The sequence below is a fragment of the Ranitomeya imitator genome, chromosome 2 (assembly GCF_032444005.1).
Source record: "Ranitomeya imitator isolate aRanImi1 chromosome 2, aRanImi1.pri, whole genome shotgun sequence".
Taxonomy (NCBI): domain Eukaryota; kingdom Metazoa; phylum Chordata; class Amphibia; order Anura; family Dendrobatidae; genus Ranitomeya; species Ranitomeya imitator.
The window spans coordinates 270612706-270756884 of record NC_091283.1 but is presented as its reverse complement, the minus strand read 5'-3'; the positions used below and the strand labels follow the sequence as shown (position 1 = coordinate 270756884).

General features: G+C 50.9%; 2 protein-coding genes across 3 annotated transcripts in view; one reads left to right on the top strand and one right to left on the bottom strand.

Annotated features, from left to right (window-relative positions):
• GNA13 (G protein subunit alpha 13) overlaps positions 1 to 17817 on the bottom strand; it is a 20007-nt gene extending 2190 nt beyond the window's left edge. Inside the window, exons 1-3 of one of the 2 annotated variants that reach the window (XM_069749189.1) lie at positions 17467 to 17817; positions 5487 to 5713; positions 3851 to 3901 (exon numbers count right to left, since the gene is read on the bottom strand). In XM_069749189.1, the coding sequence (XP_069605290.1) occupies positions 3851 to 3901; positions 5487 to 5713; positions 17467 to 17749 (561 nt within the window). In that variant the 5' untranslated portion in view covers positions 17750 to 17817. Of the gene's footprint in view, positions 1 to 3850; positions 3902 to 5486; positions 5714 to 13687; positions 13734 to 17466 lie in introns of those variants that run through there. The other variant, XM_069749190.1, reaches the window with a different exon arrangement.
• A 20126-nt stretch (positions 17818 to 37943) lies between these two features.
• On the top strand, positions 37944 to 142834 carry RGS9 (regulator of G protein signaling 9). The gene is made up of 19 exons (XM_069749218.1): positions 37944 to 38072; positions 79431 to 79527; positions 81174 to 81224; positions 81586 to 81692; positions 87762 to 87813; positions 87899 to 87957; positions 88130 to 88206; positions 88386 to 88467; positions 98308 to 98370; positions 108156 to 108185; positions 112354 to 112415; positions 113063 to 113176; positions 127990 to 128105; positions 130030 to 130117; positions 131664 to 131802; positions 131878 to 131960; positions 132633 to 132747; positions 134371 to 134864; positions 140710 to 142834. The coding sequence occupies exons 1-19, from the start codon at positions 38010 to 38012 to the stop codon at positions 140858 to 140860; spliced, it is 2043 nt and encodes a 680-aa protein (XP_069605319.1). The 5' UTR covers positions 37944 to 38009; the 3' UTR covers positions 140861 to 142834.
• Positions 142835 to 144179: the final 1345 nt, after the last annotated feature.

The following is a 144179-nucleotide window of genomic DNA, read 5'->3' as shown; positions in this document are numbered from 1 at the left end:
ACAGAAGAAGGACCACCGGGCGGAAGAGACCCCACCCCAGGACGAAGAGGGCCCACAGACACTGCCACACAGAAGAAGAACCACAGGGCCGAAGAGACCCCACCCCAGGACGAAGAGGGCCCACAGACACTGCCACACAGAAGAGGGACCACCAGGCCAAACCAAGCCCACAAAGACTGCCACACAGAAGAAGAACCACAGGGCCGAAGAGACCCCACCCCGGGACGAAGAGAGCCCACAGACACTGCCACACAGAAGAGGGACCACAGGGCCGAAGAGACCCCACCCCGGGCCGAAGAGAGCCCACAGACACTGCCACACAGAAGAGGGATCACAGGGGCGAAGAGAGCCCACAGACACACAGAAGAGGGACCACAGGGCCGAAGAAACCAGCCCCCACCCCCCCCCCCCCTCCCAGACGAAGAGGGCCCACAGACACTGCCACACAGAAGGGCCGAAGAGACCCCACCTCGGGCCAAGGAGGGTCCACAGAAACTGCCACACAGAAGAAGGACCACCAGGCCAGAGAGACCCCACCCCAGGCCGAAGAGTGACCACAGACACTGCCACACAGAAGAGAGACCACCAAGCCAAACAAGGCCCACAGACACTGCCACACAGAAGAAGGACTACAGGGCCGAAGAGACCCCACCCCGGGACGAAGAGGGCCCACAGACACTGCCACACAGAAGAGGGACCACCAGGCCGAACAAAGCCCAGACACTGCCACACAGGAGAAGGACCACAGGGCCGAAGAGACCCCACCCCGGGACGAAGAGGGCCCACAGACACTGCCACACAGAAGAAGGACCGCAGGGCCGAAGAGACCCCATCCCGGGACGAAGAGGGCCCACAGACACTGCCACACAGAAGAGGGACTGCAGGGCCGAAGGGACCCCACCCCGGGCCAAAGAGGGTCCACAGACACTGCCACACAGAAGAGGGACCACAGGGCCAAAGAGACCCCACCCCGGGCCGAAGAGGGCCCACAGACACTGCCACACAGAAAAAGGACCACAGGGTCGAAGAGACCCCACCCCGGGACGAAGAGGGCCCACAGACACTGCCACACAGAAGAAGGACCACAGGGCCAAAGAGACCCCACCCCGGGCCGAAGAGGGCCCACAGACACTGCCACACAGAAGAGGGACCACAGGGCCGAAGAGACCCCACCCCGGGACAAAGAGGGTCCACAGACACTGCCACACAGAAGAGGGACCACCAGGCCGAACAAAGCCCACAGACACTGCCACACAGGAGAAGGACCACAGGGCCGAAGAGACCCCATCCCGGGACGAAGAGGGCCCACAGACACTGCCACAAAAGAAGAGGGACCGCAGGGCCGAAGAGACCCCACCTTGGGCCAAAGAGGGTCCACAGACACTGCCACACAGAAGAGGACCACAGGGCCAGAGAGACCCCACCCCAGGCCGAAGAGAGTCCACCCCGGGTAAAAGAGGGTCCACAGACACAGCCACACAGAAGAGACAGCACCGAGCCAAAGAGACAGCACCCCAGGCCGAAGAGACTCCACAGACACTGCCACACAGAAGAGGGACCGCCGAGCCAGAGAGACCCCATCCCGGGCCAAAGAAACCCCACCCCGGGCTGAAAAGGCCTCACAGACCCCACACTGAACACAGAGCCCCCCCACCCCCCGAACTAACACATGCATCAGAGAGGGAGCCCCCAGGACCACCGCACAGTGGCTTATATGAAATTTAATCCAGTACATAAACATAATCCACAGTCTGCGCAACTGACAGCGAGCGGCCAGCAGGGGGAGCTCCGACATCACACACAGTAATGACCGAGAGCGGCCAGCAGGGGGAGCTCCGACATTACACACAGTAAAGACAGCGAGCGGCCAGCAGGGGGAGCTCCGACATCACACACTAATGACAGCGAGCGGCCAGCAGGGGGAGCTCCAACATCACACAGTAATGACAGCGAGCTGCCAGCAGGGGGAGCTCCGACGTCACAGACACTAATGACAGAGAGCGGCCAGCAGGGGGAGCTCCGACATCACAGGTCCCAGTGTTGCTCCAGTATGGCACATACTTTGCAGCATCTTTTCTACCCTTATAAAACCTGTGCAGAGTAAAAAGCTTCCAGGAATAAAAGGGTTAATTGTATTATAGAGAAAACACCAATCCTGTACGGTCACCAGATACTGATGATGGAGGCGACGGGCGGTCACCAGATACTGATGATGGAGGTGATGGGCAGTCACCAGATACTGATGATGGAGGGGACGGGCGGGCACCAGATACTGATGATGGAGGTGATGGGCAGTCACCAGATACTGATGATGGAGGGGACGGGCGGGCACCAGATACTGATGATGGAGGAGAGAGGCGGTCACCAGATACTGATGATGGAGGGGATGGGCGGTCACCAGATACTGATGATGGAGGGGATGGGCGGTCACCAGATACTGATGATGGAGGTGACGGGCGGTCACCAGATACTGATGATGGAGGTGACGGGCGGTCACCAGATACTGATGATGGAGGAGAGAGGCAGTCACCAGATACTGATGATGGAGGGGACGGGCGGTCACCAGATACTGATGATGGAGGAGAGAGGCAGTCACCAGATACTGATGATGGAGGGGACGGGCGGTCACCAGATACTGATGATGGAGGAGAGAGGCAGTCACCAGATACTGATGATGGAGGGGACGGGCGGTCACCAGATACTGATGATGGAGGAGAGAGGCGGTCACCAGATACTGATGATGGAGGAGAGAGGCAGTCAGCAGATACTGATGATGGAGGGGACGGGCGGTCATCAGATACTGATGATGGAGGAGAGAGGCGGTCACCAGATACTGATGATGGAGGAGAGAGGCGGTCCCCAGATAGCGATGATGGAGGCGACGGGCGGTCACCAGATACTGATGATGGAGGTGATGGGCGGTCACCAGATACTAATGATGGAGGAGAGAGGCGGTCACCAGATACTGATGATGGAGGAGAGAGGCGGTTACCAGATACTGATGATGGAGGTGACGGGCGGTTACCAGATACTGATGATGGAGGTGATGGGCAGTCACCAGATACTGATGATGGAGGAGAGAGGCGGTCACCAGATACTGATGATGGAGGTGACGGCGGACACCAGATACTGATGATGGAGGCGACGGGAGGTCACCAGATACTGATGATGGAGGGGATGGGCAGTCACCAGATACTGATGATGGAGGTGACAAGCGATCACCAGATACTAATGATGGAGGCGACAGACGGTCATCAGATACTGATGATGGAGGGGATGGGCGGTCACCAGATACTGATGATGGAGGCGACTGGCGGACACCAGAAACTGATGGAGGAGACGGGCGGTCACCAGATACTGATGATGGAGGTGACGGGCGGTCACCAGATACTGATGATGGAGGCGACAGACGGTCACCAGATACTGATGATGGAGGGGATGGGCAGTCACCAGATACTGATGATGGAGGAGACGGGCGGTCACCAGATACTGATGATGGAGGTGACGGGCGGTCACCAGATACTGATGATGGAGGTGACGGGCGGTCATACATTTCTTAATTTTGTATCTTGCTCATTGATAATTATCCATTAACCCTTCTGCTCCTGGCAGCTTGTTCCTCTGGAGAACGATCTTCTGTAATTATCCGCAAACACCTGTACAACACATTAACCCTGTGCCTGCCAGAGCAGAAGGGTCTGTGATGCCAGCGCTGCAGGGTGGGCACAGATCAGCCCCGCACCACAGGAGAAGAACAGCAGCACATCCGACTCCAGGGACATCAGTGCTCCACACACACCACAATCTGACCACATCCAACCCCCATCCCGGTCTGTGGCCCCGAACTCACCACTTCCCCCAACTTCTCCAAATTATCCAGGAAATACTTCACCGACTCCCCCTACAGGAAGAGAAAGCAAGGAGGTGAGACCACCGCATCCTCCACTCACCCCCAGAGCTGCACTCACTATTGTTACATCATGTCACCTCCAGAGCTGCGGTCCCTGTTCTGCTGTATATATGTGATGCTCTGCACCCTGTATAAACCTTCCTGTCACCTCCAGAGCTGCGGCCCCTGTTCTGCTGTATATAGGTGATGATGCTCTGCACCCTGTATAAACCCTCCTGTCACCTCCAGAGCTGCAGTCATTGTTCTGCTGTATATAGGTGATGCTCTGCACCCTGTATAAACCCTCCTATCACCTCCAGAGCTGCGGTCCCTGATCTGCTGTACTGTATATAGGTGATGCTCTGCACCCTGTATAATTCCTTCTGTCACCTCCAGAGCTGCGGCCCCTGTTCTGCTGTATATAGGTGATGCTCTGCACCCTGTATAAACCTTCCTGTCACCTCCAGAGCTGCGGCCCCTGTTCTGCTGTACATAGCTGATTCTCTGCACCCTGTATAAACCCTCCTGTCACATCCAGAGCTGCGGCCCCTGTTCTGCTGTATATAGGTGATGCTCTGCACCCTGTATAATCCCTCCTGTCACCTCCAGAGCTGCGGTCCCTGTTCTGCTGTATATAGGTGATGCTCTGCACCCTGTATAAACCTTCCTGTCACCTCCAGAGCTGCGGCCCCTGTTCTGCTGTATATAGGTGATGCTCTGCACCCTGTATAATCCCTCCTGTCACCTCCAGAGCTGCGGCCCCTGTTCTGCTGTATATAGGTGATGCTCTGCACCCTGTATAAACCCTCCTGTCCCCTCCAGAGCTACGGTCCCTGTTCTGCTGTATATGGGTGATGCTCTGCACCCTGTATAAACCCTCCTGTCCCCTCCAGAGCTGCGGCCCCTGTTCTGCTGTATATAGGTGATGCTCTGCACCCTGTATAATCCCTCCTGTCACCTCCAGAGCTGCGGCCCCTGTTCTGCTGTATATGGGTGATGCTCTGCACCCTGTATAAACCCTCCTGTCCCCTCCAGAGCTGCGGTCCCTGTTCTGCTGTATATAGGTGATGATCTGCACCCTGTATAAACCCTCCTGTCCCCTCCAGAGCTGCGATACCTGATCTGCTGTACTGTATATAGGTGATGCTCTGCACCCTGTATAAACCCTCCTGTCACCTCCAGAGCTGCGGTCCCTGTTCTGCTGTATATGGGTGATGCTCTGCACCCTGTATAAACCCTCCTGTCCCCTCCAGAGCTGCGGTACCTGATCTGCTGTACTGTATATAGGTGATGCTCTGCACCCTGTATAAACCCTCCTGTCACCTCCAGAGCTGCGGTCCCTGTTCTGCTGTATATGGGTGATGCTCTGCACCCTGTATAAACCCTCCTGTCCCCTCCAGAGCTGCGGTACCTGATCTGCTGTACTGTATATAGGTGATGCTCTGCACCCTTATAAACCCTCCTGTCACCTCCAGAGCTGCGGGGTGGATGACTTCCTACAAGACACAGCTCCCCTCGCTGCATGTGGTCACGCTCCACTACTAGCTGAAGCGGAGGCGTGCTTGCAGCTCTGGGTGTGAGTAGGCGGGGGTCTTACCAGCTGGAACTCCCGGCGGCGGTCGTAGGCGTGCTGGATGCCGCTGTCCGCCCACAGCGCCTTTATGGAGGACAGGTGCAGCAGGAAGATCTGCGTCTCCACCATCCCCTGCGCCACCATGGCGGAGCGCGTATCGAAGGACATCAGCAGCTCCCCGTGCTTCTGGTTACTGGGGTCTCCCCAGGGGATGTGCAGCTTCTCCCGAGCGTCCACCAGCACCCGGATACCTGCGGAGAGAGGAGGCGTGAGTGCACCGGGTACGGGGGCAGGGACAGACTACAAGCCCCCCAGAATGTGTGGCACAGATGGACTACAAGCCCCCCAGAATGTGTGGCACAGATGGACTACAAGCCCCCCAGAATATGTGGCACAGATGGACTACAAGCCCCCCATAATATGTGGCACAGATGGACTACAAGCCCCCCATAATATGTGGCACAGATGGACTACAAGCCCCCCATAATATGTGGCACAGATGGACTACAAGCCCCCTAGAATATGTGGCATAATGGACTACAAGCCCCCCAGAATATGTGGCACAGATGGACTACAAGCCCCCCAGAATATGTGGCACAGATGGACTACAAGCCCCCCAGAATGTGTGGCACAGATGGACTACAAGCCCCCCAGAATGTGTGGCACAGATGGACTACAAGCCCCCCAGAATATGTGGCACAGATGGACTACAAGCCCCCCAGAATATGTGGCACAGATGGACTACAAGTCCCCCAGAATATGTGGCACAGATGGACTACAAGTCCCCCAGAATATGTGGCACAATGGACTACAAGCCCCCCAGAATATGTGGCACAGATGGACTACAAGCCCCCCAGAATATGTGACACAGATGGACTACAAGCCCCCCGGAATATGTGGCACAGATGGACTACAAGCCCCCCGGAATATGTGGCACAGATGGATTACAAGCCCCCCAGGATATGTGGCACAGATGGACTACAAGCCCCCCAGAATATGGGGCACAGATGGACTACAAGCCCCCCAGAATATGGGGCACAGATGGACTACAAGCCCCCCAGAATATGGGGCTGCACTGAATACAGAGGGCAAGGTTGGACTACACCCCCCAGAGTACAGAGGAAAGTGGCTATGCTGAATACGTGGGGCAGAGAGATGTACTACAACCCCCAGCATACACTACACACAGAATATGGAGGCCGGGACAGCACTGCACCACAGGGACAGACACGTACTACAACACCCAGCATTCACTTCAGGAGCTCTGATGAGGCATCTCAGCCACCAGCGCAGAGCGACAAAGCCATAACCCCCGTACACAGTGCCAGCCTGCAGAGCTGCTGCCTGCCAAATAGTGGACCACAGGTCCCAGCATACCCAGCGGATGAGCCCTCACACAGGATACCGCCTACCCCTGTAATCAGAGCATGAGACCCAACGAGCGAAGAGAGCGCTGCCCTGGAGGGAGCACGAGGGCAGAAGAGAAGGTAGAGCGTCTACACCCCAATAGAGGAGAGGAACTGCTGCAGAACAGCGAGTGCAGCTCTGGAGTATAATACAGGATGTAACTCAGGATCAGTAATGTAATGTATGTACACAGTGACTGCACCAGCAGAATAGTGAGTGCAGCTCTGGGGTATAATACAGGATGTAACTCAGGATCAGTAATGTAATGTATGTACACAGTGACTGCACCAGCAGAATAGTGAGTGCAGCTCTAGGGTATAATACAGGATGTAACTCAGGATCAGTAATGTAATGTATGTACACAGTGACTGCACCAGCAGAATAGTGAGTGCAGCTCTGGGGTATAATACAGGATGTATCTCAGGATCAGTAATGTATGTACACAGTGACTGCACCAGCAGAATAGTGAGTGCAGCTCTGGGTATAACACAGGATGTAACTCAGGATCAGTAATGTATGTACACAGTGACTGCACCAGCAGAATAGTGAGTGCAGCTCTGGGGTATAATACAGGATGTAACTCAGGATCAGTAATGTAATATATGTATACAGTGACTGCACCAGCAGAATAGTGAGTGCAGCTCTGGGGCATAATACAGGAGGTAACTCAGGATCAGAAATGTAATGTATGTACACAGTGACTGCACCAGCAGAATAGTGAGTGCAGCTCTGGGGTATAATACAGGATGTAACTCAGGATCAGTAATGTAATGTATGTACACAGTGACTGCACCAGCAGAATAGTGAGAGCAGCTCTGGGGTATAATACAGGATGTAACTCAGGATCAGTAATGTATGTACACAGTGACTGCACCAGCAGAATAGTGAGTGCAGCTCTGGGGTATAATACAGGATGTAACTCAGGATCAGTAATGTAATGTATGTACACAGTGACTGCACCAGCAGAATAGTGAGTGCAGCTCTGGGGTATAATACAGGATGTAACTCAGGATCAGTAATGTAATGTACACAGTGACTGCACCAGCAGAATAGTGAGTGCAGCTCTGGGGTATAATACAGGATGTAACTCAGGATCAGTAATGTAATCTACGTACACAGTGACTGAAACAGCAGAATAGTGAGTGCAGCTCTGGGGTATAATACAGGATGTAACTCAGGATCAGTAATGTAATCTACGTACACAGTGACTGAAACAGCAGAATAGTGAGTGCAGCTCTGGAGTATAATACAGGATGTAACTCAGGATCAGTAATGTAATGTATGTACACAGTGACTGCACCAGTAGAACAGTGAGTGCAGCTCTGGAGAAAAATACAGGATGTAACTCAGGATCAGTAATGTAATGTATGTACACAGTGACTGCACCAGCAGAATAGTGAGTGCAGCTCTGGGGTATAATACAGGATGTAACTCAGGATCAGTAATGTAATGTATGTACACAGTGACTGCACCAGCAGAATAGTGAGAGCAGCTCTGGGGCATAATACAGGATGTCACTCAGGATCAGTAATGTAATGTATGTACACAGTGACTGCACCAGCAGAATAGTGAGAGCAGCTCTGGGGTATAATACAGGATGTAACTCAGGATCAGTAATGTAATGTATGTACACAGTGACTGTACCAGCAGAATAGTGAGTGCAGCTCTGGGGTATAATACAGGATGTAACTCAGGATCAGTAATGTAATGTACAGTGACTGCACCAGCAGAATAGTGAGTGCAGCTCTGGAGTATAATACAGGATGTAACTCAGGCTCAGTAATGCATGTACACAGTGACTGCACCAGCAGAATAGTGAGTGCAGCTCTGGAGTATAATACAGGATGTATCTCAGGATCAGTAATGCATGTACACAGTGACTGCACCAGCAGAATAGTGAGTGCAGCTCTGGGGTATAATACAGGATGTAACTCAGGATCAGTAATGTAATGTATGTACACAGTGACTACACCAGCAGAATAGTGAGTGCAGCTCTGGGGTATAATACAGGATGTAACTCAGGATCAGTAATGTAATGTATGTATACAGTGATTGCACCAGCAGAATAGCGAGTGCAGCTCTGGGGTATAATACAGGATGCAACTCAGGATCAGTAATGCATGTACACAGTGACTGCACCAGCAGAATAGTGAGTGCAGCTCTGGGGTATAATACAGGATGTAACTCAGGATCAGTAATGTAATGTATGTACACAGTGACTGCACCAGCAGAATAGTGAGAGCAGCTCTGGGGCATAATATAGAATGTAACTCAGGATCAGTAATGTCATGTATGTACACAGTGACTGCACCAGCAGAATAGTGAGTGCAGCTCTGGGGTATAATACAGGATGTAACTCAGGATCAGTAATGTATGTACAAAGTGACTGCACCAGCAGAATAGTGAGTGCAGCTCTGGGGTATAATACAGGATGTAATTCAGGATCAGTAATGTAATATATGTACACAGTGACTGCACCAGCAGAATAGTGAGTGCAGCTCTGGAGTATAATACAGGATGTAACTCAGGATCAGTAATGTAATGTATGTACACAGTGACTGCACCAGCAGAATAGTGAGTGCAGCTCTGGGGCATAATACAGGAGGTAACTCAGGATCAGTAATGTAATGTATGTACACAGTGACTGCACCAGCAGAATAGTGAGCGCAGCTCTGGGGTATAATACAGGATGTATCTTAGGATCAGTAATGTATGTACACAGTGACTGCACCAGCAGAATAGTGAGTGCAGCTCTGGGGTATAATACAGGATGTAACTCATAATCAGTAATGTAATGTACACAGTGACTGCACCAGCAGAATAGTGAGTGCAGCTCTGGGATATAATACAGGATGTAACTCAGGATCAGTAATGTAATCTACGTACACAGTGACTGAAACAGCAGAATAGTGAGTGCAGCTCTGGAGTATAATACAGGATGTAACTCAGGATCACAGTAATGTAATGTATGTACACAGTGACTGCACCAGTAGAACAGTGAGTGCAGCTCTGGAGTATAATACAGGATGTAACTCAGGATCAGTAATGTAATGTATGTACACAGTGACTGCACCAGCAGAATAGTGAGAGCAGCTCTGGGGCATAATACAGGATGTCACTCAGGATCAGTAATGTAATGTATGTACACAGTGACTGCACCAGCAGAATAGTGAGTGAAGCTCTGGGGTATAATACAGGATGACACTCAGGATCAGTAATGTAATGTATGTACACAGTGACTGCACCAGCAGAATAGTGAGAGCAGCTCTGGGGTATAATACAGGATGTAACTCAGGATCAGTAATGTATGTACACAGTGACTGCACCAGCAGAATAGTGAGTGCAGCTCTGGGGTATAATACAGGATGTAACTCAGGATCAGTAATGTAATGTATGTACACAGTGACTGCACCAGCAGAATAGTGAGTGCAGCTCAGGGGTATAATACAGGATGTAACTCAGGATCAGTAATGTAATGTATGTACACAGTGACTGCACCAGCAGAATAGTGAGTGCAGCTCTGGGGCATAATATAGGATGTAACTCAGGATCAGTAATGTAATGTATGTACACAGTGACTGCACCAGCAGAATAGTGAGTGCAGCTCTGGGGTATAATACAGGATGTAACTCCGGATCAGTAATGTAATGTATGTACACAGTGACTGCACCAGCAGAATAGTGAGTGCAGCTCTGGGGTATAATACAGGATGTAACTCAGGATCAGTAATGTAATGTATGTACACAGTGACTGCACCAGCAGAATAGTGAGAGCAGCTCTGGGGTATAATACAGGATGTAACTCAGGATCAGTAATGTAATGTATGTACACAGTGACTGCACCAGCAGAATAGTGAGTGCAGCTCTGAGGTATAATACAGGATGTAACTCAGGATCAGTAATGTAATGTATGTACACAGTGACTGCACCAGCAGAATAGTGAGCGCAGCTCTGGGGTATAATACAGGATGTAACTTAGGATCAGTAATGTATATACACAGTGACTGCGCCAGCAGAATATGAGTGCAGCTCTGGAGTATAATACAGGATGTAACTCAAGGTCAGTAATGTAATGTATGTACACAGTGACTGCACCAGCAGAATAGTGAGTGCAGCTCTGGGGTATAATACAGGATGTAACTCAGGATCAGTAATGTAATGTCTGTACACAGTGACAGCACCAGCAGAATAGTGAGTGCAGCTCTGGAGTATAATACAGGATGTAACTCAGGATCAGTAATGTAATGTATGTACACAGTGACTGCACCAGCAGAATAGTGAGCGCAGATCTGGGGTATAATACAGGATGTATCTTAGGATCAGTAATGTATGTACACAGTGACTGCGCCAGCAGAATATGAGTGAAGCTCTGGAGTATAATACAGGATGTAACTCAAGGTCAGTAATGTATGTACACAGTGACTGCACCAGCAGAATACAGAGTGCAGCTCTGGGGTATAATACAGGATGTAACTCAGGATCAGTAATGTAATGTACACAGTGACTGCACCAGCAGAATAGTGAGTGCAGCTCTGGGGTAAAATACAGGATGTAACTCAGGATCAGTAATGTAATCTACGTACACAGTGACTGAACCAGCAGAATAGTGAGTGCAGCTCTGGAGTATAATACAGGATGTAACTCAGGATCAGTAATGTATGTACACAGTGACTGCACCAGCAGAATAGTGAGTGCAGCTCTGGGGCATAATACAGGATGTCACTCAGGATCAGTAATGTAATGTATGTACACAGTGACTGCACCAGCAGAATAGTGAGAGCAGCTCTGGGGTATAATACAGGATGTAACTCAGGATCAGTAATGTATGTACACAGTGACTGCACCAGCAGAATAGTGAGTGCAGCTCTGGGGTATAATACAGGATGTAACTCAGGATCAGTAATGTAATGTATGTACACAGTGACTGCACCAGCAGAATAGTGAGTGCAGCTCTGGGGTATAATACAGGATGTAACTCAGGATCAGTAATGTAATGTACACAGTGACTGCACCAGCAGAATAGTGAGTGCAGCTCTGGGGTATAATACAGGATGTAACTCAGGATCAGTAATGTAATCTACGTACACAGTGACTGAAACAGCAGAATAGTGAGTGCAGCTCTGGGGTATAATACAGGATGTAACTCAGCATCAATGTATGTACACAGTGACTGCACCAGCAGAATAGTGAGTGCAGCTCTGGGGTATAATACAGGATGTAACTCAGGATCAGTAATGTATGTACACAGTGACTGCACCAGCAGAATAGTGAGTGCAGCTCTGGGGTATAATACAGGATGTAACTCAGGATCAGTAATGTAATTTATGTACACAGTGACTGCACCAGCAGAATAGCGAGTGCAGCTCTGAGGTATAATACAGGATGTAACTCAGGATCAGTAATGTAATGTATGTACACAGTGACTGCCCCAGCAGAATAGTGAGTGCAGCTCTGGGGTATAATACAGGATGAACTCAGGATCAGTAATGTAATGTATGTACACAGTGACTGCACCAGCAGAATAGTGAGTGCAGCACTGCAGTATGACAGAAGTGTATGTGGCTCTGTATCTTAGCCCCCATTATGGGGACATTACTTATCAGTGACCGATGTGGGGCCACTTCACCATACACCGGTGATGGGGGGGGGGGGTTGGGCAGGGGCGGGGGTGGTTTGGTGGACAGCCCTGAGGCTCACCATAGTGCGGTGTCAGTGCACAGTGCGGTGGCAGTAATGGTTAGTGCAGAGCACAGGATACGGCAGCGTGTCCCTCTCCTAGCAGACATCAGACATGTGGGGGTCACATTACCGGCGCCCCTCACTGGCTGTCACTGGCAGCTGTCTGCAGTCGGGGCTGTCAGGTCGCTGACCTCAGTTCCTGCATCTGATATTAAAGTGACAGCCACACTGCTGCCGAGTCGACGACATGACATGTAGTCTGACAGGAGGGAAGAATGAGACCGACCGAGACAACCCGAGAAACCAGCAGGAGAGCCGAGACGCAGGGGGACAGCCGTCACATCAGGCTGGGGGGCACAGCACGCACGGCACGGCCGGCCATCACACGCACCGCACGGCCGGCCATCACACGCACCGCACGGCCGGCCACCAAGAAACCAAAGAAAAAGATACAGAAAGAGTAAGTGACAAAGGCGACATCGCCCCAAAGCTGCAGCAGCTCCATGGCTTTCGAGGCGGCCAGACCCCACCGGCCCCCCAGACCCCACCGGCCCCCCATTTATACCTAACTAATTTTTTATTACAAATCAGACAATTCCCAGAAACATTTCCCCGGAGTCTTCAGGTCAGGGGTCACATGACGGCAGAGAGGTCAGGGGTCACTAATACAGTGGTACAGTTGGGGGCTGCTCAGATGGGGTCTCACTAACCCCGGCCTGCTCCTGGTCGCCCTCATTCACCCCCATTCCACTGCTCTGATGGCGTTGCTGTAGATGGTGGGCCGCTCCCTTTTCCTTGGTTCCTGCCTGTCCCTGATCCCTTTGTCACCCTCCCCAGGTCCTACCTTTGATGATGATGTTCCTGTAGATGGTCGCGGGGAACCCTCTCCCCAGGGCTCTTACTGTTGCTGTCAACATTTGATGACGTTGCTGTAGATGGTGGCCCGGTCGCCTCTTGTTCCCCTCACCCCAGTCCTCCTCACTCTCCCCTGGTCCCAGCTTTAGTGATGTTGCTGTAGATGGTGGCCCGGTTCCCTCCTGTCCCTCTTCCAGTCCTTCTCACCCTGCCCCGGTCCCAACTTTGATGACGTTACTGTAGATGGTGGCCCTGTCACCTCCTGTCCCTCTCCCCCGGTCCCACCTTTCATGACGTTGCTGTGGATGGTGGCCCGGTCCCCTCCTGTCCCTCTCCCACGTCCTTCTCACGCTCCCCCGGTCCACCTTTGCCGACGTTACTGTAGATGGTGGCCCGGTTCCCTCCTGTCCCTCTCCCCCGGTCCCACCTTTGCCGACGTTACTGTAGATGGTGGCCCGGTTCCCTCCTGTCCCTCTCCCCCGGTCCCACCTTTGCCGACGTTACTGTAGATGGTGGCCCGGTTCCCTCCTGTCCCTCTCCCCCAGTCCCACCTTTGACGACGTTGCTGCAGATGGTGGCCTGATTCCCTCCTGTCCCTCTTGCCCATCCTCATCACCCTCCCCTGGTCCCACCTTTGATGACGTTGCTGTAGATGGTGGCCGATCCCCTCCCGTTCCTTCCCCCTGTCCTTCTCACCCTCCCCCGGTCCCACCTTTGATGACGTTGCTGTAGATGGTGGCCCAGGTCCCCTCCTGTCCCTCTCCCCAGTCCTCCTCACCCTCCCCCGGTCCCACCTTTGATGACGTTACTGTAGATGGTGGCCTAATCCCCTCCTGTCCCTCTCCCCAGTCCTCCTCACCCTCCCCCGGTCCCACCTTTGATGACCTTGCTGTAGATGACCCGATCACCTCCTGTCCCTCTCCCCTGTCCTCCTCAACCTCCCCCGGTCCCACTTTTGATGACGTTGCTGTAGATGGTGGCCCGCTCCCGTCCTGTCCCTCTGCCAGACCTTCTCACCCTCCCCTGGTCTCACCTTTGATGACGTTGCTGTAGATGGTGGCCCGCTCCCGTCCTGTCCCTCTGCCAGACCTTCTCACCCTCCCCTAGTCTCACCTTTGATGACGTTGCTGTAGATGTTGGCCCGCTCCCGTCCTGTCCCTCTGCCAGACCTTCTCACCCTCCCCCGGTCCCACCTTTGATGACGTTGCTGTAGATGGTGGCCCGGGTCCCCTCCTGTCCCTCTCCCCCGTCCTCCTCCCCCTCCCCCGATCCCACCTTTGATGACGTTACTGTAGATGGTGGCCCAGTCCGCTCCTGTCCTCCTCACCCTCCCCCATCTTTGATTACGTTGCGGTAGATGTTGGCCCGGTCCCCTCCTGTCCCTCTCCCCTGTCCTCCTCAACCTCCCCCGGTCCCACCTTTGATGACGTTGCTGTAGATGGTGGCCCGGTCTCCTCCCCCGTCGTCCTCACCCTCCCCTGGTCCCACCTTTGATGACGTTGCTGTAGACGGTGGCCCGCTCCCCTGTCCTCCTCACCCTCCCCCGATCCCACCTTTGATGACGTTGCTGTAGATACCGGCCCGGTTCTCTCCTGCCCCTTTCCCCCCGTCCTCCTCACCCTCCCCTGGTCCTACCTTTGATGACGTTGCTGTAGATGGTGGCCCGCTCCCTTCCTGTCCCTTTCCCCTGTCCTCGCCACTCTCCCCCGGTCCCACCTTTGATGACGTCGCTGTAGATGGTGGCCCGGTCTCCTCCCCTGTCCTCCTCACCCTCCCCCGGTCCCACCTTTGATGATGTTGCTGTAGATGGTGGCCCTGTCCCCTCCTGTCCCTCTCCCCAGTCCTCCTCACCCTCCCCCGGTCCCACCTTTGATGACGTTACTGTAGATGGTGGCCCGGTCCGCTCCTGTCCTCCTCACCCTCCCCCATCTTTGATTACGTTGCTGTAGATGTTGGCCCGGTCCCCTCCTGTCCCTCTCCCCTGTCCTCCTCACCCTCCCGTCCCTCTGCCAGACCTTCTCACCCTCCCCTGGTCTCACCTTTGATGACGTTGCTGTAGATGGTGGCCCAATCCCCTCCTGTCCCTCTCCCCTGTCCTCCTCACCCTCCCCCGGTCCCACATTTGATGACGTTACTGTAGATGGTGGCCCAGTCCGCTCCTGTCCTCCTCACCCTCCCCCATCTTTGATTACGTTGCGGTAGATGTTGGCCCGGTCCCCTCCTGTCCCTCTCCCCTGTCCTCCTCAACCTCCCCCGGTCCCACCTTTGATGACGTTGCTGTAGATGGTGGCCCGGTCTCCTCCCCCGTCGTCCTCACCCTCCCCTGGTCCCACCTTTGATGACGTTGCTGTAGACGGTGGCCCGCTCCCCTGTCCTCCTCACCCTCCCCCGATCCCACCTTTGATGACGTTGCTGTAGATACCGGCCCGGTTCTCTCCTGCCCCTTTCCCCCCGTCCTCCTCACCCTCCCCTGGTCCTACCTTTGATGACGTTGCTGTAGATGGTGGCCCGCTCCCTTCCTGTCCCTTTCCCCTGTCCTCGCCACTCTCCCCCGGTCCCACCTTTGATGACGTCGCTGTAGATGGTGGCCCGGTCTCCTCCCCTGTCCTCCTCACCCTCCCCCGGTCCCACCTTTGATGATGTTGCTGTAGATGGTGGCTCTGTCCCCTCCTGTCCCTCTCCCCAGTCCTCCTCACCCTCCCCCGGTCCCACCTTTGATGACGTTACTGTAGATGGTGGCCCGGTCTGCTCCTGTCCTCCTCACCCTCCCCCATCTTTGATTACGTTGCTGTAGATGTTGGCCCGGTCCCCTCCTGTCCCTCTCCCCTGTCCTCCTCACCCTCCCGTCCCTCTGCCAGACCTTCTCACCCTCCCCTGGTCTCACCTTTGATGACGTTGCTGTAGATGGTGGCCCAATCCCCTCCTGTCCCTCTCCCCTGTCCTCCTCACCCTCCCCAGGTCCCACATTTGATGACGTTACTGTAGATGGTGGCCCGGTCCGCTCCTGTCCTCCTCACCCTCCCCCATCTTTGATTACGTTGCTGTAGATGTTGGCCCGGTCACCTCCTGTCCCTCTCCCCTGTCCTCCTCACCCTCCCCCGGTCCCACCTTTGATGACGTTGCTGTAGATGGTGGCCCGATCCCCTCCTGTCCCTCCCCTCCCTTCTCACCCTCCCCGGGTCCCATCTTTGGCCCGATTCCCTCCTATCCCTCTCCCCCGTCCTTCTCACCCTCCCACCTTTGATGACGTTGCTGTAGATGGTGGCTCGGTCCCCTCCCCTGTCCTCCTCACCCTCCCCCGGTCCCACATTTGAGGACGTTGATGTAGATGGTGGCCCAATCCCCTCCTGTCCCTCTCCCCTGTCCTCCTCACCCTCCCCCGGTCCCACATTTGATGACGTTACTGTAGATGGTGGCCCGGTCCGCTCCTGTCCTCCTCACCCTCCCCCATCTTTGATTACGTTGCTGTAGATGTTGGCCCGATCCCCTCCTGTCCCTCTCCCCTGTCCTCCTCACCCTCCCCCGGTCCCACCTTTGATGACGTTGCTGTAGATGGTGGCTCGGTCCCCTCCCCTGTCCTCCTCACCCTCCCCCGGTCCCACATTTGAGGACGTTGATGTAGATGGTGGCCCGGTCCCCTCCTGTCCCTCTTCCCCGTCCTCCTCACCCTCCCCAGGTCCCACCTTTGATGACGTTGCTGTAGATGGTGGCCCGGTCCCCTCCTGTCCCTCTCCCCCGTCCTCCTCACCCTCCCCCGGTCCCACCTTTGATGACGATGCTGTAGATGGTGGCCCGGTCCCCTCCTGTCCCTCTTCCCCGTCCTCCTCACCCGGTCCCACCTTTGATGACATTGCTGTAGATGGTGGCCCGGTCCCCTCCTGTCCCTCTTCCCAGTCCTCCTCCCCCGGCCCCACCTTTGATGACGTTGCTGAAGATGGTGGCCCGGCCCCCTCCCCTATCCTCCTCACCCTCCCCCGGTCCCACATTTGATGACGTTGCTGTAGATGGTGGCCCGGTCCCCTCCTGTCCCTCTCCCCGTCCTCCTCACCCTCCCCCGGTCCCACCTTTCATGACGTTGCTGTAGATGGTAGCCCGGAACTCCTGCTTCGCCCTCACATCGAAGTCCTGCCCGTGGATGATGCGCATCTGCTTCAGGAAGGTGGACTTTCCGCTCTCGCCGGCGCCCAGCAGCAGGATCTTCACCAGCCGCTTGACGTAGGTCTTCTCCCGGGAGATGCAGCGGTCGATCTCCTTGGACTTGCGCTGCTGCTCGGCCTCCCGGCTGTTCAGCGCGCAGTTGGGGAAACACACGGAGAGCACGGAGCGGGTCGGCAGGAAGTCCGCCATCTTACATCGACAGGAACACCGAGCTCAGCCAAGGGAGGAGGCCGGCGCGCCACCGCGTCACCACGTCACAGCGTCACAGCTGCGTGCGCGGGCCCGACCGCCGGAAAAAGGGCGCGCTGCCCCGCCCGGCGTAACCTAAGAGCTCCGCCCCTAAGCGCAGCGCCATTGTTCCGGAGACGGCCTGCCTTCCAGACCTCGGCACTATGGCGGAGCAGAGTGTGACGTCACTGAAGCCGGAGGAGAATGGGCAAATGTGCCCACACTACCGACGTCACTGCTCAGCGCCTGATACACTGTATCCTGAGGACGACATCGCATAGAGGGAGGAGCAGGATCCCAGCAGCACAGAGGATGTCAGGAGAGGAGGAGATCACAGCTGAGAGTTACATGGAGGAGGAGCAGGATCCCCAGCAGCACAGAGGATGTCAGGAGAGGAGGAGATCACAGCTGAGAGTTACATGGAGGAGGAGCAGGATCCCCAGCAGCACAGAGGATGTCAAGAGAGGAGATCACAGCTGAGAGTTACATGGAGGAGGAGCAGGATCCCAGCAGAACAGAGGATGTCAGGAGAGGAGATCACAGCTGAGAGTTACAGGGAGGAGGAGCAGGATCCCCAGCAGCACAGAGGATGTCAGGAGAGGAGATCACAGCTGAGAGTTACAGGGAGGAGGAGCAGGATCCCCAGCAGCACAGAGGATGTCAAGAGAGGAGATCACAGCTGAGAGTTACATGGAGGAGGAGCAGGATCCCAGCAGCACAGAGGATGTCAAGAGAGGAGATCACAGCTGAGAGTTACATGGAGGAGGAGCAGGATCCCAGCAGAACAGAGGATGTCAGGAGAGGAGATCACAGCTGAGAGTTACATGGAGGAGGAGCAGGATCCCAGCAGAACAGAGGATGTCAAGAGAGGAGATCACAGCTGAGAGTTACATGGAGGAGGAGCAGGATCCCAGCAGCACAGAGGATGTCAGGAGAGGAGATCACAGCTGAGAGTTACATGGAGGAGGAGCAGGATCCCAGCAGCACAGAGGATGTCAGGAGAGGAGGAGATCACAGCTGAGAGTTACATGGAGGAGGAGCAGGATCCCAGCAGCACAGAGGATGTCAGGAGAGGAGATCACAGCTGAGAGTTACATGGAGGGAGGAGCAGGATCCCCAGCAGCACAGAGGATGTCAGGAGAGGAGATCACTGCTGAGAGTTACATGGAGGAGGAGCAGGATCCCCAGCAGCACAGAGGATGTCAGGAGAGGAGGAGATCACAGCTGAGGGTTACATGGAGGAGGAGCAGGATCCCCAGCAGCACAGAGGATGTCAGGAGAGGAGGAGATCACAGCTGAGGGTTACATGGAGGAGGAGCAGGATCCCCAGCAGCACAGAGGATGTCAGGAGAGGAGATCACAGCTGAGAGTTACATGGAGGGAGGAGCAGGATCCCAGCAGCACATAGGATGTCAGGAGAGGAGATCACTGCTGAGAGTTACATGGAGGAGGAGCAGGATCCCCAGCAGCACAGAGGATGTCAGGAGAGAGGAGATCACAGCTGAGAGTTACATGGAGGAGGAGCAGGATCCCCAGCAGCACAGATGATGTCAGGAGAGAGGAGATCACAGCTGAGAGTTACATGGAGGAGGAGCAGGATCTCCAGCAGCACAGAGGATGTCAGGAGAGAGGAGATCACAGCTGAGAGTTACATGGAGGAGGAGCAGGATCTCCAGCAGCACAGAGGATGTGAGGAGAGAGGAGATCACAGCTGAGAGTTACATGGAGGAGGAGCAGGATCCCCAGCAGCACAGAGGATGTCAGGAGAGAGGAGATCACAGCTGAGAGTTACATGGAGGAGGAGCAGGATCTCCAGCAGCACAGAGGATGTGAGGAGAGAGGAGATCACAGCTGAGAGTTACATGGAGGAGGAGCAGGATCCCCAGCAGCACAGAGGATGTCAGGAGAGGAGGAGATCACGGCTGAGAGTTACATGGAGGGAGGAGCAGGATCCCAGCAGCACAGAGGATGTCAGGAGAGGAGGAGATCACAGCTGAGAGTTACATGGAGGAGGAGCAGGATCCCAGCAGCACAGAGGATGTCAGGAGAGAGGAGATCACAGCTGAGAGTTACATGGAGGAGGAGCAGGATCCCCAGCAGCACAGAGGATGTCAGGAGAGGAGGAGATCACGGCTGAGAGTTACATGGAGGGAGGAGCAGGATCCCAGCAGCACAGAGGATGTCAGGAGAGGAGGAGATCACAGCTGAGAGTTACATGGAGGAGGAGCAGGATCCCCAGCAGCACAGAAGATGTCAGGAGAGGAGATCACAGCTGATAGTTACATGGAGGAGGAGCAGGATCCCCAGCAGCACAGAGGATGTCAGGAGAGGAGGAGATCACAGCTGAGGGTTACATGGAGGAGGAGCAGGATCCCCAGCAGCACAGAGGATGTCAGGAGAGGAGGAGATCACAGCTGAGAGTTACATGGAGGAGGAGCAGGATCCCCAGCAGCACAGAGGATGTCAGGAGAGGAGGAGATCACAGCTGAGGGTTACATGGAGGAGGAGCAGGATCCCCAGCAGCACAGAGGATGTCAAGAGAGGAGGAGATCACAGCTGAGGGTTACATGGAGGAGCAGGATCCCCAGCAGCACAGAGGATGTCAGGAGAGGAGGAGATCACAGCTGAGAGTTACATGGAGGAGGAGCAGGATCCCCAGCAGCACAGAGGATGTCAGGAGAGAGGAGATCACAGCTGAGAGTTACATGGAGGAGGAGCAGGATCCCCAGCAGCACAGAGGATGTCAGGAAAGAGGAGATCACAGCTGAGAGTTACATGGAGGAGGAGCAGGATCCCAGCAGCACAGAGGATGTCAGGAGAGAGGAGATCACAGCTGAGAGTTACATGGAGGAGGAGCAGGATCCCCAGCAGCACAGAGGATGTCAGGAGAGGAGATCACAGCTGAGAGTTACATGGAGGAGGAGCAGGATCCCAGCAGCACAGAGGATGTCAGGAGAGGAGATCACAGCTGAGAGTTACATGGAGGAAGAGCAGGATCCCCAGCAGCACAGAGTATGTCAGGAGAGGAGGAGATCACAGCTGAGAGTTACATGGAGGAGGAGCAGGATCTCCAGCAGCACAGAGGATGTCAGGAGAGGAGGAGATCAAAGCTGAGAGTTACATGGAGGAGGAGCAGGATCCCCAGCAGCACAGAGGATGTCAGGAGAGGAGGAGATCACAGCTGAGAGTTACATGGAGGAGGAGCAGGATCCCCAGCAGCACAGAGGATGTCAGGAGAGAGGAGATCACAGCTGAGAGTTACATGGAGGAGGAGCAGGATCCCCAGCAGCACAGAGGATGTCAGGAGAGAGGAGATCACAGCTGAGAGTTACATGGAGGAGGAGCAGGATCTCCAGCAGCACAGAGGATGTCAGGAAAGGAGATCACAGCTGAGGGTTACATGGAGGAGGAGCAGGATCCCCAGCAGCACAGAGGATGTCAGGAGAGGAGGAGATCACAGCTGAGAGTTACATGGAGGAGGAGCAGGATCCCCAGCAGCACAGAGGATGTCAGGAAAGGAGATCACAGCTGAGAGTTACATGGAGGGAGGAGCAGGATCCCCAGCAGCACAGAGGATGTCAGGAGAGGAGGAGATCACAGCTGAGGGTTACATGGAGGAGGAGCAGGATCCCCAGCAGCACAGAGGATGTCAGGAGAGGAGGAGATCACTGCTGAGAGTTACATGGAGGAGGAGCAGGATCTCCAGCAGCACAGAGGATGTCAGGAGAGGAGATCACAGCTGAGAGTTACATGGAGGAGGAGCAGGATCCCCAGCAGCACAGAGGATGTCAGGAGAGGAGATCACTGCTGAGAGTTACATGGAGGAGGAGCAGGATCCCCAGCAGCACAGAGGATGTCAGGAGAGGAGATCACAGCTGAGAGTTACATGGAGGAGGAGCAGGATCCCCAGCAGCACAGAGGATGTCAGGAGAGGAGGAGATCACAGCTGAGAGTTACATGGAGGAGGAGCAGGGTCCCCAGCAGCACAGAGGATGTCAGGAGAGAGGAGATCACAGCTGAGAGTTACAGGGAGGAGCAGGATCCCCAGCAGCACAGAGGATGTCAGGAGAGAGGAGATCACAGCTGAGAGTTACATGGAGGAGGAGCAGGATCCCAGCAGCACAGAGGATGTCAGGAGAGGAGATCACAGCTGAGTTACATGGAGGATGAGCAGGATCCCCAGCAGCACAGAGGATGTCAGGAGAGGAGATCACAGCTGAGAGTTACATGGAGGAGGAGCAGGATCCCAGCAGCACAGAGGATGTCAGGAGAGGAGGAGATCACAGCTGAGAGTTACAAAGAGGAGGAGCAGGATCCCCAGCAGCACAGAGGATGTCAGGAGAGAGGAGGAGATCACAGCAGAGAGTTACATGGAGGAGGAGCAGGATCTCCAGCAGCACAGAGTATGTCAGGAGAGAGGAGGAGATCACAGCAGAGAGTTACATGGAGGAGGAGCAGGATCCCCAGCAGCACAGAGGATGTCAGGAGAGAAGGAGATCACAGCTGAGAGTTACATGGAGGAGGAGCAGGATCCCCAGCAGCACAGAGGATGTCAGGAGAGGAGATCACAGCTGAGAGTTACATGGAGGAGGAGCAGGATCCCCAGCAGCACAGAGGATGTCAGTAGAGGAGGAGATCACAGCTGAGAGTTACAGGGAGGAGGAGCAGGATCCCAGCAGCACAGAGGATGTCAGGAGAGGAGATCACAGCTGAGAGTTACATGGAGGAGGAGCAGGATCCCCAGCAGCACAGAGGATGTCAGTAGAGGAGGAGATCACAGCTGAGAGTTACAGGGAGGAGGAGCAGGATCCCAGCAGCACAGAGGATGTCAGGAGAGGAGATCACAGCTGAGTGTTACATGGAGGAGGAGCAGGAACCCCAGCAGCACAGAGGATGTCAGGAGAGGAGGAGATCACAGCTGAGAGTTACATGGAGAAGGAGCAGGATCTCCAGCAGCACAGAGGATGTCAGGAGAGGAGGAGATCAAAGCTGAGAGTTACATGGAGGAGGAGCAGGATCCCCAGCAGCACAGAGTATGTCAGGAGAGGAGGAGATCACAGCTGAGAGTTACATGGAGGAGGAGCAGGATCTCCAGCAGCACAGAGGATGTCAGGAGAGGAGGAGATCAAAGCTGAGAGTTACATGGAGGAGGAGCAGGATCCCCAGCAGCACAGAGGATGTCAGGAGAGGAGGAGATCACAGCTGAGAGTTACATGGAGGAGGAGCAGGATCCCCAGCAGCACAGAGGATGTCAGGAGAGAGGAGATCACAGCTGAGAGTTACAGGGTGGAGGAGCAGGATCCCCAGCAGTACAGAGGATGTCAGGAGAGAGGAGATCACAGCTGAGAGTTACATGGAGGAGGAGCAGGATCCCCAGCAGCACAGAGGATGTCAGGAGAGAGGAGATCACAGCTGAGAGTTACATGGAGGAGGAGCAGGATCTCCAGCAGCACAGAGGATGTCAGGAAAGGAGATCACAGCTGAGGGTTACATGGAGGAGGAGCAGGATCCCCAGCAGCACAGAGGATGTCAGGAGAGGAGGAGATCACAGCTGAGAGTTACATGGAGGAGGAGCAGGATCCCCAGCAGCACAGAGGATGTCAGGAAAGGAGATCACAGCTGAGAGTTACATGGAGGGAGGAGCAGGATCCCCAGCAGCACAGAGGATGTCAGGAGAGGAGGAGATCACAGCTGAGGGTTACATGGAGGAGGAGCAGGATCCCCAGCAGCACAGAGGATGTCAGGAGAGGAGGAGATCACTGCTGAGAGTTACATGGAGGAGGAGCAGGATCTCCAGCAGCACAGAGGATGTCAGGAGAGGAGATCACAGCTGAGAGTTACATGGAGGAGGAGCAGGATCCCCAGCAGCACAGAGGATGTCAGGAGAGGAGATCACTGCTGAGAGTTACATGGAGGAGGAGCAGGATCCCCAGCAGCACAGAGGATGTCAGGAGAGGAGATCACAGCTGAGAGTTACATGGAGGAGGAGCAGGATCCCCAGCAGCACAGAGGATGTCAGGAGAGGAGGAGATCACAGCTGAGAGTTACATGGAGGAGGAGCAGGGTCCCCAGCAGCACAGAGGATGTCAGGAGAGAGGAGATCACAGCTGAGAGTTACAGGGAGGAGCAGGATCCCCAGCAGCACAGAGGATGTCAGGAGAGAGGAGATCACAGCTGAGAGTTACATGGAGGAGGAGCAGGATCCCAGCAGCACAGAGGATGTCAGGAGAGGAGATCACAGCTGAGTTACATGGAGGATGAGCAGGATCCCCAGCAGCACAGAGGATGTCAGGAGAGGAGATCACAGCTGAGAGTTACATGGAGGAGGAGCAGGATCCCAGCAGCACAGAGGATGTCAGGAGAGGAGGAGATCACAGCTGAGAGTTACAAAGAGGAGGAGCAGGATCCCCAGCAGCACAGAGGATGTCAGGAGAGAGGAGGAGATCACAGCAGAGAGTTACATGGAGGAGGAGCAGGATCTCCAGCAGCACAGAGTATGTCAGGAGAGAGGAGGAGATCACAGCAGAGAGTTACATGGAGGAGGAGCAGGATCCCCAGCAGCACAGAGGATGTCAGGAGAGAAGGAGATCACAGCTGAGAGTTACATGGAGGAGGAGCAGGATCCCCAGCAGCACAGAGGATGTCAGGAGAGGAGATCACAGCTGAGAGTTACATGGAGGAGGAGCAGGATCCCCAGCAGCACAGAGGATGTCAGTAGAGGAGGAGATCACAGCTGAGAGTTACAGGGAGGAGGAGCAGGATCCCAGCAGCACAGAGGATGTCAGGAGAGGAGATCACAGCTGAGAGTTACATGGAGGAGGAGCAGGATCCCCAGCAGCACAGAGGATGTCAGTAGAGGAGGAGATCACAGCTGAGAGTTACAGGGAGGAGGAGCAGGATCCCAGCAGCACAGAGGATGTCAGGAGAGGAGATCACAGCTGAGTGTTACATGGAGGAGGAGCAGGAACCCCAGCAGCACAGAGGATGTCAGGAGAGGAGGAGATCACAGCTGAGAGTTACATGGAGGAGGAGCAGGATCTCCAGCAGCACAGAGGATGTCAGGAGAGGAGGAGATCAAAGCTGAGAGTTACATGGAGGAGGAGCAGGATCCCCAGCAGCACAGAGGATGTCAGGAGAGGAGGAGATCACAGCTGAGAGTTACATGGAGGAGGAGCAGGATCCCCAGCAGCACAGAGGATGTCAGGAGAGGAGATCACAGCTGAGAGTTACATGGAGGAGGAGCAGGATCCCAGCAGCACAGAGGATGTCAGGAGAGGAGATCACAGCTGAGAGTTACATGGAGGAGGAGCAGGATCCCCAGCAGCACAGAGTATGTCAGGAGAGGAGGAGATCACAGCTGAGAGTTACATGGAGGAGGAGCAGGATCTCCAGCAGCACAGAGGATGTCAGGAGAGGAGGAGATCAAAGCTGAGAGTTACATGGAGGAGGAGCAGGATCCCCAGCAGCACAGAGGATGTCAGGAGAGGAGGAGATCACAGCTGAGAGTTACATGGAGGAGGAGCAGGATCCCCAGCAGCACAGAGGATGTCAGGAGAGAGTAGATCACAGCTGAGAGTTACATGGAGGAGGAGCAGGATCCCAGCAGCACAGAGGATGTCAGGAGAGTTTATTCAGTACTTATTGCGGGGGCTGCAGGTTGCCCCTTTGGGCGCCTGTGGCCTGGACTCTGATGCAGGAAATGGCTTCTGTCTCTCCCTGTGTGACATTCTGTGACGCGGGCCGTGCGGATGTGAGAACGCCATTGTGGTCGGCGTGGTTAACCATTCGACTGCTGGGAGAAGCCGTGTAGTTGGTACAGATGCAGAGGTTCCCGGGTGATGCCGGGCTGTGAGGTCTGCGCCATTCCTGCTCCTCCGCCATGTCTCATCATGTGACGCTGGGGCTGACTTCCTCGCCACCTTCCTGATCTCTGCTTGCTGTCAGTGAATTTCTGCTTGCCCTCAGCGTCCGTCACAATGTATCCAATATCTACAATCTGAGACTTAGCCTGCTCCCTGCACTGACACATTGCAGCAGACCTTCAGCAAAGGGCAGTATCACTCCCTCATCCCCTTACAAATCTGCACAAATCAAAACACCAAACTCCAGGATCCGGGAGATGAAGGGACAGTGCGTCCATAGGGCCCCGAGGAGACGGCTCTGAGGGCCCCTCTACTGTGCAGAATGTGTCCCCAGCCACGGGGTAATTCTAGGACACTGACCCCACCGATGGTCCCACGGTCACCTCCACAATGGGCGTCTCCTGGATCCAATCCACTGCTCTATTATCCTCATAGACCGAACCGCAGAGACCGAACAGCAGAGACCGAACAGAGGAGACCGAACAGCAGAGACCAAACAGAGGAGACCGAACAGCAGAGACCAAACAGAGGAGACCGAACAGCAGAGACCGAACAGAGGAGACCGAACAGCAGAGACCGAACAGAGGAGACCGAACAGCAGAGACCGAGCAGAGGAGACCGAACAGCAGAGACCAAACAGAGGAGACCGAACAGTGGAGACCGAACAGCGGAGACCGAACAGCAGAGACCAAACAGAGGAGACCAAACAGAGGAGACCGAACAGTGGAGACCGAACAGAGGAGACCGAACAGTGGAGACCGAACAGCAGAGACCGAACAGCAGAGACCGAACAGCAGAGACCGAACAGAGGAGACCGAACAGCAGAGACCGAACAGAGGAGACCGAACAGTGGAGACCGAACAGTGGAGACCGAACAGAGGAAACCGAACAGTGGAGACCGAATAGAGGAGACCAAACAGCAGAGACCGAACAGCGGAGACCGAACAGCAGAGACCGAACAGAGGAGACCGAACTGGAGAGACCGAACAGCAGAAACCAAACAGCAGAGACCGAACAGAGGAGACCAAACAGCGGAAACCAAACAGAGGAGACCGAACCGCAGAGACCAAACTGCAGAGTCCGAACCGCGGAGACCAAACCGCGGAGACTGCTTCTACATTGTATTATTCTCCAGTCACCTCTAGATAGGATTAGATACACAGCTCAGCAGACAATATCACACAGGAGAGGATTAGATACACGGCTCAGCAGTCAGTATCACACAGGAGAGGATTAGATACACGGCTCAGCAGTCAGTATCACACAGGAGAGGATTAGATACACAGCTCAGCAGTATAACACAGGATAGGATTAGGTACACGGCCCAGCAGTCAGTATCAAACAGCATAGGATTAGATACACAGCTCAGCAGTATAACACAGGATAGGATTAGATACACGGCTCAGCAGTCAGTATCACACAGGAGAGGATTAGATACACGGCTCAGCAGTCAGTATCACACAGGAGAGGATTAGATACACTGCTCAGCAGTCAGTATCACACAGGAGAGGATTAGGTACACGGCTCTGCAGTCAGTATCACACAGGATAGGATTAGATACACGGCTCAGGAGTCAGTATCACACAGGATAGGATTAGATACATGGTTCAGCAGTCAGTATCACACAGGAGAGGATTAGATACACAGCTCAGCAGTCAGTATCACATAGGATTAGATACACAGCTCCGCAGTCAGTATCACACAGGATAGGATTAGATACATGGCTCAGCAGTCAGTATCACACAGGATAGGATTAGATACACAGCTCCGCAGTCAGTATCACACAGGATAGGATTAGATACACGGCTCAGCAGTCAGTATCACACAGGATAGGATTAGATACATGGCTCAGCAGTCAGTATCACACAGGATAGGATTAGATACACAGCTCCGCAGTCAGTATCACACAGGATAGGATTAGATACACGGCTCAGCAGACAGTATCACACAGGAGAGGATAAGATACACGGCTCAGCAGTCAGTACCACACAGGAGAGGATTAGATACACGGCTCAGCAGTCAGTATCACACAAGAGAGGATTAGATACACGGCTCAGCAGACAGTATCACACAGGATAGGATTAGATACATGGCTCAGCAGTCAGTATCACACAGGATAGGATTAGATACACGGCTCATCAGTCAGTATCACACAGGATAGGATTAGATACACGGCTCAGCGGTCAGTATCACACAGGAGAGGATTAGATACACGGCTCATCAGTCAGTATCACACAGGAGAGGATTAGATACACGGCTCAGCAGTCATTATCATATAGGAGAGGATTAGATACATGGCTCAGCAGTCAGTACCACACGGGAGAGGATTGGATACATGGCTGAGCAAACAGTATCACACGGGAGAGGATTAGATGCACGGCTCAGCAGTCAGTACCACACAGGAGAGGATTAGATACATGGCTCAGCAGTCAGTATCACACAGGATAGGATTAGATACACGGCTCAGCAGTCAGTATCACACAGGATAGGATTAGATACACGGCTCAGCGGTCAGTATCACACAGGATAGGATTAGATACACAGCTCAGCGGTCAGTATCACACAGGATAGGATTAGATACACGGCTCAGCAGCCAGTATCACACAGGATAGGATTAGATACACAGCTCAGCAGTCAGTATCACACAGGATAGGATTAGATACACAGCTCAGCAGTCAGTATCACACAGGATAGGATTAGATACACGGCTCAGCGGTCATTATCACACAGGATAGGATTAGATACACGGCTCACCAGTCAGTATCACACAGGAGAGGATTAGATACACGGCTCAGCAGTCAGTAACACACAGGATAGGATTAGATACAGATACACGGCTCAGCAGTCAGTATCACACAGGAGAGGATTAGATACACAGCTCAGCAGTAAGTATCACACAGGATAGGATTAGATACACGGCTCAGCAGTCAGTATCACACAGGATAGGATTAGATACACGGCTCAGCAGTCAGTATCACACAGGATAGGATTAGATACATGGCTCAGCAGTCAGTATCACACAGGATAGGATTAGATACATGGCTCAGCAGTGAGTATCACACAGGATAGGATTAGATACACGGCTCAGCAGTCAGTATCACACAGGATAGGATTAGATACACGGCTCAGCGGTCAGTATCACACAGGATAGGATTAGATACACGGCTCACCAGTCAGTATCACACAGGAGAGGATTAGATACACGGCTCAGCAGTCAGTATCACACAGGATAGGATTAGATACCCGGCTCAGCAGTCAGTAACACACAGGATAGGATTAGATACAGATACACGGCTCAGCAGTCAGTATCACACAGGAGAGGATTAGATACACAGCTCAGCAGTCAGTATCACACAGGATAGGATTAGATACACGGCTCAGCAGTCAGTATCACACAGGATAGGATTAGATACACAGCTCAGCAGTCAGTATCACACAGGATAGGATTAGATACATGGCTCAGCAGTCAGTATCACACAGGATAGGATTAGATACATGGCTCAGCAGTCAGTATCACACAGGATAGGATTAGATACACGGCTCAGCAGTCAGTATCACACAGGATAGGATTAGATACATGGCTCAGCAGTCAGTATCACACAGGATAGGATTAGATACACGGCTCAGCAGTCAGTATCACACAGGATAGGATTAGATACACGGCTCAGCAGTCAGTATCACACAGGATATGATTAGATACACGGCTCAGCAGTCAGTATCACACAGGAGAGGATTAGATACACAGCTCAGCAGTCAGTATCACACAGGATAGGATTAGATACACGGCTCAGCAGTCAGTATCACACAGGATAGGATTAGATACACGGCTCAGCAGTCAGTATCACACAGGATAGGATTAGATACACAGCTCAGCAGACAGTATCACACAGGAGAGGATTAGATACACGGCTCAGCAGTCAGTATCACACAGGATAGGATTAGATACACAGCTCAGCAGTCAGTATCACACAGGATAGGATTAGATACACGGCTCAGCAGTCAGTATCACACAGGATAGGATTAGATACATGGCTCAGCAGTCAGTATCACACAGGATAGGATTAGATACACGGCTCAGCAGTCAGTATCACACAGGATAGGATTAGATACACGGCTCAGCGGTCAGTATCACACAGGATAGGATTAGATACACAGCTCAGCGGTCAGTATCACACAGGATAGGATTAGATACACGGCTCAGCAGCCAGTATCACACAGGATAGGATTAGATACACAGCTCAGCAGTCAGTATCACACAGGATAGGATTAGATACACAGCTCAGCAGTCAGTATCACACAGGATAGGATTAGATACACGGCTCAGCGGTCATTATCACACAGGATAGGATTAGATACACGGCTCACCAGTCAGTATCACACAGGAGAGGATTAGATACACGGCTCAGCAGTCAGTGACACACAGGATAGGATTAGATACAGATACACGGCTCAGCAGTCAGTATCACACAGGAGAGGATTAGATACACAGCTCAGCAGTCAGTATCACACAGGATAGGATTAGATACACGGCTCAGCAGTCAGTATCACACAGGACAGGATTAGATACATGGCTCAGCAGTCAGTATCACACAGGATAGGATTATATACACGGCTCAGCAGTCAGTATCACACAGGATAGGATTAGATACACGGCTCAGCAGTCAGTATCACACAGGATAGGATTAGATACACGGCTCAGCGGTCAGTATCACACAGGATAGGATTAGATACACGGCTCACCAGTCAGTATCACACAGGAGAGGATTAGATACACGGCTCAGCAGTCAGTATCACACAGGATAGGATTAGATACCCGGCTCAGCAGTCAGTAACACACAGGATAGGATTAGATACAGATACACGGCTCAGCAGTCAGTATCACACAGGAGAGGATTAGATACACAGCTCAGCAGTCAGTATCACACAGGATAGGATTAGATACACGGCTCAGCAGTCAGTATCACACAGGATAGGATTAGATACATGGCTCAGCAGTCAGTATCACACAGGATAGGATTAGATACACTGCTCAGCAGTCAGTATCACACAGGATAGGATTAGATACACGGCTCAGCAGTCAGTATCACACAGGATAGGATTAGATACACGGCTCAGCAGTCAGTATCACACAGGAGAGGATTAGATACACAGCTCAGCAGTCAGTATCACACAGGATAGGATTAGATACATGGCTCAGCAGTCAGTATCACACAGGATAGGATTAGATACATGGCTCAGCAGTCAGTATCACACAGGATAGGATTAGATACATGGCTCAGCAGTCAGTATCACACAGGATAGGATTAGATACACGGCTCAGCAGTCAGTATCACACAGGATAGGATTAGATACATGGCTCAGCAGTCAGTATCACACAGGATAGGATTAGATACACGGCTCAGCAGTCAGTATCACACAGGATAGGATTAGATACATGGCTCAGCAGTCAGTATCACACAGGATAGGATTAGATACACGGCTCAGCAGTCAGTATCACAGGATAGGATTAGATACCCGGCTCAGCAGTCAGTAACACACAGGATAGGATTAGATACAGATACACGGCTCAGCAGTCAATATCACACAGGAGAGGATTAGATACACGGATCAGCAGTCAGTATCACACAGGATAGGATTAGATACACAGCTCAGCAGTCAGTATCACGCAGGATAGGATTAGATACACGGCTCAGCAGTCAGTATCACACAGGATAGGATTAGATACATGGCTCAGCAGTCAGTATCACCCAGGATAGGAATAGATACACGGCTCAGCAGTATCACACAGGATAGGATTAGATACACGGCTCAGCAGTCATTATCACACAGGAGAGGATTAGATACACGGCTCAGCAGTCAGTATCACACAGGATAGGATTAGATACACGGCTCAGCAGTCAGTATCACACAGGATAGGATTAGATACACGGCTCAGCAGTCAGTATCACACAGTATAGGATTAGATACACGTCTCAGCAGTCAGTATCACACAGGATAGGATTAGATACACGGCTCAGCAGTCAGTATCACACAGGATAGGATTAGATACACGGCTCAGCAGTCAGTATCACAGGATAGGATTAGATACACGGCTCAGCAGTCAGTATCACACAGGATAGGATTAGATACACGGCTCAGCAGTCAGTATCACACAGTATAGGATTAGATACACGGCTCAGCAGTCAGTATCACACAGGATAGGATTAGATACACGGCTCAGCAGTCAGTATCACACAGGATAGGATTAGATACACGGCTCAGCAGTCAGTATCACACAGGATAGGATTAGATACACGGCTCAGCAGTCAGTATCACACAGGATAGGATTAGATACACGGCTCAGCAGTCAGTATCACACAGGATAGGATTAGATACACGGCTCAGCAGTCAGTATCACACAGGATAGGATTAGATACACGGCTCAGCAGTCAGTATCACACAGTATAGGATTAGATACACGGCTCAGCAGTCAGTATCACACAGGATAGGATTAGATACACGGCTCAGCAGTCAGTATCACACAGTATAGGATTAGATACACGGCTCAGCAGTCAGTATCACACAGGATAGGATTAGATACACGGCTCAGCAGTCAGTATCACACAGGATAGGATTAGATACACGGCTCAGCAGTCAGTATCACACAGTATAGGATTAGATACACGGCTCAGCAGTCAGTATCACACAGGATAGGATTAGATACACGGCTCAGCAGTCAGTATCACACAGGATAGGATTAGATACACGGCTCAGCAGTCAGTATCACACAGGATAGGATTAGATACATGGCTCAGCAGTCAGTATCACACAGGATAGGATTAGATACACAGCTCAGCAGACAGTATCACACAGGAGAGGATTAGATACACGGCTCAGCAGTCAGTACCACACAGGAGAGGATTAGATACACGGCTCAGCAGTCAGTATCACACAGGATAGGATTAGATACACAGCTCAGCAGTCAGTATCACACAGGATAGGATTAGATACACGGCTCAGCAGTCAGTATCACACAGGATAGGATTAGATACACAGCTCAGCAGACAGTATCACACAGGAGAGGATTAGATACACGGCTCAGCAGTCAGTATCACACAGGATAGGATTAGATACACAGCTCAGCAGTCAGTATCACACAGGATAGGATTAGATACACGGCTCAGCAGTCAGTATCACACAGGATAGGATTAGATACACGGCTCAGCAGTCAGTATCACACAGGATAGGATTAGATACACGGCTCAGCAGTCAGTATCACACAGGATAGGATTAGATACACGGCTCAGCAGTCAGTATCACACAGGATAGGATTAGATACACAGCTCAGCAGACAGTATCACACAGGAGAGGATTAGATACACGGCTCAGCACTCAGTATCACACAGGATAGGATTAGATACACAGCTCAGCAGTCAGTATCACACAGGATAGGATTAGATACACGGCTCAGCAGTCAGTATCACACAGTATAGGATTAGATACACGTCTCAGCAGTCAGTATCACACAGGATAGGATTAGAAACACGGCTCAGCAGTCAGTATCACACAGGATAGGATTAGATACACGGCTCAGCAGTCAGTATCACACAGGATAGGATTAGATACACGGCTCAGCAGTCAGTATCACACAGGATAGGATTAGATACACGGCTCAGCAGTCAGTATCACACAGGATAGGATTAGATACACGGCTCAGCAGTCAGTATCACACAGGATAGGATTAGATACACAGCTCAGCAGACAGTATCACACAGGAGAGGATTAGATACACGGCTCAGCAGTCAGTACCACACAGGAGAGGATTAGATACACGGCTCAGCAGTCAGTATCACAGGATAGGATTAGATACCCGGCTCAGCAGTCAGTAACACACAGGATAGGATTAGATACAGATACACGGCTCAGCAGTCAATATCACACAGGAGAGGATTAGATACACGGATCAGCAGTCAGTATCACACAGGATAGGATTAGATACACGGCTCAGCAGTCAGTATCACACAGGATAGGATTAGATACACGGCTCAGCAGTCAGTATCACACAGGATAGGATTAGATACACGGCTCAGCAGTCAGTATCACACAGGATAGGATTAGATACACGGCTCAGCAGTCAGTATCACACAGGATAGGATTAGATACACGGCTCAGCAGTCAGTATCACACAGGATAGGATTAGATACACGGCTCAGCAGTCAGTATCACACAGGATAGGATTAGATACACGGCTCAGCAGTCAGTATCACACAGGATAGGATTAGATACACGGCTCAGCAGTCAGTATCACACAGGATAGGATTAGATACACGGCTCAGCAGTCAGTATCACACAGTATAGGATTAGATACACGGCTCAGCAGTCAGTATCACACAGGATAGGATTAGATACACGGCTCAGCAGTCAGTATCACACAGGATAGGATTAGATACACGGCTCAGCAGTCAGTATCACACAGTATAGGATTAGATACACGGCTCAGCAGTCAGTATCACACAGGATAGGATTAGATACACGGCTCAGCAGTCAGTATCACACAGGATAGGATTAGATACACGGCTCAGCAGTCAGTATCACACAGGATAGGATTAGATACACGGCTCAGCAGTCAGTATCACACAGGATAGGATTAGATACACAGCTCAGCAGACAGTATCACACAGGAGAGGATTAGATACACGGCTCAGCAGTCAGTACCACACAGGAGAGGATTAGATACACGGCTCAGCAGTCAGTATCACACAGGATAGGATTAGATACACAGCTCAGCAGTCAGTATCACACAGGATAGGATTAGATACACGGCTCAGCAGTCAGTATCACACAGGATAGGATTAGATACACAGCTCAGCAGTCAGTATCACACAGGATAGGATTAGATACACAGCTCAGCAGACAGTATCACACAGGAGAGGATTAGATACACGGCTCAGCAGTCAGTATCACACAGGATAGGATTAGATACACAGCTCAGCAGTCAGTATCACACAGGATAGGATTAGATACACGGCTCAGCAGTCAGTATCACACAGGATAGGATTAGATACACGGCTCAGCAGTCAGTATCACACAGGATAGGATTAGATACACGGCTCAGCAGTCAGTATCACACAGGATAGGATTAGATACACGGCTCAGCAGTCAGTATCACACAGGATAGGATTAGATACACAGCTCAGCAGACAGTATCACACAGGAGAGGATTAGATACACGGCTCAGCACTCAGTATCACACAGGATAGGATTAGATACACAGCTCAGCAGTCAGTATCACACAGGATAGGATTAGATACACGGCTCAGCAGTCAGTATCACACAGTATAGGATTAGATACACGTCTCAGCAGTCAGTATCACACAGGATAGGATTAGAAACACGGCTCAGCAGTCAGTATCACACAGGATAGGATTAGATACACGGCTCAGCAGTCAGTATCACACAGGATAGGATTAGATACACGGCTCAGCAGTCAGTATCACACAGGATAGGATTAGATACACAGCTCAGCAGACAGTATCACACAGGAGAGGATTAGATACACGGCTCAGCAGTCAGTACCACACAGGAGAGGATTAGATACACGGCTCAGCAGTCAGTATCACACAGGATAGGATTAGATACACAGCTCAGCAGTCAGTATCACACAGGATAGGATTAGATACACGGCTCAGCAGTCAGTATCACACAGGATAGGATTAGATACACAGCTCAGCAGTCAGTATAACACAGGATAGGATTAGATACACAGCTCAGCAGACAATATCACACAGGAGAGGATTAGATACACGGCTCAGCAGTCAGTATCACACAGGATAGGATTAGATACACGGCTCAGCAGTCAGTATCACAGGATAGGATTAGATACACGGCTCAGCAGTCAGTATCACACAGGATAGGATTAGATACACGGCTCAGCAGTCAGTATCACACAGGATAGGATTAGATACACGGCTCAGCAGTCAGTATCACACAGGATAGGATTAGATACACGGCTCAGCAGTCAGTATCACACAGGATAGGATTAGATACACAGCTCAGCAGTCAGTATCACACAGGATAGGATTAGATACACGGCTCAGCAGTCAGTATCACACAGGATAGGATTAGATACACGGCTCAGCAGTCAGTATCACACAGGATAGGATTAGATACACGGCTCAGCAGACAGTATCACACAGGAGAGGATTAGATACACGGCTCAGCAGTCAGTATCACACAGGATAGGATTAGATACACGGCTCAGCAGTCAGTATCACACAGGATAGGATTAGATACACGGCTCAGCAGTCAGTATCACACAGGATAGGATTAGATACACGGCTCAGCAGTCAGTATCACACAGGATAGGATTAGATACACGGCTCAGCAGTCAGTATCACACAGGATAGGATTAGATACACGGCTCAGCAGTCAGTATCACACAGGATAGGATTAGATACACGGCTCAGCAGTCAGTATCACACAGGATAGGATTAGATACACGGCTCAGCAGTCAGTATCACACAGGATAGGATTAGATACACGGCTCAGCAGTCAGTATCACACAGGATAGGATTAGATACACGGCTCAGCAGTCAGTATCACACAGGATAGGATTAGATACACGGCTCAGCAGTCAGTATCACACAGGATAGGATTAGATACACGGCTCAGCAGTCAGTATCACACAGGATAGGATTAGATACACGGCTCAGCAGTCAGTATCACACAGTATAGGATTAGATACACGGCTCAGCAGTCAGTATCACAAAGGATAGGATTAGATACACGGCTCAGCAGTCAGTATCACACAGGATAGGATTAGATACACGGCTCAGCAGTCAGTATCACACAGGATAGGATTAGATACACAGCTCAGCAGTCAGTATCACACAGGATAGGATTAGATACACGGCTCAGCAGACAGTATCACACAGGAGAGGATTAGATACACGGCTCAGCAGTCAGTACCACACAGGAGAGGATTAGATACACAGCTCAGCAGTCAGTATCACACAGGATAGGATTAGATACACAGCTCAGCAATCAGTATCACACAGGATAGGATTAGATACACGGCTCAGCAGTCAGTATCACACAGGATAGGATTAGATACACAGCTCAGCAGTCAGTATCACACAGGATAGGATTAGATACACAGCTCAGCAGACAGTATCACACAGGAGAGGATTAGATACACGGCTCAGCAGTCAGTATCACACAGGAGAGGATTAGATACACAGCTCATCAGACACTATCACACAGGAGAGGATTAGATACACGGCTCAGCAGTCAGTATCACACAGGAGAGGATTAGATACACAGCTCATCAGACAGTATCACACAGGAGAGGATTAGATACACGGCTCAGCAGTCAGTATCACACAGGATAGGATTAGATACACAGCTCAGCAGTCAGTATCACACAGGATAGGATTAGATACACGGCTCAGCAGTCAGTATCACACAGGATAGGATTAGATACACAGCTCAGCAGTCAGTATCACACAGGATAGGATTAGATACACAGCTCAGCAGACAGTATCACACAGGAGAGGATTAGATACACGGCTCAGCAGTCAGTATCACACAGGAGAGGATTAGATACACAGCTCATCAGACAGTATCACACAGGAGAGGATTAGATACACGGCTCAGCAGTCAGTATCACACAGGATAGGATTAGATACACAGCTCAGCAGTCAGTATCACACAGGATAGGATTAGATACACGGCTCAGCAGTCAGTATCACACAGGATAGGATTAGATACACAGCTCAGCAGTCAGTATCACACAGGATAGGATTAGATACACAGCTCAGCAGTCAGTATCACACAGGAGAGGATTAGATACATGGCTCAGCAGTCAGTATCACACAGGAGAGGCTTAGATACACAGCTCATCAGACAGTATCACACAGGAGAGGATTATATACACAGCTAAGCAGTCAGTATCACACAGGATAGGATTAGATACACAGCTCAGCAGACAGTATCACACAGGAGAGGATTAGATACATGGCTCAGCAGTCAGTATCACATAGGATAGGATTAGATACATGGCTCAGCAGTCAGTATCACACAGGATAGGATTAGATACACGGCTCAGCAGACAGTATCACACAGGAGAGGATTAGATACATGGCTCAGCAGTCAGTATCACACAGGATTAGATCCCTAATTTACAGACTGGTTATTGTCATCTCATTGATTCCTGTGCAGTGCGGGCTCCCTCTTGTGGCTGTTACGGGAAGCGCTGTTCCTGTATTTTTAGTCTCAGTTGGCCCTGATTGGCTGGCGCTGGGAGAGGGGAGGAGCCTGTGGAGGCTCCACTACCTGAGGCTGTTGCTGCTGTCTGTGGTTCTGTCTCATCAGCTGCAAACATGACGGTGAAGCACCTGGACCAAGGGCAGCACTACAGGCCGAGGATGGCCTTCCTGAGGAAGGTACGGTGTGTGCGTGTGCGCGCGCAGAGCAGTGTGTATGAGCAGAGCAATGTGTGTGTGTGCGCGCGTGTGTGCAGAGCGGAGCAGTGTGTGTGCAGAGCAATGTGTGTGTGTGAGTGTGTGTGTGTGTGTGCAGAGCAGTGTGTGTGTGCAGAGCAGAGCAGTGTGTGTGCAGAGCAATGTGTGTGTGTGAGTGTGTGTGCAGAGCAATGTGTGTGTGTGTGTGTGTGTGTGTGTGTGTGTGTGTGTGTGCAGAGCAGTGTGTGTGTGCAGAGCAGTGTGTGTGTGCAGAGCAGTGTGTGTGTGTAGAGCAGTGTGTGTGTGTGTGTGTGTGTGTGTGTGTGCAGAGCAGTGTGTGTGTGCAGAGCAGTGTGTGTGTGTGTGTGCAGAGCAGTGTGTGTGTGTGAGTGTGTGTGCAGAGCAGTGTGTGTGTGTGTGTGTGTGTGCAGAGCAGTGTGTGTGTGTGTGTGCAGAGCAGTGTGTGTGTGTGTGTGTGTGTGTGTGTGTGTGTGTGCAGAGCAGTGTGTGTGTGTGCAGAGCAGTGTGTGTGCAGAGCAGTGTGTGTGTGTGTGAGTGTGTGTGCAGAGCAGTGCGTGTGCAGAGCAGTGTGTGTGTGTGCAGAGCAGTGTGTGTGTGTGAGTGTGTGTGCAGAGCAGTGCGTGTGCAGAGCAATGTGTGTGTGTGTGTGTGTGTGCAGAGCGATGTGTGCTCAGAGCCAGGTTCTGCTCCGGATGCCATAGTGATGCCTGCAGTCCTGTATCACTGGCTGCTGCTGCACCTGCTCTTCTGTCACCTGTTGTGTGTGGTAGAGCAGATATCTGCTGGGTGTTGTAGTTCTCCCCAATTCTGTTGTTTCATACAGCATTGCCTAGAGAATAGTGAGATTGGCAGTGGTGCCTGGCTGTGTGGCTTTCTGGGAGTTGTAGTGTTTTTCTACAGTGTAGGGTCCTGCGCTCGCAGTGGGGTCCGTACGCTCCATCTGCTGGTGGTCACATAATGTCCGGCAGGTGATATCTGTCCAGTTGTGATGTCATCAATGCACCTGTGCCAGGATAATCCGCCAATGCCTGAGTCTTGTGTGATGTCACTGCCCGGCACTGACTACGGGGTGATAATCTGTGTTATCTGTGCCTCTCACGTCCTCGGATTATCCGGATGATGAGGGTTATAGTTATTCTGGGTGACATGTCCAGCTGCCACTATGGTGCTGTGTAGATACTTAGACAATGGTGCGGAAGGTCAGAGGTTATGTGGCTATGAAGGGTTAATACAGACCTATGGGTTATACTTGACTCTGGATAACCAGTATGTAATCCGAAGTCTTGTGCGAGATCAGCCCCAAAAGTGCAGAGATAGTATTGAGCACTACATTCTGCTGCTCCTGCACAGCCTGGTGACTGGTATAGAAGTATTGCCTCCTCCGCAGGCTCAGTGCGCCCTCTGTAACCCCTCTGCACGCTCAGCGCGCCCTCTGTACCCCCTCCGCACGCTCAGCGCGCCCTCTGTACCCCCTCCGCACGCTCAGCGCACCCTCTGTACCCCCTCCGCACGCTCAGCGTGCCCTCTGTACCCCCTCCGCACGCTGAGCGCGCCCTCTGTACCCCCTCCGCACGCTGAGCGCGCCCTCTGTACCCCCTCCGCACGCTGAGCGCGCCCTCTGTACCCCCTCCGCACGCTGAGCGCGCCCTCTGTACCCCCTCCGCACGCTGAGCGCGCCCTCTGTACCCCCTCCGCACGCTGAGCGCGCCCTCTGTACCCCCTCCGCACGCTGAGCGCGCCCTCTGTACCCCCTCCGCACGCTGAGCGCGCCCTCTGTACCCCCTCCGCACGCTGAGCGCGCCCTCTGTACCCCCTCCGCACGCTGAGCGCGCCCTCTGTACCCCCTCCGCACGCTGAGCGCGCCCTCTGTACCCCCTCCGCACGCTGAGCGCGCCCTCTGTACCCCCTCCGCACGCTGAGCGCGCCCTCTGTACCCCCTCCGCACGCTGAGCGCGCCCTCTGTACCCCCTCCGCACGCTGAGCGCGCCCTCTGTACCCCCTCCGCACGCTGAGCGCGCCCTCTGTACCCCCTCCGCACGCTGAGCGCGCCCTCTGTACCCCCTCCGCACGCTGAGCGCGCCCTCTGTACCCCCTCCGCACGCTGAGCGCGCCCTCTGTACCCCCTCCGCACGCTGAGCGCGCCCTCTGTACCCCCTCCGCACGCTCAGCGCGCCCTCTGTACCCCCTCCGCACGCTCAGCGCGCCCTCTGTACCCCCTCCGCACGCTCAGCGCGCCCTCTGTACCCCCTCCGCACGCTCAGCGCGCCCTCTGTACCCCCTCCGCACGCTCAGCGCGCCCTCTGTACCCTCCCGGCACGCTCAGCGCGCCCTCTGTACCCCCTCCGCACGCTCAGCGCGCCCTCTGTACCCCCTCCGCACGCTCAGCGCGCCCTGTACCCCCTCCGCACGCTCAGCGCGCCCTGTACCCCCTCCGCACGCTCAGCGCGCCCTGTACCCCCTCCGCACGCTCAGCGCGCCCTCTGTACCCCCTCCGCACGCTCAGCGCGCCCTCTGTACCCCCTCCGCACGCTCCGCGCGCCCTCTGTACCCCCTCCGCACGCTCAGCGCGCCCTCTGTACCCCCTCCGCACGCTCAGCGCGCCCTCTGTACCCCCTCCGCACGCTCAGCGCGCCCTCTGTACCCCCTCCGCACGCTCAGCGCGCCCTCTGTACCCCCTCCGCACGCTCAGCGCGCCCTCTGTACCCCCTCCGCACGCTCAGCGCGCCCTCTGTACCCCCTCCGCACGCTCAGCGCGCCCTCTGTACCCCCTCCGCACGCTCAACGCGCCCTCTGTACCCCCTCCGCACGCTCAGCGCGCCCTCTGTACCCCCTCCGCACGCTCAGCGCGCCCTCTGTACCCCCTCCGCACGCTCAGCGCGCCCTCTGTACCCCCTCCGCAATCTCAGCGCGCCCTCTGTACCCCCTCCGCACGCTCAGCGCGCCCTCTGTTCCCCCGCCGCACGCTCAGCGCGCCCTCTGTACCCCCTCAGCGCGCCCTCTGTACCATGCCGCACGCTCAGCGTGCCCTCTTCCCATCATCTTTGTAGGGTAGGGTTCTTTACAGTCAGAGCAGACACACTGTATAATGGGCTGCTCTCTTCTGGTCAGATGTCCAGTGTCCCCCATGTAGAGATAGCAGTCTGCTCTGGATATAGGAGCGTGCACTATTTTCCCTGGTTAGCTGGTGTACTTGCAGTACTTTCCTAGGAGCTGTGGTTTCTCAAAGTGTCGCTCCACCAGCACACAGCCGCCATGACAAAGTGCCGCTCCCCCAGCGCATAACTAACACCACAGACAAGATAAAGATCCCCAACTCATATGAGGACTACAACATCCCAGGTACTTTCAGCTACATCACATCTAATAGGGTGTACTCAATTATTTGTACTAAATGTTCAACTGGGGGCTCTATATGTAGGGGAATCGGGGCAAAAGCTTAGAACAAGGATGAATTCTCATCGCCACACAATAAGAGAAAAATGAATGGATCTACCTGTGGCCAAACATTTTTATCTCCCAGATCATGGCATCATTGACATGAGATTACTTGTATTAAAGGGTAGCTTCAAATCTAAGAGAGACAGAAGAGTCTGGGAGTATAAACTCATGATAACCTGTGACACACTCAGTGTAGGGATGAATGTGTCGCATGGATTTATGTCTTTTTACATTAACTAAGGAATTTGCTCCAGAACCAGACCCCGATCAGAGGACAGTAAAACTTTCACACTCCTTATCTATGAACTGTTCCAATATCTACAGCCACAACTGTTTATTCCTCTCCCGTAATGGTAGTTCTGCTTCACGTCACCTGTCTTATCTATAGCATTTTTCTGTGCTATGTTGTGCATAAGTATGTGGTTCTTCAGAATTTCTATTAAGCCCCCGTCACACATAGCGAGATCGCTAGCGAGATCGCTGCTGAGTCACAAGTTTTGTGACGCAACAGCGACCTCAGTAGCGATCTCACTATGTGTGACATGTAGCAGCGACCAGGCCCCTGCTGTGAGATCGCTAGTCGTGTCGGAATGGCCTGGACCGTTTTTTGATCGTTGAGGTCCCGCTGGGTAGCACACATCGCTGTGTTTGACACCTTACCAACGACCTCGTTGACAGGACGTCCCATTGAATCGTCATGAAATAGCATCGTTGTACAGGTCGCTACAGGTCGCCGCATCACTGCTGCGTCGTTGGGGAGATCGCACTGTGTGACATCTCACCAGCGACCACATAGCGACGCAGCAACGATCCCTGACAGTTCGTATCGTTGTCGGGATCGCTTAAGCGTCGCTATGTGTGACGGGGCCTTTAGTCTATGCCTGATGAAGAGACCTGAGTAGTCTCGAAAGCTTGCAAGTGCCTGACATTAGCCTGTGGTTGATACGATTTTTCAGGGTTGTCCCTATATAACATCCATCATTGAGTCATTTCCCATAACCCTGGTAGCGGTGGTCCATTACTTTATTGTCCTGGTGAAAACACTCGCCTTGTTCATCACTTGCATGCTCAAGATTCTGAGGGGAGAAATCTAAATGTGCATGTTCAGAGACATGCGACATCCAAGACACTTGTATGCATTTAGCAGTTCCTCAACATCTTCAACATATTCTGGAGATTTTTTGTTTCCACTTGAAGCTTTTCCAAGATCTCAATTCCTTATCATTTAGAGTTTCTTCAAACACAATAAGTTAATAAACAATCGCCAATCTGCAGCAAAATTCTCGATTCGGCTCTTTAACAAGGCCACTCACATTGTTACAGTACACCATTGGTCCATCACTGACGCTGCGCTCCGTCTGTCACTGGTGGTTTTCAGCATGCACGGTCGCATCTTGGCACCGTCCAGGTTGAAAACTATTTGTCCTCCAGACATAGATTACAACGTGGGACAGAACGACAGACAGGAAAGGGACATGGTTGTTATGTTATTTTTGTTCTATTACAGGAGACGAGGGCTTCGTTGGAATAGGCGTTAGGTGAGTATAACTGTGTTTGTTATTTTTAAATAAAAAAGTGAAAGTGTGTTTTGTTTTATTTCTAATAAAGGACTTTATTCTGTCCATGTCTTTATTTACCATACAACTATAGGGTTAGTAATGGATAGGTCTTGTGTCTCCCCTTTTCCTCATAGTTTGTAAGCTTGCGAGCAGGGCCCTCATTCCTCTTGGTATCTGTTTTGAACTGTATTTCTGTTATGCTGTAATGTCTATTGTCTGTACAAGTCCCCTCTATAATTTGTAAAGCGCTGCGGAATATGTTGGCGCTATATAAATAAAAATTATTATTATTATTATTATTATAGTTGTCTTATAGAGGTCTCTCCATTACTAAGCCGCTGGCTTGATGTCACCTGACAATACAAAGGTGACATTAACCTCACTTGCCATCAACACAGGGCAAGTGGGAAGATCCAGGTAAAGCACCAGAATTGGCGCATGTAATAGATGTGCGTTTTCTGGGCGGCTGTGGGGGGGTCAATATCCATGGCCCCTTACCAGTCTGAAAATATCAGCCCCCAGCTGTCTGCTTTAGCTTGGCTGGTTGTCAAAAATGGGCGGACCCCATGCCGGTTTTTTTTTTTAAATTATTTATTTAAGTAAATAAAATATACGGCGTGGGGACCCCACTATTCTTGATAACCAATCTTGCAGATAGCTGACGGTTGCAACCACCAACCAGGCAAAACTCACAGCTGGGGGCTGCAACATTCAGCTGTCTGCTTTAGCTTGGCTGGTTGTCAAAAATTGGGGGGGACCCCATACGTTTTTTTATTAATAATTTATTCAAATAATTAAAATATACAGCATGGGGACCCCTCTATTCTTGATAACCAGCCTTGCTGAAGGTTGCAGCCCCCAGCTGTGAGTTTTGCCTGGTTGGTTATCAAAAATACAGGGGAACCCACTATGGTTTATTGTTTATCTGTTTAGAGGGCAAACGCTGACTGGTGAATACTCCCATTAGCCGCTGCTGCTCTCATTGTTATTAGCAGCAGCAGGCTGATGGGAGTAGTACTCTCATCAGCCATCGCCAGTGACTGGAGCTTTACACCTCCAATAACAGCTGCGTGGTCACACTGTAATTTGACAACATGGGAACCGCAGCTCTCTGACCGGCGGTAATCCAGATAATCCAGCGGCGGCTCAAGGAATGTTCTGTGGATTGTGTCTGCTGTATACAGGGAGCTGACGGCTGATATTTTGCCGCGCCGGATTCCTGCACAATACCGATTGCGGAGACTGCAGCCGCCCCTAATAAGGGAGGACTGCTGACTGTGACCTCCCCCCCCCCCCCCCCCCAGTATCAGTGTAATGGTGCCCCATCATCATGTGACTGATATCAGCCTCTTATAGCGCAGCTGGCGGTGTATGAGTGGCTCCGTGCTCTCCGCGTTCTGCTTCCTCTCATGTATATTTCAGCACGTCGTCTTCTGTCTGCAGAGAACGAGCAGCACAACCTGACCTGGATCTACAGAGCATGTGTAGGAAAAGGCTAGGAGGCATTCTCAGTGACGTCACCGCTGATCTCTGGTGATGGATAGGAGGCATTCTCAGTGATGTCACCGCTGATCTCTGGTGATGGATAGGAGGCATTCTCAGTGATCTCACCGCTGATCTCTGTCTCCTATCCATCACCATTCTCAGTGATCTCACCGCTGATCTCTGGTGATGGATAGGAGGCATTCTCCGTGATATCACCTCTGATCTCTGGTGATGGATAGGACACATTCTCAGTGATCTGATCCCTGGTGATGGATAGGAGGCATTCTCAGTGATGTCACCGCTGATCTCTAGTGATGGATAGGAGGCATTCTCAGTGATAATAATAATAATCTTTATTTTTATATAGCGCTAACATATTCCGCAGCGCTTTACACACATTATCATTGCTGTCCCCATTGGGGCTCACAATCTAAATTCCCTGTCAGTATGTCTTTGGAATGTCACCTCTGATCTCTGGTGATGGATAGGAGGCATTATCAGTGATGTCACCGCTGATCTCTGGTGATAGGAGGCATTCTCAGTGATCTCACCGCTGATCTCTGGTGATGGATAGGAGGCATTCTCAGTGATCTCACCGCTGATCTCTGGTGATGGATAGGAGGCATTCTCCGTGATATCACCTCTGATCTCTGGTGATGGATAGGACACATTCTCAGTGATCTGATCTCTGCCTCCTATCCATCACCATTCTCAGTGATGTCACCTCTGATCTCTGGTGATGGATAGGAGGCATTCTCAGTGATGTCACCACTGATCTCTGTGATGGATAGGAGGCATTCTCAGTGATGTCACCTCTGATCTCTGGTGATGGATAGGAGGCATTCTCAGTGATGTCACCTCTGATCTCTGGTGATGGATAGGAGACATTCTCAGTGATCTGATCTCTGGTGATGGATAGGAGGCATTCTCAGTGATGTCACCGCTGATCTCTAGTGATGGATAGGAGGCATTCTCAGTGATGTCACCTCTGATCTCTGGTGATGGATAGGAGGCATTCTCAGTGATGTCACCTCTGATCTCTGGTGATGGATAGGAGACATTCTCAGTGATCTGATCTCTGGTGATGGATAGGAGGCATTCTCAGTGATGTCACCGCTGATCTCTAGTGATGGATAGGAGGCATTCTCAGTGATGTCACCTCTGATCTCTGGTGATGGATAGGAGGCATTCTCAGTGATGTCATCACTGATCTCCGGTGATGGATAGGAGGCATTCTCAGTGATGTCACCTCTGATCTCTGGTGATGGATAGGAGACATTCTCAGTGATCTGATCTCTGGTGATGGATAGGAGGCATTCTCAGTGATGTCACCGCTGATCTCTGGTGATGGATAGGAGGCATTCTCCGTGATATCACCTCTGATCTCTGGTGATGGATAGGACACATTCTCAGTGATCTGATCCCTGGTGATGGATAGGAGGCATTCTCAGTGATGTCACCTCTGATCTCTGGTGATGGATAGGAGGCATTCTCAGTGATGTCACCTCTGATCTCTGGTGATGGATAGGAGACATTCTCAGTGATCTGATCTCCGGTGATGGATAGGAGGCATTCTCAGTGATGTCACCTCTGATCTCTGGTGATGGATAGGAGACATTCTCAGTGATCTGATCTCCGGTGATGGATAGGAGGCATTCTCAGTGATGTCACCTCTGATCTCTGGTGATGGATAGGAGACATTCTCAGTGATCTGATCTCTGGTGATGGATAGGAGGCATTCTCAGTGATGTCACCTCTGATCTCTGGTGATGGATAGGAGACATTCTCAGTGATCTGATCTCTGGTGATGGATAGGAGGCATTCTCAGTGATGTCACCGCTGATCTCTGGTGATGGATAGGAGGCATTCTCAGTGATGTCATCGCTGATCTCCGGTGATGGATAGGAGGCATTCTCAGTGATGTCACCTCTGATCTCTGGTGATGGATAGGAGACATTCTCAGTGATCTGATCTCTGGTGATGGATAGGAGGCATTCTCAGTGATGTCACCGCTGATCTCTAGTGATGGATAGGAGGCATTCTCAGTGATGTCACCTCTGATCTCTGGTGATGGATAGGAGGCATTCTCAGTGATGTCACCTCTGATCTCTGGTGATGGATAGGAGGCATTCTCAGTGATGTCATCGCTGATCTCCGGTGATGGATAGGAGGCATTCTCAGTGATGTCACCTCTGATCTCTGGTGATGGATAGGACACATTCTCAGTGATCTGATCTCTGGTGATGGATAGGAGGCATTCTCAGTGATGTCACCTCTGATCTCTGGTGATGGATAGGAGGCATTCTCAGTGATGTCACCTCTGATCTCTGGTGATGGATAGGAGGCATTCTCAGTGATCTCACCGCTGATCTCTGGTGATGGATAGGAGGCATTCTCCGTGATATCACCTCTGATCTCTGGTGATGGATAGGACACATTCTCAGTGATCTGATCCCTGGTGATGGATAGGAGGCATTCTCAGTGATGTCACCTCTGATCTCTGGTGATGGATAGGAGGCATTCTCAGTGATGTCACCTCTGATCTCTGGTGATGGATAGGAGGCATTCTCAGTGATCTGATCTCTGGTGATGGATAGGAGGCATTCTCAGTGATGTCACCGCTGATCTCTGGTGATGGATAGGAGGCATTCTCAGTGATGTCACCGCTGATCTCTGGTGATGGATAGGAGGCATTCTCAGTGATGTCACCTCTGATCTCGTGATGGATAGGAGGCATTCTCAGTGATGTCACCGCTGATCTCTGTGATGGATAGGAGGCATTCTCAGTGATGTCACCTCTGATCTCTGGTGATGGATAGGAGGCATTCTCAGTGATGTCACCGCTGATCTCTGGTGATGGATAGGAGGCATTCTCAGTGATGTCATCGCTGATCTCCGGTGATGGATAGGAGGCATTCTCAGTGATGTCACCTCTGATCTCTGGTGATGGATAGGAGACATTCTCAGTGATCTGATCTCTGGTGATGGATAGGAGGCATTCTCAGTGATGTCACCTCTGATCTCTGGTGATGGATAGGAGACATTCTCAGTGATCTGATCTCTGGTGATGGATAGGAGGCATTCTCAGTGATGTCACCTCTGATCTCTGGTGATGGATAGGAGACATTCTCAGTGATCTGATCTCTGGTGATGGATAGGAGGCATTCTCAGTGATCTGATCTCCGGTGATGGATAGGAGGCATTCTCAGTGATGTCACCTCTGATCTCTGGTGATGGATAGGAGACATTCTCAGTGATCTGATCTCTGGTGATGGATAGGAGACATTCTCAGTGATATCACCTCTGATCTCTGGTGATGGATAGGAGGCATTCTCAGTGATGTCACCTCTGGTGATGGATAGGAGGCATTCTCAGTGATGTCACCTCTGATCTCTGGTGATGGATAGGAGACATTCTCAGTGATCTGATCTCTGGTGATGGATAGGAGGCATTCTCAGTGATGTCACCTCTGATCTCTGGTGATGGATAGGAGACATTCTCAGTGATCTGATCTCTGGTGATGGATAGGAGGCATTCTCAGTGATGTCACCTCTGATCTCTGGTGATGGATAGGAGGCATTCTCAGTGATGTCACCTCTGATCTCTGGTGATGGATAGGAGACATTCTCAGTGATCTGATCTCTGGTGATGGATAGGAGGCATTCTCAGTGATGTCACCGCTGATCTCTAGTGATGGATAGGAGGCATTCTCAGTGATGTCACCTCTGATCTCTGGTGATGGATAGGAGGCATTCTCAGTGATGTCACCTCTGATCTCTGGTGATGGATAGGAGACATTCTCAGTGATCTGATCTCTGGTGATGGATAGGAGGCATTCTCAGTGATGTCACCTCTGATCTCTGGTGATGGATAGGAGGCATTCTCAGTGATGTCATCACTGATCTCCGGTGATGGATAGGAGGCATTCTCAGTGATCTGATCTCTGGTGATGGATAGGAGGCATTCTCAGTGATGTCACCTCTGATCTCTGGTGATGGATAGGAGGCATTCTCAGTGATCTCACCGCTGATCTCTGGTGATGGATAGGAGGCATTCTCCGTGATATCACCTCTGATCTCTGGTGATGGATAGGACACATTCTCAGTGATCTGATCCCTGGTGATGGATAGGAGGCATTCTCAGTGATGTCACCTCTGATCTCTGGTGATGGATAGGAGGCATTCTCAGTGATGTCACCTCTGATCTCTGGTGATGGATAGGAGACATTCTCAGTGATCTGATCTCCGGTGATGGATAGGAGGCATTCTCAGTGATGTCACCTCTGGTGATGGATAGGAGGCATTCTCAGTGATGTCACCTCTGATCTCTGGTGATGGATAGGAGGCATTCTCAGTGATGTCACCTCTGATCTCTGGTGATGGATAGGAGACATTCTCAGTGATCTGATCTCTGGTGATGGATAGGAGGCATTCTCAGTGATGTCGCCTCTGATCTCTGGTGATGGATAGGAGACATTCTCAGTGATGTCACCTCTGATCTCTGGTGATGGATAGGAGGCATTCTCAGTGATGTCACCGCTGATCTCTGGTGATGGATAGGAGGCATTCTCAGTGATGTCATCGCTGATCTCCGGTGATGGATAGGAGGCATTCTCAGTGATGTTACCTCTGATCTCTGGTGATGGATAGGACACATTCTCAGTGATCTGATCTCTGGTGATGGATAGGAGGCATTCTCAGTGATGTCACCTCTGATCTCTGGTGATGGATAGGAGGCATTCTCAGTGATGTCACCTCTGATCTCTGGTGATGGATAGGAGACATTCTCAGTGATCTGATCTCTGGTGATGGATAGGAGGCATTCTCAGTGATGTCACCGCTGATCTCTAGTGATGGATAGGAGGCATTCTCAGTGATGTCACCTCTGATCTCTGGTGATGGATAGGAGGCATTCTCAGTGATGTCATCGCTGATCTCCGGTGATGGATAGGAGGCATTCTCAGTGATGTCACCTCTGATCTCTGGTGATGGATAGGAGGCATTCTCAGTGATGTCACCTCTGATCTCTGGTGATGGATAGGAGGCATTCTCAGTGATCTCACCGCTGATCTCTGGTGATGGATAGGAGGCATTCTCCGTGATATCACCTCTGATCTCTGGTGATGGATAGGACACATTCTCAGTGATCTGATCCCTGGTGATGGATAGGAGGCATTCTCAGTGATGTCACCTCTGATCTCTGGTGATGGATAGGAGACATTCTCAGTGATCTGATCTCCGGTGATGGATAGGAGGCATTCTCAGTGATGTCACCTCTGATCTCTGGTGATGGATAGGAGACATTCTCAGTGATCTGATCTCTGGTGATGGATAGGAGGCATTCTCAGTGATGTCACCTCTGATCTCTGGTGATGGATAGGAGGCATTCTCAGTGATGTCACCTCTGATCTCTGGTGATGGATAGGAGGCATTCTCAGTGATCTCACCGCTGATCTCTGGTGATGGATAGGTGGCATTCTCCGTGATATCACCTCTGATCTCTGGTGATGGATAGGACACATTCTCAGTGATCTGATCCCTGGTGATGGATAGGAGGCATTCTCAGTGATGTCACCTCTGATCTCTGGTGATGGATAGGAGGCATTCTCAGTGATGTCATCGCTGATCTCCGGTGATGGATAGGAGGCATTCTCAGTGATGTCACCTCTGATCTCGTGATGGATAGGAGGCATTCTCAGTGATGTCACCGCTGATCTCTGTGATGGATAGGAGGCATTCTCAGTGATGTCACCTCTGATCTCTGGTGATGGATAGGAGGCATTCTCAGTGATGTCACCGCTGATCTCTGGTGATGGATAGGAGGCATTCTCAGTGATGTCATCGCTGATCTCCGGTGATGGATAGGAGGCATTCTCAGTGATGTCACCTCTGATCTCTGGTGATGGATAGGAGACATTCTCAGTGATCTGATCTCTGGTGATGGATAGGAGGCATTCTCAGTGATCTGATCTCTGGTGATGGATAGGAGGCATTCTCAGTGATCTGATCTCTGGTGATGGATAGGAGACATTCTCAGTGATCTGATCTCTGGTGATGGATAGGAGGCATTCTCAGTGATGTCACCTCTGATCTCTGGTGATGGATAGGAGACATTCTCAGTGATCTGATCTCTGGTGATGGATAGGAGGCATTCTCAGTGATCTGATCTCCGGTGATGGATAGGAGGCATTCTCAGTGATGTCACCTCTGATCTCTGGTGATGGATAGGAGGCATTCTCAGTGATGTCACCTCTGGTGATGGATAGGAGGCATTCTCAGTGATGTCATCGCTGATCTCCGGTGATGGATAGGAGGCATTCTCAGTGATGTCACCTCTGATCTCTGGTGATGGATAGGAGGCATTCTCAGTGATGTCACCTCTGATCTCTGGTGATGGATAGGAGGCATTCTCAGTGATGTCACCTCTGATCTCTGGTGATGGATAGGAGGCATTCTCAGTGATGTCACCTCTGATCTCTGGTGATGGATAGGAGGCATTCTCAGTGATGTCACCTCTGATCTCTGGTGATGGATAGGAGGCATTCTCAGTGATGTCACCTCTGATCTCTGGTGATGGATAGGAGGCATTCTCAGTGATGTCACCTCTGATCTCTGGTGATGGATAGGAGGCATTCTCAGTGATGTCACCTCTGATCTCTGGTGATGGATAGGAGACATTCTCAGTGATCTGATCTCTGGTGATGGATAGGAGGCATTCTCAGTGATGTCACCTCTGATCTCTGGTGATGGATAGGAGGCATTCTCAGTGATGTCATCGCTGATCTCCGGTGATGGATAGGAGGCATTCTCAGTGATGTCACCTCTGATCTCTGGTGATGGATAGGAGGCATTCTCAGTGATGTCATCGCTGATCTCCGGTGATGGATAGGAGGCATTCTCAGTGATGTCACCTCTGATCTCTGGTGATGGATAGGAGGCATTCTCAGTGATGTCATCGCTGATCTCCGGTGATGGATAGGAGGCATTCTCAGTGATGTCACCTCTGATCTCTGGTGATGGATAGGAGGCATTCTCAGTGATCTGATCTCTGGTGATGGATAGGAGGCATTCTCAGTGATGTCACCTCTGATCTCTGGTGATGGATAGGAGGCATTCCCAGTGATCTGATCTCTGGTGATGGATAGGAGGCATTCTCAGTGATGTCACCGCTGATCTCTGGTGATGGATAGGAGGCATTCTCAGTGATGTCACCGCTGATCTCTGGTGATGGATAGGAGGCATTCTCAGTGATGTCACCGCTGATCTCTGTGATGGATAGGAGGCATTCTCAGTGATGTCATGTCACCGCTGATCTCTGGTGATGGATAGGAGGCATTCTCAGTGATCTCACCTCTGATCTCTGGTGATGGATAGGAGACATTCTCAGTGATCTCACCTCTGATCTCTGGTGATGGATAGGAGGCATTCTCAGTGATCTCACCTCTGATCTCTGGTGATGAATAGGAGGCATTCTCAGTGATCTCACCGCTGATCTCTGGTGATGGATAGGAGGCATTCTCAGTTATGTCACCGCTGATCTCTGGTGATGGATAGGAGGCATTCTCAGTGATGTCATTGCTGATCTCTGGTAATGGATAGGAGGCATTCTCAGTGATGTCATTGCTGATCTCTGGTGATGGATAGGAGGCATTCTCAGTGATGTCACCTCTGATCTCTAGTGATGGATAGGAGGCATTCTCAGTGATTAGGCATTATTAGGCAGCTTGTTTCCTCAGGAAAAATGGGCAAAAATAGAGATTTACTTGGCTGAAAAGTCACATTGTTACCGATATTACAGAGGAATATAGCTAGTGGCCTACTGATTTAGAGCTGCAGACCTCGTGTCTTCTTTGGGGCCCGTGAGTCGAAGGACAAGGTGCCATCGTCAGCACCACACCTCTCCCTGACTGACATCACACTTTCAACTGTATCTGCATACATATGGATCAGCTCCCTCCTCCATGTTTCTACCTGTGTGTCACTACATGTTTGCTGTGCAGAACTTCAGAGAAACGCTTCAGAGACCAGAGCAGTAGTGGGGGAATGAGGAAAAGTGAATATATATATTTTTTAAAATCATTGAGTACATTGTGGGGTCCATTATACTGTTTGGAGGATTGTGCAGGGCCATTATACTGTATGGAGGGCTGTGTAGGGGCCATCATACTGTCTGGAGGGCCATTATATAGTATGTTAGACCATTATACTGTGTGAATGACTAGGGGCCAGAATATTGTATGGACAGCTGTGTGGGGCCCTTTATACTGTATGGAGGACTGTGGGGGGGGGGCCATTATACTGTATGGAGGGTTGTGTGGGGGGACCATTATACTGTATGGAGGGCTGTGTGGGGCTATTATACTGTATGGAGGGCTGTGGGGGGGGCATTATACTGTATGGAAAACTGTATGGGGGCCGTTATATTGTCTGGAGGGCAGTGGGGAGACATTATGCTGTGTGTAAGGGCCATTATACTGTAATGAAGGCTGTCTGTGGGGGGCGTTTGTTATGATCTGGTGGTTTAGGAGCAACATGGAACGAACTCTGAAGGACGTGGTAACTGTACTGACCGCAGTCCCTAAGCTCAACACAACACTTGCAGTAGCCGTGGAATGCTCCTAACTCTCCCTAGGCATCTCGTCACAGCCTAAGAGCTAACTACCCTTAAAGACAGAAGCAGGAAAACTATCTTGCCTCAGAGAAAATCCCCAAGGATAGATTAGCCCCCCACAAATAATGACTGTGAGTGGAGAGGAAAAAGACATACACAGAATGAAACCAGGATGAGCACAGGAGTCCAGTCTAGCTTGATAGATAGGACAGGATGGAATACTGTGCGGTCAGTATAAAACACTACAAAAATCCATGCAGAGTTTACAAAAAAAAAATCTCCACACCTGACTAAAGGTGTGGAGGGTAAATCTGCTTCCCAGAGCTTCCAGCAAGACAGAATTAATTCATACTGATAACGCTGGACAAACATAGAAAGCACTGAACGGATAAGTCCACAATCTGTGAACAGGAAAGCGCAAGCAAAAACTTAGCTTTGCTGAACTGGTCAGGATAACAGGGATATCCAAAGAGATGTGAATCCAACCAGGAACCATTTACAAGTGGCACTGGCTGAAGGAACAGCCAGGCCTAAATAGCCGAGCAGAAGAGACGAAAAGTGGAGGCATCTGATGACAGCTAACTCCAAGGAGCAGCCATACCACTTGAAACCACAAGAGGGAGCCCAAGAGCAGAACTCACAAAAGTGCCACTTACAACCACCGGAGGGAGCCCAAGAGCGGAATTCACAACAGGCGTTATAGTGTATGGAGGACAGTGTGTGTGGGGCCATTATACTGTATGAGGGCCGTTATATAGTCTGAAGAGCGGTGTGGAGACATTATGCTGTGTGTAAAGGCCATTATACTATATGGAGGGCTGTCTGTGTGGGGCATTATAGTGTATGGAGGACTGTGTATGGGGCCATTATACTGTATGGGGGCCGTTATATAGTCTGGAGGGCAGTGTGGAGACATTATGCTGTGTGTAAGGGCCATTATACTGTGTGGGGGGCATTATAGTGTATGGAGGCCTGTGTGGGGGGGGGCCATTTTACTGTATGGAGTGTGGAGACACGAGGGTCAGTGGATGCTTTCGACCGCTGACCTGACTGTCTTAAGAAAGACCGCATGGACAAGAGCTCATGCCAATAAAAGCCTGCTCTCTTTTCCCGTGGGCAGAATACCACTCAGAAAACACAGGGTGAGGGTAAATCAGTGTGGCAATTCTTTATTGAACCACCAAGAGACAATAATATATAGAAGAGTCCCGGCAAATACCCAAGATGGAGCACGTTACAGAGTCTCACCCTTCCGACTCACCGGGATAAGAGCAACTGCGACTCTGAGGCGTCCAGGTCCAACTACCTCCACTAGTGGCACCCCACTTTTGACTGGCACCCACAGAGCAGAGATAATGACAAGCTTAGGAAGCTAACTGAGCTCAGTGAGGTATGTGGCCAGGTGTTGTGAATTCCGCTCTTGGGCTCCCTCCGGTGGTTGTAAGTAGCATTTTTGAGTTCTGCTCTTGGGCTCCCTCCTGTGGTTTTGAGTGGTATGGCTGCTTCTTGGATTTAGCTTCAGCAGCTGTTTTCACTGAGCGTCTTTCTGGCTCGGCTATATTAGTCTGGCCTTATCCCTCATTCAATGCCAGTTGTCAATTGTTCCTGCCTGGAGTCATTGCTCTTAGGACTTTCCTGACACTCTGACCAGTTCATCTAAGCTAAGTCCTTGCTTGTCCTTTTGCGGTTCACTTGTTGTGGACTTTGTTGTTCAGCACTTTCTTTGTTTTTGTTCATTTGTCCAGCTTTTCAGTATGGATCTATTCAGCTAAGCTGGAAGCTCTGGGCAGCAGAGTTAGCCCTCCACACCTTTAGTCAGGTGTGGAGATTTTTGCATTTCTCTGCGGTGGACTTTTTCTAGTTTTTATTACTGACCGCACAGCGTTCTGTCCTGTACTATTTCTATCTAGCTAGAAGTGGCCTCCTGTGCTTAGTCTTGTTTCATACTACGTATGTCTTTTCCCTCTCCACTCACAGTCATTATTTGTGGGGGGCTAATCTATCCTTTGGGGATTTTCTCTGAGGCAAGATAGTTTTCCTGCTTCTATCTTTAGAGGTAGTTAGCTCTTAGGCTGTGACGAGATACCTAGGCAGAGTTAGAAGCATTCCACGGCTACTTCTAGTGTTGTGTTGAGCTTAGGGACTGCGGTCAGTATAGTTGCCACCTGCTCAGAGCTAGTCGCATGTCGCTCCTTAATCACCAGACCATAACAGTACAACTGGCCAAAAATGAGCTGAATGCATTTCAAAAGAAGGAAGAGGAAAAAGAGTTCTGAGCCATTTTTTTTTTCCTTTAGTTTGTTTTGTCTTTTTCCTTCCTCTTGATCTCTGGGTGATTCGGGATTTGGATGCAGGCATGGATGTTCAGGGTTTGTTTTCTCGTGTGGATTAGCTTGCTGCAAGAGTACAGAGTATTCAAGATTATGTGGTTCAGACTCCGGCCTTAGAGCCTAGAATTCCTACTCCGGATTTGTTTTACGGGGATAGATCTAAGTTTTTGAACTTTAAAAATAACTGCAAATTGTTTTTTGCTCTGAAACCCCGTTCCTCTGGTGACCCCATTCAGCAAGTAAAAATGGTTATTTCTCTGCTGCGTGGTGACCCTCAGGACTGGGCATTCTCACTTGAGTCAGGGAATCCGGCATTGCTTCATGTAAATGCATTTTTTTCAATCGCTCGGATTATTGTATGACGAACCTAACTCTGTAGAGCATGCTGAGAAAACACTGTTGGCCTTGTGTCAGGGTCAGGAAGCAGCAGAGTTATACTGCCAGAAATTTAGAAAATGGTCTGTGCTCACTAAATGGAATGAGGACGCTCTGGCAGCAATTTTCAGAAAGGGTCTTTCTGAAGCCCTTAAAGATGTTATGGTGTGGTTTCCCACGCCTGTTGGTTTGAGCGAATCTATGTCTCTGGCCATTCAGATTGATCGGCGCCTGCGCGAACGCAAAGTGGTGCACCATATGGCAGTGTCCTCTGAGCAAAGTCCTGAGCCCATGCAATGTGATAGGATTTTGACCAGAGCGGAACAGAGGGGATACAGACGTCAGAATGGGCTGTGTTTTTACTGTGGTGATTCTGCTCATGCTATTTCTGATTGCCCTAAGCGTATTAAGAGGGTCGCTAGGTCTGTTACCATCAGTACTGTGCAGCCTAAGTTTCTCCTGTCTGTGACCCTGATTTGCTCATTGTCATCCTTTTCTGTCATGGCATTTGTGGATTCAGGCACTGCTCTGAACTTAATGGACTTAGAATTCGCTAGGCGCTGTGGTTTTTCTTTGCAGCCTTTGCAGAGTCCCATACCCTTGAGGGGTATTGATGCTACACCATTGGCCAAGAATAAACCTCAGTACTGGACGCAGATGACTATGTACACGGCTCCTGCACATCAGGAAGATTGCCGTTTTCTGGTGTTGCATAATTTACATGATGTTGTTGTACTGGGTTTTCCATGGTTACAAGTACACAATCCAGTATAAATAGCAAAAAATTGGCTACAAAAGCCAGAGCCAGCTCACCAACCAGACCATCTGATGCGGGGCACGGAAGCCGTCCAGACCAAGACGTCCAACGATACGACTCCAAATATGAAAAGTATTCCAGCTCCAGCAGATGGATAAAAAATATGTCTTTATTAGAAAATTACACGTAAAAATATCCTTACACCAGGTAGATCAGACAGGTGATAGTGTGAGTGAGACGGCTACGCGTTTCGACCACTAGAGGTCTTACTCATGCCAGTGAAGTCTCAGGACTGAATGCCCTACATATAGTGAAGTCAAAAAAGACACAGCCCTATGGGTCACATGATACAATCGTAAGGTCCTGAAGCTACACAAATAAAAATTAACAAATCGTACAAAGCACATTAAAATCATACATAATGATATAGAATTTCAGTCCTCTTATTCATTCCTTTCGGAAAGCGAGTATTTAAATTGTACATCCAGAACGCCTCTCTGGTGAGCAAGCGTCTTTTTATGTCACCTCCGCGATATGACAAATGAATCTTTTCAATGCCGTGCACTCTCAGAGCCGCAATATCTCCATTATGCTGTGTATGAAAATGTCTCGATACCATAGATACATTTCTATTAACTATGTTTAAACAGGTAGCATCTCTAATATGCTCTGTTATTCGAGTTTTTAACTTACGTGTAGTACATCCTATATAGGATATTTGGCATATTGTGCAGTCTATCTTATAGATTACATTTTTCGTGTGGCAATTTATAAAGCTATTGATTTTATATTCTTTAGTGTGTTCCGAATTATAGAACACATTGCCTGGCTGTATATGTGCACATGTGCTGCAAGCAGCGGTGCCGCATCTAAAAAAGCCTTTGCACTCCAGCCAGGTGTTAGATTTAATTACAGGCAGAACAGAACTAGGGGCAATCATGTCACCAATGGTTTGAGCCCTCCTGGCTACCACATTTACTCCGTCCTTTAATAGGTCACATAGAGCAAGTGCAAGACAGATCAGCCAAAGCGGCACAGGTGTTTGGAGGTGGTATATCTGATCGAGTGGTGACTTCGCACTATGTCTAAATGAAGTGGAAAGACTTATGAAAATTGAAACAAGAATATGGTGGAATCATACCACTCTGGAAAATTATTTAACAAAACAAATGATTCCCAGAGGTTTGAGGATCAAAAAATTTTCCACAACCTCTTATTCTGAAGACTTTAAAAAAGACTGGAATCAGATACTCACAGACTGTTCCCTTAATTTAATGAAACTTTTGATTAAAAATGAGGAATCCAGATTAAAAGAAATACAAGAAGATCTAGAAAAAAAGCAAACTGAATCTTGAGGAGTTTAAAACATTGTCTCACTTTGAAACATCACTTGAGAAAATAAGAGGCAATGTAAGTAGTCTGGAAGATGAAATTATGAATCGGAAGAAACGCAAGTTTGAAAGAGACCTCAATGATTATTCGAATAACACTGTATGTGAATGGGGACAGTGGGAGAAATCCTTCAAATCACCAAAATCTATTTTGAAAAAGAGCCGAGCTCGTCAAATATCAACCAGCAGACCACAGGTTTATTTTTCATCCTCAGAACCTGACTCTTCGGACACAAATGCAAGCATGTCGGATATTTCAATAACAAGCAATAATACTGAATGTAAAAAAAGATACGGAAAAACATCAAAAAATGAAAAAGACGGGGGGGGGGGGGGGGTGTAGGAAGCACAAGAAACGTGCCAGGAGTAACTACTCGTTACCAGAAGAAGCACAAACATTAAAAAAGAGTAATGTTAACCTGTCCTCCCAGCCTTTGTCGCCTGATCAACTGAACGTATTGGCGCTTGGTCTGAATTTTGTGCCAGATTCAAACTTTAATTTATTTATGACCATTTTTCCTATCGCCACGACAGCACCCACAACGAGAGAGGGGATCCGCCCACCTTCCGGACAGGAACCTACAGGTTAAAAAGGGGCGGTCCCCCTCGCCCTCCAGTTTGGGTTCCTGTCCGGACGGCGGGAGCCTACAGGTCTCGTTCACCTACCCGGGTCCGCCAAGCCTCTGTGCGGTGTCCAGGTGAGAACGGCAGAGTCGGGGGCCCGGAAGCAGCGTCGGGGGAAGTCCTGTGTCCAGCTTCCCCCCTCGTCTGGCAAGGAGCGGCTGAACGCCGAAGTGGCGTTCCCAGGGGAAGGCACGCCGCCCTGGGTCGTCCACACGCGCGCGACGCTGCGGGAGCAGGTCGGCGCTTATGACCCGGAAGTGATCGATCGACTTCCGGAGGAGGCCGGGAGGAGGAGCGCGGGACCTTTGAAAAGAAGGCAGCGCTTGGTGAGTGGTGTGCGGCAACATGTCTTCCACAGGAGACGCCGAACACCGAAAAGGAGAGCAGCAAAGGAGCAGCAGCAGATCTCAGAGTGGAGATGTGGCACGCGGGCAGCAGGATCCTGGCACGTCACATCGCACCTCACCCCCTCAGAAACCGGTACTCTAATTTCATCAGCAGTGGTGAGTGTTATATCTGAGCCACTGGCTGATACAACTGTCTTCTATACTATGTTTTGTTATAGGGGAAGAAGGCCTCAAAGTCCAAACATAAGCAGTGTGCGTTATGCACGGAGCCACTACCTGACACCTATGTAAAGAGATTATGTCAGACGTGTATATGCCGTACGTTAGAGGAAGAGGCCCCCCTTCGTGTATCGGATTTGAGGGAAGTAATTAGGGAAGAAATAAAATCTTCTCTTAAATCTAAGCGGCATGAGAAGAGTAGTATGGAAATGGTATCCGATTCCAGCCCTTCGTTGCAAGAGGGCGAGTGCTCGGAGAGTTCATCACCATCCTCCTCAGATGAGGAAGGAAGGCCTTGCTTTGCCACAGATAATATGGAGACTTTAATTAAGGCAGTCCGTGCGACTATGGGTGTGGCTGAGAGTAAAGAGCCGAAAACAACCCAGGAGATCATGTTCGCAGGGCTGAGCCAGAGAAGTCGCAAAGCTTTCCCGGTGGTAGATACCATTAAAGATCTGGTCAAACGGGAGTGGGACAAGCTGGATAAAGGGTTCTTACCTTCAGCCGCAAAAAGAAGGTACCCCTTTGAGGATGACACCTTATCCCAGTGGATGAAGATCCCAAAAATAGATGCGGCAGTAGCCTCTACCTCAAAAACAGGCTCGCTACCGTTAGAGGATGTAGGACTCCTTAAAGATCCTTCAGACAGGAAGGCTGACATGCTCCTTAAGAAGGTGTGGGAAGCATCATCTGGAGCCTTTAAGCCCGCAATCGCAGGCACCTGTACGGCAAGATCAGTTATGGTCTGGGTGACTCAGCTGGAGGAACAGCTTAAAGCAAAAGTACCCAGGGATAAATTGTTAAACTCCCTGTCTCAGGTCAGGGAAGGAGCGGCTTATCTAGCGGATGCCTCGATTGATTCCCTGAAATTGGCTGCAAGATCGGCGGGTCTCTCAAATGCAGCCCGACGGGCACTTTGGCTAAAAACCTGGAAGGGGGATGCTCAGGCAAAAGTCAAATTGTGCTCCATTCCATGTAGGGGTGAGTACCTATTCGGCCCCGTGCTGGATGACATCCTTGCAAAGGCAGAAGACAGAAAAAAGGGATTTCCTAAAACGTTTAATCCCACTTTTAGGAATGCCTTCCGGAGACGCATGCCCTTCAGAAGATTCCAGTCAGACCAGCAGGGAAATAATCGCGACTGGGAAACATCGGATCAAAAGAAGAAAGGTGGATACTATAAGAACCCTTCATCTTTCTCAAGACGTAGACGTAATTACAGATAAGACTGATCTACCAGTAGGGGGAAGACTAAAGTTCTTCTCAGATAAATGGAAAAAGATTACTTCTAGTGCCTGGATAATGGGGGTGATTGAGTCAGGATTAAAATTAGAATTTTTGAGAACTCCACCAAATCATTTTGTGATAACATCACTGGACACTCCGGCCCAACAACAGGCCTTAGAATTAGAGATTCAACAATTGCTTACAAAGCGAGTTATTGAAGAGGTACCAAAACATCAGGAGAAGACGGGTTTTTATTCTCCGCTATTCTTAATCTCTAAACCTGATGGGTCCTTTAGGACTATCATAAATTTACGTAAATTGAATAAATATCTTCAGTACCACGCTTTTAAGATGGAATCCATTAAATCAACAACTAAGCTTTTGTTTCCTAGGTGCTACATGTCGGTCTTGGATCTAAAAGATGTGTACTACCATCTTCCAGTTCACAGAAATCACCAGCAATTCCTCAGGATGGCAGTATGGGTAAACCATCAGATTAAACATTTCCAATATTTGGCAATGCCCTTTGGTCTATCCATGGCACCTAGAATTTTTACTAAAGTTATCTCGGAAGTAATGGCCCATATTAGGGAAAAGGAAACCCTTGTGGTGCCCTATCTAGACGATTTTTTGATAGTTGGAAATTCAATTGCTCAGTGTACGTTTAGGGTAAATGCCATAATATCATCCCTACAGGAACTCGGGTGGATAGTCAACTGGGAAAAGTCAAAACTGGAACCCACAAGACGTCAAATCTTTCTAGGAGTTCTTCTAGACTCAGAAGATCAGTCATCCTTCCTACCAGAAGAGAAGAAGCAGAAGATCATTCAAAGAATCACGGCTGTAAGGAAAACTCCAAACTTAAGTTTAAGAGACGCAATGTCTCTACTAGGATCTTTGACTGCGTGTATATCGGCAGTGAGATGGGCTCAGGCTCATACTCGAATGCTTCAATACGAGGTTCTTCAAGCGAAGAAAGATCTTCACGGTGCTCTGAGCAGAAAATTCGGTCTATCACCCGCCACTCTTCACGATCTGAGATGGTGGCTCAATCTGGCACATTTGTCAAAAGGGGTTCTCTGGACCATCACTCCGAACAACGTAATTACAACAGATGCCAGTCCGTTCGGTTGGGGAGCCCATATGGGAGACATTCTAACCCAAGGGCGATGGTCGATCCAAGAGTCCCAGAATTCCTCAAATCTAAGAGAGCTTACTGCAGTCAAACAGGCTCTTCTTTGCTTACTACCATCCCTGAGGAATTCACATGTACAGATACAAACCGACAATATGACTGTGGTGGCCTACATCAATCATCAGGGGGGGACAAGATCTCGATCCCTGATGACCACTACAGCACAGATATTGTCTTTGGCCGAGAATCACTTACAATCTCTGTCGGCAGTTCATATAAAAGGGGAACTCAACATAGAGGCAGACTATCTCAGTCGCCATTCCCTTCGTCAGGGAGAGTGGTCCCTAGACCAACAGATATTCGATCGAATAGTCAATCTGTGGGGTTTGCCGATAATAGATCTATTTGCTACGAGGAAGAACAGGAAGGTCAGGAGGTTCGCATCCTTGCACATAGCAGACCAACCATTCATAGTGGATTCCCTTCGTGTCCGTTGGGACTTCCAGCTGGCATTTGCCTTTCCTCCTATGTGTCTGATTCCGATAGTTCTCAGGAAGATCCGGGAGGAAGGAGCCAGAGTGATCCTAATTGCCCCCTTCTGGCCCAGGAGGCCTTGGTTCTCTCTCCTCAGGACAATGTCAGTGTCCGATCCCTGGGTGTTGCCAGTGGTTCCGGAACTCCTCTCTCAGGGTCCATTTCATCATCCAAATTTGGAGACTCTTCACTTAACGGCTTGGAACTTGAGAGGGAGCTTCTGAAGGAGAGAGGGTTCTCCAATGCTTTAATTACTACCTTATTGAAAAGCAGGAAGGAGGTTACTACAAAGATCTATACAAAAATTTGGAAAAAATTCCTTATGTTTCATCAGCAACCATTAGGAGATAAGGCTCCGATTTCAGCTATTTTAGAATTCCTTCAGAAGGGCTGGGAATTGGGTTTAGCAGTCAACACTCTGAGAGTTCATGTTTCAGCCTTGGGAGCTCTATATAACAGTGATGTAGCTGGTAATAGATGGGTTGCTAGGTTTATTAAGGCATGTCAGCGTTCTAACCCAATCCATATTGTAAGAATACCCCCTTGGGATCTAAATTTGGTGCTTGAGGCATTGACCGAACCTCCTTTTGAGCCATTAGACTCTATTTCGATAAAAAATTTAACTTTAAAGACAGCTCTACTTTTAACATTAACGTCTGCCAGGAGGGTCAGTGATATACATGCGTTATCAGTAGATCCTCCCTATCTAATAATTCCCCAGGATAAGATTGTCTTAAAGCCTGATCCTGCATATTTACCAAAAGTAGCAACTAAATTTCATGGAAGTCAGGAGATTTATTTACCATCTTTCTATGAAGATCCAGGTTCAGAAGAGGAGAAAAAATATCATACCCTAGATGTAAAGAGGGCGATATTAGAATACCTGGATAGGACACAAAGCTGGAGACAGAGTAGGGCTCTGTTTGTTTCTTTCCAGAATCAGAAAAAAGGTTCTGGTGTCACGAAGAACTCTATCGCTAGATGGATTAGAGAAGCAATATGTCTTGCCTATTCTGCCAGGGGAGTAACACCACCAGAAGGCATCAGGGCGCACTCCACTCGGGCTATAGCATCATCCTGGGCGGAGAAGGCAGATGTCCCCATTGAAATGATATGTAAGGCGGCAACTTGGTCATCACCTTCCACCTTTTATAAGCACTATTGCCTTGATCTATCTGCTAATTCCAGCTTACAGTTTGGCCGTTCAGTACTTAGTGCTGTGGTCCCTCCCAGTTAAATAGTCGTTGAAAGTCTCTCGTTGTGGGTGCTGTCGTGGCGATAGGAAAACCGGTTTTTACGTACCGGTAATAGGATTTTACAGAGTCCACGACAGCACCCATACATTCCCCCCCGTATTTAGTTACTTATTCCTGCACTCTGTTGGAAGGTGTGCCTTAGAGATCACTCTATAGAGGTGGTGGTATTTAGTAGTGTTTAAGATAATATTGTCATGTACTGATTCATTGGCGGTATCCCTTGTACTCTGGAACACAAACTGGAGGGCGAGGGGGACCGCCCCTTTTTAACCTGTAGGTTCCTGTCCGGAAGGTGGGCGGATCCCCTCTCTCGTTGTGGGTGCTGTCGTGGACTCTGTAAAATCCTATTACCGGTACGTAAAAACCGGTTTAGATGTTAATAAGTTCATAAGAAATTTGACTATAAAAAAACATTTCTTTAATGATGAAGGTGCTGTTTCTGGTCCGGGCACTGCTCCTGAGTTAAATGAGTTTGAAAATCTAGATTTTGGTGAACAGGTGGCACTCAACTGTCTCATCAAACTATCGAAGGAGCAGTGTGAGGAGGATCAAAATAACCTCCTTAGAACATCTGAGAAATTCAAAATAAAAAAACCCTTTTTTTTTATCCGTTACAAACAAGAGTTGAGTGTATGGAAAAATTTCAAGAAGTGATCGAAAGGGATTTGAAAACACTTCAAGAAACACAAGAAAATAGATCTCATGGGAACTTATCATCTAAGCAGCGGAAAGCTTTAAATGAATTAAAATCAATGAAAAATATTGTTATTAAGAAAAGCGACAAGGGTGGCCTCATAGTAATAATGAACGAATGTGATTACAGGGCAAAAATGACTGAACTTTTATCTGACACAGCCACATACGAGAAACTAAAAAGAAATCCAACTAAAGAAATTAATGCTAATGTTGCTCGGCTGACTAGTGAGGGGGTTAGTCTAGCGATATTTGATAGAAAACAAGCAGATTATCTCTATGTGGAGTCCCCCAAATTACCGTTTATGTACGGTCTCCCAAAAGTCCACAAAGGGGATGGGTTTCCAGCGATGCGTCGAATCATCTCAGGAATTGGTTCTATGTTAGAACACTTATGCGAGTGGATGGACTCTTTGTTACAGCCTTTAGTTGCAAAGTTGCCAGGATATATCAGAGACTCTAAAGCAGTTCTAAAATTACTCTCGATATGGCGATGGAAAAGGGAATATAGCTGGCTAAGCTGTGATGTCGTATCTTTATATACGAGTATCCCTCATGATGTAGCAATCAAAGCTGTGGACTACCACTTAAAAGACTGTGGTCAATTTTCAGAGGACTTGATTAATTTTGCCTTACAGGTTTTACGCTTTCTTATGCAGAACAACATTTTCTCCTTTGATAATACCATGTATATCCAGAGGTCGGGCGTCCCTATGGGTGCTAAATATTCACCATCTCTGGCCAACCTCACCATGGCATATTGGGAATAAAGATATTTGTATTCTGCTGATAAGCCTTATGTTGAACACATCTCCTGGTATGGCAGATACATTGATGACACCCTGATTATTTGGAGGGGTGATGTGTCTGCCATACCGGGATTTGTGGAATACATAAATTGTAACGATTGTGGCATCAAATTCACATTTGTGCATAACGCATCCAGCATATCTTTTTTGGATTTGGAGTTGTCGGGCTGTACTGGAGAATTTATAGCAAGTAAAACATTTGTCAAACCAATTAGTGGTAACACTATACTACATGCGGATAGCAGTCATCCTGCCCATACTATCAAATCTATACCTGTAGGGGAGTTTTTTAGGCATAAGCGCAACTGTAGTGGAGAGCAGGATAGATTGGAGGAATTTGGAAAACTAAGAGGAAGATTGAAGAATCGCAAATATCCGAATTGGACTATTGATAGGGCTATTAATATAGTAAATAGGAAACATAGAGATGATATGCTGGCATCCCTGTTGTGAATTCTGTGGTCAAGCTCCCTCCTGTGGTCATGAGTGGTACTTCGGCTGGTTCTGCCTATGAGCATCCTCTGGTGGATGTGAGTGGGGCTGCGGCTTCTGAGTTTCCTTCCTCAGGTGACGAGGTTAAGTCGTTAGGTGCTGCTCTATTTAACTCCACCTAGTTCTTTGTTCCTGGCCTCCAGTCAATGTTCCAGTATTGGTCTTGCCCTCTCCTGGATCGTTCTTGTGGCCTGTCTGCCCTGCATAAGCTAAGTTTTGCTTGTGTTACTTTTGTTTGCTATATTTTCTGTCCAGCTTGCTTTATTGGTTTTTCTTGCTTGCTGGAAGCTCTGAGACGCAGAGGGAGCACCTCCGTACCATTAGTTGGTGCGGAGGGTCTTTTTGCCCCCTCTGCGTGGTTGTTTGTAGGTTTTTGTGCTGACCGCAAAGCTATCTTTCCTATCCTCGGTCTATTCAGTAAGTCGGGCCTCACTTTGCTAAAATCTATTTCATCTCTGTGTTTGTATTTTCATCTTTACTCACAGTCATTATATGTGGGGGGCTGCCTTTTCCTTTGGGGAATTTCTCTGAGGCAAGGTAGGCTTATTTTTCTATCTTCAGGGCTAGCTAGTTTCTCAGGCTGTGCCCGAGGCGCCTAGGGTCTGGTCAGGAGCGCTCCACGGCTACTTCTAGTGTGGTATGATAGGATTAGGGATTGCGGTCAGCAGAGTTCCCACGTCTCAGAGCTCGTCCTATGTTAGTAACTATCAGGTCACTTTGTGTGCTCTTAACCACTAGGTCCATTGTGGTTCTGAATCACCTGTTCATAACAGTACTGGAGGCCAAAAGTACTAATGCTTCTCAATAGAGGGAAAAGAGAAGTTCTGAGACCATTTTTTTTTCTCTGTACTGTGTTTTGTCTTTCTTTTCCCCTAGACATTTGGGTGGTTCAGGACACAGGTGTAGTGATGGACATTAAAGATCTGTCTTCTTGTGTGGATCATCTCACTGCAAGAGTACAAAATATTCAAGACTTTGTGGTTCAGAATTCTATGTTAGAACCAAGAATTCCTATTCCTGATTTGTATTCTGGAGATAGAGCTAAGTTTCTGAGTTTTAAGAATAATTGTAAACTGTTTCTGGCTTTGAAACCCCGCTCCTCTGGTGATCCAGTTCAACAAGTCAAGATCATTATTTCTTTATTACGTGGCGACCCTCAGGACTGGGCATTTTCCCTTGCGCCAGGAGATCCTGCATTATGTAATATTGATTCGTTTTTTCTGGCGCTCGGATTGCTGTATGATGAACCTAATTCAGTGGATCAGGCAGAGAAAAATTTGCTGGCTCTGTGTCAGGGTCAGGATGAGGTAGAGATATATTGTCAGAAGTTTAGGAAGTGGTCTGTGCTCACTCAATGGAATGAATGTGCTCTGGCAGCAATTTTCAGAAAAGGTCTCTCTGAAGCCCTTAAGGATGTCATGGTGGGATTTCCTATGCCTGCTGGTCTGAATGAGTCTATGTCTTTGGCCATTCAGATTGGTCGACGCTTGCGTGAGCGTAAAACTGTGCACCATTTGGCGGTATTATCTGAGCATGGACCTGAGCCTATGCAGTGCGATAGGACTTTGACCAGAGCTGAACGGCAAGAACACAGACGTCAGAATGGGCTGTGTTTTTACTGTGGTGATTCCACTCATGCTATCTCTGATTGTCCTAAGCGCACTAAGCGGTTTGCTAGGTCTGCCACCATTGGTACGGTACAGTCGAAATTTCTTTTGTCCGTTACTTTGATCTGCTCTTTGTCATCCTATTCTGTCATGGCATTTGTGGATTCAGGCGCTGCCTTGAATTTGATGGACTTGGAGTATGCTAGGCGCTGTGGGTTTTTCTTGGAGCCCTTGCAGTATCCTATTCCATTGAGAGGAATTGATGCTATGCCTTTGGCTAAGAATAAGCCTCAGTACTGGACCCAGCTGACCATGTGCATGGCTCCTGCGCATCAGGAGGATATTTGCTTTTTGGTGTTGCATAATCTGCATGATGTGGTCGTGTTGGGGTTGCCATGGCTACAAGTCCATAACCCAGTATTGGATTGGAAATCAATGTCTGTGTCTAGCTGGGGTTGTCAGGGGGTACATGGTGATGTTCCATTTCTGTCTATTTCATCATCCACCCCTTCTGAGGTCCCAGAGTTCTTGTCGGATTACCGGGATGTATTTGATGAGCCCAAGTCCAGTGCCCTACCTCCTCATAGGGATTGTGATTGTGCTATCGATTTGCTTCCTGGTAGTAAGTTTCCTAAAGGTCGACTGTTTAATTTGTCTGTGCCTGAGCACGCCGCTATGCGGAGTTACGTAAAGGAATCCTTGGAGAAGGGTCATATTCGCCCGTCGTCGTCGCCATTGGGAGCAGGGTTCTTTTTTGTGGCCAAGAAGGATGGTTCGCTGAGACCTTGTATTGATTACCGCCTTCTAAATAAAATCACGGTCAAATTTCAGTACCCCTTGCCGCTGCTGTCTGATTTGTTTGCTCGGATTAAGGGGGCTAGTTGGTTCACCAAGATAGATCTTCGTGGTGCGTATAATCTTGTGCGTATTAAACAGGGCGATGAATGGAAAACAGCATTTAATATGCCCGAGGGCCATTTTGAGTACCTGGTTATGCCATTCGGGCTTTCTAATGCTCCATCAGTGTTTCAGTCCTTTATGCATGACATCTTCCGAGAGTACCTGGATAAATTCCTGATTGTATACTTGGATGATATTTTGGTCTTCTCGGATGATTGGGAGTCTCACGTGAAGCAGGTCAGAATGGTGTTCCAGGTCCTGCGTGCGAATTCTTTGTTTGTGAAGGGGTCAAAGTGTCTCTTTGGTGTTCAGAAGGTTTCATTTTTGGGTTTCATTTTTTTCCCCTTCTACTATCGAGATGGACCCTGTTAAAGTTCAGGCCATTTATGATTGGACTCAGCCGACATCTCTGAAGAGTCTGCAAAAGTTCCTGGGCTTTGCTAATTTTTATCGTCGCTTCATCAATAATTTTTCTAGTATTGCTAAACCGTTGACTGATTTAACCAAGAAGGGTGCTGATGTGGTCAATTGGTCTCCTGCTGCTGTGGAAGCTTTTCAAGAGTTGAAGCGTCGTTTTTCTTCTGCCCCTGTGTTGTGCCAACCAGATGTTTCGCTCCCGTTCCAGGTCGAGATTGATGCTTCTGAGATTGGAGCAGGGGCTGTTTTGTCGCAAAGAAGTTCTGATGGCTCGGTGATGAAACCATGCGCCTTCTTTTCCAGAAAGTTTTCGCCTGCTGAGCGTAATTATGATGTTGGCAATCGAGAGTTGCTGGCCATGAAGTGGGCATTCGAGGAGTGGCGTCATTGGCTTGAAGGAGCTAAGCATCGCGTGGTGGTCTTGACTGATCACAAGAACTTGACTTATCTCGAGTCTGCCAAACGGTTGAATCCTAGACAGGCTTGTTGGTCGCTGTTTTTCTCCCGTTTTGACTTTGTGGTTTCGTACCTTCCGGGCTCTAAAAATGTGATGGCGGATGCCCTGTCTAGGAGTTTTGTGCCCGACTATCCGGGTTTGTCTGAGCCGGCGGGTATTCTCAAAGAGGGGGTAATTTTGTCTGCCATCTCCCCTGATTTGCGGCGGGTGCTGCAAAAATTTCAGGCTAATAGACCTGACCGTTGCCCAGCGGAGAAACTGTTTGTCCCTGATAAATGGACGAGTAGAGTTATCTCTGAGGTTCATTGTTCGGTGTTGGCTGGTCATCCTGGAATCTTTGGTACCAGAGATTTGGTGGCTAGATCCTTTTGGTGGCCGTCTCTGTCGCGGGATGTGCGTTCTTTTGTGCAGTCCTGTGGGATTTGTGCTCGGCCTAAGCCCTGCTGTTCTCGTGCCAGTGGGTTGCTTTTGCCCTTGCCAGTCCCGAAGAGGCCCTGGACACATATCTCTATGGATTTTATTTCGGATCTCCCCGTCTCTCAAAAAATGTCGGTCATTTGGGTTGTTTGTGATCGCTTCTCTAAGATGGTCCATTTGGTACCCTTGTCTAAGTTGCCTTCCTCCTCTGATTTGGTGCCATTGTTCTTCCAGCATGTGGTTCGTTTACATGGCATTCTGGAGAACATCGTTTCTGACAGAGGTTCCCAGTTTGTTTCGAGGTTTTGGCGAGCCTTTTGTGCTACGATGGGCATTGATTTGTCTTTTTCCTCGGCTTTCCATCCTCAGACAAATGGCCAGACTGAACGAACCAATCAGACCTTGGAAACATATCTGAGATGTTTTGTTTCTGCCGATCAGGATGATTGGGTGTCCTTTTTGCCTTTGGCTGAGTTCGCCCTTAATAATCGGGCCAGCTCGGCTACTTTGGTTTCGCCGTTTTTTTGCAATTCTGGTTTCCATCCTCGTTTCTCTTCAGGGCAGGTTGAGTCTTCTGACTGTCCTGGTGTGGATACTGTGGTGGATAGGTTGCAGCAGATTTGGACTCGTGGTGGACAATTTGACATTGTCTCAGGAGAAGGCTCAACGTTTCGCTAACCGCAGGCGCTGTGTGGGTCCCCGACTTCGTGTTGGGGATTTGGTTTGGTTGTCATCTCGTTATATTCCTATGAAGGTTTCCTCTCCTAAGTTTATGCCTCGTTTCATTGGTCCGTATAGGATTTCTGAGGTTCTTAATCCTGTGTCTTTTCGTTTGACCCTTCCAGCTTCTTTTTCCATCCATAACGTATTCCATAGGTCATTGTTGCGGAGATACGTGGCACCTGTGGTTCCATCCGTTGATCCTCCTGCCCCGGTTTTGGTTGAGGGGGAGTTGGAGTATATAGTGGAGAAGATTTTGGATTCTCGTGTTTCGAGACGGAAACTCCAGTACCTGGTCAAGTGGAAGGGTTATGGTCAGGAAGATAATTCCTGGGTCTTTGCCTCTGATGTTCATGCTGCCGATCTGGTTCGTGCCTTTCATTTGGCTCATCCTGGTCGGCCTGGGGGCTCTGGTGAGGGTTCGGTGACCCCTCCTCAAGGGGGGGGTACTGTTGTGAATTCTGTGGTCAAGCTCCCTCCTGTGGTCATGAGTGGTACTTCGGCTGGTTCTGTCTATGAGCTTCCTCTGGTGGATGTGAGTGGGGCTGCGGCTTCTGAGTTTCCTTCCTCAGGTGACGAGGTTAAGTCGTTAGGTGCTGCTCTATTTAACTCCACCTAGTTCTTTGTTCCTATCCTCCAGTCAATGTTCCAGTATTGGTCTTGCTTTCTCCTGGATCGTTCTTGTGGCCTGTCTGCCCTGCATAAGCTAAGTTTTGCTTGTGTTACTTTTGTTTGCTATATTTTCTGTCGAGCTTGCTATATTGGTTTTTCTTGCTTGCTGGAAGCTCTGAGACGCAGAGGGAGCACCTCCGTACCGTTAGTTGGTGCGGAGGGTCTTTTTGCCCCCTCTGCGTGGTTGTTTGTAGGTTTTTGTGCTGACCGCAAAGCTATCTTTCCTATCCTCGGTCTATTCAGTAAGTCGGGCCTCACTTTGCTAAAATCTATTTCATCTCTGTGTTTGTATTTTCATCTTTACTCACAGTCATTATATGTGGGGGGCTGCCTTTTCCTTTGGGGAATTTCTCTGAGGCAAGGTAGGCTTATTTTTCTATCTTCAGGGCTAGCTAGTTTCTCAGGCTGTGCCCGAGGCGCCTAGGGTCTGGTCAGGAGCGCTCCACGGCTACTTCTAGTGTGGTATAATAGGATTAGGGATTGCGGTCAGCAGAGTTCCCACGTCTCAGAGCTCGTCCTATGTTAGTAACTATCAGGTCACTTTGTGTGCTCTTAACCACTAGGTCCATTGTGGTTCTGAATCACCTGTTCATAACACATCCCCTAGTGTTAATAAATCGAGGAGAGAAACATATAATAGAGAACCATATGTATGTTTGCAGTTCTCGTCCCAATTTAATCAGATCAGAGGGATCATTAATAAGAGGCTGCCTATTTTATATGAAGATAACACTCTATGTGACCTATTAAAGGACGGAGTAAATGTGGTAGCCAGGAGGGCTCAAACCATTGGTGACATGATTGCCCCTAGTTCTGTTCTGCCTGTAATTAAATCTAACACCTGGCTGGAGTGCAAAGGCTTTTTTAGATGCGGCACCGCTGCTTGCAGCACATGTGCACATATACAGCCAGGCAATGTGTTCTATAATTCGGAACACACTAAAGAATATAAAATCAATAGCTTTATAAATTGCCACACGAAAAATGTAATCTATAAGATAGACTGCACAATATGCCAAATATCCTATATAGGATGTACTACACGTAAGTTAAAAACTCGAATAACAGAGCATATTAGAGATGCTACCTGTTTAAACATAGTTAATAGAAATGTATCTATGGTATCGAGACATTTTCATACACAGCATAATGGAGATATTGCGGCTCTGAGAGTGCACGGCATTGAAAAGATTCATTTGTCATATCGCGGAGGTGACATAAAAAGACGCTTGCTCACCAGAGAGGCGTTCTGGATGTACAATTTAAATACTCGCTTTCCGAAAGGAATGAATAAGAGGACTGAAATTCTATATCATTATGTATGATTTTAATGTGCTTTGTACGATTTGTTAATTTTTATTTGTGTAGCTTCAGGACCTTACGATTGTATCATGTGACCCATAGGGGTGTGTCTTTTTTGACTTCACTATATGTAGGGCATTCAGTCCTGAGACTTCACTGGCATGAGTAAGACCTCTAGTGGTCGAAACGCGTAGCCGTCTCACTCACACTATCACCTGTCTGGTCTACCTGGTGTAAGGATATTTTTACGTGTAATTTTCTAATAAAGACATATTTTTTATCCATCTGCTGGAGCTGGAATACTTTTCATATTTGGAGTCGTACACAATCCAGTGCTGGATTGGAAATCAATGTCTGTGACTAGTTGGGGTTGTCAAGGGGTACATAGTGACGTTCCTTTGATGTCAATTTCCTCTTCCCCCTCTTCTGATGTTCCTGAATTTTTGTTAGATTTCCAGGATGTATTCGATGAGCCCAAGTCCAGTTCCCTTCCTCCACATAGGGACTGTGATTGTGCTATTGACTTGATTCCTGGCTGTAAGTTCCCTAAGGCTCGACTTTTCAACCTGTCTGTGCCAGAGCATGCCGCCATGAGGAGCTATGTTAAGGAGTCTTTAGAGAAGGGGCATATTCGGCCGTCTTCGTCACCATTGGGAGCGGGATTCTTTTTTGTTGCCAAGAAGGATGGCTCCTTAAGACCCTGTATTGATTATCGCCTTCTTAATAAGATCACGGTCAAATTCCAATACCCTTTACCTTTGCTCTCTGATTTGTTTGCTAGGATTAAGGGGGCTAGTTGGTTTACCAAGATTGACCTTCGAGGGGCTTATAATCTTGTTCGTATTAAACAGGGTGACGAATGAAAGACTGCATTTAATACGCCCGAAGGCCATTTTGAATACCTGGTGATGCCTTTCGGGCTTTCTAATGCTCCTTCTGTATTTCAGTCCTTTATGCATGATATTTTCCGCAATTATCTTGACAAATTCTTGATTGTGTATTTGGATGATATTTTGATTTTTTCCGATGATTGGGAGTCTCATGTGAAGCAGGTCAGGATGGTATTCCAGATCCTTCGTGATAATGCTCTATTTGTGAAGGAGTCTAAGTGCCTATTTGGAGTTAGAAGGTCTCTTTTTTGGGGTTTATTTTTTCTCCTTCGTCTATAGAAATGGATCCTGTTAAGGTCCAAGCAATTCATGACTGGATTCAACCCACATCTGTGAAGAGCCTTCAGAAATTTTTGGGCTTTGCTAATTTTTATCGCCGTTTCATTGCCAACTTCTCTAGTGTGGTTAAACCCCTGACCGATTTGACGAACAAAGGCGCTGATTTGACTAATTGGTCCTCTGAGGCTGTTGAGGCCTTTCAGGAGCTTAAGCGCCGATTTACTTCTGCCCCTGTCTTGCGTCAGCCGGATGTTTCTCTTCCTTTTCAGGTTGAGGTTGACGCTTCTGAGATTGGGGCAGGGGCTGTTTTGTCACAGAGGAATTCTGATGGTTCCTTGATGAAGCCATGTGCCTTCTTTTCCCAAAAGTTTTCGCCTGCGGAACGCAATTATGATGTCGGCAATCGGGAGTTGTTGGCTATGAAGTGGGCATTTGAGGAGTGGCGACATTGGCTTGAGGGAGCCAAGCACCGCATTGTGGTCTTGACCGATCATAAGAATTTGATTTATCTTGAGTCGGCCAAGCGGCTGAACCCTAGACAGGCTCGGTGGTCCCTGTTTTTCTCCCGTTTTGATTTTGTGGTCTCATATCTTCCAGGATCTAAGAATGTTAAGGCGGATGCCCTGTCTAGGAGTTTTTTGCCGGATTCTCCTGGAGTCCTTGAGCCGGTTGGCATACTTAGGGAAGGGGTGATTCTGTCTGCCATCTCCCCTGATTTGCGGCAGGCGCTTCAAGAATTTCAGGCTGATAAGCCTGACCGCTGTCCTGTGGGGAAGCTGTTTGTTCCTGATAGATGGACAAGTAAGGTAATTTCTGAGGTCCATTGTTCTGTGTTGGCCGGTCATCCTGGGATTTTTGGTACCAGAGATTTGGTTGCTAGGTCCTTTTGGTGGCCTTCCTTGTCGCGGGATGTGCGTTCTTTTGTGTAGTCCTGTGGGACTTGTGCCCGGGCTAAGCCTTGCTGTTCCCGCGCTAGTGGGTTGCTTCTGCCTTTGCCCGTCCCGGAGAGGCCCTGGACGCATATTTCCATGGATTTTATTTCGGATCTTCCTGTGTCCCAGAGGATGTTTGTTATCTGGGTGGTTTGTGACCGGTTCTCTAAAATGGTCCATTTGGTACCTTTGCCTAAATTACCTTCCTCCTCTGATTTGGTTCCATTGTTTTTTCAGCATGTGGTTTGTTTGCATGGCATTCCTGAGAATATTGTGTCTGACAGAGGTTCCCAGTTTGTTTCCAGGTTTTGGCGGGGCTTTTGTGCTAGGATGGGTGTTGATTTGTCTTTTTCTTCGGCGTTTCATCCTCAGACAAATGGCCAAACTGAGCGAACTAATCAGACCTTGGAAACCTATTTGAGATGCTTTGTGTCTGCTGATCAGGATGATTGGGTGACTTTCTTGTCGTTGGCCGAGTTTGCCCTTAATAATCGGGCCAGTTCGGCTACTTTGGTTTCGCCTTTCTTTTGTAATTTTGGTTTCCATCCTCGTTTTTCTTCTGGGCAGGTTGAGCCTTCTGATTGTCCTGGTGTAGATTCTGTGATGGACAGGTTACAGCAGATTTGGACTCATGTGGTAGACAATTTGACGTTGTCCTAGGAAAAGGCTCAGCGTTTTGCTAACCGCCGTCGGTGTGTTGGTCCTCGGCTTTGTGTGGGGGATTTGGTTTGGTTGTCCTCTCGTCATGTTCCTATGAAGGTTTCTTCCCCTAAGTTCAAGCCTCGGTTTATTGGTCCTTATAAGATTTCTGAGATTATCAATCCTGTGTCTTTTCGTTTGGCCCTTCCAGCCTCTTTTGCCATCCACAATGTTTTCCATAGATCTTTGTTGCGGAGATATGTGGTGCCCGATGTTCCATCTGTTGATCCTCCTGCCCCGGTGTTGGTTGAGGGCGAGTTGGAATATGTGGTTGAGAAAATTTTGGATTCTCGTTTTTCGAGGCGGAAGCTTCAGTATCTTGTCAAGTGGAAGGGTTATGGCCAGGAGGATAATTCTTGGGTTGTTGCCTCCGATGTTCATGCCACCGATTTGGTTCGTGCTTTTCATTTGGCTTGTCCTGATTGGCCTGGGGGCTCTGGTGAGGGTTCGGTGACCCCTCCTTAAGGGGGGGGTACTGTTGTGAATTCTGCTCTTGGGCTCCCTCCGGTGGTTGTAAGTAGCATTTTTTGAGTTCTGCTCTTAGGCTCCCTCCTGTGGTTTTGAGTGGTATAGCTGCTTCTTGGATTTAGCTTCAGCAGCTGTTTTCACTGATCATCTTTCTGGCTCGGCTATATTAGTCTGGCCTTATCCCTCATTCAATGCCAGTTGTCAATTGTTCCTGCCTGGAGTCATTGCTCTTAGGACTTTCCTGACACTCTGACCAGTTCATCTAAGCTAAGTCCTTGCTTGTCCTTTTGCGGTTCACTTGTTGTGAACTTTGTTGTTCAGCACTTTCTTTGTTTTTGTTCATTTGTCCAGCTTTTCAGTATGGATCTATTCAGCTAAGCTGGAAGCTCTGGGCAGCAGAGTTTGCCCTCCACACCTTTAGTCAGGTGTGGAGATTTTTGCATTTCTCTGCGGTGGACTTTTTCTAGTTTTTATTACTGAACGCACAGCGTTCTGTCCTGTACTATTTCTATCTAGCTAGAAGTGGCCTCCTGTGCTAAATCTTGTTTCATACTACATATGTCTTTTCCCTCTCCACTCACAGTCATTATTTGTGGGGGGCTAATCTATCCTTTGGGGATTTTCTCTGAGGCAAGATAGTTTTCCTGCTTCTATCTTTAGGGGTAGTTAGCTCTTAGGCTGTGACGAGATGCCTAGGCAGAGTTAGGAGTATTCCACGGCTACTTCTAATGTTGTGTTGAGCTTAGGGATTGCGGTCAGTATAGTTGCCACCTGCTCAGAGCTAGTCGCAAGTCGCTCCTTAATCACCAGACCATAACAGCCAGGTGACTTGATTGTCCCAACCTGGATTCTCCAAACATCTTTGAGGGTTCAGTGATGGTCATTGGAGCAGATCTGTGTTCCTCCAGTTAGGGCCGTGGTCCTTTAAGCTGGCAACCTGTAGATGATTCTCTCTGGGAGAAAAGGCAGATCCCCTTTTGATAGTCTACAACTGTCTTTTCGGCCATGATCCACAGGTGAGGGGAGGTGGGATGAGATTAACTCTCATTGTTGGAGCATTTCATTGATCTGCATAGTTTGTTCTTCACTGTGTGCAGGTCAAAAAGTTACATGGACTTATACAATGGGTAATCAACATATTAGCAAATACTAATTGTTCAATGACCATGCGACACAGACCTCCAAGGATGGCAACACAATCAAGAATAAATGTTCAGACTCGAGAGAACAAGACTCATGTAAACTCATTTGAACAATTCTTGAGCAGGGTTTTGGACTCGATGACCCTTAAGTTCCCTTCCAACTTTATTCATAGAATGTTAGTCTGTCTCCTGACCTACTGAAAATATACGTCTGGCATAATTAAGATTAAAAGCTGTGTCGACACAGAGGGCTATGTGGGGGGCCATAATACTGTCGAGGGCCGTTATACTATATGGAGGGCTATGTGGGGGAGCCATTATACTCTATGGAGGGCTGTGTAGGGCGCCATTACACTGTATGAAAGGTTATGTGGAGGGCTATTACATTGTATGGAAGGCTATTATGTGGGAGGCCATTATACTATGGGGGGGCCATTATACTGTATGGAGGATGTGAAGATCTGAGGTTGTGAGTTGTAATAATCACCTAGGCAAGTTAACAATGCAGTTAGTTTTAATTTCTTCCGTCCGTGGTAATACAGCAGCTCCAGGTAGATGGCCAAAATACAATGCCCTCAGTCTACAAGTTCCCAACCTGGAATTTGTAGTCCTACTGCCCCCGTACCAGGTGATACCCACTGTCTCCCAGCTCCCAGCAGTATCTCCTGCTGGTATAGTCTGCAGTCACAGCCTATGTTCCTCTAGACGTCGGATATCACAACCGCAGAAAATATATACTCTTCCAGCCAGCAACAGTGTCCTAAATACCGTTAGGCGCCCAAGGGATTGAGCCCGGCCCTAGGGAAAGACACCCCGCCCCTCTTGCTCACCAAAGCTAATTGTGCTTTGGTGGAGGTATTTTCCTCAGTCCAAGCCCCATCACCTGAGACTGCATGTGAGACCCCTGTGGTGATGTGCATTGCTCCAGTAGTCTTAAGAACAAGACCAGCTTCACGCAAAGGGCTATGTGGGGGGTCATTATACTGTGTATGTGGGGGTATTGTACTGTATGGAGGGTTATATGGGGGCCAGTCAGAGTTCCCCCATATTCAGTACTATACAGAGCCTTCTTATATATAGTACAGTCAGAGTTCCCCCATATTCAGTACTATACAGAGCCTTCTTATATATACACCTATGTACATCTACAACCACCGCGCTGCACACTCTTTTCGAAAATAAATGTGTAGAACAAAACCTGTGTCCATGGGGAGGTGGGCTGTATTTTCATGGTTAGGTGGGCTGTATTATATTCTATGGGGGGTACATTATATTCTATGGGGAGGTGGGCTGTATTATATTCTATGGGGGTACATTATATTCTATGGGGAGGTGGGCTGTATTATATTCGATGCGGGTGTACATTATATTCTATGGGGAGGTGGGCTGTATTGGGGGTACATTATATTCTATGGGAGGGTGGGCTGTATTATATTCTATGGGGGGTACATTATATTCTGTGGGGAGATGGGCTGTATTATATTCTATGAGGGGCTACATTATTTTGTATGGGGTGCTTCATTATACTATGAGGAGGGCTACATTGTATTCTATGGAGGGACTGCATTATATTCTGTGGGGGGCTACCATATATTCTATGGAGAGGCTGCGTTATACTATGAGGGGGGCTGCATTATATTCTATGTGGGTTACATTATATTGCATGGCGAGGCTGCATTATTCTGTGAGGGGTCTTCATTATACTCTGTGTGGTGGCTGCATTCTACTATATGCAGGCTGCATTATACTGTATCGAGGACTATGGGGAATACATTATACTACATGAAGAACTATGGGGTGCATTATACTATGGGAAGTGAATTGTACTACATGGATGACTATGGAGGTGCAGTATATATATGGTGCACTATGAGGAGTGTATTATACTATATGGAGGATTGAGCAGTATATTTTAATATATGGAGGACTGAGGAGTGTATTATACTAGATGGAGCACTATGAGGAGTGTATTATACTATATAGAGCACTATAAGGAGTATATTATACTATATGGAGCACTATGAGGAGTGTATTATACTACCGTATATGGAGGACTGAGGAGTGTATTTTAATATATGGAGGACTATGGGGAGTGTATTATACTGTATGGGGGACTATGGGGCACAATATATTATATGGAGGACTATGAGGTGTGCATTTTACAATATGGAGGACTGTGGTGCACATTATAATATATGGAGGACTATGGGGAATGTATTATACTATATGGAGGACTGTGGTGAACATTATAATATATGGAGGATTATGGGGTGTATTATACTAAACAATTTTTCAGCAGCACATCGCCCGCTGTAAACTGCAGATGTGCTGCGGTTAGCATGATACTGTTTGGGGACAGATCAATCTAATTGTGATTGTTCTGTTCCCTTCATTCTTCCTCAGTCGGTGTAAAGAGGTCGGGAAACAAGCGTCCAAGGACGATCACACTCGTTTAGCGGCCTGAGATCAGCGCACGTAAATACAACAGAAGTGCTTCTGTGTGATGTGCAATATGTCAGCATTTGGGGCCCCATTTTAATCTTTTGCCTAGGACCCCACATTGCCTAAAACCGGCCCTGGTGGGGGTGGGGGGGGGCATTATACTGTATGGAGGGATATGTGGGAGATCGGACCCGGTGATTCTCCTCGCTGCTTCATCTCCTCGTTTTGTGGCTCAGGTCTGAATTGCAGATGTGGTGCTCGTCTCCATGATGACGCCCCCGCAGTTTCGCGCAGCGGCGTCCGCACTTGTGAGCTGCAGGTTATACGTGGAGGGAGCAAGGGGCATAAATTATTCATCAGCCCCATCATGGCTCCTCTGTCAGGGCTGCACAGTGTAACGTCATCCCCCACCTGCACCGCCTCATTACCATGTGTCTCCCCTGCAGGAAATGATCATGGCTGCTGGGGTAATGGGGGTCCCTGAGAGAAGGGCCTCAACCACCCAGGTGGAGTCACCTACATCACACTATTAACACTGTGTGTGCTGCACAGCGATCAGACGTGAGACCCAACTCTGATTCAGGAACTGACAACCCTCCTGTATGTCAGGTTGTCAGCCCCGCCCCCTGCAGTGTGAGAGGTTGTTGGCCCCTTGTTTTGTGCTGTCTGGCGGTGACCCTTCTTATTTCTGCAGATTGAGGCGCTGCTCCTGGAGATGCAGGATGTGGAGAGCGGCATTAAGATGCACACGCAGAGGCTGATGATCACCACCATCCCGCACGCCGTCACAGGTACAACCATCCCCTCACTACGTCGCAGGTTCCGCCATCCCCGCACGCCATCACAGTACAACCATCCCCTCACTCCGTTGCAGGTTCCGCCGTCCCCGCACGCCGTCACAGGTACAACCATCCCCTCACTCCGTCGCAGGTTCCGCCGTCCCCGCACGCCGTCACAGGTACAACCATCCCCTCACTCCGTCGCAGGTTCCGCCATCCCGCACGCCATCACAGGTACAACCATCCCCTCACTCCGTCGCAGGTTCCGCCGTCCCCGCACGCCGTCACAGGTACAACCATACCCTCACTCCGTCGCAGGTTCCGCCTTCCCGCACGCCATCACAGGTACAACCATCCCCTCACTCCATCGCAGGTTCCGCCTTCCCGCATGCCATCACAGGTACAACCATCCCCTCACTCCGTCGCAGGTTCCGCCTTCCCGCACGCCATCACAGGTACAACCATCCCCTCACTCCGTCGCAGGTCCCGCCTTCCCGCACGCCATCACAGGTACAACCATCCCCTCACTCCATTTCAGGTTCCGCCGTCCCCGCACGCCATCACAGGTACAACCATCCCCTCACTCCTCGCAGGTTCCGCCATCCCCGCACGCCATCACAGGTACAACCATCCCCTCACTCCGTCGCAGGTTCCGCCATCCCCGCACGCCATCACAGGTACTGTACAACCATCCCCTCACTCCGTCGCAGGTTCCACCATCCCCTCACACCATCACAGGTTCCACCATCCCCGCTCGCCATCGCAGGTTCCACTATCCCCGCACGCCATCACAGGTTCCACCATCCCCGCTCGCCATCGCAGGTTCCCCAATCCCCGCACGCCATCACAGGTTCCATCATCCCCTCACTCCGCCGCAGGTTCCGCCATCCCCCGCGCACCGTCGCAGGTTCCGCCATCCCCCGCGCGCCGTCGCAGGTTCCGCCATCCCCCGCGCGCCATCGCAGGTTCCGCCATCCCCCGCGCGCCGTCGCAGGTTCCGCCATCCCCCGCGCGCCGTCGCAGGTTCCGTCATCCCCCGCACGCCGTCGCAGGTTCCGCCATGTGGCAGCTGCGTCCCCCGTACCTGTGGGTTCTGTGTCTGCACCGTGTCCAGTGCTGGACTCGCAGCATGTCTTTGTCACAGTGTGTCAGATGCGGAGTGCCTGCCGCAGGTGGAGGTACGATACGATACGATACACTTTATTGATCCCGTGGGAAATTATGGTATTACAGCAGCACAACTTAAATCATAAAAATCATAAAGGAATTACATAGTTGACATGACAGTGGAGTTGACAGAAGAACATTATACATTAGAATAGGACATACACAACGATTGAACTGAAATGTAGAGAAATAAGTAGACATTCACCTTGGTGGTTTAACCCTAATGTTATTGTTGTACATTCCCATAGCAGTTGGCACAAACGATTTCCTACATTTTTCCTTCTTACACCTCAGAAGTATTAGCCGGTTGCTGAAGGTGCTCTTCTGTCTCATGAATAGCTCATATAATGGATGTGCATTATTGTTCATAATTGCCATACACTTTTTCAGAGTTCTTTTCTCCACTACCTCCCCAAAAGAGTCCAGATTACAGCCCACAGCAGAACTTGCCTTCTTAATGATAAAGGTGACCCTGTTATGTTTGTCTGCAGGGCACGACATCCTGGAGTGGATCATCCAGCGGCTGCAGATCACGGATGAAGGTGGGTGTCAGGATAGTGGCTCCTGGAGGTGAGGGTCCGGTCCCCTGCACGATGCGGTGCCCACCACAGGGTCCAACGCTGCGCTATGTGGCTGAGCATGACATGGAAACGCATGTACAAATACAAAGAAATGTCCTTTACTGATCTCCGCTCATCCTGAGCCACCTGGTGCCTAGTAGAATGCCAGCAGTGCAGTATATCCTGACACAAGCAGAGCAGGAGACAGATCAGGGTATCCAGCAGGAAGGCTGTCCTAATACTGAGGCTCCTCACTGCTGTATATTATGGGGCTGCGGGTCTTGGCCATATGTGAGGTGTGAATCCCAGGGCGCCTCTGACCTCAGCACTGTCTTCTTCACAGAGGGGCAGCACCTCGGGAACCTGATGGTGAAGTGCGGACACGTCTACCCCCTGCAGGAGCCCACCAACCTCACCCTGAAGCCGGACAACAGCCTCTACAGGTTCCAGGTGTGGAGGAGCCAAATATCGGCACAACATGGGGGTAATATGGGGGAGATACCGCTGGGGTGTGATATGGGTGGAGATACCACGGGGGAGATATAGATGAGGGGGAGATACCACGGAGGAGATATAGACGGGGGGGAAGATATAGGAGGGGGGAGATGTAGACGGGGGGGGGGGGGGGGAGATGTAGACGGGGGAGATGTAGGAGGGGTGTAATATGGGGGGGAGATATAGGAGAGCTGTGATATGGGGGGAGGTGTAGCCATGGGGAGGTGGGTGATATGGGGGGAGATATAGGAGGGGGGAGATACCACGGAGGAGATATAGATGGGGGGAAGATATAGGAGGGGGGAGATGTAGTCGGGGGGGAGGGTGGGAGATGTAGATGGGGGAGATGTAGGAGGGGTGTAATATGGGGGGGAGATATAGGACGGGGGAGATACCACCGGGGGAGATGTAGACGGGGGGGTGAGATGTAGACGGGAGGGGGGGGGAGATGTAGATGTGGGGGGAGATGTAGACCGGGGGAGATGTAGGAGGGGTGTAATATGGGGTGGAGATATAGGAGAGCTGTGATATGGGGGGAGGTATAGCCACGGGGAGGTGGGTGATATGGGGGGAGATATAGGAGGGGTGTGATGTGGGGGAGATATAGGAGTGGTGTAATATGGGGGGATATAGGAGGGGTGTAATATGGGGGGAGATACAGCTGAGGGGGTGATACTGCCGGGGTGCACTGTGCTGGGCAGTATTCTTGGTGCGGTGTGTATCCTGGTTGATCTCTGTGGATGGTTTGGGGGATGCTGGTAGTATTATGGGGGGCTGCAGAGGTCGGTATCCTCGTCCCCCTCTCGCTGTGTATACAAGTAGCGGACGGCTCCCTCACCTGCTGACAGATGTGCTGAATACTCCATGTAGGACAAGACAAGGCCCTATGCATCTTACTGCTGAGGTAAAATGAAAGCTGAACACTGTTTGGTTAAAATGAAAGCTAAGCGATATTCTTTTTTTTTTTGTTTTTCTTTTTTGTTTATGAGCAACAAAGCAGACATGCTATGCAGTTATCGGGCCCCTCTGTAGTTGGGGTGTGAGGGCCCCTGTACAGTTATCGGGCCCCTCTGTAGTTGGGATGTGAGGGCCCCTGTACAGTTATCGGGCCCCTCTGTAGTTGGGGTGTGAGGGCCTCTGTACAGTTATCGGGGCCCCTCTGTAGTTGGGATGTGAGGGCCCCTGTACAGTTATCGGGCCCCTCTGTAGTTGGGGTGTGAGGGCCCCTGTACAGTTATCGGGCCCCTCTGTAGTTGGGGTGTGAGGGCCCCTGTACAGTTATCGGGGCCCCTCTGTAGTTGGGATGTGAGGGCCCCTGTACAGTTATCGGGCCCCTCTGTAGTTGGGGTGTGAGGGCCCCTGTGGAGTTATCGGGCCCCTCTGTAGTTGGGGTGTGAGGGCCCCTGTACAGTTATCGGGCCCCTCTGTAGTTGGGATGTGAGGGCCCCTGTACAGTTATCGGGCCCCTCTGTAGTTGGGATGTGAGGGCCCCTGTACAGTTATCGGGCCCCTCTGTAGTTGGGGTGTGAGGGTCTCTGTACAGTTATCGGGCCCCTCTGTAGTTGGGGTGTGAGGGCCTCTGTACAGTTATCGGGCCCCTCTGTAGTTGGGGTGTGAGGGCCCCTGTGGAGATATCGGGCCCCTCTGTAGTTGGGGTGTGAGGGCCCCTGTACAGTTATCGGGGCCCCTCTGTAGTTGGGGTGTGAGGGCCCCTGTACAGTTATCGGGGCCCCTCTGTAGTTGGGATGTGAGGGCCCCTGTACAGTTATCGGGGCCCCTCTGTAGTTGGGATGTCAGGGCCCCTGTACAGTTATCGGGCCCCTCTGTAGTTGGGGTGTGAGGGCCCCTGTGCAGTTATCGGGCCCCTCTGTAGTTGGGATGCGAGGACCCCTGTACAGTTATCGGGCCCCTCTGTAGTTGGGGTGTGAGGGCCCCTGTACAGTTATCGGGGCCTCTCTGTAGTTGGGGTGTGAGGGCCCCTGTACAGTTATCGGGGCCCCTCTGTAGTTGGGGTGTGAGGGCCTCTGTACAGTTATCGGGCCCCTCTGTAGTTGGGGTGTGAGGGTCTCTGTACAGTTATCGGGCCCCTCTGTAGTTGGGGTGTGAGGGCCCCTGTACAGTTATCGGGCCCCTCTGTACAGTTATCGGGCCCCTCTGTAGTTGGGGTGTGAGGGCCCCTGTACAGTTATCGGGCCCCTCTGTAGTTGGGGTGTGAGGGCCCCTGTACAGTTATCGGGCCCCTCTGTAGTTGGGGTGTGAGGGCCCCTGTACAGTTATCGGGCCCCTCTGTACAGTTATCGGGCCCCTCTGTAGTTGGGGTGTGAGGGCCCCTGTACAGTTATCGGGCCCCTCCGTAGTTGGGGTGTGAGGGCCCCTGTACAGTTATCGGGGCCCCTCTGTAGTTGGGGTGTGAGGGCCCCTGTACAGTTATCGGGCCCCTCTGTAGTTTGGATGTGAGGGCCCCTGTACAGTTATCAGGGCCGCTCTGTAGTTGGGGTGTGAGGGCCCCTGTACAGTTATCGGGCCCCTCTGTAGTTTGGATGTGAGGGCCCCTGTACAGTTATCGGGCCCCTCTGTAGTTGGGATGTGAGGGCCCCTGTACAGTTATCGGGCCCCTCTGTAGTTGGGGTGTGAGGGTCCCTGTACAGTTATCGGGCCCCTCTGTAGTTGGGGTGTGAGGGCCCCTGTACAGTTATCGGGCCCCTCTGTACAGTTATCGGGCCCCTCTGTAGTTGGGGTGTGAGGGCCCCTGTACAGTTATCGGGGCCGCTCTGTAGTTGGGGTGTGAGGGCCCCTGTACAGTTATCGGGCCCCTCTGTAGTTGGGATGTGAGGGCCTCTGTACAGTTATCGGGCCCCTCTGTAGTTGGGATGTGAGGGCCCCTGTACAGTTATCGGGCCCCTCTGTAGTTGGGGTGTGAGGGCCCCTGTACAGTTATCGGGTCCCTCTGTAGTTTGGATGTGAGGGCCCCTGTACAGTTATCGGGCCCCTCTGTAGTTGGGATGTGAGGGCCCCTGTACAGTTATCGGGTCCCTCTGTAGTTTGGATGTGAGGGCCCCTGTACAGTTATCGGGCCCCTCTGTAGTTGGGATGTGAGGGCCTCTGTACAGTTATCGGGCCCCTCTGTAGTTTGGATGTGAGGGCCCCTGTACAGTTATCGGGCCCCTCTGTAGTTGGGGTGTGAGGGCCCCTGTACAGTTATCGGGGCCGCTCTGTAGTTGGGGTGTGAGGGCCCCTGTACAGTTATCGGGCCCCTCTGTAGTTTGGATGTGAGGGCCCCTGTACAGTTATCGGGCCCCTCTGTAGTTGGGATGTGAGGGCCTCTGTACAGTTATCGGGCCCCTCTGTAGTTTGGATGTGAGGGCCCCTGTACAGTTATCGGGCCCCTCTGTAGTTGGGGTGTGAGGGCCCCTGTACAGTTATCGGGCCCCTCTGTAGTTTGGATGTGAGGGCCCCTGTACAGTTATCGGGGCCGCTCTGTAGTTGGGGTGTGAGGGCCCCTGTACAGTTATCGGGCCCCTCTGTAGTTTGGATGTGAGGGCCCCTGTACAGTTATCGGGCCCCTCTGTAGTTGGGATGTGAGGGCCCCTGTACAGTTATCGGGCCCCTCTGTAGTTGGGGTGTGAGGGCCCTGTACAGTTATCGGGCCCCTCTGTAGTTGGGGTGTGAGGGCCCCTGTACAGTTATCGGGCCCCTCTGTACAGTTATCGGGCCCCTCTGTAGTTGGGGTGTGAGGGCCCCTGTACAGTTATCGGGCCCCTCTGTAGTTTGGATGTGAGGGCCCCTGTACAGTTATCGGGCCCCTCTGTAGTTGGGGTGTGAGGGCCCCTGTACAGTTATTGGGCCCCTCTGTAGTTTGGATGTGAGGGCCCCTGTACAGTTATCGGGGCCGCTCTGTAGTTGGGGTGTGAGGGCCCCTGTACAGTTATCGGGCCCCTCTGTAGTTTGGATGTGAGGGCCCCTGTACAGTTATCGGGCCCCTCTGTAGTTGGGATGTGAGGGCCCCTGTACAGTTATCGGGCCCCTCTGTAGTTGGGGTGTGAGGGCCCCTCTGTAGTTGGGGTGTGAGGGCCCCTGTACAGTTATCGGGCCCCTCTGTAGTTGGGATGTGAGGGCCTCTGTACAGTTATCGGGCCCCTCTGTAGTTTGGATGTGAGGGCCCCTGTACAGTTATCGGGCCCCTCTGTAGTTGGGGTGTGAGGGCCCCTGTACAGTTATCGGGTCCCTCTGTAGTTTGGATGTGAGGGCCCCTGTACAGTTATCGGGCCCCTCTGTAGTTGGGATGTGAGGGCCTCTGTACAGTTATCGGGCCCCTCTGGAGTTGAGGTGTGAGGGCCCCTGTACAGTTATCGGGCCCCTCTGTAGTTGGGATGTGAGGGCCTCTGTACAGTTATCGGGCCCCTCTGGAGTTGAGGTGTGAGGGCCCCTGTACAGTTATCGGGCCCCTCTGTAGTTGGGGTGTGAGGGCCCCTGTACAGTTATCGGGGCCGCTCTGTAGTTTGGTGTTGTAGAGGGTTGTGCGATGTGAGACCCCTATTTGCGTCTCTGATATTGAGTTGCGGGCGGACACTTGGGGAACTGATATTGGGGTGCGGGCAGACACTTGCGGGGCTGATATTGGGGTGCGGGCGGACACTTGCGGGGCTGATATTGGGGTTCAGGCGGACACTTGCGGGGCTGATATTTGGGTGTGGGCGGACGCTTGGAGAGCTGATATTGGGGTGCGGGCGGACACTTGCGGGGCTGATATTGGGGTGCTGCGAACACTTGCGCTGATACTGGGGTCCGGGCGGACGCTTGCGGCGCTGATATTGGGGGTGCTGCGAACACTTGCGCTGATATTGGGGTCCGGGCGGACGCTTGCGGCGCTGATATTGAGGTGTGGGCGGACACTTAGGGAGCTGATATTGGGGTGCGGGTGGACTCTTGCCGGGCTGCTATTGGGGTGCTGCGGACACTTTTGTCGCTGCTATTGGGGTGCGGGCGGACACTTGCGCTGATACTGGGGTCCGGGCGGATTCTTGCGGGGCTGATATTGGGGTCCGGGCGGACGCTTGCGGCGCTGATATTGAGGTGTGGGCGGACACTTAGGGAGCTGATATTGGGGTGCGGGTGGACTCTTGCCGGGCTGCTATTGGGGTGCTGCGGACACTTTTGTCGCTGCTATTGGGGTGCGGGCGGACACTTGCGCTGATACTGGGGTCCGGGCGGATTCTTGCGGGGCTGATATTGGGGTGCGGGCGGACACTTAGGGAGCGGATATTGGGGTGCGGGCGGACACTTAAAGACCGGATATTGGGGTGTGGGCGGACACTTGCGGGGCTGATATTGGGGTGCTGCGGACACTTTTGTCGCTGACACTGGGGTGCGGGTGGACACTTGTGGCTGATATTGGTTTACGGGTGGACGCCTGCGGGGCTGATATTGGGGTGCGGGCGGACACTTGCGGGGCTGATATTGGTTTATGGGCGGACACTTGCGGGGCTGATATTGGGGTGCGGGCGGACAGATGCGGGGCTGATAATGGGGTGCGGGCGGACACTTGTGGGGCTGATATTGGTTTACGGGCGGACGCTTGCGGGGCTGATATTGGGGTGCGGGCGGACAGTTGCGGGGCTGATAATGGGGTGCGGGCGGACACTTGCGGGGCTGATATTGGTTTACGGGCGGACACTTGCGGGGCTGATATTGGGGTGCGGGCGGACAGTTGCGGGGCTGATATTGGGGTGCGGGCGGACGCCTGCGGCGCTGATATTGGGGTGCGGACGGACACTTGGGGAGCTGATATTGGTTTACGGGCGGACACTTGCGGGGCTGATATTGGTTTATGGGCGGACGCCTGCGGCGCTGATATTGGGCTGCGGGCAGACACTTGCGGGGCTGATAATAGGGTGCGGGCGGACACTTGCGGGGCTGATATTGGTTTACGGGCGGACGCTTGCGGCGCTGATATTGGGGTGCGGGCGGACAGTTGCGGCACTGATATAGGGGTACATTTGTCAGCTTTTCCTCTTCTCTCCTCAGACACCATATTTTTGGCCGACACAGCAGTGGCCGGCGGAGGACACCGACTACGGTGCGTATATGTGTAATGTAGTGATATGTAAATGAGGGGGAGGAGTCAGATTCTGCGCGTATAATAATATATTTATCGTTTTTAGCCATTTATCTGGCGAAGAAAAATATCCGTAAGAAGGGAATCCTGGAGGAGTATGAGAAGGTGAGCGCCAGCTCCGCCACGCCCGGACCCCCTCTCAATACCCAGCTGTGCCCTCGCCATGACCATCGGCTGTGACCTCGCCCATAGCCCCAGGGGTCCGACTCTCTGACTCGCTCTCGTATTTATTATCAAACTGCTCATAATATTTTTTTCTTTCCATTTTCTGTCCCAGGAAAATTACAGCAACCTGAACAAGAAGATCAACCACAAGTGGGACTTTGTCATCATGCAGGCGAAGGAGCAGTACAAGTGAGTGCCCGCCGGTCATGGCCCAAGACGATCATTTCCCTCAGCCGGTCATTCCCCCCGCCAATCGTTTCCCCTAAGCCGGTCATTCCCCCCTGCCGATCATTCTCCCCCTCCTTCCACACTCTCTGCTCATCCTGAGCACTCTGCTTCATCACACACCTCCTTGCTTGTTATCTTAGGGCAGGAAAGGAGCGGAAAAAGTCAGATCGGGTCGTACTGGATTGTCAAGAGAAGGCATACTGGCTGGTGCACCGCCCCCCGGTGAGTAGGGGGTCTCACCGTTGTGGGACTCAGTGTTTTGTATCCCATATGGTCTGAATAATGCTGTGGTGTCTGTGCTATGCATATATCTGCAGGTTTGGTGCTGTCAGTGCTGTATCTGCAGGTTTGGTGCGGCGTCAGTGCTGTATCTGTAGGTTTGGTGCGGTGTCAGTGCTGTAGCTGCAGGTTTGGTGCGGCATCAGTGCTGTATCTGCAGGTTTGGTGAGGTGTCAGTGTTGTATTTGCAGGTTTGGTGAGGTGTCAGTGCTGTATCTGTAGGATTGGTGCTGTGTCAGTGCTGTATCTGCAGGTTTGGTGCTGTCAGTGCTGTATCTGTAGGATTGGTGCTGTGTCAGTGCTGTATCTGCAGGTTTGGTGAGGTGTCAGTGCTGTATCTGCAGGTTTGGTGCGGCATCAGTGCTGTATCTGCAGGTTTGGTGAGGTGTCAGTGCTGTATATGGGACTCAGTGTTTTGTATCCCATATGGTCTGAATAATGCTGTGGTGTCTGTGCTATGCATATATCTGCAGGTTTGGTGCTGTCAGTGCTGTATCTGCAGGTTTGGTGCGGCGTCAGTGCTGTATCTGTAGGTTTGGTGCGGTGTCAGTGCTGTAGCTGCAGGTTTGGTGCGGCATCAGTGCTGTATCTGCAGGTTTGGTGAGGTGTCAGTGTTGTATTTGCAGGTTTGGTGAGGTGTCAGTGCTGTATATGCAGGTTTGGTGAGGTGTCAGTGCTGTATATGCAGGTTTGGTGAGGTGTCAGTGCTGTATCTGCAGGTTTGGTGAGGTGTCAGTGCTGTATCTGCAGGTTTGGTGAGGTGTCAGTGTTGTATTTGCATGTTTGGTGAGGTGTCAGTGCTGTATCTGTAGGATTGGTGAGGTGTCAGTGCTGTATCTGCAGGTTTGGTGCAGCGTCAGTGCTGTATCTGCAGGTTTGGTGCAGCGTCAGTGCTGTATCTGCAGGTTTGGTGCGGTGTCAGTGCTGTATCTGCAGGTTTGGTGAGGTGTCAGTGCTGTATCTGCAGGTTTGGTGCAGCGTCAATGCTGTGTCTGCAGGTTTGGTGAATTGTCAGTGCTGTATCTGCAGGTTTGTGAGGTGTCAGTGTCACGATTCACACCGTGACCATCACCCCTACATCATGGGTCGGGGTGACTTTAGGCCAACAGACGGCTATCACATGTGCAGGGGGCTTATCTTAGTTATCCCTCCACTGCTACAATGTGATGAAAACACACACAAGGCTATCGGCCTATCAGATTACAGCAGGGGCTTATTCTAGGTATCCCACTGCTTTACAATATACCACGAACTGCAGGGATTTATGTCTATCCCGTTTTACAGTTCCACTTGAAAATTTGCAGCTCTCTGGCGACCCCCTTACCCTCAGGTCAGATTAGGTACTGCAGCTAGGGTAATTGGTCGCCAGAAAGGCTGCATGCTATGTACTGGCTATTGGGCACGCTGCAACAAGGCGATATAACTACTCCCGCTCAGGCAGGAACAATAATTATCAACGCCGCAGTCGCTACAATGACTCCCAAAGGCACAGAACAAGGTATGCTGCCTCCAGCTTCGCTTAAACGGGTCCGAAGCTAACACAAAACAATAGCGTAATTCCCTTCCAGAGACTTAGGGTACGTTTTAGAGCAAGAAGAACAAAACTAGTAATTTAGATATTTCACTCCGAAGATAAGGCAGTGTTTGTAAAAATATTACAAGGATGTTACAAAAGAGACAATTGAAAATATGAACAAGCAATTATAAAAATAACATGGATTAAAGAAGAAAGGTAAAATTCACATGTTCTCAGATCATGTCATGCAAAACCATGCTGGCTGGCAGAGCCCAGATGTCCCAGTGCATAGTACAGCTCCTCAGACAAAAAACTAGCTGAAGGCTGGGTTAAGTGTAGAGACTTTTAAACTCCAGCCTCGTGACATCACTAAAGGGCTGGTTAATTATATTCACTGAGGTCAGAGATATTTACATTCTCAGACCCTGGAGACAAAAGAAATTCCTGAGAGATGGGAGGGACAACAGGTGGCTTTGCAGGATTGGTCACCTGCAGTTTAAAGCCACACCCTGCTCACACACTAGCTTCAAGTTACCCAGTGTCTGCCATAGGGCTGGTTTGTTGTATTCAGGGGGGGAAGAGAGGGGGTTCTCAGCTGCCATGTGCTTTCAGGTCAGAAGTGCAAAAATTCCTCAGCTTTGGTTTTTACATAATCGTGACATACATTATCCTCACACCTCCCCCTTCTGGTGTGCGCTACGGAGGCAGGACCGCTCGGTGCTCCTCCATGCGCACCTCAACAGGTTCACCCCGGCGGGACAGTCAATCTGCATTGCCATGCTCCCTGCCCGTTTTGTGTTCAATGGTGAAGTCAAACTGTTGAACGGCAAGGCTCCAGCGTAGCAACCTGCCGTTGGTTCCACACATGGCGTTTAGCCAGCGCAGAGGGTTGTGGTCGGTCACCACGGTGAAGGTGCGACCGTGCAAGTAGGGCTGCAAGCGCTGCAGGGCCCAGACTATGGCCAGGCACTCCTTCTCAACAGTGGAGTAGGCAACTTCCTTCCGGCAGAAGTTTCCGGCTCAGGTATAACACAGGGTGCTCTTGGTCCTCCGAGTCAACCTGGCTGAGCACAGCACCGAGGCCAAACTCGCTGGCCTCAGTCTGTACCAAGAACAGTCGACTGCTGTCGACTGCTTTCAACACGGGCGTTGCACAGTGCTGTTTTCAACGACTAGAAGGCTGTTATGATCTGGTGGCCTAGGAGCAGCATGAGACGTACTCTGGAGAAGGTGGTACCTGTACTGACCGCAGACCCTGAACTTAACACCACAACTAGAAGAAGCCGTGGGATGTACCTAACTCCCTAGACACCTCGACACAGCCTGAGGACTAAATACCCCTAAAGATAGAAACGGGAAAACTATCTTGCCTCAGAGAAAATCCCCAAAGGATAGACTGCCCCCCACAAATATTGACTGTGAGAGGAGAGGGAAATGACATACGCAGACTGAAATCAGGATTTAGCACAGGAGGCCATTCTAGCTAGAAAGAAAGTATAGGACAGAGTACTATGCGGTCAGTATTAAAACACTAGAAAATATCCACCACAGACCATACAAAATCTCCACATCTGACTAAAGACATGGAGGGTATATCTGCATCTCCAGAGATACAGCTTGGCTGAATAAATCCTTACACAGACCAAGCTGGACAAGGCAAAACATATAAATGCACGGAACTATAAGGCCCACAGCATGTGGACAGCAAAAACAAAGCCAGAACTTATCTTTGTAGAAAAGAACAGCAAAAGCAGGAGAGACCAGGCAGGATGTGAATCCTCCAAAAACAATGGACAACTGGCACTGACTAAAGAAACAAGCAAGACTAAATAGCCCAGTCCAAAGCACTAAGTGGACACACCTCATGAATGCTGCGATCCAAAGACAGCAGCACTACCACTCATAACCACCGGAGGGAGCCCAAGAGCAGAATTCACAACAGAAGGATCCCTCACAGCCGTCGGTCCAGTTGACGATGTGGGGTAGCTTCTTCCTGGTGAGGTCTGTCAAAGGTTTTGCCAGGCTACTATAGTGCTGTACGAAGCGCCTATAGTGCCCTGCAGTGCCCAGGAAGGACATCACCTGTTTCTTGGTCCCGGGGGTGGGCCAGTTCACGATTGCTCCCACTTTCTCAGGCTCTGGCTTTAGGGTGCCCCCGCCTACCCGGTGCACTAGGTAGTGGACCTCACTCATGCCCATCTGGCACTTTCCCGGCTTGATAGTCAGTCCAGCTCGGTGAATTCGCCTGAGCACCTCCTCGAGATGCTGCAGGTGTTCCGCCCAGGAGGAACTGAAGATGGCAATGTCATCCAAGTATGCCACTGCGTACTTCTCCAGTTCCTGAAGCTGGAGGTTGACCATCCGCTGGAAAGTGGCAGGGGCATTCTTCATGCCGAAGGGCATGAACATGGACTCGTACAGTCCAAAGGGTGTGATAAAGGCGGCTGGGGTTCGGTTAGTGAGGCGCTTACCTCCACATCCTCGATGGACCCACCAGCCTTGGCTTGGGCCAGCATGTCCAGGAGGGTGTCTTCCTCCCCGTCTTCAGGCGGGCTGCAGACCGGTAGAACAAAAGGTTCACGTTCGTGATGAGCCTTCATCATGTTGACGTGAAATGCCTTTCGCCTACCCCGAGCGTGGTCAAGCGTGACCACGTAGGTGACCGGGTTGAGCTGTTGGTGGACGACGTACGGGCCCTCCCAGGCTGCCTGAATCTTATCCTTTGGCACGGGGACCAGCACCCACACCTTCTGACCCACGTGGTAGGTCCGCTCCCGGGCATTCTGGTCATACCAGTGCTTCTGGTCAGCCTGAGCCAGCGTCATGTCATGCACCAACTGCGTCAAGGTCTGCATCTTGTCACGTAAGCGCATGACATACTCCACTATGGACACTTCAGAAGGGTTCGGCTCCTCTTCCCTGGATTCTCTTACCAACTCAAAGGGCCCCCGGACTCGCCTGCCATACAGGAGCTCGAAGGGGGAGAACCCCGTCGAGGCCTGCGGACCTCTCCATAAGCGAATAGCAGGTGTGGGAGGTACTGCTCCCAGTCGCGCCCTTGGGTCTCAACCAGCATGCATAGCATCTGTTTGAGGGTACCATTGAAGCGTTCACACAAGCCATTGGTCTGTGGGTGATACGCACTCGATACCTGGTGCTTCACCTGTATTCTCTTACAGAGAGCCTCCAATAAGCAAGACATAAATTGGGTCCCTTGATCAGTAAGCATTTCCCTGGGAAATCCTACACGTGAAAAGATGGCCAACAAGGCATACGCCACCTTATCTGCCCTAGTTGACGACAGAGCTACTGCCTCTGGGTACCGGGTAGCATAGTCTACCACAGTAAGGATGTATTGCTTTCCAGAGCTGCTGGGGACTGCCAGCGGGCCCACAATGTCCACCGCGATCCTCTGGAAAGGCTCCTCTATCACTGGCAACGGGATCAGGGGAGCCTTAAGAGCAGGCCCCGCCTTCCCCACTCTTTGACAGGTGACACAGGAGCGGCAGTAGTTTGACACATCTGTCCCCATCTTAGGCCAATAGAAGTGTTGAGACAGCCGGGCCTTAGTTTTGCTGATCCCCAAGTGTCCAGCGAGCGGGATCTCATGGGCAATCCGTAACAACTCACCCCGGAATTTCTGCGGGACGACCAGCTGTTTTTCCCTCAACCACTCCTTTTGGGATTCTCCAGGTACTGTCTCCCGGTATAACCTTCCTGGTTCCCAGAACACCCTCTCCTTCTCAGTCACGGAGGTGGGCGTCTCGGCGAGTTGTGTCAAACTCTCTAGGCTCGCATCTGCTTGCAGAGCAGCCTGAAACTCCTGGCTAGGGAAAGCCAGAAGCGATGTCAGGGTCCCTTTCCCACGGGCACCCCCTGGGACCTGCTCTGGGTCCATCTCTGGTTCAGTCACACTGATGACTGAGGAGGGTCCGGAAGGCAGACAGTTATCTGCGTTCCGGGCACTCTGACTGCAGGTGACAGCAGCTACGTAGGCTGTCTCCCTGGGGATTTCCACAGACCCATCAGCCGGCGCTGCTATGTGCTCTACCTCCCCATCCACCCCCAACACTCCAGGGGCAGTGCTACTTATGGGCCAGTTACCTTCCTCGGTGGCACTGGAAAGAAATATATCTTGGTACCGTGTTAGCCAGTGGATAGAAAAATATTTAGAATTGAGAGTCCTCAGTGGTTGATACCTTTTTATGGCTAACTGAAAAGATGGTAACAAATTGCAAGCTTTCGAGACTACACAGGTCTCTTCATCAGGCAAAGACTAAAACAAATTCTAAAGAATCACATATTTATGCACAACATAGTATAGGAAAAAAAAAAAAGGGAAAAAAAAACCATGGATAAGCCAGGTGACATGAAGCAGAATTACCATGGGTGATAAACAGTTACAGTAACTGTTTATCACCCATGGTAATTCTGCTTCATGTCACCTGGCTTATCCATGGGTTTTTTTTCCCTTTTTTTTTTTTTTCCTATACTATGTTGTGCATAAATATGTGATTCTTCAGAATTTGTTTTAGTCTTTGCCTGATGAAGAGACCTGTGTAGTCTCGAAAGCTTGCAATTTGTTACCATCTTTTCAGTTAGCCATTAAAAGGTATCAACCACTGAGGACTCTCAATTCTAAATATTTTTCGGTGGCACTGGTCATTTTCAAGGTATCACCTTTCTCACGGTTCCCATGCATCTCCCCATTTCCTGTAGCACGACACTTGCCCCTGCTAGGGGTTCCTCAGCCGTCTCACTCCGTAGAGCGACGGGGCTGAGCATTCCTGTACCTATGGACACATCAACCTTCACAGAAAAATCATTATCAGGTTCAGTTGGCACAGGTACAACATTTTCACCATCAATCCTAGGGAAAAAATGGTTATCAGATGCATCATTACAAGATAAAGCATGGTCAGGTATGCCACGAGATTGTATGAAATATAATATGATTTTGGAGTTTGCCTGTCAAACTCATGCTGCGGGCTAAACAGCCCTCCCTTCCCTCTTTGTTTCTGAATCTATGTGTAGAAGAGGTTTTATTGCCCTGGCCATAAATTCCAAGCTTGGAGCAACTTACTTCCCCCCTCCTATCTGTCCAGCTATAACTGGTATAGAAGTTGTCCAAAATCCATGAGGGTCTTTGTTCTAATATGATAAGATATTGGTCCAACGACTTGGGCTAGGAGAATATTAAGTACATATTGCTAAAGTCCATCGGCGCATCTATCCATCACGGTAAACGCGGGCTTCTAGTTCCAACAGGGACAGAGTATGGATTTCTCTGGAACTATACATCGCATCAAGCCCAAATTTGGTCTCCTTACAACGCCAATGTTAAAATAAGGTAAATGCTAGGTGTGTTATGATTCTTTAGTTAGTAGTTAGTAAGTAAGGCCGAAAAAAGACATTTGTCCATCTAGTTCAGCCTATATTCCATCATAATAAATTCCCAGATCTACGTCCTTCTACAGAACCTAATAATTGTATGATACAATATTGTTCTGCTCCAGGAAGACATCCAGGCCTCTCTTGAACCCCTCGACTGAGTTCGCCATCACCACCTCCTCAGGCAAGCAATTCCAGATTCTCACTGCCCTAACAGTAAAGAATCCTCTTCTATGTTGGTGGAAAAACCTTCTCTCCTCCAGACGCAAAGAATGCCCCCTTGTGCCCGTCACCTTCCTTGGTATAAACAGATCCTCAGCGAGATATTTGTATTGTCCCCTTATATACTTATACATGGTTATTAGATCGCCCCTCAGTCGTCTTTTTTCTAGACTAAATAATCCTAATTTCGCTAATCTATCTGGGTATTGTAGTTCTCCCATCCCCTTTATTAATTTTGTTGCCCTCCTTTGTACTCTCTCTAGTTCCATTATATCCTTCCTGAGCACCGGTGCCCAAAACTGGACACAGTACTCCATGTGCGGTCTAACTAGGGATTTGTACAGAGGCAGTATAATGCTCTCATCATGTTTATCCAGACCTCTTTTAATGCACCCCATGATCCTGTTTGCCTTGGCAGCTGCTGCCTGGCACTGGCTGCTCCAGGTAAGTTTATCATTAACTAGGATCCCCAAGTCCTTCTCCCTGTCAGATTTACCCAGTGGTTTCCCATTCAGTGTGTAATGGTGATATTGATTCCTTCTTCCCATGTGTATAACCTTACATTTATCATTGTTAAACCTCATCTGCCACCTTTCAGCCCAAGTTTCCAACTTATCCAGATCCATCTGTAGCTGAATACTATCTTCTCTTGTATTAACTGCTTTACATAGTTTTGTATCATCTGCAAATATCGATATTTTACTGTGTAAACCTTCTACCAGATCATTAATGAATATGTTGAAGAGAACAGGTCCCAATACTGACCCCTGCGGTACCCCACCGGTCACAGCGACCCAGTTAGAGACTATACCATTTATAACCACCCTCTGCTTTCTATCACTAAGCCAGTTACTAACCCATTTACACACATTTTCCCCCAGACCAAGCATTCTCATTTTGTGTACCAACCTCTTGTGCGGCACGGTATCAAACGCTTTGGAAAAATCGAGATATACCACGTCCAATGACTCACCGTGGTCCAGCCTATAGCTTACCTCTTCATAAAAACTGATTAGATTGGTTTGACAGGAGCGATTTCTCATAAACCCATGCTGATATGGAGTTAAACAGTTATTCTCATTGAGATAATCCAGAATAACATCCCTCAGAAACCCTTCAAATATTTTACCAACAATAGAGGTTAGACTTACTGGCCTATAATTTCCAGGTTCACTTTTAGAGCCCTTTTCTGACATGTTCTAGACCGAAAATACACAAATTATAAGAATTGTTGGAGAAAACTAGAAGGCTGAAGATAGAGGAGGGTCTGAGTAAACCAGCCCTGTTGGTGATGTCACAGGCTGTGGTTATTTAGGTGACTCCACTTTGCCCAGCCTTGAGAGTCAGCAGAGTTTCACCTGAGGAGCCTGACTGCCAGTCCTAATGCACTGGGACAGATGGAAACTCCACCAACTAGCCTGGGTGCCTGCAATGCTCTGAACACATGTAAGTGTTGATTTCTCATTTAATCCCTGTTATTTTTATAATTACCTTGTACATATTTTCAATTGTCTCATATTGTAACATCTTTACTTTTTATAAACACTGCCTTAAACTTTCGGAGTAAAATATATAAATTACTAGTTCGTTCTTCCTGTTCTAAAACGTACCCTAAGTCTTCTGTAGGGAATTACGCTACTGTTTTGGGTTAGCTTCGCACCCGTTTAATCGAAGCTGGTGGCAGCATACCGTGTGCGGGCCTTTGGGAGTCGTTGTAGCGACTGCGGCGTTGATAATTATTGTTCCTGCCTGAGTGGGAGTAGTTAATCGCGTCGCTGCAGCGTGCCCAATAGCCAGTACATAGCAGGCAGCCTTTCTGGCGACTAATTACCCTAGGTGCAGTACCTAATCTGACCTGAGAGTAAAGGGGCGCCAGAGAGCTGCAAGTTTCAAGTGGAACTGTAAGTGGGATATACATAAATCCCTGCAGCCTATAGGCTGTGTCTGTAGGTCTGGAGATGTGCAGGTGCGCAGTGTCTGTGGGTCTGGCGCCGTGCAGGCGCGCTGTGTCTGCGGGTCTGGAGAGGGGCAGGTGCGCTGTGTCTGCGGGTCTGGAGAGGGGCAGGTGCGCTGTGTCTACGGGTCTGGAGAGGAGCAGGTGCGCTGTGTCTGCGGGTCTGGCGCCGTGCTGGTGCGCTGTCTGCGGGTCTGGAGAGGGGCAGGTGCGCTGTGTCTGCGGGTCTGGCGCTGTGCAGGTGCGCTGTGTCTGTGGGTCTGGCGCCGTGCAGGTGCGCTGTGTCTGTGGGTCTGGCGCCGTGCAGGTGCGCTGTGTCTGCGGGTCTGGAGAGAGGCAGGTGCGCTGTGTCTGCGGGTCTGGCGCTGTGTGTGTGCTCTGTGTCTAGGTCTGGCGTTGTGTTGGTGTGCTGTGTCTGCGGGTCTGGAGAGGGGCAGGTGTGCTGTGTCTGTGGGTCTGGCGCCATGCAGGTGCGCTGTGTCTGTGGGTCTGGCGCCGTGCAGGTGCGCTGTGTCTGTGGGTCTGGAGAGGGGCAGGTGCGCTGTGTCTGCGGGTCTGGAGAGAGGCAGCTGCGCTGTGTCTGCGGGTCTGGCGCTGTGTGGGTGCGCTGTGTCTAGGTCTGGCGCTGTGCTGGTGCGCTGTGTCTGCAGGTTTGGCGCGGTGCCGGTGCGCTGTGTGACTCGCCTCTGTTCTCTTACAGCCGGGGATCATGGATGTTCTGGATTACGGGATAGACAGGGCAAGTGACCCCAATGTCAGCAAGGTAACCAGGTGAGGACGGGCGGTCTCCATGTACAGCGGATCAGGGCGTTGGGTGACCACTGCACTGTATAGGGGGGCTATCAGTGATTATGGGGGGGTCACAGAACCTTCATGGACATTGTGGCCAGTAATAAACATTGGAAAAAAGTACAATCTCTGATAGTCCAAAATTAGTATAAAAAATGAAAAAAACAAAAAAACTAATCTAAGCAATAACTTTATTTCAAAACCATTGGATTAAAAATAAGCACGACACCCAAACTCCTTGTAGTAGGAGTGGGTCTATAAAAGCCTAGTTTGGTAAAAGGAGGGCAGAGATGGAGGGAGAAAAAATGGGATAAAAAATTCTAGATATCCCTAAAACGTATTCCCTGCCTGTCTGCGGAGGTTGGCACCCTCTTGGACGCAATATGGCGCCCCCGCTCCTCGACGGCTCGCCCTAAATGCCCTATGAGTCCCTTGATGTGATGATGTTCGATGATTATTGATGCACCTAAATAGCCCACACCACAGGGCCCAAAGAAAATGAAAAAACCCACACACAAACCAAATACCAGGTAGTAATTCACCAACACCATACAAGCCCACACGGGCTGGTCTGACCGTACAGAGCCTTACGACCTAAAGTACTCCGTTAATGGCTAAGGCTAGTACACCCTAAAGAGTCCCTAGCCAAAAATCCCTGCCTGTCAGCGGAGGTTGGCACCCTCTTGAACGCAAATGGCGCCCCCGCTCCTTGGCGGCTGCCCCTGTTGACCCTCACTGAGTCCCTACACAAGTGGGGGGATCCTATACACAGGTGGTGCCTGAGGGGCTAAAACGGTGACCCGTAACTCTGAACCCCTCTAACTTCGGGCAGACCATAAAAAATACACACAAAGACACACAAACTAATATTAACAACGATATATTAAGTATCTTATTGGAAAAGCGACTTCTACATAAGATGGCGGATGAATATTACACCTCTACCACCTAGGCATATATACATGAGTAAGGATATTTTTATTCTGATAATATAACCGAAGTCATATCACCAATGGCGATAGATGGAATATCTAAAGTACCTTTTCAAGGTTCTGAAATACTTTGCACAAGGTGACTGATAAACATTACACCTCCACCATCTAAGGAGATACACTTAAACGAAGACACAATAGCCTCAATGATTTAGCCAAAATTATACCCCCAATCACGATAGGATACATAGGGAGCATTCACATAAGTAATACAATGAAGGTTGTATCCCAAATAGCAAAAACACTCATGTTCAATGTATGCCAATTATACGTCTATAGTTGGTGAAAATACCAAACAATAATAGCAAATAAAAAACCCAATCCACTTATCTGCGGTCAGGTTTTGCCTCTACGCGTTTCCCCCCCATGATGTGGTTCCTCAGGAGGCATATGGGAAATTAGACTTCCGTGTGTTCAAGTCACATCGGAGATGCATGCTGTGCCTGGTTGTAGGTGCAGGGAGCCTACAACCAGGCACAGCATGCATCTCCGATGTGACTTGAACACACGGAAGTCTAATTTCCCATATGCCTCCTGAGGAACCACATCATGGGGGGGAAACGCGTAGAGGCAAAACCTGACCGCAGATAGGTGGATTGGGTTTTTTATTTGCTATTATTGTTTGGTATTTTCACCAACTATAGACGTATAATTGGCATACATTGAACATGAGTGTGTTTGCTATTTGGGATACAACCTTCATTGTATTACTTATGTGAATGCTCCCTATATATCCTATCGTGATTGGGGGTATAATTTTGGCTAAATCATTGAGGCTATTGTGTCTTCGTTTATGTGTATCTCCTTAGATGGTGGAGGTGTAATGTTTATCAGTCACCTTGTGCAAAGTATTTCAGAACCTTGAAAAGGTACTTTAGATATTCCATCTATCGCCATTGGTGATATGACTTCGGTTATATTATCAGAATAAAAATATCCTTACTCATGTATATATGCCTAGGTGGTAGAGGTGTAATATTCAACCGCAAACTTATGTAAAAGTCGCTTTTCCAATAAGATACTTAATATATCGTTGTTAATATTAGTTTGTGTGTCTTTGTGTGTATTTTTTATGGTCTGCCCGAAGTTAGAGGGGTTCAGAGTTACGGGTCACCGTTTTAGCCCCTCAGGCACCACCTGTGTATAGGATCCCCCCACTTGTGTAGGGACTCAGTGAGGGTCAACAAGGGCAGCCGCCGAGGAGCGGGGGAGCCATTTCCGTTCAAGAGGGTGCCAACCTCCGCTGACAGGCAGGGTTTTTTGGCTAGGGACTCTTTAGGGTGTACTAGCCTTAGCCATTAACGGAGTACTTTAGGTCGTAAGGCTCTGTACGGTCAGACCAGCCCGTGTGGGCTTGTATGGTGTTGGTGAATTACTACCTGGTATTTGGTTTGTGTGTGGGTTTTTTCATTTTCTTTGGGCCCTGTGGTGTGGGCTATTTAGGTGCATCAATAATCATCGAACATCATCACATCAAGGGACTCATAGGGCATTTAGGGCGAGCCGTCGAGGAGCGGGGGCGCCATATTGCGTCCAAGAGGGTGCCAACCTTCGCAGACAGGCAGGGAATACGTTTTAGGGATATCTAGGATTTTTTATCCCATTTTTTCTCCCTCCATCTCTGCCCTCCTTTTACCAAACCAGGCTTTTATAGACCCACTCCTACTACAAGGAGTTTGGGTGTCGTGCTTATTTTTAATCCAATGGTTTTGAAATAAAGTTATTGCTTAGATTAGTTTTTTTGTTTTTTTCACCAGTAATAAACATTGCAGTGTTGTGCTGCCGTCCCCTCTGGTGGGATCCGAAATTACTGGGGTCTGCTGGGATTGGTTACCATGGTAATAGCCAGGTTGGAGGAGCGGTGTGCTCGATTCCACTCATTACACTAACAAAGGAGGCCATGTCCATCCATCGCCCCCCTGTAGTCTCTGCATACCCATGCCCCCCGCAGTCACCAAGGTGAAGGCCGCGTCCATCCGTCGTCGCCCCCATAGTCTCTGCACCCACACGTCGCCTGCAGTCACAGGCCGCGTCCATCCGCCCTCCACATGCCCCCCACAGTCACAGGACCGGGTGGAGGTCAGTCCAGACTCTGATCCCTCTGTAGGGAGGGTGGAGGCTGCTGATGCCCATTAGCTGCCATCATGCCCTGCTGTACGCTGTCTGCATGCTGTGACTTGTAGTTCTCCTGCTGACACTCTCCTCTTTCTTGTCTCTTCTCTTACAGACTCTGTGCATCTCTGGTGACGGTCGGACGCTGCTTGTCACAAGATAAAAGCTGCCACTGGCACCATTGCTATATATACCGCTAACTGCTCACTGTCCACCACATAGCGAGCGTGTGTATAACCACGTGCCTGTAAGGAGGCTGGGAGCGCAGCTCCTGAGGAATGGCGTGTGTATAACCGCGTGCCTGTAAGGAGGCTGGGAGCGCAGCTTCTGAGGAACAGCGTGTGTATAACCGCGTGCCTGTAAGGAGGCTGGGAGCGCAGCTTCTGAGGAATGACGTGTGTATAACCGCGTGCCTGTAAGGAGGCTGGGAGCGCAGCTCCTGAGGAACAGCGTGTGTATAACCGCGTGCCTGTAAGGAGGCTGGGAGTGCAGCTTCTGAGGAATGGCGTGTGTATAACCGCGTGCCTGTAAGGAGGCTGGGAGCGCAGCTCCTGAGGAACGGCGTGTGTATAACCGCTTGCCTGTAAAGAGGCTGGGAGCGCAGCTTCTGAGGAACGGCGTGTGTATAACCGTGTGCCTGTAAGGAGGCTGGGAGCGCAGCTTCTGAGGAACGGCATAATAATAATATAATAATAATAATTTTATTTATATAGCGCCAACATATTCCGCAGTGCTTTACAAATTATAGAGGGGACTTGTACAGACAATAGACATTACAGCATAACAGAAATCACAGTTCAAAACAGATACCAAGAGGAATGAGGGCCCTGCTGCTCGCAAGCTACAAACTATGAGGAAAAGGGGAGACACGAGAGGTGGATGGTAACAATTGATTTGTTGTTCGGACCAGCCATAGTGTAAGGCTCGGGTGTTCATGTAAAGCTGCATGAACCAGTTATCAGCCTAAATATGTAACAGTACAGACACAGAGGGCTATTAACTGCATAAAGAGTATGAGAACATGATACGAGGAACCTGATTATGTTTTTTTTTTTTTTGTATCATAGGCCACACAGGGCTCGTTAGATAATGCGTTGAGGCGGTAGGCCAATCTGAACAAATGAGTTTTTAGGGCACACTTAAAACTGTGGGGATTGGAGATTAATCGTATTAACCTAGGTAGTGCATTCCAAAGAATCGGCGCAGCACGTGTAAAGTCTTGGAGACGGGAGTGGAAGGTTCTGATTATTGAGGATGCTAACCTGAGGTCATTAGCTGAGCGGAGGGCACGGGTAGGGTGGTAGACTGAGACCAGAGAGGAGATGTAGGGTGGTGCTTAGCCATGGAGTGCTTTGTGGATGAGGGTAGTAGTTTTGTACTGGATTCTGGAGTGGATGGGTAACCAGTGTAATGACTGGCACAAGGTAGAGGCATCGGTGTAACGTTTGGTGAGGAATATGATCCTGGCTGCAGCATTCAGCACAGATTGGCGCGGGGAGAGTTTGGTAAGAGGGAGACCGATTAGTAGAGAGTTACAATAGTCCAGACGAGAATGAATAAGTGAAACAGTAAGAGTTTTTGCAGAATCGAAAGTAAGAAAAGGCCGAATTCTAGAAATGTTTTTGAGGTGCAGATAAGAAGAGCGAGCCAGTGATCGGATCTGGGGGGTGAATGAAAGCTCGGAATCAAGGATGACCCCAAGGCAGCGGGCATGTTGCTTTGGAGTAATGGTGGAACCGCACACGGAGATGGCAATGTCAGGCAAAGGTAGGTTAGTAGAGGGAGCGAACACGAGGAGTTCAGTTTTTGACAGGTTCAGTTTCAGATAGAGGGAGCGGTAAGACAATCACTGGTGTTGTCTAAAAAGGTCGGCGTGATAACAGGAGAAGAAGTGTATAATTGGATGTCGTCAGCATAGAAATGGTACTGGAAACCAAATCTACTGATTGTTTGTCCAATAGGGGCAGTATACAAAGAGAAGAGGAGGGGGCCTAGGACTGATCCTTGAGGAACCCCAACAGTAAGGGGAAGGTGAGAGGAGGAGGAACCAGCAAAAGATACAGTGAAGGATCGGTCAGAGAGATAGGAGGAGAACCAGGAGAGAACGGTGTCCGTATACACGGCATGTGTATAACCACGTGCCTGTAAGGAGGCTGGGAGCATAGCTTCTGAGGAACGGCGTGTGTATAACCGCGTGCCTGTAAGGAGGCTGGGAGCGCAGCTCCTGAGGAACGGCGTGTGTATAACCGCTTGCCTGTAAGGAGGCTGGGAGCGCAGCTTCTGAGAAACAGCGTGTGTATAACCGCGTGCCTGTAAGGAGGCTGGGAGCGCAGCTTCTGAGGAATGACGTGTGTATAACCGCGTGCCTGTAAGGAGGCTGGGAGCGCAGCTCCTGAGGAACAGCGTGTGTATAACCGCGTGCCTGTAAGGAGGCTGGGAGTGCAGCTTCTGAGGAATGGCGTGTGTATAACCGCGTGCCTGTAAGGAGGCTGGGAGCGCAGCTCCTGAGGAACGGCGTGTGTATAACCGCTTGCCTGTAAAGAGGCTGGGAGCGCAGCTTCTGAGGAACGGCGTGTGTATAACCGTGTGCCTGTAAGGAGGCTGGGAGCGCAGCTTCTGAGGAACGGCGTGTGTATAACCGCGTGCCTGTAAGGAGGCTGGGAGCGCAGCTCCTGAGGAACAGCGTGTGTATAACCGCGTGCCTGTAAGGAGGCTGGGAGTGCAGCTTCTGAGGAATGGCGTGTGTATAACCGCGTGCCTGTAAGGAGGCTGGGAGTGCAGCTTCTGAGGAATGGCGTGTGTATAACCGCGTGCCTGTAAGGAGGCTGGGAGCGCAGCTCCTGAGGAACGGCGTGTGTATAACCGCTTGCCTGTAAAGAGGCTGGGAGCGCAGCTTCTGAGGAACGGCGTGTGTATAACCGTGTGCCTGTAAGGAGGCTGGGAGCGCAGCTTCTGAGGAACGGCGTGTGTATAACCGCGTGCCTGTAAGGAGGCTGGAAGCGCAGCTTCTGAGGAATGGCGTGTGTATAACCGCGTGCCTGTAAGGAGGCTGGGAGCGCAGCTCCTGAGGAACGGCGTGTGTATAACCGCTTGCCTGTAAAGAGGCTGGGAGCGCAGCTTCTGAGGAACGGCGTGTGTATAACCGCGTGCCTGTAAGGAGGCTGGGAGCGCAGCTCCTGAGGAACGGCGTGTGTATAACCGCGTGCCTGTAAGGAGGCTGGGAGCGCAGCTCCTGAGGAACGGCATGTGTATAACTGCGTGCCTGTAAGGAGGCTGGGAGCGCAGCTCCTGAGGAACGGCATGTGTATAACCGCGTTCCTGTAAGGAGGCTGGGAGCGCAGCTTCTGAGGAATGGCGTGTGTATAACCGCGTGCCTGTAAGGAGGCTGGGAGCGCAGCTTCTGAGTAGCGGCATGTGTATAACTGCGTGCCTGTAAGGAGGCTGGGAGCGCAGCTTCTGAGGAACGGCATAATAATAATATAATAATAATAATTTTATTTATATAGCGCCAACATATTCCGCAGCGCTTTACAAATTATAGAGGGGACTTGTACAGACAATAGACATTACAGCATAACAGAAATCACAGTTCAAAACAGATACCAAGAGGAATGAGGGCCCTGCTGCTCGCAAGCTACAAACTATGAGGAAAAGGGGAGACACGAGAGGTGGATGGTAACAATTGATTTGTTGTTCGGACCAGCCATAGTGTAAGGCTCGGGTGTTCATGTAAAGCTGCATGAACCAGTTATCAGCCTAAATATGTAACAGTACAGACACAGAGGGCTATTAACTGCATAAAGAGTATGAGAACATGATACGAGGAACCTGATTATGTTTTTTTTTTTTTTGTATCATAGGCCACACAGGGCTCGTTAGATAATGCGTTGAGGCGGTAGGCCAATCTGAACAAATGAGTTTTTAGGGCACACTTAAAACTGTGGGGATTGGAGATTAATCGTATTAACCTAGGTAGTGCATTCCAAAGAATCGGCGCAGCACGTGTAAAGTCTTGGAGACGGGAGTGGGAGGTTCTGATTATTGAGGATGCTAACCTGAGGTCATTAGCTGAGCGGAGGGCACGGGTAGGGTGGTAGACTGAGACCAGAGAGGAGATGTAGGGTGGTGCTTAGCCATGGAGTGCTTTGTGGATGAGGGTAGTAGTTTTGTACTGGATTCTGGAGTGGATGGGTAACCAGTGTAATGACTGGCACAAGGTAGAGGCATCGGTGTAACGGTTGGTGAGGAATATGATCCTGGCTGCAGCATTCAGCACAGATTGGCGCGGGGAGAGTTTGGTAAGAGGGAGACCGATTAGTAGAGAGTTACAATAGTCCAGACGAGAATGAATAAGTGAAACAGTAAGAGTTTTTGCAGAATCGAAAGTAAGAAAAGGCCGAATTCTAGAAATGTTTTTGAGGTGCAGATAAGAAGAGCGAGCCAGTGATCGGATCTGGGGGGTGAATGAAAGCTCGGAATCAAGGATGACCCCAAGGCAGCGGGCATGTTGCTTTGGAGTAATGGTGGAACCGCACACGGAGATGGCAATGTCAGGCAAAGGTAGGTTAGTAGAGGGAGCGAACACGAGGAGTTCAGTTTTTGACAGGTTCAGTTTCAGATAGAGGGAGCGGTAAGACAATCACTGGTGTTGTCTAAAAAGGTCGGCGTGATAACAGGAGAAGAAGTGTATAATTGGATGTCGTCAGCATAGAAATGGTACTGGAAACCAAATCTACTGATTGTTTGTCCAATAGGGGCAGTATACAAAGAGAAGAGGAGGGGGCCTAGGACTGATCCTTGAGGAACCCCAACAGTAAGGGGAAGGTGAGAGGAGGAGGAACCAGCAAAAGATACAGTGAAGGATCGGTCAGAGAGATAGGAGGAGAACCAGGAGAGAACGGTGTCCGTATACACGGCATGTGTATAACCGCGTGCCTGTAAGGAGGCTGGGAGCATAGCTTCTGAGGAACGGCGTGTGTATAACCGCGTGCCTGTAAGGAGGCTGGGAGCGCAGCTCCTGAGGAACGGCATGTGTATAACTGCGTGCCTGTAAGGAGGCTGGGAGCGCAGCTCCTGAGGAACGGCATGTGTATAACCGCGTTCCTGTAAGGAGGCTAGGAGCGCAGCTTCTGAGGAATGGCGTGTGTATAACCGCGTGCCTGTAAGGAGGCTGGGAGCGCAGCTTCTGAGTAGCGGCATGTGTATAACTGCGTGCCTGTAAGGAGGCTGGGAGCGCAGCTTCTGAGGAACGGCGTGTGGATAACCGCGTGCCTGTAAGGAGGCTGGGAGCGCAGCTCCTGAGGAACGACGTGTGTATAACAGCGTGTCTGTAAGGAGGCTGGGAGCGCAGCCTCTGAGGAGCGGCGTGTGTATAACCGCGTGTCAGTAAGGAGGCTGGGAGCGCAGCTTCTGAGTAGCGGCATGTGTATAACTGCGTGCCTGTAAGGAGGCTGGGAGCACAGCTCCTGAGGAACGGCGTGTGGATAACCGAGTGCCTGTAAGGAGGCTGGGAGCGCAGCTTCAGAGGAACGGCGTGTGTATAACCGCGTGCCTGTAAGGAGGCTTGGAGCGCAGCTCCTGAGGAACGGCGTGTGTATAACCGCGTGCCTGTAAGGAGGCTGGGTGCGCAGCTCCTGAGGAACGACGTGTGTATAACAGCGTGTCTATAAGGAGGCTGGGAGCGCAGCCTCTGAGGAGCGGCATGTGTATAACCGCGTGCCTGTAAGGAGGCTGGGAGCGCAGCTCCTGAGGAGCGGCGTGTGTATAACCGCGTGCCTGTAAGGAGGCTGGGAGCGCAGCTCCTGAGGAACGGCATGTGTATAACAGCGTGCCTGTAAGGAGGCTGGGAGCGCAGCTCCTGAGGAACGGCATGTGTATAACTGCGTGCCTGTAAGGAGGCTGGGAGCGCAGCTCCTGAGGAACGGCATGTGTATAACTGCGTGCCTGTAAGGAGGCTGGGAGCGCAGCTCCTGAGGAACGGCATGTGTATAACTGCGTGCCTGTAAGGAGGCTGAGAGCGCAGCTCCTGAGGAACTCCCATCACATCTACATTCCTGAAGGGCCGACAATTGGGTCCGTGCTCGCTGGCGTCTCCTCATAACTAATAAATGACTGAACATGAGGACGGACATGTAAACCGTATATGGGGGGCTGAGATGGGGCCCCAGTCCTCACCGGGGCCCCAGTCCTCACCAGGACCCCGGCCAGAGTCGCCATGTTCTCATCCTGAACTTCTGGGGTTTGTGGGACATTATTACATATCTCTTCCCCTGCAGTAATCTGCATTCTGCAGCCTCACAAAGAATGAACAAAGCCATGCCTTATCCTCCCATCTCCTCCAGAGCTGCACTCACTATTCTGCTGTTACGTTGTGTCTTATCCTCCAGTCATCTCCAGAGCTGTACTCCCTATTCTACTACATCAGGTCTTATCCTGCAGAGCTTCGGTCACTATTCTATTGTGAGCACACTGTTGTACCCGTTGGTGCTAGTGTTGGCCGTGTTCCCCCATCGTCTCTCCCTCTGTCCGGTGACTCTTCCTCTTGTGCTCTCGGTGACAGCTCAGAGAATAGTGCCATTTTGGTGCGCTGGTCGCGGGGTGGGCGCTGGTCACATGGATTTGCTATGTAATACTTTCCTGTTTTTCTTTTCTGCAGAAGATGACGGTGGAGTTCTACCGGAGAGAGGTAAGTAGCTCTGCTTGCTGGATGTGATTATTCCTCACTGCGGGGGGAGGGGACATGCTCAGCACTGCTACATGTGTATTACTGGTCACAACGAGTCGGCGGGGATGGGGGCCTTATACGCCAGTCCATGACCGATAATCTGGCATCTGATAAATCCCAGTAATCCAGCACAGGATGTACAGCTACAAGACAAGTAAGTGAACCCCCAGTTATGTCTTTTATTACAATCCACAGTACAGGGAGAAAAGTAAGTGAACCCTGGTGTGAACTTCATCTCCTACAGCAGATGGGGAAAATGAGTTTTAATAATGGTGGCGAGACTGGATCCCGGGAATAATTGGTGCTGGTCCCATTAACCCCAGAAGCATCGGAGGTTTCCGGACACCTCCTGAGCCTTTGCTCATTTCCTTTTATCCAGGGCTTATGCAGATTTTTATGTTTTGTTTCATATCTTTATTTTTCAACCTTTTTTTTACTTTTTTTTTTTTAATTGCCGTTGGCACGGTGTTTGTCCGTGTGTGTGGTGCGGACCGCACAGTGTGTGTGTGTGTGGTGCAGGACGCACAATGTGTGTGGTGCAGGATGCACAGTGTGTGTGTGTGTGTGGTGCAGGATGCAGTGTGTGTCTGTGTGGTGCAGGACGTACAGTGTGTGTGTGGTGCGGGTCTCACAGTGTGTGTCTGTGTGTGTGGTGCGGGCCGCACAGTGTGTGTGTGTGGTGCGGGCCGCACAGTGTGTCTGCGTGTGGTGCGGGTCGCACAGTGTGTGTCTGTGTGTGTGTGGTGCAGGACGCACAGTGTGTGTGTGTGGTGCGGGCCGCACAGTGTGTGTGTGTGGTGCGGGTCGCACAGTGTGTGTCTGTGTGTGTGTGGTGCAGGACGCACAGTGTGTGTGTGGTGCGGGCCGCACAGTGTGTGTGTGTGGTGCGGGTCGCACAGTGTGTGTCTGTGTGTGTGTGGTGCGCTGACACAAGAAGTCATCCGTGGAAGATGGCGGCTGAGTCCGGACCTCCCCCTCGCGATCCTGAGACCTGCGCGCCGTGCACACCAGGCTCCCACAAATATCGATGACCTGAAACTCCTCGTTGTTGTGGCTGCAGATCCAGGTGGAGCAGCTCTACAGGATCTTACATCAAGGGTTCACTTACTTGTCCTCTCCGCGCTGTGGTTGTGTCCGTGTGGTTAGTTTTACCCCTGTCACCATAAAGATAATTCAGTAAATTACCCTGAGGTGGAGGCGGCATCCGGGAGAATGGCTGCAGATCACCAAGATATAAGGAGAAAAGTATGTGCCCCCCACATCCACCTCCGGGGGCTTCTCTGTCCTCATCTACATCGATAGACAATAATATGGAGAAAAGTATGTGCCCCCCACACCAACCTCCGGGGGCTTCTCTGTCCTCATCTATATCCATAGACAATAATATGGAGAAAAGTATGTGCCCCCCACACCAACCTCCGGGGGCTTCTCTGTCCTCATCTATATCCATAGACAATAATATAGAGAAAAGTATGTGCCCCCCACATCCACCTCCGGGGGCTTCTCTGTCCTCATCTACATCGATAGACAATAATATGGAGAAAAGTATGTGCCCCCCACACCAACCTCCGGGGGCTTCTCTGTCCTCATCTATATCCATAGACAATAATATAGAGAAAAGTATGTGCCCCCCACATCCACCTCCGGGGGCTTCTCTGTCCTCATCTATATCCATAGACAATAATATAGAGAAAAGTATGTGCCCCCCACATCCACCTCTGGGGGCTTCTCTGTCCTCATCTATATCCATAGACCATAATATAGAGAAAAGTATGTGCCCCCCACATCCACCTCCGGGGGCTTCTCTGTCCTCATCTATATCCATAGACAATAATATGGAGAAAGTATGTGCCCCCCACATCCACCTCTGGGGGCTTCTGTGTCCTCATCTATATCCATAGACCATAATATAGAGAAAAGTATGTGCCCCCCACATCCACCTCCGGGGGCTTCTCTGTCCTCATCTATATCCATAGACAATAATATGGAGAAAAGTATGTGCCCCCCACATCCACCTCTGGGGGCTTCTCTGTCCTCATCTATATCCATAGACCATAATATAGAGAAAAGTATGTGCCCCCCACATCCACCTCCGGGGGCTTCTCTGTCCTCATCTATATCCATAGACAATAATTTGGAGAAAGTATGTGCCCCCCACACCCACCTCCGGGGGCTCATCTGTCCTCATCTATATCCATAGACAATAATATGGAGAAACTATGTTCCCCCCACATCCTCCTCCGGGGGCTTCTCTGTCCTCATCTATATCCATAGACAATAATATAGAGAAAAGTATGTGCAACCCACACCCACCTCCGGGGGCTCATCTGTCCTCATCTATATCCATAGACAATAATATGGAGAAAAGTATGTGCCCCCCAAATCCACCTCCAGGGGCTTCTCTGTCCTCATCTATATCCATAGACAATAATATGGAGAAAGTATGTGCCCCCCACACCCACCTCCGGGGGCTCATCTGTCCTCATCTATATCCATAGACAATAATTTGGAGAAAGTATGTGCCCCCCACACCCACCTCCGGGGGCTCATCTGTCCTCATCTATATCCGTAGACAATAATATGGAGAAACTATGTTCCCCCCACATCCTCCTCCGGGGGCTTCTCTGTCCTCATCTATATCCATAGACAATAATATAGAGAAAAGTATGTGCAACCCACACCCACCTCCGGGGGCTCATCTGTCCTCATCTATATCCATAGACAATAATATAGAGAAAAGTATGTGCAACCCACACCCACCTCCAGGGGCTCATCTGTCCTCATCTATATCCATAGACAATAATATAGAGAAAAGTATGTGCCCCCCACATCCTCCTCCGGGGGCTTCTCTGTCCTCATCTATATCCATAGACAATAATATGGAGAAAAGTCTGTGCCCCCCACATCCACCTCTGGGGGCTTCTCTGTCCTCATCTATATCCATAGACAATAATATGGAGAAAAGTATGTGCCCGCCACATCCACCTCTGGGGGCTTCTGTGTCCTCCGTCTAGGTGTCCGGGAGAATCGCTGCAGATCTGCCCCAAATCTGCCACATTGTTGTAAAAGTTTCTTCCTCCAATTTCTTCCTCAATCAGGACCTTAATCGGTACATAAGTTCCTACGGGTTCACTTACTTATTCTTGGTGTACAGGAATGTACTGGTAATCTGGCATCTGATAATCCAGAATGTTCCCAGGGCAGAGGACGGGGGAGCCACCGGGCAGAGGACGGGAGGGACAGGGCAAAGGATGGGAGCAGAGGACGGGGGAGCCACATGGCAGAGGACGGGGGAGCCACATGGCAGAGGACGGGGGAGCCACCGGGCAGAGGATGGGAGGAACAGGGCAAATAAATAAATAATCTTTATTTTTATATAGCGCTAACATATTCCGCAGCACTTTACATTTTTGCACACATTATCATCACTGTCCCCGATGGGGCTCACAATCTAAATTCCCTATCAGTATGTCTTTGGAATGGACGGGAGCAGAGGGCAGAGGATTGGGGAGCCACAGGGCGGAGAACGGGAGGGACAGGGCAAAGGATGGGAGCAGAGGACAGGGGAGCCACCGGGCAGAAGACGTTGTAGCCACTGGGCAGAGGACAGTGGAGCCACCGGGCAGAGGATGGGGGGAGCAACCGAACAGAGGACGGGGGAGCCACAGGGCAAAGGATGGTAGCAGAGGACAGGTTGCCACCAGGCAGAGGACGGTAGGGACATGGCAAAGGATGAGAGCAGAGGACGGGGGAGCCACTGGGCAGACGGGGGAGCCACAGGGCAGACGACAGGGAAGCCACAGGACCGAGGTCGGAGGGGGGACAGAGCAAAGGATGGGAGCAGAGAGCAAAGGACGGGGTCGCAAAGGATGAGCTCACAAGGCAAAGGACAGGGACACAGGGCAAAGGCCAAGAGCAGAGAGCAAAGGACGAGAACACAGGCAAATAACGAGAGCAAAGGACGAGATCACAAGGCAAAGGACGGGGGCCCAGGGCAAATAAACAGAGCATAGTGCAAAGCACGAGGGGTGCACAAGCCGAGATGGGGGCACAGGACAGCATGGGGTGGTGGACACAGGGTGAGAGCTCAGCAGTAGCAGGTCCTCAGGACTCTACCTCTATATTACAGATCATGTACTATCAGCAGTCACTGATGAGATCCACTGTCAAGTCCTCTGTGTCCATGGCGGGGTAAGTGACCCCCCACATCATGTACCCTGGAAACAACAGACCCCCAAAGTGTATCCATAGGATATGACATGTGATGTATGTATATATTAGACCTGTGTGAGTGTGTACATGCGGCATATTGAGAAAAGTATGTGCCCCCCACATCCAACTCCGGGGGCTTCTCTGTCCTCATCTACATCCATAGACATTAATATGGAGAAAAGTATGTGCCCCCGCATCCATCTTCGGGGGGGTTTCTCTGTCCTCCATCTACATTCATAAACATTACTATGGAAAAAAGTATGTGCTCCCCCCTCCCCCCAACATCTAAGAATCTAACAGCTTTCCACCGCTCCATCTGACGCTCAGCATTGTGCTTGGTGATGTACGGCTGTATGCATCTACTTGGGCATGAAGCTCCCGGAGGGGGCGCAATGTTTGTGCTTATACCAAAGGAGGTCTGGACTCTGCAGTTATGGGGTCTGTAGAGTGGTGGTGTATTCGCCCCCCTCGCTCTGTAAAATTATAGTGTCTCCTGCTCATGGCCGAGTTACTGTGGCTGTTTCCTTTGATGAGCAGCCCCCCATACTTCCCTCCATTTAGGATCTGTAAATAGATGGCTTATACTTGGGGTCCCGCTTCTTCATTTCCCGCTCTTTCCTTTGCAGGATACTGAAGTACTGCGAGCAGTTTTACTCTCACGACCCCATCATGTCCGGCTGCCTCCCCAGTAACCCCTGGATCACAGACGACACCATGTTCTGGGACCTGAATGCCAAACTGTAAGTGGTGACACCCCCGCTCTGCAGGTTGGGGTCATGCAGCTATGCGAGGGTTATAACACCACCACAGCACCCCACTGGGTTTGTCACCTGGTGAATCACATGATCCCCCTCAGCCAACCAGCAGTTGTGATACGAGTCACGTGACATACACTCCTGAGATTGTAGCAAAAGAGCAGTCATGTGACAACAGACCAGAGCGTGTTGTAGGGGCCTGATCTATCACACAGAAGTGAGGGGGGTTAATATAGTGTCAGCCATTGCTCTCAGGTGCCCTTTAATAGTGGAGGGGCTTTTTAATAGTGTCCTCCATACTGAAAAGTGTGAATGGTAATCATTCACTCACAGGAAACAGAGATCTTAATCTGATGACAAGCAATAGTCCAAAAGGGTTGCGTGGAGTGTGTGGAGAGCTTTGTGGGTGAGAGATGCGTTTATATTGTATTCTATGGTGGGTGGGTAACCAGTGTAATGGCTGGCACAGTGGGGAGGCATCGGTGGAGCAGCTGGACAGAAATACTACACTGGCTGCTGCATGCAGGACGGATTGGAGAGGGGAGAGTTTGGCTAGAGGGAGTCTGATCAGTAAAGGATTGCAGTAGTCCAGGAAATGAATAAGAACAACAGTGAGTTTTTTCAGTTTGAAAGGTGAGGAAAGGTCAGATACAGGAGATTTTTTTTAAGATGCAGGTGACTTGAGCGAGTGTTTGGATATGGGGAATAAAGGAAGACAGCTGCGTGGAAGTTATGGTGGACCCACACACGAAGATGGCAAAATCGGGTACGGGTAGGCTAGTAGAGAGAGGAAACACGAGGAGTTCAGTTTTAGAGAGACTCAGTGTCAGAGGGAGGACATGATGCTAGAGACAGCGGGCAGACAATAGGGGGTATGTGTAGTAATGGGGGTCATGTCAGGAGAACAGGTGTATAATTGTTGTCATCAGCATAGAGATGGGACTGGAAACCAAATCTACTGATGGTTTGTCCAATAAGGGAAGTGTATAGAGAGAAGAGGAGGGGGCCTAGGACTGACCCTGAGGAACCTCAACAACAAGAGGAAGGTGTCATGGTAAGCTATATCCGCTGATGCAGCCCAGCCCATAGACACGCCCACGCCGACCGACCACGACAGCGTGGGGCGCGCATCCCCCGGGACGCAATACGGACCCTTTATATGGCAGAGGGGGACCCGGATCTACCCGAACTAGAGGGCAGAGACCGGGGTTCTGTGGACCTGAGCTTGTGGACAAGGAAAGAGACACGTAGGACTTGAATACACCGCACAACTTCAGATATAGAGAAAGTAAAGTTTACTAAAGTAAAGTCACACAGTACATAAACCAAACATGACTATGACAGGCTCCCGATTCCGCACCTCCCAGAAGGGTACCACCCAGTGGACCCCAAGGCACCAACGGATCACAGAGGCATACAAAGGTGGGACATCAGGGTTCAGAAAGTCATCAGGACGCAGGCAAAACATCAGGGTACACGAGGACGTCGGGACATCAGGGTACATGAGGTCATCGGGGTACACGAGGTCATCAGGACGCAGGCAGGACATCAGGGTACAGATAGGACATCTGGACACAGGGCCACCAGCAGACAGCAGGGTACACGAGGTCATCAGGACGCAGGCAGGACATCAGGGTACAGACAGGACATTTGGACCCAGGGTCACCGGCAGACAGCAGGGTACACGAGGTCATCAGGTCGCAGGCAGGACATCAGGGTACAGATAGGACATCTGGACACAGGGCCACCAGCAGACAGCAGGGTACACGAGGTCATCAGGACGCAGGCAGGACATCAGGGTACAGACAGGACATTTGGACCCAGGGTCACCGGCAGACAGCAGGGTACACGAGGTCATCAGGACGCAGGCAGGACATCAGGGTACCGACAGGACATTTGGACCCAGGGTCATCGGCAGACAGCAGGGTACACGAGGTCATCAGGACGCAGGCAGGACATCAGGGTACAGACAGGACATTTGGACCCAGGGTCACCGGCAGACAGCAGGGTACACGAGGTCATCAGGACGCAGGCAGGACATCAGGGTACAGACAGGACATTTGGACCCAGGGTCATCGGCAGACAGCAGGGTACACGAGGTCATCAGGACGCAGGCAGGACATCAGGGTACAGACAGGACATTTGGACCCAGGGTCACCGGCAGACATCAGACAGGAGTCGTTCGGTTCCTGACATCCGACACGACCTACAGGCACCACCACAATCATCAGGCTCCAGGCAACGGTCATTAGGTTCTGAGAATCTGACCTAGGAAGGAACTCAAGCGGTATGGCAGGGCCTGCCAGGAGATAGCAACGCATGGTAGTCGGAGCACAGAGTAGGAGATGCTCAGCAGAAACACCGGTTACAGGAGACTCAAAGTCACTGGGTGCGAGGCTCCAGACACAGAGGGATTCCAGGAACATAACACAGCAGACACAGTTCAGACAGGGTCAGGTACAGGATCATGGATTCAGGCCTGGATATACCGCCTCCAGGACAGGCGCCAGAACAGGACATAACAGGAATCAAGGCACGGACTTTGGTACCAAAACATAGACAAAAGAGGTGCAGGAACACAAAACACACATAGCAAAGTTCAGGAGCTTTGTAAGTAGGTCAGGCCGCGCCCATAGGGCAGGGGAACTATGTATAGGAGCTGCCCCTCAGCAATTGGCTGGGGACAGCATTTCAAGTACACACACTAACCCTGATAAAAGCAGGGGAGGTGTGGCCGTGCATGCCCTTAGCACAGTGTTCCCAAACTCCGTTCCTCAAGAGCCACCAACAGGTCATGTTTTCAGGATTTCCTTAGTATTGCACAGGTGATAATTGCATCACCTGGACAGGCAAGCATTCAATCACCTGTGCAATGCTAAGGAAATCCTGAAAACTGAAAACATGACTTGTTGGGGGTTCTTGAGGACCGGAGTTGGGGAACACTGCCTTAGCACAAACAGAAACCATTACAGCACAATCTGAGGGTCAGGGCACCTGGCAGTGGCTGCATGCCTAGACACACATGGAAAGTCATGCACCAGCTGTAAATGACCTCGCAACCCGCGGACAGCTTCCTCAGCGGCAACCAGGGACCGCACATGCAGATGGTCATGCAGCAGAGCAAAGACCTAACCACCCATGTACGGCTACGCAGCAGAGCAGGGAACTGAGAAGGCTCCATACAGGTAACAGCCAACCGTAACCCAGTTCAATTAGGGGGAAAGGAGCAAAGGGTTAAAGCAGACATGCATTGTCACGCCGAAAACCAGATACAAAAGCAAACAAGATGGCTACCGCACTTCACAAACAGGAGCGCACGTCCAGGTCCCGGGAACCACCTAGGGCCATACGAAGTCCAAAGCACAAAAGTGACAGCGCTCCATCCGGGTGTATTCCAAAATTCAATTCTTTATTAAAGCCATAAAAACAGCAGACAGCTGTCTGCTGTTTTTATGGCTTTAATAAAGAATTGAATTTTGGAATACACCCGGATGGAGCGCTGTCACTTTTGTGCTTTGAAAACCAGATACAGACAGAATGGCGTGACAGAAGGGACATAGGACTGACTCTTAGGATTCCCGACAGTAAGAGGAGGGAGCCTAGGATTGACTCTGAGGAACCTCAACAGTAAAAGGAAGGGACCTAGCACTGATCCTTGAGGAATCTCAACATTTAGAATAGGAGACCTAGGACTGACCCTGAGGAACCTCAACAGTAAGAGGAGTAAACCTAGGAGTGACCCTGAGGAACCCCCGACCGTAAGAGGAGGGGGCCTAGGACTGACCCTGAGGAACCCCAACAGTAAGAGAAGGGGACCTAAAGACTGAGCTTTGAGGAACCTCAACATTAAGAGGCGGAGACCTAGGACTGAGCCCTGAGGAACCCCAACAGTAAGAGGAATTGATCTAGGACTGATCCTGAGGATCCCCGACACTAAGAAAAGGGGACCTAGGATTGACCCTGAGGAACCCCGAGAGTGAGAGGAGGAGGCCTAGGACTGAGCTCTGAGTAACCCCAACAGTAAGAGGAATTGATCTAGGACTGACCCTGAGGAACCCCGACACTAAGAAGAGGGGACCTAGGATTGACCCTGAGGAACCCCGACACTAAGAAGAGGGGACCTAGGACTGACCCTGAGGAACCCCGACACTAAGAAGAGGGGACCTGGGACTGACCCTGAGGAACCCCGACGGCTAGAATTGAGGACCTAGGACTGACTCGGAGGAACCCTGACAATAAGAGGAGGTGACCTAGGACTGAGTCCTGTGGATCCCGGACAGTAAGAGGAAGGAACATAGGACTGACCCTTAGGAACCCCGACAGTAAGAGAAGGGGACCTAGAACTGACCCTGAGGAGCCTGGACAGTAAGAGGAGGAGACCTAGGACTGGCTCTGAGGAACCCCAACAATAAGAGAAGGGAGCTGTTGTGAATTCTGCTCTTGGGCTCCCTCCGGTGGTTGTAAGTAGCATTTTTGTGAGTTCTGCTCTTTGGCTCCCTCCTGTGGTTTTAGTGGTATGGCTGCTTCTTGGATTTAGCTTCAGCAGCTGTTTTCACTGATCGTCTTTCTGGCTCGGCTATATTAGTCTGGCCTTATCCCTCATTCAATGCCAGTTGTCAATTGTTCCTGCCTGGAGTCATTGCTCTTTGGACTTTCCTGACACTCTGACCAGTTCATCAAAGCTAAGTCCTTGCTTGTCCTTTTGCGGTTCTCTTGTTGTGGACTTGTTGTTCAGCTCTTTCTTTGTTTGTTTTTTGTTCATTTGTCCAGCTTTTCAGTATGGATCTATTCAGCTAAGCTGGAAGCTCTGGGCAGCAGAGTTTGCCCTCCACACCTTTAGTCAGGTGTGGAGATTTTTGCATTTCTCTGCGGTGGACTTTTTCTAGTTTTTATTACTGACCGCACAGCGTTCTGTCCTGTACTATTTTCTATCTAGCTGGAAGTGGCCTCCTGTGCTAAATCTTGTTTCATACTACGTATGTCATTTCCTTCTCCTCTCACAGTCATTATTTGTGGGGGGCTAATCTATCCTTTGGGGATTTTCTCTGAGGCAAGATAGTTTTCCTGCTTCTATCTTTAGGGGTAGTTGGCTCTTAGGCTGTGACGAGATGCCTAGGCAGAGTTAGGAGCATTCCACGGCTGCTTCTAGTGTTGTGTTGAGCTTAGGGACTGCGGTCAGTATAGTTGCCACCTGCTCAGACCTAGACGCATGTCGCTCCTTAATCACCAGATCATAACAGGGAGCCAAGGACTTACCCTGAGGAACCCCGACAGTAAGACAAGGGGACCTAGGAATGACCCTGAGGAGCTCGAGCAGTAAGAGGAGGAGGAGACCTAGGACTGAACCCTGAGGAACCCCGACAGTAAGAGGAGAAAGCCTAGGACTGACTCTGAGGAACCTCAACAGTAATGTCGGGGTCGTCACGACAATACCCTTCATCCACCAGTCATTCCAAATCAGATTAGGAGCATGTTGGTACCGGATAAGAATGAGTCAGACACAATGCTGGTTCAAACTCATTGCACGCTCGTGTGTAACGTCACAGCAACAACTGAACTTTATTTTCTAAAACACAATATTACATGGTCCATTGGGGGAAGGTGTGCAGAGGGCGGGGTTAGGCGGGGGTTAAGCAATGTATCTAGTATTCAGTCCTTCTGATTGGCTCTGACATCATCTGATGAATCTTCCTTTGTCCACATCTTGTCCACATCTATTTAAGTATCATTTCCAGAGAAATGATACTTGTCCTTCTGGAATGTGTAACTTGTTCCTTTGAGTGAAAGTGGGGCAAAGGTGAATACTGGCAGCCATCTTAAATACAGTTAAATTTGCATTAGCAAGCAAAGGGGAAAAACTTATTGTTTCACAGCATAAGAATATATATATGTACAAAAGTGTATAAAGACATATATTTTCACCTTGACAATCCCCCCTAAACACTAAGTTTTTCCCTAAAAAGAAAGTTCCTTCGAGACTGTCCATGTGATGGGGAAAGGGGAGGTGGATTTCTTCATCCAGACACCTCAGAAGCTCTCCCCTTGTGAGAGGCCTCCAGGCAGCTGAACCCTTCACTAGCTTCACATGGAGTTCTCCCGCTGTCCCTAAACTAAATCTCTTTGCATCATCTGGGAGTAAAGGGTATTGTCTATCTTCTTGAGGGGGACGTACTTGGGGATCTCCCCTGGATCAGTGCCATTATACTCTAGTGGGTCTACTTCTTGGTTGAGGAAGGTGCCAGTCAGAGTTGGCTCAGTAATAACCTTTTTATACAGAGGAATAACACAACAGAGGATTATCGATCCAACTACAAGAAGGGCAATCAGTACTAGACAAGCTTGTTGAAGGAATCCCTTGAGCCCACCCAACCAACCGGAAAAGAAAGATGTGTCTACTCCTGCATTAGTTTTTAATTCTGCTGCTAACCCATTTATCTTTTTAAGGGCTATCATGGTCTTTCCATTTACCCCAGAGTTCTGAGGGATATAGGCACAACATTCCTCTCCCACCATCCCACAGACTCCTCCTTTCTCAGCTAAGATCATATCAAGGGCTAGTCGGTTTTGGAGGGTCATTCTAGTGTTAGGGCCTAATTCCTCAACTATACCTTGGAAAGCATCACAGATAAAATTGACAAACCTTTGTTCACTGTAATATATGTATATTTGATCCAAACAACATTTTTATTAATCTGCACCGGTGGGATTATAGAAGCAAAAGCAGCATAGATCTGGTTCTGGGCTTTAAATTGGTCAGGCACCCCCCTTGGCACTCCAATGGCATCGACATATACCAATGGATTTTCTTCATAACTCATGTGGAGCTGATCGAGACTTCTCCTCTTTCTGGTATATTCATCAGGTGTCTCCGGATCCCAAGGTAAAATCTTAAACTGCACAGCTAGTTTAACAAGGGTGCATTGACCTGTCCAGGCATTAGGCAATCTAGGACGGAGCTTACCATCTCCACATAACCAATAAATGTCGTACATGTACTGTGTATGATTAACTAGCAAATCAGTATCTAGAGAACTGTTCTCTTTGCAGAAACCTGTCTCGAAGACCCCTACTGGTGTACCTGTAGTGTCGTGGGAATTATAGCAGGTATAATTATCAGCTAATACGGTTATCCCTCCTGGGACGTTTAGTTTAGGTGCTTCATGAATTAGTGGGACATAATCTGAGCAATCAGTGGACTTCAAATCCTTCAACAGATTCATAACACAGGCAGTGGTATTGTTATCAGGAAAAAACAATGCATGTGTGTGTAGATATATATTCGCTGCAGCACAAGCAATACATCCTACAGAGATATTCTGGACTCTTACATTGTATCTTACCCATTCTAACCATACATTTTTCCTTGGGGCTGTTTGTGTTTCTATGGAGAAGACTTCTTGCCAACGAAGACCTGGAATGGGGATTACTTTGTTAACTATATTTTGCAAACATTCACCTGGGCCTGTTTTAGCTGTACTGGTAACGGGGGCCTTGGTTGGTCTGAAGCTAATATCCTGGAGCTGTATATGGCTTAAATTCCCATAGTATCCACTATTAAACACATTATGACAATATCTTCCCAGCACAATTGTTATCTCTGGTAACACATATATAATACTGGATAATTCCCTCTACCACCCGCTGAGTCTCGGGGCACTTGACTACATCGCAGAAATCAAATCACCAGATATTTACCGGGGCCGTTAGGTTTACCCAGAGAATAGTGGCGCCGGAATTCTTATTTACAATAGGGGCCGAGGAGGTAGGGGCGAGGATGGCCCCCAGCCTCAGGACCAAAAACAACAGCAACATTTTCCTTCGATCACCCCTGTGACTAAGCGCTGGTTCGGTCTCTTTTGCAGTGTGAAGCGTAGATCCAGGTGCTCTTTCCTTCAAGTTTTACTGACATAGCTTTTCACGACCATAAAACCACCAGGCTTCAAATTGTGACCAATATCGGTTTCTGCTGAATCTGGAAGGGAAAAAGAAACTAAAACATGGGTGTTAGCAACATTTTTACTAAGCTGAATAACATATTGAACAGCACGGTCAGTTTCTTCTGACAACTACTGAGACTGGAAATTTGCAACTGAGAACCTAGCACCAAACAATATCTCATATGGGGACAGGCCATATTTTGCAATAGGGGTAGTACGAATATATAAGAGCCCTGGCCATGGAGCCGTAGTCTCCTGCATCATTTTGGTCAATTGTCCCTTCAGCGTGCCGTTCAGCCTCTTAACTTTCCCACTGGATTGTGGAGAGTATGGAGGGCTACAGTGGATCCAAGCATTGTCAGAACCTCCTGATACACATGAGAAGGAAAGTCCGGGCCTTGGTCACTTTCAACAACTTCTGGAACACCATATCTGCATATAACTTCCATCACCGGTTTCTTTGCTGTGGTCTTTGCAGTCACGTTGGTAACGGGGAATACTTCTGGCCAACTGGAGAACATATCGACAACCACCAGACAATATTCATACCTTCCAGACTTAGGCAACGTGATGTGGTCCACCTGGAGCCTTTGGAAAGGATAGTCGGGCTTAGCAAGATGCTTTGGGGGTACACGTTGAAGTTGACCGGGATTGCAGGTCTGACTGATGCCTCGATATGTGGGCCCATGCGCCCACGTGGCAATAGCAGGGTACATCCGCTTAGGGAGACACACAAGTTGGTCCTTTTTCCAGCGACCATTGTCCATACGTGCTCCATCAGCTTTCCACTGCTTCACTTCTTCCTTTGGGGACATTCTCGGCATCGTCATTAAGCGGTCTTGCGGGGTCCGGCAGAAAACCTCAGTCTGGCATAGATCATCAGGTTCCTGTAGAGTCAATGTTTCTTGTTACTGTTTACGCTGAGAGCGTGTGGTCACCATAGCTGGTATGGTCAGTTCAACGGGTAGGAGAGCAGCGGCTTTTGCTTGCATATCTGCAGAGGCGTTACCAACAGTCTGTTTACTGTTCCATAGCACCGTGCTCCTTATCTTTGATAATGGCCACCTGGGTAGGTAATTCGATTGAGTCCATAAGGGTTTAACAGCTTCAGCATTCTTCACTGGGTCCCGGCGGTAGTAACAAATCCTCGATTGGTCCATAGAGCTCCGAAATCATGAGCAATACCAAATGCATACTGTGAGTCCGTGTATATTAGCCCGCCTGTCTTTGGCCAGAGTACATGTAGTAGGCAGAGCCTGACGTTCTGCTTCTTGTGCTGACAGGGTGGGAGGGAGTGCAGGTCCGTGCACTACAGTGTCTTCCGTAGTAACAGTGTATCCGGTGTGAAATCTGCCAAAATCATCACCATATCTTAAACAGTCTTTCAGGGCCTTGTAGAGAAATTGCATTATGCGGGATGCGTCCGGTATCCACTGACAACAATAAGTACATAGTCCAAGAAAACGTTGGAGTTCAGTCTCATCCTTTGTAGCTGACGGCTATTTTTCTTTCTTCTGTGAGGTGTCTGGCACCCTGAAGGAGACAGTGACCCAAAAATATCACTTGACCAAGGCAGAACCGAAGTTTCAAGGCCGAAACCCGACAGTTCAGATCTGCCAGATACTTGCGAAAACTAACAGTGGCAACAATGGCTTCCTGCTCTGTCTGTGTACACAACAAAAAACAAAAAAAAAACAAAAAAAATTACCCACAAACTGAAGCAGCATAACATAAGGATATTCTAACTGCCAGGGTTAACAACACAAAAAATAGGGGGGATAATTTTTTTTTCAACTGATTGGGAAAGGACATGTGAGATACACATCTCATTATATTCATCTGCATAGGGGTTATATAACGTAAGGACCATCTGACCATCATCTTGGCTCACCAACTCTCTAGGTCTGCTTAGGTGCACTTATACGTCCATCATATTGTCTTTGTCTGTATAATGGGAAAGGTTTTTTCTCAGGGTCAGCCAATTATTTTAGCGTAGCTAGCTAGTCAGAGGGCTTCCAGGGATAATACTCCTGTATCTGTCTTACAGCACCTGATGTGGTTGGTTCTCTGGTGGTGGGGGGTGACTAGATGACCGGTTGGGGGTGACATGACATGCTGGTCTACAGCTCCTTCCCAAAAGGATTACGTCAGCTTAGGGTACCGTCACACTATAACATTTCGATCGCTACGACGGTACGATTCGTGACGTTCCAGCGATATCGTTACGATATCGCTGTGTCTGACACGCAGCAGCGATCAGGGATCCTGCTGAGAATCGTACGTCGTAGCAGATCGTATGGAACTTTCTTTCATCGCTGGATCTCCCGCTGTCATCGCTAGATCGGTGTGTGTGACACCGATCTAGCGATGCGATCCAGCGATGCGTTCGCTTGTAACCAGGATAAACATCGGGTAACTAAGCGCAGGACCGCGCTTAGTTACCCGATGTTTACCCTGGTTACAAGCGTTAAACTAAAAAAAAACAAACAGCACATACTTACATTCTGGTGTCCGTCAGGTCCCTTGCCGTCTCTGCTTCCCGCACTGTGACTGCCGGCCGTAAAGTGAAAGCAGAGCACAGCGGCTGTGCTTTCACTTTACGGCCGGCAGTCACTGAGTGCGGGAAGCAGACTGCAAGGGACCTGACGGACACCAGAATGTAAGTATGTGCTGTTTGTTTTTTTTTAGTTTAACGCTTGTAACCAGGGTAAACATCGGGTAACTAAGCGCGGTCCTGCGCTTAGTTACCCGATGTTTACCCTGGTTACTCAGGGACCTCGGCATCGTTGGTCGCTGGAGAGCTGTCTCTGTGACAGCTCCCCAGCGACCACACTACGATTTACCTACGATCACGGCCAGGTCATATCGCTGGTCGTGATCGTAGGTAAATCGTATAGTGTGACGGTACCCTTACTCCCAAAGTTAATGTCCCCACTACCCACTATCCTGTGTCAGCTTATCACTACATGTGATCTTATCTGGACAGGATTCAGTGTAATTCACTTAGGTTTGGTTGCAGCACAGATTATACAAGTATTTCTCCAGTCTCAGATTTCCAGACACAGGGTTAAAATGAATATTGGAGCCTAAGACTGGATTTGTGTAAGGGAGGGGGAGCTGGAGCTGAAGTCTTCTGCTTCTTGGGCCACTGATAAGGAAGCGAGCTGCGAGTTGTGTCCTTGAAGCTGCGAGGGGAGGGGGACTAGAGAGCGAGTGAGGATCGCTGCAGCTGCTGATACAGACTGGGTTAAGTTCTTCTGGAAACTTTGGCCCCCCTTTCTCTGGCCGGCAGCACAAAGAGGAGAAGTCAAAAAACAATTTGCGCAGGGGTTCACCCCTCCCATCAGCTTCAAACACACAGATAAGAATTTACAGCATTCCTCAACACAAAAGAAGAAAAACAACAACGTACCTATTTGACTCCCCCCTCCCATGGGGTGTTTTGGAAAACCACAGTAATGGAATACAGCAATTCTCAGACTCAATTAATTTCTACAAAACCTTCACACAACTCGTTTGCCAGGACACCCTAGAAAAACTAATAATTGAGGTATTTTATAGCCAAACACGGGCTCTGCATCCTTTCATCTTTCCTCTCCGTCAACCTTTTTGCTCGTTCTTTAAACCTCGCGCAACTCGCAGATGAGCTTGCACTTGTTCTAACAGTCCTTCATCTTTCAACATTCTTGACTGCTTTCTTGCCCTCCCGTGACTCTACTATTGTCTTGACTTCCACAGCATCCTCATCTAACCTGTGGGGCACGGACTTCTTCTTTAAGAGACGTAACATGACTCACAGAATACTACGCCCTTCTGCAGTAGGCCGCTGACAGCGACAGCAACACTTGTGTCCTAACACGGAGCCTTGCGCTCCACGTGTTATGAATAAAGAGCCTCGCGCTCAATATTTTTCCCTAACCTGAACACCAGTGATTACAGTCTGCCCTGTCACGATATTCTAAACGTTGGGAGGCTGTCTCCTAGTGAGACCCCTCCACTGTGTTTCTGGTGGTCCCCCTCTTGGGACGTCTTAATTACCGATATGTGCAAGTGTGTGCAAGTGTTTCTGGTGGTCCCCCTCTTGGGATGTCTTAATTACCGATATGTGCAAGTGTGTGCAAGTGTTTCTGGTGGTCCCCCTCTTGGGACGTCTTAATTACCGATGTATGTGCGTGCAATATCACAGAGGCTACGTCTCCTATCCCTTCCTCTCATCCGCCCCCAATCTACAAACTTCTCAATCTTTCACTCTATCACTACTAGGCAACAGTCACGGGTAGGGTGGTTGAATGGAGTACAATGACCGGTGGAGGAGGTGTGGTGTACACGAGGACGCGCAGAGTGCGACGTCTCTCAGTTGCTGGTTTCGAAGCGTGGCACGGGATCGCGCTCGGTCTCACCACTCGACCGGTCACTCCCCGGACTCAAGGAGACCACAGACTAACCAATAACGGCTGAAACACTAGCAAGTGTGACACATACATAGTATGCATTCTCCACTTACCGTGCTTAGAGGGTGATCAGTCCTCGAGGTCAGCCACTACGGGTGTCGTCCACGGACGTCCAGGCATGGGTCCAGGGGGTCTCGGATCGCGGGCCACGCCCCACGTTGGTTGCGCCAAATTGTCGGGGTCGTCACGACAATACCCTTCATCCACCAGTCATTCCAAATCAGATTAAGAGCATGTTGGTACCGGATAAGAATGAGTCAGACACAATGCTGGTTCAAACTCATTGCACGCTCGTGTGTAACGTCACAGCAACAACTGAACTTTATTTTCTAAAACACAATATTACATGGTCCATTGGGGGAAGGTGTGCAGAGGGCGGGGTTAGGCGGGGGTTAAGCAATGTATCTAGTATTCAGTCCTTCTGATTGGCTCTGACATCATCTGATGAATCTTCCTTTGTCCACATCTTGTCCACATCGCTTTAAGTATCATTTCCAGAGAAATGATACTTGTCCTTCTGGAATGTATAACTTGTTCCTTTGAGTGAAAGTGGGGCAAAGCTGAATACTGGCAGCCATCTTAAATACAGTTAAATTTGCATTAGCAAGCAAAGGGGAAAAACTTATTGTTTCACAGCATAAGAATATATATATGTACAAAAGTGTATAAAGACATATATTTTCACCTTGACAGTAATAGGAGGGGACCTAGCACTGATCCTTAAGGAACCGCAGCATTAAGAATAGGAGACCTAGGACTGACCCTAAGGAACCTCAATAGTAAGAGGAGGGAACCTAGGAGTGACCCTGAGAAACCCCCGACACAGTAAGAAAGGTGACCTAGGACTGAACTTCAGAAACCCCAACAGTAAGACGAGGGGATCTAGGACTGACCCTGAAGAACTCTAAGAGTAAGAGAGGACCTAGGACTGAACCTTGAGGAACCTCAACATTAAGAGACCTAGGACTGACCCTGAGGAACCCCGACTGTAAGAGGTCGCCTAGGACTGACCCTGAGGAACCCCAACAGTAAGAGAAGAGGACCTAAGACTGAGCTTTCAGGAACCTCAATATTAAGAGGAGACCTAGGACTGACCCTGAGGAACCCCGACAGTAAGAAGATGGGGACCTAGGACTGACCCTGAGAAACCCCGACAGTAAGAAGATGGAGACCTAGGGCAGAGCCTTGAGGAACCCAGACAGTAATAAGATGGGGACCTAGGACTGAGCCTTGAGGAACCCGGACAGTAAGAAGATGGGGACCTAGGACTGAGCCTTGAGGAACCCCGACAATAAGAGGAGCTGGCAGATGATACACTGAAGGAGTGGACAGATTTGTAGGAGGAGAACCAGGAGAAAACGATGTCCTTGAGACGGAGCAGAGCATAGTGATGAGGAGCTGGTTGTCTGCGGTGTCAGATGCTGCAGAGATCCAGGAGAATTAGCATGGAGTAGTGACCATTAGATTTAGCTGTTAGGTAGGTCATTAGAGACTTTTTAGTGAGGGCAGATTTTGTAGAGTGTAAAGAGCGGAAACCAGATTGTAAGGATGAAGAGCGTTATCTGAGAGACAGCGGATCAGACGGAGTGGAGTGAGTGTTCCAGGAGTTTACAGATGAAGGTAGATTAGAGATTGGTGTGTTGTCAGTAGTGCAGTTGTGGTCGAGGGTTTTTTTTTTTTAGTAGAGGTGTTATGATGGTACGTGTGACGGAGGAAAAGGTACCGGAAGAAAGAGAGAGGTTAAATATTTTAGTTAGGTGGTGACAGCCGGGGAGAGGAACTGGAGGAGATGTGAGGGAATAGGGTCACTGGTGTAGGTTTTAGGGCAAGAAACAGCTAGGAGCCAGGTAGCTTCTTCTTCTGTGACAGGTTTGAAGGAAAGTGAACTTGAGGTGTGGGAGGGAAGGGGGTCCAGGCTCTGAGGGGGTTGTGCTAAAATGTCCTGGTGGATGATTTCATCTGGAAAATAAGGGGCAGATCCTCCCCACTGAGGTTGGTGACCGGGGTCTGTACGTCAGGACTAAGTGGAAGGTTTCGCACAGTCTTTTTTTTTAATTGCCGGCTAGTGGTGTGAGGAGGGCGATAAAGTCGCTTGTTTGGCCGGATGGAGGCAGAGTTATAAGTTTTGAGCATGAACTTATAGTGGATGAAGTCTTCTGACAATCGTGATTTTCTCCACTGACGTCCGGCCCCTGGAGCTACGCTGAAGACGTGTCTGTAACGTGTCAGGGTCACCGTCATCTGTGTCGGGTCGTTCTGTGTGTGTCAAGTGCTATCAGTCTCGTACCCAACTGAACCCACCACCGCCGCTCTCCCCATCGAAAGGGGGCACCTGGAAAGGGCTGCACGCAGCTCATTATGCAGTGAGGACTTGACACCGGCCCTTTAATTTAAAGTCTTCTCGTTTCAGAGTGGATATTCCTACAAAGCTGCGAGTCGAGCGCTGGACGTTCAACTTTAGTGAGCTGATCCGGGATCCGAAAGGAAGGCAAAGCTTCCAGCAATTCCTGAAGAAAGAGTTCAGCGGTAACGTGAAATTGATCATCCTCCGGACTCCTCTGTAATCCGTCCTCCTCCCTCTGTCCTCTTCCCTCCGGCCTCCTCTGTCCTTCGTCCTCTTCCCTCCGGCCTCCTCTGTCCTTCGTCCTCTTCCCTCCGGCCTCCTCTGTCCTTCGTCCTCTTCCCTCCGGCCTCCTCTGACCTTCGTCCTCTTCCCTCCGGACTCCTCTGACCTTCGTCCTCTTCCCTCCGGCCTCCTCCCTCCGGACTCCTCTGTCCTTCGTCCTCTTTCCTCCGGACTCCTCTGTCCTCCTCCCTCCGGACTCCTCTGACCTTCGTCCTCTTCCCTCCGGCCTCCTCTGTCCTTCGTCCTCTTCCCTCCGGACTCCTCTGTCCTTTGTCCTCTTCCCCCCCGGCCTCCTCTGACCTTCGTCCTCTTCCCTCCGGCCTCCTCCCTCCGGACTCCTCTGACCTTCGTCCTCTTCCCTCCGGCCTCCTCTGACCTTCGTCCTCTTCTCTCCGGCCTCCTCCGACCTTCGTCCTCTTCTCTCCGGCCTCCTCTGTCCTTCGTACTCTTCCCCCCCCCCGGCCTCCTCTGACCTTCGTCCTCTTCCCTCCGGCCTCCTCCCTCAGAACTCCTCTGTCCTTCGTCCCCCTCCCTCCGGACTCCTCTGTCCTTCGTCCTCTTCCCCCCGGCCTCCTCGGACCTTCGTCCTCTTCCCTCCGGACTCCTCTGACCTTCGTCCTCTTCCCTCCGGCCTCCTCCCTCCGGACTCCTCTGTCCTTCGTCCTCTTTCCTCCGGACTCCTCTGTCCTTCGTCCTCTTTCCTCCGGACTCCTCTGTCCTCCTCCCTCCGGACTCCTCTGACCTTCGTCCTCTTCCCTCCGGCCTCCTCTGTCCTTCGTCCTCTTCCCTCCGGACTCCTCTGTCCTTTGTCCTCTTCTCCCCCGGCCTCCTCTGACCTTCGTCCTCTTCCCTCCGGCCTCCTCCCTCCGGACTCCTCTGACCTTCGTCCTCTTCCCTCTGGCCTCCTCTGACCTTCGTCCTCTTCTCTCCGGCCTCCTCCGACCTTCGTCCTCTTCTCTCCGGCCTCCTCTGTCCTTCGTACTCTTCCCCCCGGCCTCCTCTGACCTTCGTCCTCTTCCCTCCGGCCTCCTCCCTCAGAACTCCTCTGTCCTTCGTCCCCCTCCCTCCGGACTCCTCTGTCCTCCTCCCTCCGGACTCCTCTGTCCTTCGTCCTCTTCCCCCCGGCCTCCTCTGACCTTCGTCCTCTTCCCTCTGGCCTCCTCTGTCCTTCGTCCTCTTCCCTCCGGACTCCTCTGACCTTCATCCTCTTCCCTCCGGCCTCCTCCCTCCGGACTCCTCTGTCCTTCGTCCTCTTTCCTCCGGACTCCTCTGTCCTCCTCCCTCCGGACTCCTCTGACCTTCGTCCGCTTCCCTCCGGCCTCCTCTGTCCTTCGTCCTCTTCCCTCCGGACTCCTCTGACCTTCGTCCTCTTCCCTCCGGCCTCCTCCCTCCGGACTCCTCTGACCTTCGTCCTCTTCCCTCCGGCCTCCTCTGACCTTCGTCCTCTTCTCTCCGGCCTCCTCTGACCTTCGTCCTCTTCTCTCCGGCCTCCTCTGTCCTTCGTCCTCTTCCCCCCGGCCTCCTCTGACCTTCGTGCTCTTCCCTCCGGCCTCCTCCCTCAGAACTCCTCTGTCCTTCGTCCCCCTCCCTCCGGACTCCTCTGACCTTCGTCATCTTCCCCCCGGCCTCCTCTGACCTTCGTCATCTTCCCCCCCGGCCTCCTCTGACCTTCGTCATCTTCCCTCCGGCCTCCTCTGTCCTTCGTCATCTTCCCTCCGGTCTCCTCTGTCCGGACTCCTCTGTCCTTCGTCCTCCTCCCTCCTGTGTCCCATGCACAGGTGACATATGCAGGTGATGGTACGCCTCTTGTCTCCTCTCGGTCAGGGGAGAACATGAGCTTCTGGGAGGCCTGTGAGGACCTGAAATACGGAGACCAGTCCAAGGTGAAGGAGAAAGCGGAGGAGATTTACAAGTGAGTGAGGTCAGCGCAGAGGGTCCGTTCCTGTGTGTCCGATACATGAGGGTGTGCAGAGGCTCCATGGAAGCACACCATAGTCCTGAACCAGCAACATGCTCTCACAGCTGAGATTTGCTACAGTGTATCAAGTAAAGACCTCAATGGAGAAATTACTTCACTGATACAGTGTAACAAACCCTCACATGGAGGAAGAGCAAAGCAGAAAGTCTCTGCTCTGCAGGTTATTCCTCCCCAGCCTCACATCTCGCCCTCTGCAGGCTATTCCTCCCCAGCCTCACATCTCACCCTCTGCAGGTTATTCCTCCCCAGCCTCACATCTCGCCCTCTGCAGGCTATTCCTCCCCAGCCTCACATCTCGCCCTCTGCAGGTTATTCCTCCCCAGCCTCACATCTCGCCCTCTGCAGGCTATTCCTCCCCAGCCTCACATCTCGCCCTCTGCAGGCTATTCCTCCCCCGGCCTCACATCGCACCTCTGCAGATTATTCCTCCCCAGTCCCACATCTCGCCCTCTGCAGGCTATTCTTCCGCAGCCTCACATCTCGCCCTCTACAGGTTATTCCTCCCCCGGCCTCACATCTCACCCTCTGCAGGCTATTCCTCCCCCGGCCTCACATCTCACCCTCTACAGGCTATTCCTCCCCCGGCCTCACATCTCACCCTCTACAGGCTATTCCTCCCCCGGCCTCATATCTCACCCTCTACAGGTTATTCCTCCCCCGGCCTCACATCTCACCCTCTGCAGGCTATTCCTCCCCCGGCCTCACATCTCACCCTCTGCAGGTTATTCCTCCCCCCGGCCTTATATCTCACCCTCTACAGGTTATTCCTCCCCAGCCTCACATCTCACCCTCTGCAGGCTATTCCTCCCCCAGCCTCACATCTCACCCTCTACAGGCTATTCCTCCCCAGCCTCACATCTCGCCCTCTGCAGGTTATTCCTCACCCGACCTCACATCTCACCCGCTGCAGGTTATTCCTCCCCCAGCCTCACATCTCGCCCTCTGCAGGTTGCTCCTCACATCTCGCCCTCTGCAGGTTGCTCCTCACATCTCACCCTCTGCAGGTTGCTCCTCACATCTCGCCCTCTGCAGGTTGCTCCTCACATCTCGCCCTCTGCAGGTTGCTCCTCACATCTCGCCCTCTGCAGGTTGCTCCTCACATCTCGCCCTCTGCAGGTTGCTCCTCACATCTCGCCCTCTGCAGGTTGCTCCTCACATCTCGCCCTCTGCAGGTTGCTCCTCACATCTCGCCCTCTGCAGGTTGCTCCTCACATCTCGCCCTCTGCAGGTTGCTCCTCACATCTCGCCCTCTGCAGGTTGCTCCTCACATCTCGCCCTCTGCAGGTTGCTCCTCACATCTCGCCCTCTGCAGGTTGCTCCTCACATCTCGCCCTCTGCAGGTTGCTCCTCACATCTCGCCCTCTGCAGGTTGCTCCTCACATCTCGCCCTCTGCAGGTTGCTCCTCACATCTCGCCCTCTGCAGGTTGCTCCTCACATCTCGCCCTCTGCAGGTTGCTCCTCACGTCTCGCCCTCTGCAGGTTGTTTCTCGCCCCCGGTGCCAGACGCTGGATTAATATTGATGGGAAGACGATGGACATCACGGTGAAGGGGCTGAAGCACCCGCACCGCTATGTGCTGGATGCTGCTCAGACGCACATCTACATGCTGATGAAAAAGGTGTGTGGTGGCTGCGAGGGTCCGCGCTGCCCCCTCCGCTCCACCGCTGCTGCCATGTCTTCTTTCTTTTAGTAGGATTCTTATGGCAGGTACCTGAAGTCGCCCATCTACAAGGAGATACTGAGCAAAGCCGTGGTACCGCAGGAGACCAAGAAGAGGTAAGTGCCCGGAAGGCGTGGATAACGGGGGGCCGAGGATTACGGGGGGCGGCAGATAACGAGAGAGGCAGACAACGAGGGGATGACGGGGGCCGAGGATAAAGAGGGAGGCAAGCAACGAAGGGATGACGGGGCAGGGAAATAACGAGGGAGGCAAACAACGAGATAACGAGTGAGGCAAACAACGAGGGGATGACGGGGGCGGAGGATAACGAGTGAGGCAAACAACGAGGGGATGACGGGGGTGGGGGATAACGAGTGAGGCAAACAACGAGGGGATGACGGGGGCGGAGGATAACGAGTGAGGCAATAAACGAGGGGATGGCGGGGGATAACGAGTGAGGCAAACAACGAGGGGATGACGGGGGCGCAGGGATAACGAGTGAGGCAAACAACATGGGGATGACGGGGGCGGGGGATAACGAGGGAGGGAGATAACAAGTGGATGAAGGGGCAGTCTGGAGGATAAGACATGATGTAGCAGCAGAATAGTGAGTGCAGCTCTGGAGGTGACTGGAGGGTAAGACATGAAATAACAGCAGAATAGTGAGTGCAGCTCTGGAGGTGACTGGAGGATGAGCTCTGATGCCGTGGTGAGTCTTCTCTGCAGGTTGCCCTGGTGGACATGTCTGCCAATAATCCATGTAGTGACGTCTGTCCCTTCTCCAGCAGTAACTTTCCGCTGATGAGACGCCATCGCAGGTCGAGCCCGAGCCCGGTGATCCTGCGGCAGCTGGAGGAGGAGGCGAAAGCCAAGGAGGCGGCCAACACCGTGGACATCACCCAGGTCATGAGCAAGCTGGACCGCCGAAACCAGCCGCAGCAGCCGCCGCCCGCCAAAGCCACCTAGCTGGGCCCCTCACTGCTCTGGGCCCCTGACTGCTCCGGGCCCCGCAGGCTATAGTCCTAGCGGCAGCTCCCTCCTCGGCCACTAGATGTCACCCCACTGTGTAGAGTGGATGATGGTAGTAATTACGGGGCTGCCGGAGGTCACTGGGCTGCAGCTCTTACCCAGGAGCCACTGCACAGTCTGTATCCTCAGCACCTCTGCCTCCTGTCAGTGAATGGAAGCACAGCGTGTTTACAGCCAGCACAACATGCTTCTCACAGCTGCCACTGTGTTACAGTGTGTCAGTGCAGCAGTAATGTTCCCATTCACTGACAGGAGATCTGACCATGATCAGTGATGGGGGATCCAGGTTATAGATCGTCATCTCCTGGTGATCAGTGATGGAGGATCCAGGTTATAGATCGTCATCTCCCGGTGATCAGTGATGGGAGATCCAGGTTATAGATCGTCATCTCCCGGTGATCAGTGATGGGAGATCCAGGTTATAGATCGTCATCTCCCGGTCATCAGTGATGGGAGATCCAGGTTATAGATCGTCAGCTCCTGGGGATCAGTGATGGGAGATCCAGGTTATAGATCGTCAGCTCCTGGTGATCAGTGATGGGGGATCCAGGTTATAGATCGTCAGCTCCTGGTGATCAGTGATGGGGGATCCAGGTTATAGATCGTCAGCTCCTGGTGATCAGTGATGGGAGATCCAGGTTATAGATCGTCAGCTCCTGGTGATCAGTGATGGGAGATCCAGGTTATAGATCATTAGCTCCTGGTGATCAGTGACAGGAGGACCCCGGTTACACACGGTCGGCTCCTGGTGATCAGTGACAGGAGGACCCCGGTTACACACGGTCGGCTCCTGGTGATCAGTGACAGGAGGACCCCGGTTACACACGGTTGGCTTCTTGGGGGTGTTATAGGCGGACCCCGGTTACAGACGGCTCCTGGGTGGAGTGACTGGAGGACCCCGGTTACAGACGGCTCCTGGGTGGAGTGACTGGAGGACCCCGGTTACAGACGGTCGGCTCCTGGGGGAGTTGTGGGCGGACCCCGGTTAGCCATGTTCGGCTCAAGCTGTCTGTACTTTTTCCCGTTTATTCTGCCATTTTCTGTCGTCTTAATAAATGTTACATCTCATTTTTGCCTTCATTTCATCCATATTCATCTGCGTCGTCTTTGATCCCTGTACTCCAGGAGTAGTTATGTTCATTGCCTGTGGCAGGCGCTTTGCCTCCTCTGCAGTACGGACACTACAACTCCCAGCATGCCCGGTAGCAGAGATGTAGGTTTTTATATTGCCTCCTTTTTGCTGCTCCCATTAGTCTTATTAGTCATGCAGCTCTCTGCCACTGGGTGGTGGTGTAGTACAGTGTGTGGAGGGAGTATCTGCCACCTACAGGCTGGGATTGGGTACTGCACACAGACTGGTGTTAAAGGGCCATACGCATGGTTTTCCTGGGGTTCTCGTGGTGCTCGGAGCCCGATAATCCCCCAGTCTGTCTCCATGTCGCTCATACAGGCCATGTCGTAGTCCTTCTGGTAACTTCCCTCTGATCTCTCCCACAGCTGTGCCATTACACCGCCCCGATTCCTCACCTGACTGTCTACACCGGTACCTGTGCCCCCTCCTCCCACACCAGCTTGTTCCTGTCCTGCCAGCCCAGACTAGAGGTGTCCACCCCGTCCCCTGGACACAGCACGCTGCCAAACTGCACCGCCTGCCCATCTCCTATTAGCGTAGCCATAGAAAGCACTCCGGGCGTGGAGAGGAAGAGGGAGCCCACGGGGGCCAGCGAGTCCGACAACCACTTCCCCTCTCCCACCGAGGTGTCGTTTGGATCGGAGTCCAGCGGGAATCACCTGTCCGTCCCAGTGGAGATCAAGATGGCGGCGCCGAAATCCAAGGTGGCTTTGTCCTTCAGCAAGCTCCTGAAGCGAGGGTGCTCCAGCTCACCCGTCTTTGCCACCCTGTCCCCGAAGTGCCCGGCGGTGAATCACGGCAAAGTGCAGCCCCTGAATGAGCGGGAGCAGCAGCTGCAGACGTCCCGGAGAGTGACCAAGTAAGTGTCATGTGGGCGGGGCCACGGATTAGCGCCTCATTGCCCTCAGCTCCTCCCACACGTACAGCGCGGGCGCACGGTGATTGCTGCGCTTCCTGCATCCGTCATGGTGTCACACATTAATACTGCTGTTGAGGGCCGTCAGAGTGGCGTTCCCTGGCATTTGTAGCTGCGCCCATGCTATTTGGAGCTGCATCCATGCTGGTGAGAGGAGCGTACCCTGACGTTTGTAGCTGCACCCGTGCTGGTCGTAGCTGCACCCATGCTGGTCATAGCTGCACCCATGCTGGTCGTAGCTGCACCCATGCTGGTGGGAGCAGCGTCCACTGGCGTTTGTAGCTGCACGCATGCTGGTCGGAGCTGCGCCCATGCTGGTCGGAGCAGCGTCCACTGGCGTTTGGAACTGCACCCATGCTGGTCGGAGCTGCGCCCATGCTGGTTGGAGCTGCGCCCATGCTGGTTGGAGCAGCATCCACTGGCGTTTGTAGCTGCACCCATGCTGGTTGGAGCTGCACCCATGCTGGTTGGAGCTGCACCCATGCTGGTTGGAGCTGCACCCATGCTGGTCGGAGCTGCACCCATGCTGGTCGGAGCTGCACCCATGCTGGTCGGAGCTGCACCCATGCTGGTCGGAGCTGCACCCATGCTGGTCGGAGCTGCACCCATGCTGGTCGGAGCTGCACCCATGCTGGTCGGAGCAGCATCCACTGGCGTTTGTAGCTGCACCCATGCTGGTCGGAGCAGCGTCCACTGGCGTTTGTAGCTGCACCCATGCTGGTTGGAGCTGCACCCATGCTGGTCGGAGCTGCACCCATGCTGGTCGGAGCTGCACCCATGCTGGTCGGAGCTGCACCCATGCTGGTCGGAGCTGCACCCATGCTGGTCGGAGCTGCACCCATGCTGGTCGGAGCTGCACCCATGCTGGTCGGAGCTGCACCCATGCTGGTCGGAGCAGCATCCACTGGCGTTTGTAGCTGCACCCATGCTGGTCGGAGCAGCGTCCACTGGCGTTTGTAGCTGCACCCATGCTGGTTGGAGCTGCACCCATGCTGGTCGGAGCTGCACCCATGCTGGTCGGAGCTGCACCCATGCTGGTCGGAGCAGCGTCCACTGGCGTTTGTAGCTGCACCCATGCTGGTTGGAGCTGCGCCCATGCTGGTTGGAGCTGCGCCCATGCTGGTTGGAGCTGCGCCCATGCTGGTTGGAGCTGCGCCCATGCTGGTTGGAGCAGCATCCACTGGCGTTTGTAGCTGCACCCATGCTGGTTGGAGCTGCACCCATGCTGGTTGGAGCTGCACCCATGCTGGTTGGAGCTGCACCCATGCTGGTTGGAGCTGCACCCATGCTGGTTGGAGCTGCACCCATGCTGGTTGGAGCTGCACCCATGCTGGTCGGAGCTGCACCCATGCTGGTCGGAGCTGCACCCATGCTGGTCGGAGCTGCACCCATGCTGGTCGGAGCTGCACCCATGCTGGTCGGAGCTGCACCCATGCTGGTCGGAGCTGCACCCATGCTGGTCGGAGCTGCACCCATGCTGGTCGGAGCTGCACCCATGCTGGTCGGAGCAGCATCCACTGGCGTTTGTAGCTGCACCCATGCTGGTCGGAGCAGCGTCCACTGGCGTTTGTAGCTGCACCCATGCTGGTTGGAGCTGCACCCATGCTGGTCGGAGCAGCGTCCACTGGCGTTTGTAGCTGCACCCATGCTGGGTGGAGCTGCGCCCATGCTGGTTGGAGCAGCGTCCACTGGCGTTTGTAGCTGCACCCATGCTGGTCGGAGCAGCGTCCACTGGCGTTTGTAGCTGCACCCATGCTGGTTGGAGCTGCACCCATGCTGGTCGGAGCAGCGTCCACTGGCGTTTGTAGCTGCGCCCATGCTGGTTGGAGCTGCGCCCATGCTGGTTGGAGCTGCGCCCATGCTGGTTGGAGCTGCGCCCATGCTGGTTGGAGCAGCATCCACTGGCGTTTGTAGCTGCACCCATGCTGGTTGGAGCTGCACCCATGCTGGTTGGAGCTGCACCCATGCTGGTTGGAGCTGCACCCATGCTGGTTGGAGCTGCACCCATGCTGGTTGGAGCTGCACCCATGCTGGTCGGAGCTGCACCCATGCTGGTCGGAGCTGCACCCATGCTGGTCGGAGCTGCACCCATGCTGGTCGGAGCTGCACCCATGCTGGTCGGAGCTGCACCCATGCTGGTCGGAGCTGCACCCATGCTGGTCGGAGCTGCACCCATGCTGGTCGGAGCTGCACCCATGCTGGTCGGAGCAGCATCCACTGGCGTTTGTAGCTGCACCCATGCTGGTCGGAGCAGCGTCCACTGGCGTTTGTAGCTGCACCCATGCTGGTTGGAGCTGCACCCATGCTGGTCGGAGCAGCGTCCACTGGCGTTTGTAGCTGCACCCATGCTGGGTGGAGCTGCGCCCATGCTGGTTGGAGCAGCGTCCACTGGCGTTTGTAGCTGCACCCATGCTGGTTGGAGCAGCGTCCACTGGCGTTTGTAGCTGCACCCATGCTGGTCGGAGCTGCGCCCATGCAGGTCGGAGCTGCGCCCATGCTGGTCGGAACTGCAGCCATGCTGGTGGGAGCGGCGTCCACTGGCGTTTGTAGCTGCACCCATGCTGGTCGGAGCTGCACCCATGCTGGTCGGAGCTGCACCCATGCTGGTCGGAGCTGCACCCATGCTGGTCGGAGCTGCACCCATGCTGGTCGGAGCTGCGACCCCTGGCAGTCAGAGCTGAGCCCTCTGGATGTTGGAACGGTGCCCATGGTGGTTGAAGCAGTACCCCCTGGTGATGGGAGCTGCACCCTATGCTGGTGGGAGCGGTGACCCCTGGCGGTCGGAGCGGTGCTCCCTGGTGGTCAGTGCACCGACGCCTGCTCTCTGCATGATGTCACTTTTCTGTTTGCTTCACACACATTAGCGTCCATCTTTACTGTCCATGCCCATCAGCGAGTCGCCCGCATTCTGCATGGAGCATGCTTATGGCATCTGCATCCACCTCCTGCGCATTAACCATCGAGCTTCCAGTTATCATAATGTCGCTGCATGAATCCATCGTAGGAGGGTGAGCCGAGAAGTGCAGCCCCTGCATCCCCCCGAGGAGAGGATGTAGAGTCAGTGATAGAAAGGTGAGGAAGCAGTGTGGAAGGGTAAAGCATAGGGGTGATGAGTCCGTCCACTTCCCTATAGACACTGCGGGTGGGGGGGGGGGGAAGGGTCTCTGAGGTCCCACATTAGTAGAGGCACACTGATGTTTGTGTGATCCTGACTTCTGCAGGCAGTCGTACACCAGGGTGGGTCCCACAGAGCAGCCCCCCTGCAGGCAGTCATACACCAGGGTGGGTCCCACAGAGCAGCCACCCTGCAGGCAGATGTACACCAGGGTGGGCCCCACAGTTCAGCCCCTGCAGGCAGATGTACACCAGGGTGGGTCCCACAGAGCAGCCCCCCTGCAGGCAGCCGTACACCAGGGTGGGCCCCACAGTTCAGCCCCTGCAGGCAGCCGTACACCAGGGTGGGTTCCATAGTGCAGCCTCCCTGCAGGCAGATATACACCAGGGTGGGTCCCACGTAGCAACCCCCCTGCAGGCAGATGTACACCAGGGTGGGTACCATAGTGCAGCCCCCTGCAGGCAGCCATACACCAGGGTGGGTTCCATAGTGCAGCCCCTGCAGGCAGATGTACCCCAGGATGCGTCCTCCACAGTGCAGCCCCCCCGCAGGTAGCTATACAGCAGGGTGGGCCCCTGTCATGGATAACAGTCGGGGGGGGGGGGGGGGTGGAGATATGTCATGCTGCTTACACCAGTTTGTCAGGAACACACTCTGCCTCCTCCAATAATCAGGACAATTACATAACTGACTGACGAGCGATGGACGAGGCCGCCACTACTAATCCGGTCATTGAGGAACTCACAGTGAGTTTATGGTGTCTTACACCTCAGATTCCAACACATTGAATATGAATATAAATTATATATATATATATATATATATATATATTCCGTTACGGTCAGTGCCAGCTCCACAATAACAGAAGGACCACTCGCTGCCACCACGAATCGTTTATTTGGACAATCGTTACAGGCAGCGTATGGCTTCAGGGTGCGGTTTACAGAACAAGAGGAACAGAGATATTACATTTTATATATTTAATCTATAAAGATAGGCAGTGTATTTAAAATATACAAAGATAAAACAAAATGGGAACAAACAATATATGTATACAATTATATAAAATGAAAAGGCTAAACTGAAGAAATGTACTAAAGATGATGTTACGGGAATGGCTGTTATCTTTATGGAGGAAAGCGATCTGATTAGGAAAGAGGGCACTCACACAGTGAACTAGGACTTCCAGAATGAACAATGACAGAAACACAAACTCTGCTTTTTTTTTTTTTTTTTTTTTTTTTTAAGCTCCAGGTTACACCCCATACCTCCCCCCTTGATGAGGTCATGTGGGGGCTGGTTGTGGGATGTACTAGGTCTTTTTTCTGAGATCCCTAACTTTCAGGTTATCTTTGCCTGTGAAGGTCACAGGCGGTAGATATTATCGTCATGTTTCTTATTGTGATTTTACCAGCCTATAGAGATGAGACATGGCATGGATAGGATCATCCATCGACCGATATTAAGTTGGAGGTGTTAGAACAGCTTTACGGTGATGTGAGTGAGTGCGTTCCGTTCATCCTTCTGCCATGAGGCCGAAAATGTATCTCCCATAAATATTGGATCAATGCAAACCCCAATATTCATCATTGCCCACTGGCTTAAAAAGGTCTCGGAGCCGTGTTTTCACCAGAGGATGCTCATGTCTGGAATTTTTTTTCCCCACCCCTGCATAAACCAATCTGTCTTATTGTGTTTTTCCTAGAATAGACGTCTGTGATAATAACCCTTTCCCACAGAGCAGCCCTCCACAGTGTGGCCCCCTACAGGCAGCCGTACACCAAGGTGGGCCCCTACAGGCAGCCGTACACCAAGGTGGGCCCCCTACAGGCAGCCGTGCACCAGGGTGGGCCCCCACAGGTAGCCGTACACCATCAGGGCGCACCCCACAGGTAGCCATACACCACCAGGGAGCCACCCCACAGGCAGGCCTACACCAGGGCACTCTCCACAGGCAGCCATATACCAGAGGGCCCATCCACAGGCAGCCGTACACCAGGGTGGGCCCCCTATAGGCAGCCGTACACCAGGGTGAGCCCCCTATAGACAGCCGTACACCAGGGTCGGCCCCCACAGGCAGCCGTACAACAGGGTGGACCCCCACAGGCAGTCGTACACCAGGGTGGGCCCCCTACAAGCAGCCGTGCACCAGGGTGGGCCCCCACAGGTAGCTGTACACCACCAGGGAGCCACCCCACATGCAGGCCTACACCAGGGCACTCTCCACAGGCAGCCATATACCAGAGGGCCCATCCACAGGCAGCCGTACACCAGGGTGAGCCCCCTATAGGCAGCCGTACACCATGGTGAGCCTCCTATAGACAGCCGTACACCAGGGTGGGCCCCCACAGGCAGCCGTACAACAGGGTGGACCCCCACAGGCAGCCGTACACCAGGGTGGGCCCCCTACAATCAGCCGTACACCAGCGTGAGCCCCACAGGTAGCCGTACACCACCAGGGGAGCCCCTCCACAGGTAGCCGTACACCACCAAGGCTCCCCCCACAGGTAGCCGTACACAAGGGCGCTCTCCACAGGCAGCCGTACACCAGAAGGCCCCCCACAGGCAGCTGTACACCAGAGCCCCCCACAGGCAGCTGTACACCAGAGCCCTCCCCCCCACAGGCAGCCGTACACCAGGCCGGCACTAATCTCACCTCTGTCCCGGTTGCAGCTTCTTCCAGATTAAGGTGGACATCCCCTCGGAGAGCCGGATCTGCCCCGTGGACTCGGAGGAGGAGGACGGCCAGCTGGTGTGTAAGGACTCCATCCAGGAGGTGATCTGCCCCTGGGAGAATATCATAGAAGAGGGGCAGGCGGGATGAGCTGCGCCGCTGCAGCCCCTCGATTATAAAGTGCATTAGGATCTGCAACGAATCCACCGATCGCCTTCACCATTAACCAGCTCACTGCCAGCAGGGGCGGACGGCTCCCCTATCATAGAAGCACAGCAGTATTAGCCAAAAATCCCCACAATCCACTCAGCACCGAGCGCGGCTGCTCTGGTGGTGACTGGAGTCCGGACGACACCAGGGGCAGAGACATCAGGACCCCCCATTATCTGCCAGCACCCCTCATCATCTACCTCCTGTGTATGTTAATCTGGGACCCCCGACGTGAGTATAGTAAGGGGCAATATACCCACAATGCAGGTCTAACCGGCTGAATATGTACCACCCTGGTCCTGAGTCGTATCCTCTAGTCACCTCCAGAGCTGCACTCATTATTCTGTTGTTACATCATGCCTTATCCTCCACTCACCTCCAGAGCTGCACTCACTATTCTGTTGTTACATCATGCCTTATCCTCCAGTCACCTCCAGAGCAACACTCACTATTCTGCTCTTACACCATGTCTTATCCCCCAGTCACCTCCAGAGCTGCAGTCACTCTTCTGGCTTGTGTGCCGTGGCTCAGGATCAGGGTGCCACTGTGATCCAAGGTCGGTTCCGTCGCTGCATTGTGGGCTGGAATTCCTTACGACAGGTGAAGGTTTGTTTGCAAAATTACTGATTTATCCTTAAGAAAGTCTCCATATGTAAACACAGTTCCGAGAGAGGAGTGAAGTATAAAGGTACAGTACAGGAGGGGTGCGGTATAAAGGTACAGCACAGGAGGGGTGCGGTATAAAGGAGGAGTACAGGAGGGGTGCGGTATAGAGGTACGGTACAGGAGGGGTGCGGTATAAAGGTACGGTACAGGAGGGGTGCGGTATAAAGGTGGGGTACAGGAAGGGTGCGGTACAGGAGGGGTGCTGTATAGAGGTGCAGTACAGGAGGGGTGTGATATAAAGGTACAGTACAGGAGGGGTGCGGTATAAAGGTGGAGTACAGGAGGGGTGCGATATAGAGGTACGGTAAAGGAGGGGTGCGATATAGAGGTGCGGTATAAAGGTGCAGTACAGGAGGGGTGTGGTATAAAGGTACAGTACAGGAGGGGTGTGGTATAGAGGTAAGGTACAGGAGGGGTGCGGTACAGGAAGGGTGCGGTATAGAGGTACGGTACAAGAGAGGTGCGGTATAGAGGTATGGTACAGGAGGGGTATGTGTCACGATTCACACCGTTACCATCACCCCTACATCACAGATCGGGGTGACTTTAGGCCAACAGACGGCTATCACATGTGTAGGGGGGCTTATCTTAGTTATCCCTCCACTGCTACAAGGTGATGAAACAACACACACAAGGCTATTGACCTCTTAGCTTACAGCAGGGGCTTATTTTAGGATCCCACTGCTCTTCAATATACCACGAACTGTGTTCTGTTTGCTAATGACAGGTGTTATGAAGGCAATCCAGAAACACAGTGTGCTTAGCGATCAGAGCGCACACAGTGATCTGACAAATACCCAAAAATACAAGAACGAGCTCTGAGACGTGGAAACTCTGTAGACTGCACACCTGATCCTATCCTAAACACAACTAAAAGCGGCTGTGGATTGCGCCTAACAACTACCTAGGCAACTCGGCACAGCCTAAGAAACTAGCTAGCCTGAAGATAGAAAAATAGGCCTGACTTGCCCCAGAGAAATTCCCCAAAGGAAAAGGCAGCCCCCCACATATAATGACTGTGAGTAAGATGAAAAGACAAAACGTAGGGATGAAATAGATTCAGCAAAGTGGGGCCCGATATTCTAGGACAGAGCGAGGACAGTAAAGCGAACTTTGCAGTCTACAAAAAACCCTAAAGCAAAACCACGCAAAGGGGGCAAAAAAAAACCCACCGTGCCGAACTAACGGCACGGCGGTACACCCTTTGCGTCTCAGAGCTTCCAGCAAAACAAAAGACAAGCTGGACAGAAAAAAAGCAACAAAAAAGCAAAAAGCACTTAGCTATACAGAGCAGCAGGTCACAGGAACAATCAGGAGAAGCTCAGATCCAACACTGAAACATTGACAAGGAGCAAGGATAGCAGCATCAGGCGGAGTTAAGTAATGAAGCAGTTAACGAGCTCACCAGAACACCTGAGGGAGGAAGCTCAGAAGCTGCAGTACCACTTGTGACCACAGGAGTGAATTCAGCCACAGAATTCACAACAGTACCCCCCCCTTGAGGAGGGGTCACCGAACCCTCACCAGAGCCCCCAGGCCGACCAGGATGAGCCAAATGAAAGGCACGAACAAGATCGGAAGCATGAACATCAGAGGCAAAAACCCAGGAATTATCTTCCTGAGCATAACCCTTCCATTTAACCAGATACTGGAGTTTCCGTCTAGAAACACGAGAATCCAAAATCTTCTCCACAATATACTCCAATTCCCCCTCCACCAAAACCGGGGCAGGAGGCTCAACAGATGGAACCATAGGTGCCACGTATCTCCGCAACAACGACCTATGGAATACATTATGTATGGAAAAGGAGTCTGGGAGGGTCAAACGAAAAGACACAGGATTGAGAACCTCAGAAATCCTATACGGACCAATAAAACGAGGTTTAAATTTAGGAGAGGAAACCTTCATAGGAATATGACGAGAAGATAACCAAACCAGATCCCCAACACGAAGTCGGGGACCCACACGGCGTCTGCGATTAGCGAAAAGTTGAGCTTTCTCCTGGGACAAGATCAAATTGTCCACTACCTGAGTCCAGATCTGCTGCAACCTATCCACCACAGAATCCACACCAGGACAGTCCGAAGACTCAACCTGTCCTGAAGAGAAACGAGGATGGAACCCAGAATTGCAAAAAAATGGAGAAACCAAGGTAGCCGAGCTGGCCCGATTATTAAGGGCGAACTCAGCCAACGGCAAAAAGGACACCCAATCATCCTGGTCTGCAGAAACAAAACATCTCAGATATGTTTCCAAGGTCTGATTGGTTCGTTCGGTCTGGCCATTAGTCTGAGGATGGAAAGCCGAGGAAAAGGATAGGTCAATGCCCATCCTACCACAAAAGGCTCGCCAGAACCTTGAAACAAACTGGGAACCTCTGTCAGAAACAATATTCTCAGGAATGCCATGCAACCGAACCACATGCTGAAAGAACAAAGGTACCAAATCAGAGGAGGAAGGCAATTTAGCCAAGGGCACCAGATGGACCATTTTAGAAAAGCGATCACAGACCACCCAAATGACTGACATCTTTTGAGAAACGGGAAGGTCAGAAATGAAATCCATCGAAATATGTGTCCAAGGCCTCTTTGG

Excerpts from the sequence above, each read along its gene's own strand:
- RGS9 (XM_069749218.1), top strand. The coding sequence starts at position 38,010 with ATGACGGTGAAGCACCTGGACCAAGGGCAGCACTACAGGCCGAGGATG. Across the intron at positions 131,803-131,877 it reads TCTACATGCTGATGAAAAAG|GATTCTTATGGCAGGTACCT; the intron begins GTGTGTGGTGGC and ends TTCTTTTAGTAG. Across the intron at positions 131,961-132,632 it reads CCGCAGGAGACCAAGAAGAG|TAACTTTCCGCTGATGAGAC; the intron begins GTAAGTGCCCGG and ends CTTCTCCAGCAG.